The 144179-nt window shown below is 39.6% G+C and overlaps 1 protein-coding gene across 2 annotated transcripts; it reads right to left on the reverse strand.

Moving 5' to 3' along the window:
- Positions 1 to 4412: 4412 nt before the first annotated feature.
- Positions 4413 to 79069, reverse strand: GRAMD2B (GRAM domain containing 2B). 2 transcript variants are annotated; one of them, XM_089491476.1, is made up of 14 exons: positions 78899 to 79069; positions 24645 to 24767; positions 22459 to 22546; positions 21113 to 21179; positions 20487 to 20590; positions 18442 to 18537; positions 15775 to 15846; positions 15607 to 15687; positions 14230 to 14341; positions 12600 to 12722; positions 8623 to 8710; positions 7745 to 7846; positions 6596 to 6689; positions 4413 to 6491 (listed from the first exon to the last, which is right to left on the reverse strand). In XM_089491476.1, the coding sequence occupies exons 1-14, from the start codon at positions 79024 to 79026 to the stop codon at positions 6450 to 6452; spliced, it is 1320 nt and encodes a 439-aa protein (XP_089347602.1). In that variant the 5' UTR covers positions 79027 to 79069; the 3' UTR covers positions 4413 to 6449. The 2 variants fall into 2 exon arrangements, with proteins under 2 accessions (XP_089347602.1, XP_089347611.1); XM_089491485.1 differs by lacking the exon at positions 78899 to 79069 and adding an exon at positions 58080 to 58326.
- Positions 79070 to 144179: the final 65110 nt, after the last annotated feature.

The raw sequence follows: 144179 nt of genomic DNA on the forward strand, positions 1-144179 counted from the left end.
AGAAGTATTGCTCAATTACCTCTAGCTAAAAATACATCCCTAGTTGGATATTGACAAGTCAAAATCAGCTTGCGTGGCCATGTTAGGAAAAAGATAAATGGGAAGTGCTGATAATTAAAAGATGAAAAGGAGGAAATGTTAGCCCAGGACTTGGAGTTCCAGTAAATGCGCAACTAAGATGGATGGGATAATGTTTGTTTCATGATACAGGAAGGCTTTTACTTTTTGAACAGAGACTGACAAAAAATTGTATAACCACAGCTGTCCTAGGTACCATGTAACAGATAAAGAATTTCAATCACAAAGTGATCCAAAATTTTCATTATGTGATTATTTAATTTTGATAAGAAAGCATTTGAGACAAGGCTATTGAAAGAAAGGGCTATAAAAGTGAAGAGTTGACCAAAAAGTGAAGGGACAAGTATCAAATATAATTGGTTGCATCTAATTATTTAAAATAACTGGTGATGCTGATTTAATTGAAGCAACATTTTTAGCTTTAAAAAACTCCCTGGCCAACTGACTCCAGAATTGTCCATGTTTCATCTTTGAGGGCTTGCCGTAGTTGATGGAAAAGTTCAGGATTAATTTCTACTTGATGACTGGAGGACTCAGCAGCTCTCTTTGTGAGGTTATACAGTCTGTTCATACTGAGCCATCATTATTTGGTAAAGAGCCCCTGTGGCTGAAGTTTTGTGGGCAAATGCATGGCATTGCATGGTATGTTGCTGTAGCCTTGGCAGCAAAGGTACTGAAGCAAAGCCTCGAGGCTTACACCATGCCTTGGGATTTACACTGCATGCCTTGGGGGGGGGGGGGTCTAGAGTAATGTAGACAATAAAACTGAGTTGTGGTCTGGATTTCTATTCTTGAATGCTGTCTGTAAAATTCTGGTAAAACCTAACACTGACCAGTATTAGTGCTTGCTAGTATTATTGAAGGGGAGGGAGGAATTCACAAAAGTTCTCGTGTAGTCTGTAATAACATGTTTAGGTGTTAAACTTCAGCATCACATGCACTTTGGCCCTAGGCTACCATGAAACTTATTTTTGTAATCATAAGCTGTCATATGAACTGTATGGAGAAAGGATTGCTTTCCTGCTATATCATAGGGCATGTTTGGGTTTAATGTATTATCTCACAGAGTAAGTAAGTTAAATTGTGTTCAGTGGGGATTGTCCTAGGGCTAGAATTTTAATACTTTCAATAAACCTAGAGATAATTTATACAAATAGCAAGCATCTTACTTACCTGTGACTGAACAGGGGACTAGAATTACAAAATACCAACACACATTATTCTTATTTGGAGTTTATATGTATGCCAGCAATATGCCATTCTACCTACTGATCTGTGTGTAAATTGTTCAGTGCAAGTTTAATGGTGTTCTAGCCCTTAGTGATTTTAGTAATTTATAAAACTCCTCCAAGAGAATGTTGATTCAGATTGCTTGTCAGTCCACTACCATAGCAAGCTGAACAAAGGTCATCATGTTAATCCTGATGTTGAGCAGTAACTATACAGGATACCAATTACTAGAATAATTGCTGTGGGTGCAACAGAGGATTCCTATACCTTTAATCTGGGAATCTACCCATTATTGGAATCTAAGGTTCATTAGGAAAGTGTTAGTCATGTAAAATGCCTATGGCAATGAAGGTGGATCTTCTTGTCCAGGAACAATTAGAAAAAAGAGTTTGTGTGAATGATTTGGATCAAGGCTGTGGTGTGAAGTAATGAAACCATTGTGCCCACACCAGTTTCCCAGCTTAAATTGCTACCTGAAGCATCTACTATCTATAGAGGAGGAAAAGGGAACAATACCTGTGCCATAGGTTCTGCCCTGTACAGGGAGTAGCATCTCTGAGACGGCAGTGAAGCCAAGGAATAGGTTGGATTTATCTTCTTATCCCTCCCGCATTTAAATTCTCATTTCTATAGATGGTTCCTCATGATGAAAATTCAGCTGGGAGTTCTAGCAGCTCCATCCTAACATGTAGTGGATCTGTCAATTTCTCCTCCTCTTAGGTTATTTACACTTGGACCTATGGGACAGTCAGACTACAATGGTGGAAGTACAGGGGGCTCATACTCACAGGTCAAGGGCTATCTTATTTACAGTATGACTAGTATCTTACAGAGGTAGAACTTGTGAACCCATGCACATTTTAAGTCAGGATTGCCAAAATATTCTTTCTTGGTTGTCCAGGAATGAAACTCTTTTTTATTTAGGTTTAATACTCGGTGAACCAATTCCAGGATATCTCCTTAAAATGTTTTAGATCAGATTTGATTTCAAGTTGCTACTGAATGTACTGAGGAACAGTATTTTAGCACCTATAAGCCTGCATAGGTCCTTTATTAAAGGTAGCTATAGAAATCTGTTATTCTTAAAAGGGGTGGCAACTTTTCTTCATTAAACATAAATATGTCCACACATTATATTCCACTTATTGTGCTTATTGTCAATAGCACACTTATAGGTTAAATATGTAACAACAGTATCAGTGTCCATATCTTGCCATTGCATAACTTTCTTACCTAATCTGTTTGCTTCCAATTAGATTTACCTTTACTGGAATATAGGGCAAAGGGCATTTGCTATACCCAGACCTTTCAATTTGCTCTGAAATAGCAAAGGAACACATTGGAAATCTACAATGAAGAGAAAGGTTTGCTTGTGACTTGCAATAGCGTGACAAAATCCTGATAGGCCTGTTGTGTTTTTCAGACCCCAGATGGGAAAGCAAAACAGTGAAAAGAAAAAGTCCTACCAGAAACCTTTATTCCACTTATCATATCTTTAAATGACCCATACATTTTTTTAAAAAAACCCAAACCCTTAATATTAAGTGTTGGGACAAAGGTAGCCTGCAGTCTGTATAGAATTATTCAAATTAAGCAGATTTGAATCTAGTTTGCATAATTCAGTGTGCTTCTGCTGTGCAGAAGAAGAATAGGGGACTTGAGGGACCATTGCCTTTCCAGCCATTACAAATCTTAGTCTACTTGCCCCAGCCATTGCCAGTATAATTTTATACCTTCCTCAGGAGTTCATAGGGAGGAGATTTTGTTTAAATAAGAAAAGAAATCAGAAGTGCTCAGCGCTTAGTGTTTTGAAGCCAGTGCCAAATTCCAGAAGTTTGTGGTATTTGCATAAAACTCAGCACTCAGACATACACAGCTGCATGTGGAGCAGAAGAGTTCCAACATCTGTTTAGTGCAAATAGGGGTCCCTCCAGATGTCAGACTCAAAGTCCCAGCAGGCTTAGCCAGAGCAGACAACAGTGAGGAAGGCTGCAACTTGCAGCCCAACAACAATTCATTTTAAACTATTATAAATAATTTAATCTGTCTTTTTGGACTTGTTCAATTGTTTCATATGTTTTAAACCTTTTAAAATCATTTAAATTATTCACACTGTTTTGTTTTCTTGTATGCCTCTGGATAAGGGCAGGATATAAATACCTTAATAAATAATAAATGAATAAACATCTGGAAGGGCACACAATTCCCACCACTTGCCTTATGCATTGGTTTTTGAAAGATAAAATTGTTTATTGAAGAAGCATTGACTGATCTACTTTAGTCACCTTTAGAATTGATAAAAGTGGTAGCACAATGTTGCTGTTTCCAGTGCTCCTTTCTGCCGCTTTTTTATTCCTTCTCCCCAAAGAGTCCGTTTTCTGTGGCCACTGAAAATGCTTGTAAGTACATAGAAAATTATGCTTCCACACTACCCCATATTGGCACTTTGGTACCACTGTAATTGCCATGGTTGCTTCCTACAGGATCCTGTGATTTGTAGTTTGTTGAGTCACTAAAGCCCTCTGGTAGACCATTCTAATAACTCATAAAACTACAAAGGCCAGAGTTCTGTAGGATGGGATCAGGACAGCTAAAGTATCAAAGCACTATAATTGTGTAGCATAAAAGAGACCTGTTGATTCATCTGGCCTAGAGTTGTCAGTTCTATTGGCAGCAGAGATTTGGGCAGGTTTCTTTTTTTAGCCCTACTCAGTTATCTTTGTTGATCTGTCAGCCAGATACTAGTCAGGCCTGTTCCTACTTAGCTTCCAAAATCAGGTGAGAATGGGTGTGTCCAGAGTAGTATATACATTATTGAGCAGTGTGTCACCTTGGCATAAGGGTTTTTCCTCCCCGTCCCATATATTTTTTTATTTAGAAAAAACTATGGAGGATTTCGTCCCTTCTTGGCTGTGCATAATGCTGGTTTGTCTACATAAACAATGATACTGATCTCTCATCATCAGTAAGGACTAGTGATATGAAATAGCTGGTTACTCAAAGTGACTGTTACACTTTATACCTCTTTGATCCTAATGGTAGGATTAGCCTCCAATCCAGATACATTTAAAAGAAGAAGAAAAAAACTCAGATAATTTGTACTTTTGAAAATAATTTATTACTGAAACAAATAAGTTAACATTTCATAGAAATGATAAAACATATCTCTACTGTGTAAACAGAACACTGTTTTAGAGATCAGTACTTTAAATAACATTCATGTGAACCAACCCATCCGGCAAACAAAAATAATCAAATCACTATGTTTTTCATTGGTAAGGCACTGTGAAGTGAACAGTATAGAACAGAAGATGAGTTATGGATAGTGCAGTGGCAAAAATGACATTTTGTTTATAATTCAGACATCATTGGTGCTCGTTACATCTTCCTGTTTGACATTCTGTCCTCACCAATTTGCCATTTGCCCAACAGACTGAATGTATGTAATATAACAAAGATCCCACTGAAAATCTGACACATTGTAACTCTCAAACCCTATAAAGGCAAGTAATTAAAATCAAGACGCAAAAGGGCTTAAAAATCATTTGGGACCAAACTGGCTTCTATTAGATTTTACTAGCTTATCAGTTAGTCTACCCTGAGGCAATCTACAACCCCCAACTTGTTTTGATTTTACATCAGAGTAAAGGGTTTAAGCTTCAGTGATAGCTTCTAATAAACTTAATTTAATGAAAAACATATGTAGATGATAACAATCATTTCATTAAAACAATGATATATTTTTCATTGTGTTCTGCCACTTTCTGGAGTATATGGAATGTATTTTCAAATGATGGTAGTTACATGTCAGGCAGTCCATTAAATAAATTGGTTGCCTTTATACCCTTCACTTTTATATCTTCATGCCATGTGATAATATTTCATCTCTAGTAAAATGTATGGGCTACATTCAGACTAACTTGGTTATATCTGGGTCACATGAATTACCATAGAAAATTATTCAAAACTAACTTGTCCCACTGACTTCACAGTATCATAAATATATTATCTTGAGTGACTCAGCTTGCATTGCTTTTGATGCAGCACACTAATGCAGCTAGTCTTTGGAAATGGATTTCTGTACCTCATCTGACTCCAGCTCTATGGAAAATAGGCCTGTCAACTTTTAAGCTATATCTTATCATATATCTTTAACAATATTCTGGCGTGATCGATAACAACTGATGCTTAATCCTGACACCACCACAAAAAACACCCTCTATATCAAGAAAGGCTTCTATTGATATATGTCTTTTAGTAAGTGAAACAAGTCCATTTGGAAGCTCTGTATGGAATATACCAATTTTGATCTAGAAGAAACATGATTTTGAAGAAACAAAGAACCCTGTCAACCTCCCCAATAATAGCACTATGATTACACTTTAGTTGTCCTGGCTCCATCCTATGTAATAGCATTTTCAGGAGGGATACTTGGAATTCTCATCCAGAAACTCCTTATACTACAAACTGTAAAATTCCATAGGAGACAGCCATGACAGTTGAAGTGGAATCATACTGTTAAAATTGTGTACCATGAAAGGGCTCAGAGTTCACTGAACACCTCACAGGACAATGGCCATAGACTTCAACTGGTTACATGATATGTTGGATACATAGCCGATTTTTAGTAGGAAAGACAATAGAACAAAGTGGAGTGTTCATTCAAATTCTAAACATATGAAAGACACAAAAGTTTCCAGACTAGCATGGACATCCAAACCAGTTTTGCAATCTAAGCCTAATCCTTTGAGACTAGTCTCTACAGACTAGATTATCAAGAGATTCCAGAGTACATTGTATTGACTACACTGTGAAGACCATGATTCTCCCTCAGTTTGGCCAGTTATAGAATTAATATAACACAGTTAAAGAAAATAGAATTACTATAGATTTGAGCAATATAACAAAGTCTTCTCAATTATTCAGTCTTCTCAATTATTCACACAGCATTATAGATTAAATAGAAAGGCATCTTCCACTGGCTCGGCATACATTGATGACTAGCTTCCAGAGCAGTTCAGTTTTGGATTGAGCTGAAGGACATACACACCCTTGAGCACAGAATCTGAAGGCAACTTTAGGGTTGCTTCTCAGGAGAAAAAATGGAAGTGATAACAAATAGTCAAAAGAGAACTGGCAATTCATTCATTGTCTTCAAGCAGTCTTTGTAAATTGTTCTGTATCTTTAAGAAAGGAAAATACAAAAGAAAGAAAATGGACAAAAGTTGTTCCCACTGTTGCAATGCATAAACTAACAATGATTGCTTTTGCAGTTCTCTATATTCACCTTTTCCAGTTTGATAAGATTAGCTGTTAGCTCTTCACAGAAACCATCAGCATTAAGGTGCAGATGAGATGCCAAGCCTTCTTGTAGTGGATGTCTTGACATACAAGACATGGACGGGGGAAAGGAAAGAGAAGACAATTAATTTTATGTCATTTAAAACAACCAGAAACAAAGTTTTAGGGAAAATTCTCCCATAGCAGCAAACATATATATTTTCAATCTCAAAACACCAAACAGCAATGAAAGTAACAGCAGAAACAAAATTAGTCAATGAAGCAGGGTGACAGCATATACACCATTGCAGTTAATAAAATCTGGACTCAGTGATAGATCCAAGATAAAAAAGGCCCATCTTTAGGGCCTGCTTGAAGACCAATAATGAGATAAATCAATTTGGACAGTTTCACAAACAGGGGACACTGTTGAGAAGACCCTATTAAATTTAAAGAAGTAGATAAAAATGGATTAAAAAAAAAGAGTTTGAATAAACTGAATGACAGAAATGTGCGATTGGGTTTAGAATGATCAAGTATATAGCAGTGAAGCAGAACATTGATTGCCATGGCAGCATCTCTTGGACTCCTGTGATTGTAGTTGGTGAGGCACTAGAGCAGTGATGGCGAACCTATGGCACACGTGTCAGAGCCCTCTCTGTGGGCACATGTCCCATCGCTCCAGCACAGAGTTTGCCAGAGTTTGTTACTAGAAAGCCAGAGGGACATGGCACTTTGCAATAAATAAGTAGGTTTTGGATTGCAGTTTGGGCACTCAGCCTCTAAAAGGTTCAGCATCACTGCACTAGAGCTCTATGGCTGAGACCTCTAACTACTCCTCCCTAAACTGCAGATCCCAGGATTCCATAGGATGAAACCATAGCAGTTAAAGTGGAATCACAGTCCTTATAACTGGGTGAAGTGAAAGGGCCCTGTGTCCAATACAATACATGTAGCTTGCATGGTATATTGGTTTGAGTGTTGGATTATGACTGTAGAGACCAGAGGTCAAATCTCCATTTAGCCATGAAATCCAGTTTAGGATTGCCATAAGTCAGAAATGACTTGAAGGTACACAACAATAGCAACAGCAGCAGCAGCAACAGCAGTAAATTGAGAGAGACAGAACATTTAGACAAAGACAATGCCATCTTACTTAATATATGAATCCCTGAAGGAAGCCATGGAACCAAGTTGGTCTTCTAGCATGTGGATTTTATATCTCATGTAGAATGTGGAGAAAATGAGTACACAAACACTGCAAGAGAGGTGTGGTGAGGAACAGAAAAAATAAACATGTGACTGCCTGATATCTTAATATGAAAGCATACTGAGAAAGTGTTGTTAAATTGATTTAGCAATCCTTAAACTGTGAAGGATTTAAGTTTATTTTGTGTCTCAGTCAAGCTGACGTGCTGCAATATAAGGCAGCAAAGCTTAACCAAACAAAAGGGCTTTTAGAATTGTCTTTGACATATTTCCCCTCCTGGAAGTTTTAATACAGGCATGGGGAACCTCTGCCCCTAGGGACTGATGCATTTTACTGCACAACATAGCAAGCATTTCCCACTGATGTTTCATAGCTGCTGGCTTCACCACTCCCCCTTAGCTGCATTTTGGGTTGTGATGCTGCTGGCTGTTCTTACTGACCTGTAATCCTTGAAAATATCTCTCAATCTACTTTTAGTTAGCCTCCAGGAATTTGACAAAATGCTTCTGGAAAACTATATAAGCCTATTATCCATAACACAAAGCTGAACAATTTAGAAAAGGTCATTTTCCTTCTCCCTCCTTGTTCCCCCAGTAGAAAGTTTTTCCTGTGGAACATACTGAGTATTTGGTTGGTGTGTAACAAATAAGGGTGGCCGAGGGGGGGGGGGAGGAGGAATGTGTAAGCCATTTATTTAACCACAGGAAGCCCAACTTTCTGAATACATCCCAGATTTATACCGGTGCAGTCCTCACAAAAATAGGGTGTGTTGATAGGTGGTTTTCACAGAATTATATAGTGAAAAGAATATATGGTTCACTTACAGAACTGCATAGAGAATAAGTATGTGGTTCACAGACAAGAACCTTTGGTAATTCAATCGGTAGAAGAATCCAAGGACTCCAGGTGAAACTATGGGATGAACAAAATATTCATGACTGCCAACATAGATCATGAGATACATCTGAAAATATCACAGCTGAACACCTAGTGGGAGACTAGAACTGCCAAATAGAGATAAGATCCCAGTTTATATTAGTTGTCTCCCCCCCCCCCCCCCGCTTAGTGAATTAAAAATAATAATACAATGTGGTAATGCAGGTTGTGTGACCTCTTTGTGTTGCTGCTCAGTTGGAGGGAGCGGTGGAGACTGGACTCAGTTGGTGTTTAGCCCCACTCTCCTTGCCTCTCTGATGGTTCTCCACCCCCCAGCTGAGCAGCAACACAAAGAGGATAATCAGGGAATGAAAAGACAAGAAGAAACAGGGTGGCTTTCATACTAAGAAAAGATGTAGTAAAAGCAGTCAGAGAATACAATGCAAAATCAGACAGAATCATTTCAGTAAGGCTCCATGCTAAACCTATGAATATCACCATAATTCAGGTGATGCACCAACCACAGAGGCAGAATAGGAAGAAATTGATAGATTCTATGAAGGAGAGTATAGGAAGAAATTGACAGCACACCAACACAGGCTATCCAGCTGATAATTGGAGATTGGAATGCAAAAGTTGGATGCAAAGAAGAATCAAAAACAGTAGACAGATTTGGATTAGGCAAAAGAAATGAAGCAGGTGAACATCTGATAGATTTTTGTGAAGCCAACAATTTATTCATTATAAACACATGTTTCATACAACCAGAAAGAAGGCTGTACATATGGACATCACCAGATCGTCAACACAAAAATCAAACAGATTATATATTGGAAACGGAACTCTATACTGGTGGCCAAGACTAGACCAGGTGCCGATTATGGCACAGATCACAAATTACTCACATCAAAAATAAGAGTAAGACTCAAGAAGAAAACAAAACCAAAATATGATCTAAATAATATCTCAACAGAATTTACTGACAACATAAGAAACAGATTCACACTACTAAACATAATAGACCGAGAACCAGAGGAACTATGGTCTGAAGCCAGGGACATAATAAAAGAAGAATTTAGACAGACACTTTCAATAAACAAAAAGAAAGAGAAAAAAACATTGATGACAGAAAAAACACTACAAGCAATAAAGAAAAGAAGAGAAGAAAAACAAAAGGGAAATAGGAAGAAACTAAGAATTATGAATGCAACAGTACAAAGGCTTGTAGATAGGAAGAAAATCCATTCATTTGAGATGTGGTGTTGCAGAAGAGTACTGATGATCCCATGGACAGCCAAAAGGACAAACAAATGAGTCCTAGAGCAGATCAAGCTGGAAACCTCCCTGGAAACCAAGATGACCAAATTGGAAAAGACAATTATGCTGGGAAAAGTGGAAGGAAGTAGGAAGAGAGGAAGGCCACATGCCAGATGGATGGACTCTATTAAGGAGGTCACAGGTATGGGGTTGCAGGAATTAAGAGGAGCAGTGGAGGACAGAGAGTCTTGGGAGTTTATCAGACAAGGGAAATTGGAAGTATAATCCAATGGCAATCTGAACACAATCATGGGGTTTAACGTTATTGCGTGATAACCCACTACATGCAAATTTGGGCAATGGGAAGTCAGTCCGAACGCAATCATGGGGTTTCATGTTATTGCGTGGTAGACTGCCACATGCAAATTCGGGCAATGACATGCTATTTTCGGGCAATGGGGAGTCAGTTTGAATGCAATGCACATTCATGTAACTGCGCTAAACTAGCGACTTTAAGTGAATGCGTTCTGGCCCCACTTTCTTTTCATCCGAATTTAAGAGAAATTCCTCCTGTTTGATAAACTCCTTGGAGATGTCTCACCCATAGGGTTGCATGAGTTGAGTTCGACTCAAGGGCAGTTAACAACAAAATGCAGGTTATGTTTTTTTTAAAACTTTGCGTATTTTAATTTTTTTTATTATTATTAAAACTATTCTACACAGATTCAGATTGACAGCCTTGCATATTCCACATCATATAAAATGCAATATACACAACTGAAAGTTAACTGTGTGTGAAAAAGTATAAAAGGATTCCACTTACATTTCAACTTAATCAACTTTCTATTGTATCTAATTCCACAGAACATTTGCCTAGCTCTATATTCACAACTTCTGATTCTTTAACTTTTTGTAGTCTCAACACTTTTAGCTAACTGGCTTTGTCTGCTATACCACATGAATACGAGATATGCTAAATCAGTGGTGCCTGTTGCTTATTGTAGTTGCATCAGCACTGGGCACTTTTACAGCTAAGGAAGTCTTGATTAAAATCTACTGTTTAAATATGTGATTAACAGATTAGCAAGCTCATGTTCTCAGCCATATGGGAGATAGCATTCAAAGTGTAAACTAATCTGAACTGATTATTCAAATTTTCCAGTTTTGGTGGGTTCAGCTCCAAGCAAGAGGAAAGGGCTGTGGGAAAACCTTCAGCCCAGGTAGTAGAGTAGAAGCTTGCTGCAATTTGCAAACCATAATTGATTTGTTTCTGCAACTTGCTGTGATTTTTCCAGGGGAATCTATGTTTTTACTTCCTCTTTCCCTTGCATTCATTGTGGCACTAGGCTCTGCTTTGAATTCACCTTCTGTCTAGAAGTAAGTAGGCTAGAATCAAATGTTGCTTATCTGATTTCTCTAAGTAAGTGAGATGGCATAACTCCCTTGTTTCACCTTGATTTAGGAACAGCCCATTTAGCTAAGAACTGTGCCTTAATTTCCAAACAGAAAAATATGTTCTCTGCATGTTTGAACTATAAGCAGAGAACATGTGTGGTTGAAACTTAATGTATAACCTGTCCCCAGGTTTCAGGTTTTGGTCTGGAAACCTAAGGACCTGGGATGAGCCTAAACTGGTAACTCTAGCAGTATCATACTATGAGGTAAAGAATCTGCCTCAGGTTTGGGGATGCATGTAGAGCTCCATCTATAAGGAAAGTAGAATTGGAGAAAAGCTTCCAGTATGTTGGGAATATCAGCTAAAGGAAACACTGATCTATGTACACTTACCAATCCTTTTGTCACTACTCTCACAAAGAAAAACAAAAAACAAATTATGTATGTTTCCTGGGGGGCTCCTTTCTGTTGCATACTTTGGATCCTAGCAGATTATTTTTTTTTTTTGCAAATCCTATCAGCTTTCTTGAGAGACAATATACAGTCTTCCTTCTGATTTCATGGAGATCCATTCCGAACCCCACCCTGCGAAAATGAAAAACTGTGCATATACAAGCCATGTTGGTTTGAATGGAAGTGCACCCCTGGGCGGGTGTGCAGGCACATGCCACAGGTGCACCCCCATTTTCGTTCCCTCAGTTTGTCTCCCACAGATAATCAAAGGACGTGGATGCAAAGTCCATGAGAATGGAGGAGAACTGTAGGATAGTGGTTTGAGTTCAGGATTAGAATTCTGGGAGACCACAGTCCAGATTCCAGCTCAGCTGTGGAAATCCACTGGGTGATCTAGGGAAAGTCACACTTGCTCAGCCTCAGAGGAAGTCAACAGCAAACCTCTTCTGAATATGACTCTTGCATGAAAACCCTATGAAAGGGTCAACATAACTTCCTCTCAACCAAGGATCACACAGTATATATACCACACGCACTTCCATGCCAGCATTCTCTGAAGATGCCAGCTACAGCTGCTGGTGAAATGTTAGGAATAAACTCTTCCAGAACACAGCCACATAGCCCACCCCCACCCCCCACCCCACCCCACAAAAAACTATATGCACCAGCTTTTCTGTATGCAACAGGCACTTCCCATATGTGGATGGGCAGTTTTGGATTTAACCCATAGTGTTGTTTTTTAACATATTGTAGAGAACTCAGCCTTACTTGTCTACATCAGTCCGCCAGAATTCAATAAATGTGGATTGTGTTTATTTACCGTTTCTTGAAGTATTCCTGACTTTATCATCACACAAACATTTAGACTGTAAATCTGCATGCAGAGGATTTGTCTCCATCTTGGATGCTTTCAGATGAGCCTGGGTGCCAACTATGTGATAATCTGTGGAAGAACAAGAATTTTAAGTGAAAAGCAGAAGCACGGAAAGCATTATGAACAACTTAAGAAATACTTGAATTTGCACTTGAAGGATGAATTTGTAACCCAAAGATGAGACTTTACACAATCAGGTTTCCTTGGTGCTATGAAGAGCCAGTATGGTGTAGTGGTTTGAGTGCTGGACTATGGTCTGGAGACCAGGGTTCAATTCCCAGCTCAGCCATGAAACCCACTGGGTGACCTTGGGCAAGTCACATGATCTCAGCCTCAGGGGAAGGCAGTGGCAAACCTCCTTTGAACAAATCTTACCAAGTAAACCCCATGATAGGGTCACCTTAGGGGTTGCCATAAATCGGAAACAATTTGAAGGCACACAGCACACACATGACAGTGCTTAGCAAATTATTAAAATTAGTTATTTAAATTAGTTTAAATTAAATTAAACTAAATTAAAATTGGTTATTTAAAAATCATCTGACTGCTACATGCTCTTCTCCCATCTACCTAATTTGTTTCGTTAATGCGCACACCAAAGCATGATGTGTAGCAGAGGACTCTCTGAAATGTGAAATATCCTTCTGCACACAAATTGCTGAGGTTATATCTGCGTAACTCTAAAAATTAGTTTTAAAGTTACAGTTACTTGGCAAAAGGAATCAAGCAATTAGCCTTGTTAAATTTAGTTGCAATTTGGCTGTTATAACTTTATTATTGGGAAAAGGCATTAATTATTAGCAACTAGTTATTTGCAGCTAGTTACTTCTAAGTTCTGGTTAGTAGGTGAGAAAGCCTTCAACCACAGTTTGATTTTGCATGTTTGGACCAAGGGCTTGTCTACACCAGGGAAAAACTCTGAATTCAACCCAAAGCCAGTGCTGCAGTACTCATGACATGGCTACTTCTGGGTTCTTTAACCTAACTTTGCTCCAAACTAAGCAAAGTCAGGAGAAAGCCCAATGTTCCCCAGAAATTCTGGAATAACAGGGTTCTTTTGGCATGTGAACAGCTGGACTGGGTCCAATTTGGCCTGATCCATTGTCCAAATGCCAAGAGCCACACCATCTCCCTGAGCAGCACAGGGAAAGGGGATGGCCTGTTTTCAGAGCCACTGTTGCCACTTCCTCATGGGCAGGAGCTCCATATAAAGCCTATCATGGCATACCACCACTTCTGCTGAGGACAGAAACGGGTGCTCAGACATGTGATCAACAAGTCTGGGTGTCTGTTTCTTTTCTGTCCTCAGCAGAAGTGGCAGCACAGTAGGTTTTACACGGAGCTCCTGCCCATGAATAAGCGGTGCCAGTGGCTCTGAAAAGAGGCTACTGCCTTTCTGATGAAGCAGTTCCCTGCAAATACCTGGCCGTTGCCATTGCTTCTGCTGAGATCAGAACAGGCTGTCGGTGTGATCAATGAGGAGGGGGCTGAGTGACCTTCCCTCCTTTTTGACCAGATGTCTGGGTACCTAAAGGCTTCTAATATGAATAGTCTTGAAAGAATGCAGTATGTAAACCTTGGAAGTGTTCCAGTTCTGGAGTCTGAGAACCAGTGCTGCTGGATTCTTCCATCTCATGCCTGCGTTGGTGGATGATGCCATCCAATTCGGAAAAATCTTCATTGAAATCCTAGAAAGGGTTGGTGCATCAAAAATATCAGAGTATTAGCTAGTTCCCCTTCTGCATGCCTTCAGTAATTTGTTTTAAAACCAGCATAGTATATTCATAATGCATTTCTGTGTACATCTGCTCAAAAGGCACTGAGCTCAGTGGAGCTTGCATCTACCTAACTATATAGTATTGCAATGGAGAAAACCCTGGAAGTTCATAGTCCTGATGCTACAAAGATTAACAGATAATCTTCATGAAGACACACTCCGTAAATCTAATCTAGTTTGAATTAATCTCAAATTCTTGAAATATAGTGGGCATGAATATTTGGTCTTCCTCTGATTATAGAATCATAATTAGAAGGGCCACCTAGTCAAACCTGACATACAGATGACTCTTAGCTTCTTAAGTTTAGTGGGCACACTCTTACACATATGATAAAGAGAATGAGTATCTGAAGACTATCTTCCTTTGTGATCCTGATTGAATCTTAAGATCTTAGGAAGGGCTTTTTTTCAGCCCTACCATGGTCACAGATATTGTTAGTAAGGACACAGTCGACAGCCTTCTTGGTGACTGCACCAATGCTGTGGAATTCTCTCCCATGGGAGGCTAGGTTGGCCCCCTCTTTGATATCTTTTTGACAGCTGTCAAAGAGCTTTTTATTTAAATGGGCCCTTGATTTTTTTTCCTGGATGTGACAGAAGATTCAGGTATTTTAATAGGACTGTTGATTTAATAGCTTTAAAACTTTAGCACTGTACATTGATTTAATTGTATTTTGTTTTAATGTACTCTGAAAGATGCCTTGGGAGAAAATATAGGTAGATGTCTGTCTGTCTATGTCTTGATGGGGAGGCTTGTGGGTATCCTGGGGTTGAAGGCTATAAAAATGGGTCTGGAGCCATGTGAAGATCAGTTTCCTCACTCCTGTTTTAGATTAGCTGCCATTTATCATGTTGTCTGAATACTAAACTCTAGATACTCTTACCTATGGCTTACATAATTAAGATATACTGTACTTTTCCAGGGCTCTAACTTCATAACATAGTGTTGTCTGCCTCAAATGAAAGCTCCCCCAAATCATCTTTGTAGCTTTACTATGGTGGGGAGAGGGAGAGAAGGCATGAGCCTGAGGCTCATTGAAGCTTGATCCTTTTAATGCTGATTAACTTGGAACACAGTCATGATGCCAACAGAAAATTATCTTTTGCCAATTTCATATCAGTCATCATTCACTACCAATGCTGTTTTTACCCCATCCCCCCTCCAGCACCACTTACCAAAGGTAAGGTTGTGGGGTGATCACTCCTGAAACTGTTTTCTGGAGAAGAAGGATTGGGACTGTTGCCAACACTCAAATCCTGAAAACATAGTTTAAATGATACAGTTGGATCAGCTTCTAATAAGAACATGCCAAAAAGAGACACCTGAAGATACTTATAACTCACCTCTAAATGCTGACAAACAGATTTTAATAGTTTATAAGCTGTGTCTCTGGACAGAAAGGAGACAAATATGTACTGAAAAGAAAAGCAACAACAATAATTATTTAAAATCAAGAGAACATCTAGATTTTGTCTCTGCTAATTTTTAAAAACTTATTTATATCCTAGTTCAACAATTGCCTTTAAGGACACAACATATTTTAACAATTTTCAAAGAAATAGCTGTGCTAATCTGTTGTAGCATAAAAAGGAGAAGGGGAGAGGAAAAACAAATAAATCTAACAGCACCTTTAAGACTGATTTATATTTTAGCATGAGCTTTCAGGGTATCAGTCCATTTCCTCAGATGTACTGACAGGCTGATAGTAAAGCCACAGCTTTTTAAGGATCATTACACAGTTGTGAGAGTGGGATAGAATATAATAGGATACAGAAAGATGCAAATTGTGGCCCTGACCAAAAATGTTTATGGAGCTGTCTGTGATAGTACAGGCCTTTTGATCTGTGAAAGCAATAAATCAGACTACCAAAAGTCAGTTCCCTTCGAGTCATATTTCAACTGGCACCCACAGACCACAACTACTTTCTGTCATCTGTCTTTATCATTTTTTGCTCAAGCTATATAAAATTCAACTGGATTTCTAATGTCAAGGAGTCTCTCATGCCATTGCCTTTGTAGAATGAAGTGTGCTGACTTGCTCTCTTAGAGTGCATCTGCATTGTAGAAATTATGCAGTCTGACACCGCTTCAAAGGCCAAGGCTGCATCCTACCAAATCCTGGGATTTGTAGTGTGGTGAGGCACTAGCACTCTGTGGTAGAGAAGGCAAAATACCTTGTAAAGTTGCAAATCCCAGCATTCCATAGAATGGAGCTACAACACTTAAAGTGGTGTCAAGCTGCATTATTTCTACAGTGTAGATACACCCTAATTTGAGCCATCTTGTTTGTTTTACTGAGCCACTTCTCAAAACACCTTTGATTTCATTAGGCATTATGGCTGCTTCCTTTTTCTGTCATACATTTCCTCATCTTTAATGGTTACAGAACTGATATGAAACTAAAGAGATGGAGTCCTCTCTTATTACAGTTCCATGCTAGGAAAACTTGTTGCTAATTTTTCTGATCCCCAGTTGTTAAAAGCCAGCCTGTCTAACTGTGCAAGACCAGCTTTGACAAAGTATATCAGAAAGGCTCTTTAATGTTCTCTATTCTGACAATGCATTTTTTAAAATTTTTTGCACATTTTTGGTGTTTCTACACAAACTAACACATACATTTTAACCAATATTTCCTGATAGTTTATATCATAGTCAAGAAACCACATATAGATCAGTTTTATCATGAACTCTTTCATCCCAATAATCATTACAAATTATTGAACAATGAATACATTGAGCTCACATTTCTATAAAATGGTTATCTTGACTGCCTTCTTAAACTCTAACTAAATTAATTAACTTGAATTTATAAGCCATTTCACAAATCCTGCATGCCCAATCTGGCCTTTTGGGAGAGAAGATTCCCACACCTCATTTATTAGACATTTACATTTATATACTCATTAGTAACTATACAATTAATTCAACATTTTCTGATTTTGCTACCCCTTTTGCATAATAAAAATGTTAAGAATGGATCCAATGACAAAATATAGACATAATGTATTTTAACAACCCAATGCATTGCAGAATTTACAAGAATATGTCTACACTAAGTAGTTGCAGCAGTTTCATACCATTCTTAGAATCTTGGGATGTGCAGTTTGGTGAGGCACCTAGAATTCTCTATAAAAGAGCTTTCGTAGTGCACTGAAGTGAACTAGAAGGAATTTTCAGTATATCACCAAAGTTACAAATTGCAGGATTGTGTAGGGTGGAGCCATTACCATTAAAGATACAAAATGGATAGTGTTGTTCAGATATACTCTTAGTTCAAATAATAGAAGTAGCATATATTCTTTAGTGGATGTTTGTTTAGAATCAGAGCACTGGCATTAAGAAATCCAGAGATGCTTCTGTCAGGAAGAGCTTGCTATTTCAGAATTGACTTTGCTTCCTTTTAATTATTTTTTTTTGGCGGGGAGGGAGGTCTAGTGGCACTAATACTGTATCAGTCAATGCCTCTTCCTTCAGCTACTACAGAAAGCCATAAAGCAGCTCCCAGCACTTTTCCATTGACTGTTTTTTTAATGCTACAACCGCTGTGCAAAAGCAATGAACAATATTTACTACTGTCAATTCTTTGCTCAGTTTATAAGCTGGCCATGGTCGATATGTGTCAATTCAGTTGAGGCTAGTCTGGTCAACAACTAGTTTCACTGCAGGGTTATATGCATGGTGGTGTAAGCAGAGTGGCACATGCAGGGTCATTTCAGCAATGCATTAAAATATACAGAGTAGCATGTGAATGTGTATTGCCTATGTGCATTGCACCTTGCAACTGCAGAACAGGTTATCAGCCATAGACATTGGCCATTGATCTACATAGACTGCACTATTCAGTAGTATAGGGAATGTGTAACGTAACTCTGCTGACACATATTTATGCAACATAGGATCTCATTCAGGGTGGGAAGAACAATTTATTTATTTTTAAAAATGTGTTAAATTCAAAGTACAAGAAATAACTGGAAATAACAAAAACATAAAAAACAAAAATGTGAACTTACCCTATCAGAGAGAGTTGTTATAACCAAAGCATTTGGCACTAAAAGGGCAGTTTTAGTTTTCTTTATTAGTGTGACAGAAAGCACAGGTATAGTAATCTGAAATGAAATCACATTTATAATTACAGTGTAAACATGAGAATTCATTTAGAAATAGTCCATGGGATATGGATTTTGGATTTATGAGGCTTAAGCATTATGGTTCCATCTGTACTAACAAAGACTGTAAGGTTGTGATAGTGTTTGCTATGGCTTATCTGTTTTAGCATCCACCATCTGATACTGAACAGGAAATAATGCATTTGATACACACACTGATCAAAGTTAAAACATAATGAGTGTTATAGCATTCATTTCCCTTAAAAATCCTGTTGTAACAAGTACAATAATTTGAAAATTAAGAAGTCTTCATTAACAAGAAAGCATTATAAAGCATATTAATGCTTATAAATACTAACCAGTACATTACAAATGTTCATTTTTATCCTTTTCCAGCTACAAGAAGCACCCTACATCTATAGGATCCTCCTGAATAGTGCTATAACCAAATACCTTGTTCAAAGGGGTGGGTTTTTTGGGAGGGGTTTGTCATGAAGAAAGAAGAAATAATTATTTCTCCTGATGGGAAATTTGTAATTGATTCCTACCAATGGGCTTTAAGGAAATCTGAGGCACATGAGAACCTTCCCACGAAGGAGGGAAATAATATTCACAGTTATTCATTTCCAAGTTGAAAAACAGATTTTCTGTCAGGAGAAGTATTAGAGCAGTGAGACTTTGGCATGTTTTTTTGTCGATATTCAAACCCAAAGTTTTGTAGAGGAATTAATTTTCAAATGTATACACATGTGTGTGTGTGTTTTTAAACAAAACCACAAACATTCTCCAGAGAAAACAGACTTACTGTGCAGAAAATACTGTTTTCGTAACTTTTCCTGCACAGAAAATGTGTGCAAAAGAAATAAATAGATATACATTTCATAACACAATAATCCCTCTGAATCTTTTTGAGATATTCAAATACAGGGAGAATACAGTGCAGAAATATTTGTTTTCTTCCCCAGTGGGAGGAATTATTTGTCTTTGCCTGTATGGATGATATAATCATGTCTAGCTTCCAGAAATGCAATTCTACTCTAATACAAGGGCTCTATAATAAATCTTATGGCTCTAACACTGTATTCTGGCCCCAGAGCCATCCTGGATTCCCCTCATTACCTCCGCACTCTGTAGCAAGCAACACTGGGTGGCTGTCTACACAAGTGTTCTGCCATGTTCCCCAACATCAGTACCACTGTTTTGAGTCACTTCCTCTGAGGTCGAAAATGAATTGCCCAGTGTCAGTCACATGACTGAGCACCTATTTGTGGCACCAGAGAGAGTGACTTGTGCCAGTGGTTGGCAGTGCCATGCAGTATAGTGAGACACAGCCATGTGGCAGTAAATAGCCACCTGGCATTGCTACAGAGTGCTCCAGATTTTCTGACAAAATCCAGAGCATAAGGTGAGTTATTTTACACTGGTTTAAGGGAGAGATAGGGTGGATTCAGTGCAGAACCAGCCTCATGTTGTAAAGACAGTCTGCAGTCAAACTGGGACTTTTGCTCTACTTTATGTAGACAGGTTGCAGTGAGGGTCAGGGGAAACTGGTTTAATTGGCCCGGGTAGACATGCCCTCAGTGTTTTCCACCTCCAGTGTAACTTAGTATGGGAAACAAGTAACAGTATATTGCTTCTTTAGAACTTGCCTTCTCTAAAGAAAGGGTCTTGACAATATTAGTTGTTATCATCCTCTACAGTATCATCTTAGACAGCCACAGCTGAGCTACAAGACTTTTTGTGGAATAAATGCCTAGATAACAATTTAGAAAATTCACTTCTATTAATCAACATGGCTGAATCCATTGATATGGAAATGAAAATCTGATGATCTGATTTTCTACTTTTATGTTTTATGTTGTGCCAATTGCCATTTGTATCCTATGCGTATTAAATTAGAATTAGGCATGACTCATTGAACCTAACTCATAAAATATGACTTTACTTACCTTAGTGTCTTTGCCAAAGACCTTAGAATGGAAGCAAATCCAGTTTTCCGAAATGAAAAGCTTCCCTTGGTACAAGATTTCTTTCTGTAAGGCACAGGTGAAATCTACAAAGGTCATATATGACAAATTATCTAACAGTTACACTTGTGAAATGCTCTAGGAAATGTATTTAATATATTCTACATATATAAGACAATTTTTAATACACACACACACACACACACACACACACTACAGATGTTAAGGATGTGATTCTTGAGGAGGAAAATGACTTTGTAAAAGCCAAATGGCCTTGGATCATATCTTAGTACTTTTGTAATCTGAACCTTGATATTTATGGGGTGGGAGGAGTATTCAATATTAAATAGCCATTGGATTCTTGAATGAAAAGCAACCCAGCAATTACATCTTGGCTATGAACCAGAACGGACCATCAAAAAGTGGAAAATCTAAATTCATGAGTCAATAGCCGAAAATCTCCCACTAACATTTCAACAATCAATAATCTTTTTGCAGAAGATGCATTAAAGGGGGGGAGTGGGCCGTGATGGAACACAGTCTATATGAACATAATAATAATAATAATAATAATAATAATAATAATAGAGTCAGCATTTTCAGCTTACTTTGTCTCAAAGGTTCATCAATTGGGACATCCAGAAACAGCTTGTGAAAGTGAGCATTTGCCTTAAACTGTATTTGGAAAAATGGAATACATTTTAATGGTTAATGTTATCACCCATTTCTCAGCCTATGTCTCTCTTATATTTAAGTAACTGTGAATACATTTTCTGTATCAGGAAATGAAAGGAACCAGGAATGTCCATGCTTGTCAATAATGGAGAAAACAAATGAAGACTATGGGCCTGATACTAGTAGAAAAGGAGGGGTGTTATAGGGAAGGGATTGCAATTGTTGTACAAATAGGATAGGCTAGAGGTCCAAGGGATCCCTATCTTATCTGAGTACGAGGGAGAATACTTTGGCCAGGTTGTGAAAATGTCCAAGGTTAGTCCCAAGTCCAATTTTCTTACAGGCTCCTGTTTGTATTTTGATGTGACAATAATACATACACCATGCCTGTGTGGCATAGTTTGCTTAAAATGGCTAACTAGTCCCAAATGTCTTCTTCCCTCCCCCAACTTTTATGAATAACAAGCCCTATGAATTCACTAGTTGGCATTGGTTCACTATTCCGGGGCAATGGAGCAGGAGGGAGCATCATATTGTTTGGTTCATGAGTGGTACTGGACTTACCAAGGTGAAGTCAGGTCTTTGTTGTTCTGTTCTTGCTGAAGAGAGAGAATAACATACCCTCCAGCATTTCCCAGATGAAAACTGGGATATGTGTTACCAAATTACATCACAGTATGGTCAATGACAAAGAGCTTACCAGAGAAGAGAGCCTGCAGCAGTTTGCTTTTGCCTAAGTTTACTGGGAAGGGCAAGATTTCACCCCTCCTCTTCTCTCCCCATCCCCACTGAGCTAATTCTGTGCAAACTAGTTTTGCACTTTAAACTCCATTTGCAGCATCTAATGTAAGCTGAGGACAAAGGGATGAAAGTGGGAGAAGGAGAGAGAAATTGGGACTTTTAGAAGCAGCTGAGAAAGTGGGATGACTGAGGATTAATTGGGACTGTTTGTTCCAAATCAGGACAGTTGGAGAGTATGCAGTAAAGTTTTGGAAGTAACTTATAGTATTTATTTGTCCCTAGGTTCTTGACAAATGTGTCCAATAATCATTCAATGAAAGCAGGAAAAGGGATGTAGATCTCTCACTTCTGCTACTAGGTCTTAGGCTCAGTAGAATGTGGGTAGGGGAAGAAATTGCATGCCACTGCTATTCTTCCAGCCTGATTTTTTCAAGATGGTTCCCTGCCATAACCAGAGTCTATAACAGAATCTTTTGTTCCCTGGCCCTCATGAGTCTACATCACTGAACATCACAAACAAGTAACATTTTTCCTTTACCTGATTTGAAGCATGCTTCTTTCTTTCAGGCTTTGAGTCGTTTTTTCCATCTATTGCAAAGAAGGTATTATCCACAATAGTCTTTGACCTAGAATAATAATAATAAAATACTTAGGACTGTTTCATTATTTTTGTTGCTGAAAGGATCCCCCCCACCTCTTTAGAAAGCTTGTGAATGGAATTATTGCTGTCCTTTGCTGATCTGAAGTTTGTTTGATTTTAATCAGATTAGCTCACTCTTGATGGCTTTTTTTTTTTGGCCTCAGCATATTTTAAGAATATTTCTAAATATTTAATAAGTTAGATCCAGAAACAATGAGGTTATTTTCAGGTTTGAAACGAAGGTGACTCAACAGAGGCTCTTGTACCTGGGACATATCATGAGATAAAGAGACTCAATGAAAATGATGGTAAAGTGGAAAGCAGTAGGAAAAGAAAGAGACTGCAATACAAGTGGATTGATTCAGTCAAGGAAACCATAGCCCTAAGTTTGGAAGACCACAGCAGAGTGGTTGATGACAGGGTTTCTTAGAGGTGTCTCATAGGGTCAGCATAGGAAACAGTTGACTTAATGACAAAGAACAACAACAAACTACTGTAAGCTTTGAATCACAGACAGATTCATTCACCAGAACTATGTATGTAACTCATACATAGCAGCAGAGAAGTTTGGCCTACAGTGTCCTAAAAAGTAAGACGTTGTCTTAAGGCACATCCAGACTGATTTTAAAAAATTCCCAGATTTTGTTCTTGTTCTTTCCAGTTTTATTTTGAGATCCTTACATAATTTGTGAATCCCAGAGTATTTTCTGTCAGCTCCTGGTATAATCAGAAACTTTTTATACCAACTCCCCAGGTTGATTTATTTTAATACAGTATAAAATCAGAAAGAAGAGGAACAAAATCTGAGACTTTTCAGTCAGTCTAGATGTGCCCTTAAACTGAGTCAGATTGCTGGTCCATATAGCTGAGTACTGTTGACATTGACTGATGGTGGCCTTCCAGAGTTCTAACTAGAAATGTTTTCCAGCCTTAACTCAAGGTGCCAAGGATTAAATTGGGGATTATCTGTTTACAAATCTGCCCTCTACCATTGAGCCTCACTTCCTCAAGATGGAATAAACAAACAAACAGCTTCATTTATATACCGCTTCATACTGAACTATCAGTGTCTAAGTGGTTTATAACTGTAAGCTAATTGCCCCCAACAATCTGGCTACTCATTTTAGCGACCTCGGAAAGATGCAAGCCTGAGTCAAGCTTGAGCCCTTTTGCTGGTATTGAACGTGCAACCTTATGGTTTTGAGTGAGTGGCTGCAGTACAGGCATTTAACCACTGCGTCATCAGTGTCATGTTACACCAAGGAGTTTATCAAACGGGAGGAATTTCTCTGAAATTCAAATGAAAAGAAAGTGGGGTGAGAATGCATTCACTTAAAGTCGCTAGTTTCGCGCAATTACGTGACTATGCATTGCATTCGAACTGGCTCCCCATTGCCCAAAAACAGCATGCCATTGCTCGAATATTGCAGTCTATCATGCAATAATGTGAAAACACATGATTGCGTTCGGACTGACTTCCCATTGCCCGAATTTGTGTGTACTGGGTTATCATGCAATAATGTTAAACCCCATGATTACATTCAGATTGCTATTGGATTATACTTCCAATTCCCCTGTGATAAACTCCCAAGACAGAAGACCTAAAGTTTGCCACAAACAACATTCATCATGTTTACCCTGACTGAATGCTGCCCCAACCCCCTTATTGATAGATAATGATCATTTATAGCCATGCAGGCTAATGAAGCATGGGGACAACTTTAATTGTGCTCTGGTGCTTAATCAGGGATTTATTTGGAATGGACTAGAAAAAAGTTAGGGCTTTTTTGGATGGCTAATAGCCCTTATAAATGTTGAACTATTCTGTTCCTATATTGCATGCATCACAGTTGATGTTCCTGCATCCAGTTATATCTGAAATAATTATAAGGTCGATTATTTTTCCCTGCTCAAAGTCTGATGTGCAGGGTTTCATTTAGAGTTCCTCTTCTAGTCCAAACATGTCTTATGCTTAAGTGCATATACCTTGATAGAACTCTAATGTTTGAAGTCTGTACAGTTATATTGGCTTTTGTAGATCAATATATTTTTGAAACGTTTACATTGTTTGAATTGTTTATTACCTTGAAACTGAAACTTTCCTCTGGTGTTCAAAATATTCTGCATCACTAGATGGTATCTGTGACAATTGAGGGGATGGCTTTCCAGATTTCTTCCTTTCTTCTGCTCCATTCTCACTCTCTGAACTGCAAGAAAGCAACATTCTTTCTTAGTCCTAATCAAGAAATAAATGGCTGTTCCACACAAATGCAAAGTAGTAGGAGTGCTCATAACAAATATTGATGGTTGATGTCTTATGTTTCATCTGAGCATTTGCATGCAGTCGGTAAAAGGCAGCAGGAGTTGGGGACAGGGCATAGGGAAGAGAATGAAGGAAGTTGTGTGGTATGGTAGGCAATTACAGTCATCAGATCTCTTCAGTATCTTTGCTCACTTTAGTCTTTGGAGATGTGGATAAGCACATCTTCTTTTATAAAGGAATAGTTGTTTCAAAACTCTTCCTGTACTAATGTAAACTGTGCTCTCATCCAGTGAGGAGGAGGAATGGCCAAGGAACCTGAAAGGAATTGGGGAGGGGGGGGGGCTATAAAACCATAAGAGTCCTCTGGGTTTGTTTTGGTTTTTTTTTTAGCTATGATGCATACAGGCATTTTTTAAAAAAAATCCTTCCTCTGCGTGAGGATAAAATATTGCTGATGCTGGCAATTGCCACTGAATGCTCTGGGACAACAAGAATATTATCTAGTTATTTAAAGTGTGAGAGAGAGTGCTACAAGAACAAATGCAGCAGTCAACAGCAACATTTACTCTGACTGGAGACCTCTATTATAACTATCTGCTTTAATTCTATTTTCCAGTTTCAGCTTGGTAGTTAAAGAGTGTGCTTTTTATATTTTAAAAGATGCAGTTTAAAAATAAAAAAAATATTTCCCAATACTAGAGTGGCTTCAGTTGCTATGAAGAAACATGAAGAAACATTTAATTTTCACTGCATGGTCACTGAAACATCTAAAGTGGAAATAGCATCTGTTTTTTCTATGCGATGGCTAAGCTCTTAAAATTCTCACATCTCACCATGCATTGGGTGGACGATAAAGAGTAAAAGCAAAGACAGTCAATTCAACTCCTAAAAAGCAGTGTGGAGTCAATGAGCTTCTTGTTTCATCTGGATTATATATCATATCAGACTAAATGTGTTACTAGTTTTAATGGACCCATTAATATTTTTTCTCTCCATTGAGGGGCACAACATAAAGGGAGAATAGATTCTATTTCACAACGGGATCATCTTTTTATTTAGGTACATTTCTATAAAACTTTTTATTAAAAACTACAATGCATTTCACAATGGTACAACTACAACAAAATGCAATAAAATAAATTAATCACTCATCATCATCATCATCATCTGTTAATAATAAAAGATTGTCTCTGAGTTTGTGGAAGCCATAAGCCACTGGAACTTTGTACAAAATGTCCCTAAATTTGATAGGAGTGCTTTTGGCTGTTATAGTGGCCTATTTGTTAGAAGCAATGGATGGAGATCCTCACATCTTCTCTTCAAATAATGACATCCCTTCATCTTTAATTAGGATGGACAGGGCAGTATTTCATTGCCCAGGATTTGAACTTTCATTCATTCTTGGACAGAAAACAAATAGGATCATATGGTGCACTCCAAGGTTTTTTGCTCTCCAAAGAAGAGTCCACTCTCCCTTTCTCCGGAGCCAGGGCTAATGTTGTGAAAGGTATTGCTACACCACTCTTCTGACACCAGCCCAGAGTTGAAATTTAGATTGGGCAACTGCTTAGACCATCTTGCTTTGATATTTTAAAGAATGGGCCTTGCTCATATGATTATCATTATTTCAAGAGACTCAGTCTAAAACTTTTCATTTTATTATTTTATTGTTGTATAGCACCATGTACATTGATGATGAAAAAGGGGAAGGAGAAGAATTATTATGACAACAGACTAAGCAGAATGGAATGCCTCTTTGCTCTAGTCACATTCTACCTATGGCTTCCAAATAGGCATATTTTGAAATTATGTCTGTTTTCACATACAGATACAAAAGTACACCTGAGTCTGGTTTACTTCAAATATTTATTGCTGTACATTTATGTGATTCATCTCTTGGTCCAGGTCTTGGATGCAATTAGTAGCCTCAGATAATCTATGTTGGAGTGCACAGGTCTGGCTCTGTAGATCTTGGAGAGTAACTCCTCCCAAGCCACATCACTGACATTGCTGTCTTATACTGATGGAGTTTTGCTTCAGCAACATCTGGTGGGCCACAACTTCCTATTTCATTTTATGAGAACTGACCTTTTTCTTGAGTTGAATGTCATGCCTCTCTTCATCTATCCCTTTGTTCTGGTGTTGCCTGAAGCAGGTAAATTTACCTTGCTGCAGGGCAGGGCCCGCCCTGGAAAAATAGCCTCAGGAGTCCTAATGTACAATCACAACAGAGAGAACCTATTGGCTGTATCTTTGGAAAAGACAGTACATCAGACCTCCTTTGGTAGACACTGCCAAAACAAGCTGGATGAAAGTAAAACACCTTGTTGAAAGGCAAATAAAAGAAGGTACTGGCTGTGTTGAAATAGAATGACTTTGTTTTGCTTGTGCAGTGAACAAATATTGTATCTGTCCTGAGCAACATGAGCTGCCAAATGCAATTCCAGAAAAGGTCAGAGAAGCAATAGCTGACTTGGTGAACTAGCAGCTCATGTAATCTTTTCTCTCATTGTAGAGGAAAGGAGTAGATTCAGCTGGATGTCAAAGTTTTAAAGTATTAATTGTCTTGATGAGGAGTCAAGTATGGTATGTGCTATATTTAGTCTCAAACACATTTATGCAGAAGCCAGCCTCAATGGTTTCAGTGGAACTTGTTTCAGAATAAGCAGATTTAGGCTTCCATACATAAGACTGCAGACCTGTGGTTTTAAGAACACATCTTGTGGGCCATAAGAAGGAGCAGATCACCTCCTCCCAGATCAGTGACAATGTTCAATAAAGTTCTGATCTCAGAAACAGAGAGTCCCAGAGCTTGGATTAGTTATTTTCACAGGTTCCCATATGCTATTATTATTATTATTATTATTATTATTATTATTATTATTATTATGTTTATTTATAAAGCACCATAAATTTACACAGTGCTGTACATTGTAAGTAGCAAAATATAAATAAAAGCCTACCTGTGGCGTACAGTCTAAAAACAAAAGGAAGAATTTATAGAATAAACAATGTATTATTAAAATAACTGTAAGCCAGGGGTAGGCAACCTTTTTGAGTCGGGGGCCAGGTTGCTGTCCCTCAGACAACTGGGGGGCCGAAGCCGGGGGTGGAGCTTCCACCCTCCAGGGGTGGAGCCACATGCTGGGGGTGGAGCTTCCACCTTCTGGGGGCGGAGCCACATGCCAGGGTGGAGCTTCCACCCTCCAGGGGTGGAGCCACACACTGGGGGTGGAGCTTCCACCAAAGCATCATCATCATCATCACCACCACCACTATCATTGTTACAGCACACCTTTGTTACAGCACTTTGGAAAGTCACACTGTCTCACCTTCATAAATAATAAAAATAATGAAATGAAATAAAAAGCAATAATAAAAATAATGAAATAAAAAAACAAAAATAAGTGTTATATATTTTTAAAAAATAATGGAAAAAACCCAAGGCAGACCTGAAATGACTCACCTTTCCACCTCCTCCCCCTCTTTCTCATTGAGAGGGCATTTTGCAGAAAGAACACCCAGGGCAAGTAGTAATAATAATAATAATACAACTAATAAAGTTACAAGCAAGGAAATTACTAAAATGCGATTGGAAATAAACTGCAGCAAGCATGCACAGTTTCAACTCAGAAAAGCCACAAGGTGCTCAGAGGGGATTTTGCAGAAAGAACACCCAGCTAATCCCCTCCCCCAATGAACCAACCTCTGGCCTTGCTGTGGCTGCTGCAGCTGCTGCTCTGGCTCCCTCGCTCTGTACTCCTTCCTTCTTCCTCCTCCTCCTTTCCCTGCTCTTAGGGAGGAGGAGGAGGAGGAGGGCGGAGGGCAAGGTGGAGCCTGCTGCAGCCCCTGGAGCCCTGTTGGAGTGCTACAGGGGCTGCACCACGCCTCCTACATGGGCGCCGCCATTTTGTTTTTCAAAATGGCGGCCGAAATCTCGCGTGACATTTGCCATCCTGAGGTCACGCGAGACTTCGGCCGCCATTTTGAAAAACAAAATGGCGGCCGGAGCGGCGAGAAAACAGGGAAAATCGGCGGCAATCAGCGGCAGGACTGTGCAGGGGCCGGTAAGAAGGCCTTGGCGGGCCGGATCCGGCCCGTGGGCCGCAGGTTGCCGACCCCTGCTGTAAGCAATAAACTATTGAACAGTAGACATATCAGAACTATGAACCAAGAAAGGGAAAAAGTACAATGATAACCTAATTCCTTCCTCTTCGTTGCAGTGGAAGGCTTCAAAAGGTAGGATAAAACCCCAATGATGAAGAAATTGCAGCAAAAATTAAACCAACTTGATATATTTATCATATTACTAAGAGTCTAGTATGTCAGAGTCTTTGAGTTTGGAGCATTCTTTTATCTGTCCCATCCCTTGATTTTAGCAGTTGGTAAAAATACACTGTAAAGTGAAATTTGTTTCAGGCAAAAATTAAACTATTATTCTGCTTGCTTGCCTGGCAAATATTTTGCTCTAGCTAGCTGAATTATTTTCTCTTCAGTAGAGAGTGCTGAGACTCAAGAGTTTGTCCTACCTGTATTCACTGACAATGAAAAATGTTGCACTGTCCTCTGTCGCTTGACAGTTTGCATAGTTTTTCACCAATAGAGATTGATTCAGTGTTTCTCATTCCTTAGAACCCCCCCCCCCACACACACCCATGTCAGAATGAGAGCTTTTATTGAAAACCTCACCAAACTAGTTTCAAGGACAGGCTGAAGTAAAATGAAGCCAGCAATGATACAAAACAGTTTTATTGATCATAAGTAGATGGCAGATGGCTGCAGTAACAGAAACAAAGGCAAAGACAGTTTTCTTACATACCTTCATCTGAAAGCAGACACAACTGATGTATAGCTGATGGTCTAAGGTTGTCAGATCGAAAACTGGAGATGGTCCCTGTACTTTTAATGGTTGTATAGAAGAGGGAATTTCAGCAGGTATTGCCTCTCATACAGCCAGGTAGCACCGGCTGAAATTGCCTTTTACACACAGCCATAAAAGATATAGGATGTTGTTACAGTTTTCACTCTGGCAACTCTAAATTGGGCTCTGGAGATATATGGGCCATCTATATGGATCACTAGATCTCCTAGACAGGCAGTCAGCTGTTGCTCCCTATGGGACAGAGAGAAAGAAATGTTTCAATCACCAGGCTTTATAAACCCACCAGGCCTTGCTCTCTAGAAGCTATGGTGAAGCTTACAGGTTGGGAGACTTCATTTCCTTGTGATCAATAGAACTGGGAGAATGAATGATTCCTGTTCTCAAGGAGAAAAGCGTTCTTATCAGTAGGGAAGCTGGCAAAACCATGAACCAACAGCAAAGATGTTTAGGTTATGCTGTCTCTATGTTGCACAACCTATTTAGGGGACCTAAAAGGGATTACAATAAACCCAGGCAAAGAGAAAGAGACCTGCTAAACTAACATATGTATGCATCTAGACATTTTCGACTATACACACAATTTAACAGTGGTAGAGGAGGAATCAGAAGGCCAACAATCATAGTCCTTGCTAATTTACCAAAAACACAATTCACAACTTCCTCAAAATGGCTGCATTCACTTCTAGTCTCCCAAAGATAGAAAAGCTTTAATAACTGCACTGATAAACAGTCCTTCAGTTGTGGAATTGATAATCTGAGTTGCACATAGGAAGAGGGGTATAAAATCTCCAAATATCAATGTTGTGTACTTTCACAGTATTACTGGCATTGCCAGCATGAGGGTTCTGCTTTCTTTTAAGTGGATAAATTTTGCAATATGCTTGATCTGCAGCCTCTGACTGATAGAGCTACACTACGTGAAATGCATAGTGTGCATTTAGTGTCAGGAAAAAGCCACATGGGATATATAGTCACAAGAAATATAATATGTATATGAATGTATTTGAAAGTAACATGACACAGCAAAAGTTATTGAATTGTCACACAGGTGTTGTAAGTAATGTAATTAGAAGGTCCTGAAAGCCAAGGACATATGAGGCAATGACAAAGTGAAAAGGTGCAAATTGATATCACCTGAGAGTCATTGAGTGGACAGTAATGTATGATGCAATGTGAGGTCTAGATTGAGCCAAGTATGGTATGTCAATCATAATGTATGTACACGCCCAGGAGGTGGCAACTGTATAATGAATAGAGAGACAAATGTCTATATAAACAATAATGTATGGCAATACTTTTTGTGGGTATTGAGGAGTATAGTAGTGTGGGTATTGAGGAGTATAGTAGTGTGGGTATTGAGGAGTATAGTAGTGAGAGTTTTGTGAGTAGTGAATTGTTTTGTGCATAGTGTATATAGTAGAATAAAAGTAGATCTTTTTAAGAAGACTACTGTGTTGACTGGTGTCTTGAGAGCTGAACAAGAACCAGCAGACTCCAGAGAAGATTGGAAGACATCTTCAGCCAATTCTCAGAGCTACTGGTCAAACTGGTTGTTCTTCCGCTGACCAAGGGGGTGAGAGTGAAAGCCAGGAGAAGAGCTGCAACTCCCATCATCCCTAACAAGGGTTATGGGCCCAGCGCCAGTTACTGGAACACCCAGCATCCACAGAAGCTGAACTTTCCTGGAAGAGAAAGAAAGTTTTGTGGACGACCGATCAGAGCAAGCTGTGTACGCTGCACTGGTAAGCTCGTGAGTGAAGTGTTTTGTGTTTTGGAAAAGCCCGAGACGAGGCAGCTGTGCAAACTCAGGAAGGACTTTGCCAAATTGAGTCACTGCACAAGATAAGATGGAAGTGTTGAAGTTTAGCAAGTTAAACTCCCACAATTACTCCACCTGGAAAGTTTATGCACAGTCACTACTGATTAAAGAAGGTTTATGGGCCACAGTCGAGACGGGGCTAGCAGCCGATGCAAATGCAGCCGCCAAAGAAAGAGATAGCAAGGCAAAAGCATGCTTGTATTTGATGCTCGAGGAGGACATGATAAACGATGTGAGAGATAAGGGCTCCGCAAAAGAAGTTTGGGAGACTCTTGAAAGGCTACATACTCCAACTACAGCTTTTGCCAAAATGCTTTGGTCTAAAAGAATCTATAGACAAAAGATGACTAAGGGACAGTGTGTGATTGAACATTTAAAGAAAATGCAAAACCTGTTTGTGGAGGCAGAATTAAGAGGTGTCCAAATAAACAAAGAACAGCAATGTTACATCCTAATAGAGTCTTTAGACAGTTCATGGGACTCCATCACTAACAGTCTTCAGAATCTGCCTGAGGCAGAACTAAGCAGAGACTTAATAGTAGCAAGAATTTTGGAGGAAAATCAGAGAAGATTGTCTGAAAAAGAAGACTCACAGAAATCGGCACCAAGACTGCACCAGGCTCCTGAGTTAAGAGAACACCAAGCAGCAGCTCCCGTGAGAGAAAAACGACGTTGTTACCACTGTGGAAAGGCAGGACATTTGCAAAGAAACTGTCAACAATTGGCTGCTGACCAGTACAGACAGAGAGATAACAGACCGCAGACGCGGAACTTTCAGCAACAGAGACAGAACAAGCCGACATTTTTCAGGGGCAGTTACAACAAGAAGGAACGTGCAACAATGATAAAAGAGAAACATAGAAAAGATTCTAAATGGTTAATAGATTCTGGTGCAACTAGTAATATGTGTAATGACATTGAGTTGATTGAAAATAGGAAATCTGCCAATATTAATGCAGTAATTCTAGCTAATGGCAATGAAGTAAGTTCAGTAAAAGAAATGGGATCTGTTTACATTCCGGGGTTAAAACAAGAATTTAATAATGTGCTACATGTGAGAGAGTTGGAAAACAATTTATTATCAGTCAGTAGATTAACAGACCAGGACTACACTGTAATTTTTGAAAAGAATTTTTGCAAGATAAAGTTAAATGGTGAGCTTTGCGGAATAGGGCTAAAGAAAGATAAGCTTTATTTCCTAGAGGAAAATGTTGATCATTACAAAGTAGAGAATGTAAACAATGTTGATAATGTTCCGTTACACAAGGATTGTATACATGAGTTACATAGAAAATTTGGTCATGCAAGCTTTAAATGCTTAAAGAACCTAATCAGTATGTGCCCTGATCTGAAAGTGGCAAACTGTAAAAATCATTTGGATTGTACCATTTGTAGTCAAGTGAAAATTAAGTCATATCCTGTAGCAAAAAAGACAAAAAGAATTGCACGAAGACCTTTTGAATTTGTACATGCTGACGTTGCCCACGCAAACTGTTTATCTATAGGAGGATGCAAGTATTATTTGGTAATTGTGGACAGATACACTAGATTTACATTTGTCAGAATACTGAAAAATAAGTCAGACGCTGGGCAAAGCTTAAAATCTTGGATAAGAATGGTTGAAAGAAAATTTGATTTCAGAGTAGACACAATTATAACTGATAAAGGCGGGGAATTTTTATCTAATGAATTGTTTTATTGGTTTCAAAAGGTTGGCATAACACACCACACAACAAATCCTGCATGTCCTAGTGAGGATGGGCTTGCAGAGAGAAAGATTCAAGAAATCAAAAAGTTAACTGCTTGTATGATGGCTGATGCGGGTGTAAGTGATAATTTTTGGGGTGAAGCTGTTTTGACAGCTGTACACATAACCAATAGACTCTATCATTCAGTAATAGATGATATTCCTTATAGAGTTCTATATGGTAGAATTCCTAATTTTAAATACCTATGAATCTTTGGTCAATATGCATATGTGTACACACCAGCATGCTTTAGAAACAAAGGTGAACCCAAGAGTAGAAGAATGATGTTTTTGGGGTATTCTGGAAACAGTTACAAATTCTATTTAGGAGGAAAAGAAGTGAGACATTCGAGATCTGCCAATTTTGAAAGATATGCTGGTTGGGAAAAACTCCATGCAAATAAGGAAGTGTTTGTGAAGTTAGGCAACTCAAGTGAGGCAGAAACTCAGACCCAAAGCCAAGCATCTCCAGGAAATGGAGGGGTTATAGTAAAACCAGAAGAACCATCCACGAGTAGCAGTGATAGCTCCTCAGATAGTGAAATGTCCAGACCAAAAACCACACGCATGACAGAGGACAAGAGATTCAGTAAGAAAGCCACAACTTCCAGTGTAGACAGAGATGAGGAAGAGAGAGGCAGAACAACAGAGTTAGTACCTAGACGTAGTCAAAGAACTAGAAAATCTCCTGACAGATTTGTGGTGACCAATGCAAAAGCTTGTTTGGTTTTTGAAGAACCAGAAAGTTTTGCTGAAATAGAAAATTTTCCTAAAGAGGAACAGGAGAAGTGGTGTGAAGCAATGGAGTGTGAATTTGATTGCTTAGAAAGGAAAGATGTTTTTGAAATGGTAGGAAGACCCAAGGATAAAAAAGTCATTGGTTGCAAGTGGGTTTATAAAAGGAAAGACATGCCTGATGGTAGTGTGAAATATAAGGCAAGGTTGGTAGCAAAAGGCTTTTCACAGGAACAGTTTGAAAATTATGACAAAACTTTTTCTCCAACCGCAAAAGCAGAGAGTTTAAGAATGGTATTAGCAGTTGCAGGAAAGAGAGATCTGATTGTAGAGCATTTTGATTTTGAGACGGCTTATTTAAATGCCAATTTAGAAGAAGAAATTTTCATGGAGCAACCTCAAGGTTTTGAAGTAGGTGGTAGTCAGAATGTATACAGGTTGAAGAAAGCATTGTACGGTCTCAAGCAAAGTGCAAGAGCTTGGAATATATGCATCAATGATGAATTGGAGAAGTTAGGTTACAAGAGAAGTGTTGCAGATGCTTGTGTATACACTATAAAAGGAGATGTAATTTTGTTGATCTATGTGGATGATTTGTGCGTTGCAGCCAAATCAAAGAAAGAAATTGAGTTGGTGAAAAATGAATTGTCAAAGAAATTTGTGTTGAAAGATTTAGGTATGTTGAAGTCTTACTTAGGGATAAATGTAGAATGGACTGAAGAAGGGCATTGTTTGCTAAGTCAAAGCAAGAAAATTGAAAGGTTAATTGAGAAATGTGGTTTACAGAGTGCAAAGGTTGTGAAAACTCCGATGACTACAAGTTTTGTGTCAGAGGAAGTTACAAGAGCTTTTGAGGATAAAAGATTGTTTAGAAGTGTTGTTGGATCTTTACAGTTTATTTCTAGCCATACCAGACCAGACATCTCGTACGCGGTTCATGTTTTGGCCAGAAGAGTAAACGACCCGAGAATTGAGGATTGGACAGCAGTGAAACATTTGATTAGGTATCTGAAAGGAACCATAGACAAGAGGTTGATAATTAGAAAAAGCAATGCTGATTTGGATTGTTATGTAGATAGTTCATTTGCTTCGGAATCAGGGGACAAAAAGTCAGTGACTGGAATGATTATAAGATACAGCGAAAGTCCCATTGTGTGGAGAAGTAGAAAACAGACAAACGTAGCATTGAGCACTAGTGAGGCTGAGTTCGCAGCTTTGAATGAAGTCACAAATGAGGTACAGTGGATAGAACAATTATTGATTGATTTGAATGAAAGCTTTAAAATTCCTGTAGAAATTCATGAAGATTCGCAGTCCTGTATAGCAATGGCAGAAACAGAAAGTCTGAAAAACAGAACAAAGTACGTAGGTGTAAGATACCAGAATGTAAGAGAAATGGTCCAGAAAGGAGAAATAGAGTTAAAGTACATAGAGACACAACACAACATAGCAGACATTTTTACAAAGGCTTTGACAGTTGAAAAACACGAGAGATTGTCTCAGTTGATTGGAATGACAATATAATTCACATACAATATTCTATTTCGGAGGGGATTGTCAGGAAAAAGCCACATGGGATATATAGTCACAAGAAATATAATATGTATATGAATGTATTTGAAAGTAACATGACACAGCAAAAGTTATTGAATTGTCACACAGGTGTTGTAAGTAATGTAATTAGAAGGTCCTGAAAGCCAAGGACATATGAGGCAATGACAAAGTGAAAAGGTGCAAATTGATATCACCTGAGAGTCATTGAGTGGACAGTAATGTATGATGCAATGTGAGGTCTAGATTGAGCCAAGTATGGTATGTCAATCATAATGTATGTACACGCCCAGGAGGTGGCAACTGTATAATGAATAGAGAGACAAATGTCTATATAAACAATAATGTATGGCAATACTTTTTGTGGGTATTGAGGAGTATAGTAGTGTGGGTATTGAGGAGTATAGTAGTGTGGGTATTGAGGAGTATAGTAGTGAGAGTTTTGTGAGTAGTGAATTGTTTTGTGCATAGTGTATATAGTAGAATAAAAGTAGATCTTTTTAAGAAGACTACTGTGTTGACTGGTGTCTTGAGAGCTGAACAAGAACCAGCAGACTCCAGAGAAGATTGGAAGACATCTTCAGCCAATTCTCAGAGCTACTGGTCAAACTGGTTGTTCTTCCGCTGACCAAGGGGGTGAGAGTGAAAGCCAGGAGAAGAGCTGCAACTCCCATCATCCCTAACATTTAGCAATCTCTTTTATTTGTACAACAAAGTAATCATGTGTGGGACTAGTCCAGACTGGGATCATTGTGTACAAGTGGAGGGTGGTTTTTGCCTCCTCCCACAAAGTTTTTATTTAATAATTGACACACAGGGGCTAACAGAACAGCCAATTTCATTTGGTGCTGATGGAGGGCGGTGGGTTTGGCCAGAGATTGGGGTCGGGTAGAAAACTGAAAAAACATAACCCAATCTCCTTTTATGCATGATGGTCCTGAGAGGCATTGCTTATGCTTACTTTAATGTAAAAACACAGGAATCTAAAATTGCATGTTACACGTCAATGTACCTGTAATTTATATCTTAGTGCCGGCCTGTGGATGGGGTTAGGGTGCAGCGTCCACATGCTGTTTGCCCTAACCCTGCCCCCAGGGTGCCATTTAGGCATGTGCTGGTCCACATGATGATGTCCCTCCTGTGCTGCATTCACATGATGAAGCACCAAAGGGACATCATAAAGCTGTGCTGCTGCACCCCTTGGAGAGTGTAAAAAGGAGCCGCTTTCTGCCCAAAGGGGCAGTCTGTATAGCCCCTTAGCGTATTTTGAAGAATCATTCTCTTACAATGGAGTAGGAGATATTTCAGGCTTGTTGGACATACATGATTTGCTTTTAGAAGCTCAGTTTCTACTAGCTTTCTACAACACAAAATTAAAGAAAAGAGTGCTTCTGAGCACAGAGATAAGGAACTTGATTTTTAGTATCAGAGATGAACTTTGTTTATACAAAATTCAATCCCTGGTCACTTAAAACTTTTCTCATTTGAGTAAATTGTTAAAGAGTTTCAGTATCTTGGATCAGTCATTAATCAGAATGGAGATTGCAGTAAAGACATCAGAAGACTATGCCTTGGGAGAGCATCTATGAAAGAACTAGACAAGATCTTCAAGTGCAAAGACATCTCATTTTTTATTTTTTATTTATTTTTATTTATGGCATTGTATTTCCCATCACTATGTATGAGTGTGAGAGCTGGACAGTAAAGAAAGCTGATAGGAAGAAAGCTGACTCACTTGAAATGTGGTACTGGACAAGAATTTTGTGGATATCATGGACTGCTAAAAAGACAAATAAAGACGTCTTAGAACAAATCATACCTGAACTACTACCTCTGGAGGCCAGGATGACTAGACATGGGCTGGTTACAGACCGCCCGTTTGGGGCTGCCTGCACCCGCCCCTTTCCCCGCTGTATCGGGGCCTCAGCTGCCAGACCGGCAGCCTCCGAGGCCCCGATCCACCGCTTTGCAGGCCGTGGGGAAGCAGCAAAAGGCCACTTCGCCACGGCCTGGAAAGGGGTGTCCTTGAGGCTTCAAGCCCCAAGGACATCCGGCGACGGCGGGGAGGAGGAGAAAGGGGCCGCTTGGCTCCTTTCTCCTCTATGTCGCTGGGCGCAGCCATGTAAAGGCTGTGCCCAGCGACGCAAACCCCAGAAGGAGCTCCGTTTCGGAGCTCCTTCTTGCACCACAGAAAGGGCGCTCTAGGTGCCCTCGCGCGGCACAAAGACGTCACGTCCACGCCGCCTCATTTGGAGATGGCGCGGTCGTGATATCATAATGGCGGCGGCCGTGTGGAATGGCCGCCGCCATTTTGTACGGACTGGGTCTGTATTAGGGTTAGGGGCATCAGGAAGTCTGTATTTTCAGGCCTGTCTGTAACGGGCCTAAGGCTGTAATATTTTGGACACATCATGAGAAGACTTGACTCACTAGAAAATACAATAATACTAGGTAAGGTAGAAGATAGCAGGAAAAGAGGAAGACAACATTCCAGATGAATAGACTGAATAAAGGAATAAAGGAATCTATGACCCTGAGTCAGCAAGACCTAAAGAGGACTTTTGACAGGGCTTTTTGGAGGTGTTTCACCATACATTGAGGTTGACTTGAAGACAGTTTACACACACACACACACACACACACACACACACACACACACACACACACACGGGATGGGGAAGGGGAAGGGGAAGGGAGCTTTTCAGATGTTCTTCTAAGAAAGTTCTGGTGAGAAATGCTTGGTGCTCTACTATACATCACCTTAAGATCTACCAGGATGTTCTGACCTATATTTTGCTTACTGCTACCTTAGAGGAAGCAAAGCCTGTGAGGAAAATCGGACAAAATTGACATTATGCAAACATTTCTATAGATTAATGATATATGAGCCACTGGTAAGTTTATTATGTTTTCAGTCCACTTTACACAGAAATTATTTTTGTCTGGCTCCTTTATAATGTTTTTCTCTTTAAGATAGGCTGTTTGGCATTTTAGTGACAATTACTTACATCTGTGTTATGAGAAAACAGAATGTAGAATGTACTTTTTTGCTTTATGCTTTTTATGTAATAGAAGCAGGGAAGGAGAACAAATGTCATAAAGAAGAAAAAAAAGAAGAAGATTTTTTTGGATATGCACATCTGAAAGAGAGGCTAATTTTTAAAAGCTACGGTTCTGTATTAATACATTAAGATGTTTGTCTTTTGCCATTTTATGCCAGAGGACTTTGAGGTGACATAGCATTGGACAGCATATACTTTAATAACATTACATAATAAAATAAGAATAAAACATTAAAATAAAGCCCAAACAATAGCAGAACAAGAAAACCAAACCTAAATCAGAGAAGCACAAATCTTAGAAGAACGGCTCCGAACGTTCAAATGAAACAAGAGGGTTTTTGCTTCTCAAAGGACAGGAATAAGGGATAGATTATGCTCACCACAGGAAGGATCTTCAGATACTTATGGATGTTAAAACATGAAAAATATTTTCAGTTAAATCACATACCAGAAGACCCTATCTGGGAATTAATTTTGCATACTGAAGTTAACCAATGAAGACTGTTAACGTAAGCCTTCTTAAAGCCATGTTTAAAAGGGTAGCAGTCAATAGCTACCCTCCCACCCTGAGGCCTGCCTTTAGCAGCAGAACAATCCACATGCAAATCACTCCTACCTTCCCAGGTCACACAATATCTATATATCTATATATCTATATATCTACACACACACACACACACACACACACACCCCAAGTCCTTTCTAGGCCAGCATTCTCTGAAGATGCCAGGCACAGATGCTGACGAAATGTCAGGAAGAAACTCTTCTAGAACATGGCCACGTAGCCTGAAAAACCCACAAAAAACTAATAGCTACAAGTATAGGAATATCATCTTCTATTGTTAAAAGCTAATTGGTTCACATCTCCATATTTGGAGAAGACAATAGGAAGGACAAAGGAAGGCCTGGTGTCAGTACAACTGATATTTTTCTGAAAGTGCTCTTGTGGCTAGGTCCCCTTTGACCTATTACCTGCCTTCTGTCCTTTCTAGTGGTGTCCATGTGGACACAAAACTCAAGAGTGTTGCTACTGTAAATGACTAGGAAGGCTATTGGCTAGGTCAGGCTTACACAGCCTGGTGTCCTCTGCATACTATAGACTGGACTCCCCATTAATCCCAGCTGATATGGACAATGGAGGTGGATCCTGGGAGATGAAATCCAAAATATGTGAAATGCACCTGGCTGGGGAAGGCAGGAGCTAGATGCTCCCTGTTAACAGTGCCTTTGTAGTGAATTCAAAGATACAAAGAGATTGAGGAACCAGAGAAAGCAAAAAATAAGGCTGGAGGGAGGAAATCTTGAGGAGGTTACATTTCCTATTCTAGGGATTCAATGGATGGATAACATCTACACTATTACATACACGTTCATACTTACGAATCTTTGGGATTTTGTCTGTGTTTGGATTTCTAAATTGGCACTCCGATTAAATAATGTTTAATAAAAAGGCCCATGACATACAGAAAGAACCTAGAAATTATGCACATTTAAATGTTTTTAAAAAATGGAGGCATTTTTGATTGTTCCCTTATAAACCAATAAAACCGAGATTTTGCTGCTTTATAACATAATCTATGATGATATAAGTGAACTTCTTGTGTTTAAAAAAAGTCATTGCAAGATGACACTTTCCACCATTATATATTTTCATATTTCCACTTGAATTCCAGAACTACTGCAGGACTCTTTGAAAATTAGCATTGCCCAGACATAGTATTTTAAAAACAAGATCTTGTTATAAATTAAGGAGCTGTTCTGCATACCTTGCCATTAACCATCATGAAATATATCACATGATAGGAACCTATTTGTCTGGTGAGTGTTATGTGTGAAATTAAAGATATTAACACACCAATAGATAATGTAATTTAAAATGACTGAATAATTAGCTCAACCAAGAATTGGAAGACATGAATTCATTTTTACAGTAAGATTAAAATTAGGATTAGTGAACTTTTTGGAATGGTGTTTTAAAAAAGAAGACACAAAGTGATCTGTATAGCAAGTCATTAATAACTCATGCAGAATAATGAATAAAATGCTTTGCAAGGAGAGAGAAGAGATTCATGGTATATTTAAGACAACTCCAAGTTGTAACTTTCATCTAATTGCAGAATCTGTACACTATTACTAACAGCCTTACTGAATTGTTAGCCATCATATCCTAACACAGTAGAAACTAGAAATGGAAAGAATGTTTGTAAATATTCAAATTCCAGATGAAAATGGAGTTTTCTGAGGGTCAGGAAACCCTGATGAAGAGAACCCTGGACAGAGAAGTATTTTTGCAGTTTGGGACATATTCTGCATGAAAAGTGAACATGGAGTTGTTTGCACAGAAAATATCATCTTCTGTACAGAAATAATGACTGGTATCCTGTTAGGTATTTATGTCACCATTAACTGACACATGAATTGCAATATTGCAAAACACTCTTAATCTCAAGAGGTACTAGAGGCTTAGCTATATCTCTGGGTTGTCGATGTTGTGTTTAGTGGCATCACTAGGGTTGGTGTCATCCAGTGAGGTAACTCATAGTATCATCCCTCATTGATCTCTTCCCATGCTACACGTTACAGAATCCTCAGTAATGTTTTCTATACTAATATTACTCATAAATTGTAATTACCATATGTCACTGAATGTAATGGCAATAGTTGTGACATAAACACCAAGCAAAATTAAAATTATACCTTTGAATTACAATATCATATGTACTGTCAAAATGCATTTATATGTACACTGTCTCATGTGATTAAAACGGAAATTTAGTAAGAAAATTATGTTTAAATAAATTTTAAAAAATTAAAATTCATTAAAAAAAAAAACCTGGGGGCTCTCCTTTTTCTTCCCACTGAGCCTCACCCCACTCACACCACGTCTTCAACATTTTAAAGGGACACAGCTGAATGTGCTCAAAGGCAGATGTTTGGGGATCAGTGGTGCCACTATCCCTTAGGGTGTCAGTTGGTGCAGCATCACCCCTGTACTCTCCTAGTGACACCCCTGGTTGTGTCTTCAAGTCATTTACAACTTATGGTGACCCTAAAATGAATCTATCATAGCGTTTTCTCGACAAGATTTGTGCAGAGAGGGAGTGCCTTTGTTTTTCTGTAAGCTGAGCGTGACCTGCCCAAGGTAGCCTAGTGACTTTCAATGGCCAAGCAAGGATTCAAACCCAGGTCTTCAGAGTCATAGCCTAACATCCAAATCATATATTATGCTGGTTCTATGGCACAAATGGAGCAAGCAGTGTGGCCATTGTGCCTTGGGTCCCATTATGCCATAGGCATTGAAGTATTATGTGATTCATTGAGCAACAGGCACCAGAATACTATGGGATTTGTTGCACAACACAACTGTGTTGTTACATAATACACTTATTACACAACAGGGTACTGCACAGGACTCTTATATAGCTTGGGTCCAGGTTATTTGAAGTATCGTATCTCCCTTTATGAACCCATTAGATCTCCAAGATTGTCTGGAGAGGCCATTCTCTCTGTCTCACCACCTTCTCAGGCTTCTTTAGTAGGAAAGTGTCTTCTCGATGGTTGTTCCCAGACTTTGGACCTCCTTCCCTAAAGAAGACAGGAAGGACCAGTCCTTCCTCTCCTTCTGCTGGCAGGTCAAAACACCTTTGTGCCCTCAGTCTTTTAGGAACTGATGAGGCTGGGCTTTTAAACCTGTGTGGTGCTTTTTAATGTATTTATATAGTGTTTTAATAATTTTAATATTTTTAATATTTCATGTTTTAGTCCCAAAGACTAATATCCTTTTGCAACTTTATAAATGGTTTGTTTTTATATCTTGAGTTTATAAGTAAGCTTCCTGCACAGAAAAAATGATTTTCTGCCAAGAATTATGCTGTTTTTTAAGCAAATCCCCCAATGAATGGGTTTTTCACAGAATAAACACGGAACTGTGAAGGTTCTGGTGCATGAGAGGAAAATGATTAAATCATTCTTGCCACACAGTCTCTTTTGTATTAATGATTTGAAGGACATGAAAAGAGTCCTAAGTTGATCCTGAGTCAATAGTGTGACGTGGCAGCTAAAAAGGCCAATGCTATTTTAGGCTGCATCAATAGAAGTATAGTGTCTAGATCAAGGGAAGTAATACTGAATCCAGGTCAGGACACCACAGTTCAAAAAGGATGTTATCAAATTGGAGCGTGTCCAGAGGAGGGCGACCAAAATGGTGAAGGGCCTGGAAACTATGCCCTAGGAGGAACGACTTAGGGAGCTGGGTATGTTTAGCCTGGAGAAGAGAAGGTTAAGAGGTGATATGATAGCCCTGATTAAATATTTGAAGGGATGCCATAGTGAGGAGGGAGCAAGCTTGTTTTCTGCTGCTCCAGAGTCTAGAACACGGAACAATGGATGCAAGCAACAGGAAAAGAGATTCCATCTCAACATTAGGAGGAAACCTCCTGACAGTAAGGGCTGTTCAACAGTGAAACACACTCCCTTGGAGTGTGGAGGAGTTTTCATCACTGGAAGTCTTTAAACAGAGGCTGGATGGCCATCTGTTGGGGATGCTTTGATTGAGATTTCCTGCATGGCAGAATGCGGTTGGACTTCTGGTCTCTTCCAACTCTATGATTCTATGAAAATACATATGTAGGATTGTACCAAGGTTGGGCAACTCTGGACTATCAGATATTGGTGAATTGTAGTTCCCATCAACCACAGCCAACATAGTAAAAGGTGAGAGATTATGGGAGTTGCAGTCTAGTATCGGGAAGATGTGATGGTCTTTTTGCCACATCCATGTTAATACAATATACACTTCTTTTGATCTCCCACCATGAAATAAAGAGACCAGACATGTAAATTGGATGTAAATAAATGGGCCTTTATTAGACCTAAAACCTATTATTATTATTATTATTATTATTATTATTATTAAAACCCCAATTGATAAGTGTAAACTTTTGTGATTTCAACCGAGGGTGAAATCCTGATGTGGGTTCAGCTGAAGCCAGGTGACTTTACCTAAACTACCTCTTCAGCCTTCCCATAGGGTGAAAACACCAGACTCTGTGTGCAACCGAATCCTCGGATTGTATCTTCAGCCAGTCACAGGGAGGTTCATATGAGGCACACTCTCCCAAACTCCCTCAAGTTTGTAAGAGAGGGCAAAACCCCCATATCTTCCCAAAAGGCTGTTTCACGAGTAGCCTCCATGGCCCTTGACATGTAAAGGCTGCCCCGATCTAGACCTTTCATTTCAATGGGGTGCCTGGGTGCACACCGATTGTTCCTCCACCCCCATTTAGGCCAGGGGAAACCTATTTAACATCCTGCCCTAAGCCCATTACCCATCCCTAGAAACAGTATGAGGTAGGCAAAAATCCCCAGGAAAAGGGGAGAAAATTGCTACCTGGCCCCGAAGTGACCGAACAGGTCCATACTGTCCTAAGGGTGGGAAGGTGGGATGCAATCTCGCAAAAGAGGCTGATGAGGGGGCAAGACATCTTAAATAGCTTAGGTCTGCTCCCTGTTGGCAGATTAGGCCCATAAGGCCCCACCTTTTATTATAACTCTGATCTCAATTCATGGGTGGTCTCAAATATTACACCCAAGCCTATAGTGGCAAGCCACTGTTTGGGTGTCCATTGCACAGTTCATATATTTTCCCTGTCAAATACATATGAATTAGTCCCAGAAACAAATTGTAAAGCAAATCAGCTAAGAAATGGTATATTGCAATATGTTTTAATTTCAAGCAACAGACATAGTCATAACATACTAGTTTTGGTGCTCTTCCTGATTTTATCTGGAGTTTCTTTCAACTCATCCAAAATTGAGAACCTCCTTCATTGACCCTGGTGAACAACATAGTCTTTCAGCTGCCCACGTTTCAGACCTTTTAAGGGTTTTAATTTAAAACTTTAAATTCATTAAATTAAATAAAACTAATTATAGAAATAGGCTGGTACTTTTTCCTCATACAAGTTCCTTTGTTCAAGTGAACCTTTATGTGGCAATCCTTTAACCATGCTCTGTGTCAAATTTTGGCAGACATGGTTAAATTCTTTGCTCCACACCTATAAGGTAAAGCACTGCTATAAAGCAACACTTGAGGAAATAGCTGTGGCAATGAACATGTTGTTATAGTTGGTTGACTAATACATCTTGATTGGTTTATTGATAGTTAACCCTCATATCTACTCAGAAATAGGTACCATCTATTCATATCTACTCAGAAATAGGTACCATCAAAATCACTTGGGACTTGGGGCTGGGTAGAGCTTTTGTACAAACCAAACTAACACTTTTGTACAAACCAAATGTAGCACTTTTGTACAATCCAAACTAGCAGTATAATCTTGTGGCTGTTCACTCAGAAAGACATGTCATACTTCCATTTCAGCATGATACTTTTGCAGAAATCTTGCAAACCCTGTTTGCTACAGGGTTATTTTTCTCCGATCTGTCATACTGTCCCTCTGGCAGAGAACATACATTTCCTGTGTGTCTCTGAAGCACACACATTCAAATGCTTCATGAAATTTCTTTTCTCTCCCACCTTAACTGATCCAGTACTGTGGATTATCAAGGACTAGCTTGCCTGCAAAAGGGATGGCAGTCCTTTTATATTTATATGTCAATGTCAAATTGAGCCAAATTAAGTATCCAATTAGGACATTAGAGAAATTGATTCACTGAAACATACACAAGAATTTAGCATGCCCTATTTCTCAACTTATCTCAGAGAGGACAAAATAAGTGGAAGTAAACACACAGCAATTTCAGATATATGATTTTGGGAATTAAGTGGACAGATGCTCATTAGGTGTGCAGTGTATTAACATAACTATAGACACATTGTCATTAGGCAACTGGAATCTCTCATAGCTCCATTTAAATAATTGCAAAGAATAAATCAAAGTAATTATACAATACCGTGGATGTTTACTTCAAAGTACATTCTATGAAATATAATGGAATATGCTTCCTATAAATCACTTTAAGGTTGTAGCTTAACAGTGCAAATTTTCCTTTGCTCTTAAGTTAAAAAAACACCCCAGAGTAGTTTATAACAATAAGAAATATGGTGGCTCCAGGAATTTTGCAGACTGGATGTGTCAAGTAAGTAGGCAATCTGCTTGAGTGATATGTGCAAATGTACACAGACACACAGACTGACTTACAAGAGCAAAGCCAACTGCAAGAAAAATTGGATGGCACTTCAGTAATATAAAAGTCCCAGAAACAGCTGGCATTTCTCAAAGCAAATGACTTGAAACACACAGAGAACACATAAATATGTTTTACAAAATCTCTATGGAAAAGAAGAGAAAGAAAAGCAGACTTGAGCATGTACAATTCTGCATGGAGGAGTGGTGAGAGAGGGGCTACTTAGTCTTACTTCTCTCAAAATAACTTCTGTAAATTCCACATACATATTTACACTGTAAATTTGCATCTGGAAAACTCTCTCTGTGTGTAAGCATGTGCATGTGCGTGTGCACATGAAGACTAAGGAGGCTTTGAGTAACCCCCCCCCCCAAAAAAAAACCAGCCAGCAAAGAAAGGGTTAAGCAGTTTCCCCTGCTTCTTTTCTCTGAAGAACAGTCTACCAGGTTACTTTTTATTAAAAAAGTGAAATGATCAGGGCTTCAGTACACACATTTGCATGTTACTGAGGTTTTGTATTAAACCTATTCATATCTCAGTGAGAAAACTCACAGGAATGCCAACCAACTAAGTTATAAACTATGTAGCTGTAATAAAACAGGTGCCAAGCCTTACCCACATAGGAGTGTAGTGAATTTGATGGGCCAGGATCATTTGCCCCCTCATTGCTGCTTACTGAGAGGACTGCAGCCTTTTCTATTTGACATAGATGGTTACTGTACTGTGAAATCCCAAGATCACAGTTCTGTCATTCAGCATCTGCTGGGCTGTCCTTGTTGGTTGTGTAGGCTGAAACTTCAGCTGGTGGAGAACGTGGTGGCCTAGTTTTTGGGATAGACAGACACTGATCTGGTTTGGATGACTGTATCTCAGAGTAATAAACTGAGACATGAGAATACATGTAAACTGGCTCCCTCCATCTTGTGTATGTTTTGATTAAACCTAGAAATCTTTAATTTTTAAATTTCATCTAAATGAAAAAACTATGGTTACCAGATTCAGAACAAACCAGGACATTAAGACAGCTTCTTATAGTGGTTTAAAGTCTTGGCTTACAACTAAGGTTTCCAAGTTTGGATGAAAGAAGTGAGGGAAGTATAATTAACAAAAGACATCTGAATTTAATTGCAGCATGGTGAGAAGAAAGGATGAAAGAGACTATGTGCATAGGATTGGCTATCAAAATGTTCTTGAGCTTAACTTTCAGAGCCATGATGGCTGGAAACTTGAGAATTAAAATGGGAGCTTTAGAAATAAAGGCCAAGTTCCATATGAAATAAATGGGTTCTGCATAAAACCATTGTTGTTGTTGTGTGCTTCCAAGTCATTTTTTTAAACTTATGGTGACTCTCAGGTAAATCTATCATAGGGTTTTCTTGGCATGTTTCTTCAGAGGGGGATTGCCATTGCCATCTTTTGAGGCTTAAAGAGTGTGACTTGCCCAAGTTGCCTAATAAGTTTTCAGAAAGTGCCAATTATACCTGGAAACAGAAGGAAGTCCCAATTATAGTATACCTGGAAACACAAGGAAGTCCCAGTTTTAATTAAAGGTGAGTACAGTGTCTGAATAAAAGGTCAACAAGAGCCCATCTATTCAGCCATCCAATATGTGTGTTCTGACCTTCTGAAAATGCAGCAAAATAAAGTCCTGATATCCACAGTCATCTTCCCACTAACTCCTGTGACCTGGCCTCCCAAGGCATTCTACTGAAATAATTAATATTCTAGCATGAGCAGCAGACAGATGTGAATGGATGCAGGCAAACCTTGTCACTCCAAGTAAAACACAGTATTCATGTATATTTGTAACATTATAGATATTAATGAAGTAATTTTAATAAGCAATTTTATAAATGAGATCTATACAGTTTAAAGAAATCCCAATGAGGAAAGATAATTGCCCAGAAAAACTGAATAAGATATGAGGAGTTGTGCTGAATCAGACCAAAGGCCTGTCTCCTTCAGCATTCTCTTCTTACAGTGGCTAGCCACATGTCTATGGGAAGACCACAAAGTGGGAGTTAGTTCAACGGCACTTGTCTAGGCCTGTTCCACATAATTGGTATTCAGAGCCATACTGCCTCCAGCACTGGGTTAAAATATAGCCATTGTGACTATCTAATGTTGATTCACATCTCATGGGAACAAACTCCATACTTTACCTCTGTGTGGCTCTCCCACAAGCTTCACTGGATGATCCTTGCTTTTGGTATGATATGATCAGAAGAAAAATGTCTCCCTATTTGCTTTTGTCACATCATGCATTATTTGCCCGCCCAGTGAAAATTAAGAGTGAGACACAAAATGTATGGATAAACTAAGGGTCACTGGTTCAGTCCCCAAAGTTGTTTTCTTTCCTATCCCTGAGTCTCATGACCAATAGGGAATTCCAGAGAAATCCCTTTCATAGAATCATAGAGCTGAATGAGACCTCAAGGACCATCCAGACCAAACCCCTGCCATGCAAAAATACACAAAGCACCCCTGACAGATGGCTATCCAGCCTCTGTTTAAAAACCTCCAAAGAAGGAGACTCTACTACACTCTGAGGCTGCATATTCCACTACCAAACAGCTCTGATCATCAGATTTAGGTACTGTATATACTCGACTATAAGTCGATCTCATATATAAGTTGAGGGTAGGTTTGGGGGGCAAAATTATGGTTTTTGATATGACTCATGGATAAGTCTAGGATAAAATTTAGGGCCATGCAACAAAGGATGTAAAGGACGAAGTTTACTGTCTTCATACAGAAATGTCTTATTCAGATCCTTCTGAGCCCAATTCCTCTTGGCACTCTTTTGAGGGGAAGCACCAAAGAGGTGCCACCACTGCCATTTTCCCACCCAAGCATTCAAAAATGCTAGAAGTAACATCATGGTGGAAAGAGTAGAAGGGGGTTGGTGCTTTTTTTGGGTGCTCCCAGGATGAACTAAGCTCTTACCTTTTGCCAAGGAGAAGAGTTAAAATGCACTATTTATAGTGGATAAGTTGAGCCAGCTTTTTCGGGTTAATTTTTTGACAAAAATGTCTAGATTTATACATGAGTACTGTGGGCCCTTGCTTTATGCGGTGGATCCTTTCCGGACCCCCCCCCCCCTGTGTAAAGCAACATGCACATATGCTTGAGTCCCATTATATCCAATGGGGTTCGCGCTCGCTCCGTGGCCGCGCGCATGTCCGGTGGCCGCACATGCCATATGCGAACCCCATTGGATATAATGGGGTGCGTGCTCACCATGCGGCTGTGTGCACACATTCTCCCCTTTCCCAAGCGGCTACAGCGTAAACTGAAAGCTGCCTATAATGAGTTTGCATATGGTGCGGGCTCACTGTAATACAGTAATCAAATATGAATTATGTTAAATAAATATTAAATAAATAAATAACTTTAAATACAAATTACTTACATTATATTCAAGCCATATTTTAAAAAAATTAAAGCAACACCCAAAGCCAATTTTCCCATAGTACCATGGTGAATTGTGAAGGCCAAGGGAGGAGCAAAATTCCTACCTGGCCTCAAAAAGGTGACCAGCTGAGGCCAGGATAAGTTAGTAGACCAAGAAATGTTGAAAGATAGTAGAAGTGTGATAAAGCAGTGATTTATTATAACTCTTTTTCTTTCTCTCCCCTCATACCTCAACCCAAAATTTTAATGGCATTGTTTCTCTCTTTTCCCTTCCAGGGGTACAAATGATGTCCCCAGGTAATTGCTGTTCCAGATGAGACAAGGCATGGGGCCAGAATTTCATCCCTGTTATGTCTCTTGCCTTCACTTACTTTTTTTCTAGGCTAAAATGTCCCAGTCATTGTAACTTTTCACATGTGCTGAGTTTCCATCTGCTATTGTTTGACTTTCTAAATGGAATTGCAGGAAAGTTTGTGTAATTTGGCAGAGTTGATTAATTCTGCTCACGTGACAAGAACTGAAGACTGATTAGCAAATTAGCAGAATTCATAATAACAGCTAATTGGCAGAACTTTTCTGTTTCAAATGCTTCAGTTGCTGGGTAAAGTGTAGGAGAGAAAGTATGCTTTCAGTTGTCCTCAAAACTGTGCACAAACCAAAGTAAAACTTATGTGATATTTGGCAATATTTAAAAGAGAAATTTTACCTGTGCTACTCCTGTTTCTTCCCTTTTTGGTTCATGGTTACCCTTGTCTCTCCCTCCTATTTTCACTTAGTGGCCAGGAACTATTTTGTCCATCTCTCTCTTTGTTCTGCTTATCTTACTTTATAGAGTTCCATGCACACTAATTGCACCATGCACACGATAACACAAACAGTGAGAGTGTCTTTTTATTTATAAACCATATCAATACCATTGGCAGTGTAGATCAGAAAGAGAACTCAGTTCAAATACCTAATATTAACAGATTTTATACTAAGATCAAAATATGATCTGTGAGTTTTGCTCATGTTCTAGAATTACTGAATGACACCTCCAAGGTTTCAGTATCTGGGATGATACAACCAGCCCTCCTTAACCATGAATTTGGCATCCAAGGATTCAACCATCAATGGTTTGAATATATATATATATATATATATGAAAATCAAACATTGATTTTGCCCTTTTATATTAAAAAAAACTACCATCTTACTACACCACTGTATATAATGGGATTTGAGCATCCATAGATTTTGGCATCTGCGGGGGCGGGTGGTGGTGGGTGTTCTAGGAACCAATTTCCTCCCTGCTGCTTCATTAACTGAAGTATCATCTGTAGAAATTTATCTAGTGAAGCTATCTTGTTATGTCATCTCTGCATCAGAAACACATTGCCATTTATTGTCATGAAACTGCCCTATCATCCGGCAAAGCAGATAGCTGCCACAAGTGGCAGGCCTGGAGATGGTGGGAAGAGAAAGAAGAGGCCCCAGTTAAAAAACATCACATCTTACCAAATTTTCACTTTAACCACATGAAACAATGTACATGTAAATACATTTAGGCTGTACATATGATATTGTAATTAAAATATATAATTTTAATTTTGCCAACCGTTTATGTCACAACCATTGCCATTACATTCAGTGATATATGGGAGTTATGATTTATGAGTAACAATAGTACAAAAACATTATTGAGTATTCTGTATGGTGTGGCATGGGAGAAGGTAATTGGCGGGTGACACTATGAATTACCACACTAGATGACACCAACCCTAGTGATGGCACTGCTGCACTCTTGAAATAAGATTTAACTCTCATGAGCTTACTACCTGGAGTAAGGAGGAAATGGGTAGGAGAGAGGTGGCATCTTGTCAATTGTCTCTAGAGACAAAAAGTATGGACTAGTCTCCTACAGTTGGTAAAGACATGGGGCATGAAAAACAAAACAAAAAAACCCACTCTATTATCTGTGCCCTTCTACTCCCCAGGTCTAATTCCTAACTTTTAGCAGTGAATCAGTTCAGACTGATTTTGTAAGTAAGATCTGTAAATTTTCTGATCATATCCTGCATAGGAAAAAAGGGAAGAGGGAAGGAAAATCAGGAAAAATGTGCATGAGAAGAAAGGGAAAGAAAAAATGAGAGTGAGAGTGAGAGTGAGAAGGGAGTGATCCCATACTGCTTTCTTCAGCCAGTCTGTTTGTGGCATGTGGCCCAGTTCTTGTTGTCTCATGGCCAACAATGATTATCCCAAGAGATAATGTGGCCCTCAACACAAAATATGATCCTAATCTTTGGTCTATAACCTCCTAATGCAGGGGTAGGCAACCTGTGGCCCACGGGCCGGATGCAGCCCGGCGAGGCCTTGGGACCGGCCCCAGCCCGGTCCTGCCGCCGATTGCTGCCGGGGCCTTTGGGGGGCAATTGTCTATAGAAGCCTCAGAAACATGTATTTACATTAACATTTTTTTAAAAACCAGCAATTTTTTTCACGTGTCCTCCAATTTTTTTTAAAAAAAGTGTCTTCCATTTGGAAATTTTGTCCTACATTTGTCCTGGTTTATTTATATATTTAATTTTAATTAATTAATTTATTTTTTGGCTTCGGCCCCCCAGTTGTCTGAGGGACAGCAACCCAGCCCCCAGCTCAAAAAGATTGCCTACCCCTGTCCTAATGTGTCTAAACTAAAAAAATAGGTAAGTAGAAACTGACAACTATAGGAACCCAGCCATTAACATCAGGCTTGGGAAATGAATAGCTCTCTAAATGTTGCTAGACTTAAACTGCCATCACCCCTCACCACTGGTAGTGCTGGTTGGGGCTAATGGGAAGTATAGTCCAATAACATTTGGCCATGCCTACAAATTATTAATATTTCAATTTTATTAAAGCATCTATAATTGAGACGCCACAACCGAGAGCTTGTCAACACTACATATATGTTGTGTGTTGTGTAGTTTTGCTTTCAAGTTGTTTCTGACTTATGGTAACCCTACAGTGAACCTATCACAGGCTTTTCTTGGCAGGTTTCTTCAGAGGGGGGTTGTCTTTGCCATCCTCTGAGGCTGTGAGACTGTGGCTTGCCCAAGGTCACCCAGTGGGTTTTCATGGCTGATTGGGGATTTGAACTCTGGTCTCCAGAGTCAATGCTCAAACCACTACACCATGCTGATTCTCACTAAGGATATACATTGGACTTAACCCATTCCTTGTGTGATCTGACCAGGTGACATACAGCCACAATTGCAGCATAAATGCTATTTTAGGTTTAAGAGAACCCACAGTTTTCTTGGCTGTCTGGACAGCTGGATCAGGTCTAATTTGGCCTGAAACTCAAGTGCCTTCAGTTCTCTTTGCTGTTTAGACAAATGGATCAGGCCCAATTTGGCCTAATCCAGTTGTCCAGGCAGCAAACAAAGCACCATCTCCCTTACCCTACACTGGGCAGCATATGGAAAGGGATGGATTCACTTTGAAGATGCTGCCATCATCTTGCCAGCCAAGATGATGGCAGCATCTGCAAGAGCCTAGCCATTACCATCACTTCTGCTGAGGGTAGACTGGGGCACCCATGAGATCAACAAGAAAGAGGTTGAGTGATCTTCTCCTTGTTGAGCAGATGGCAGGGCATCCTGTCCTGCCCTTAGCAGATGCAACAGCAATGCCCAGACTCTAACAGGTAGCTGCTTAGTCAATCAGATGGTAATGGCAGCAGTGACACTGAGGGAGATTGGCCAAAGGTGCTGATGCAGTGTTGGCCCTTCTGGCTCATGTGCACAATGACATGCCGACACACCAGGCTTGGCCCAGTGTGTGTGGTCCCCATTGTGATCAGTCTGTGGCCAGTCTGGGGTATAATGCTCTGGACTGGACATGGATTAAGCGGCTGGTATAGATGGCCCCTGAAAAGGCGCTTACTATAGTCAATGCAAAGTGGTCTGATGGTATCGGCTGATGATCCTCTCTTAATGAGTCTATACCACAGGCAGACTGATATAGAGAAGGATGCTCTCAAAGTATTTCTGATTACAAGAATGGGTGAGCAATTACTCCACTGTGGCACCACTTCTGGCCTTTTAGAATGCCTTTCTGAAGTGGGAAAAATGGCAGCTGCTGTAGCTCTTTGGTGCTTGCCCTCAAAGAAGTGCTGAGTGAATAGAGAGGGTCAGTGCTTCTTTTGTATTCTCCCAGGATGGACTAAGTTCTCACCTTTTGCCACACTGCTAGAGAAGGGGATTCCAGTGATTTTATTCCAGTGATGAAGAACTGGGCTTTGAGGGATTTTAATTAGGCATTTGTCAGCTTTTGGGGGTTAAAATCAGGCAAAAATATGACATTAAAGTTAAAGGCTGTAATCACTGCTAACATAGTCACAATTTTCTTTGCTTTGTCATCATATCCTTTTTGACATGTGCATATTTTCTTAGCCTTGCTCATGCCTGGTCACCTCCCCTACATATGACATAGCCACCATCTACCATAGTTCCCTACTCAGCCATCCAGCCTTTTGGATGAGCACAAATAGTTATGCCTGAAGGAATTTTGTAAGTTCTTTGGCATTATTTTCCTTTGCTTTGTTCTTTACATTCTTTGTTACATGCCCCTATGTTTTACCCCTGACTTATCCATGGATCATATCAAAATCTATAATTTTGGCCTCAAAACCTGCCCTTGATTTCTACATGCATATATAAGGTATAGAGATGGAATCCATTCAAATTCAAACAAAAACTTGTCAACAAATGTGAAAAAACAAAGCAATGATCCACGACTGGTGTAGGATAAGATCTTCACATGTAAAGATACATTAAATATCAAAGTCAGAATTATCCATGCCATTGAATTTCTAGTTTCTATGTATGGTTATAAAAGCTGGATAGTGAAGAAAGCTGACAGATAGAGAATCAACTCATTTGAAAAGTGATGCTGAAGAAGAATTCTATAGATACCAGAGACTGCTAAAATGGGTCTTAGAGCAAGTCAGGCCTGAGCTCTCACTAGAAGCAAAGTTGACTGAATTGAGGCTGTCATATGTTAGACATATGATGAGATTACATGACTCATTAGAAAAGATGATAAAGCTCTATAAGGTAGAAGACAGTAGGAAATGAAAGAGACAGCACTACAGCTGGAGTGATTGAATCAAGGAAACCATTCCCCTGAGTTTGCAATCCCTAAGCAGCGCAGTTGATGACTGGGGCTCTTGGAAGTCTCTCATTCAGTTGACCTGACAGTCAATAATAGCAACAACAGTGTGTGTGTGTGTGTGTGCATGTATACTTTCATCCTTAATATTGATTATTTTTATCTTGAGTGTATCCTACTAGATGCCATTTGCCCACATATTTCTCAGTTTCTTTAAAGAAATCTTAGGCCTGGTACAACCGGGTGCTTAGTGGCATGACAGCAGCAATTTTAGGGTTCAGGAACATGCAGCAACCGTACGCTCCCAAACCCTAATACGTATGGGCAGTGCCTTCCATACGGCGCACATGTCCATGATGTGCGATGCATCCAATTGGCATGGTGCACAAGACACATCAGCGTGATGCCCCAGGGCGCAAATGGCATTTTGGCGGCATCGCAGGAAGGAGATCCAATTTGGAGCTCCTTTTTGCAGCAGACCATTGTCGTGGCCGTGGCAATGATCCAAAGGAGAAAGGGATGACCTCTGGCCTCCCCTTTCTTCTAATCTGTACCGAGCCATAGAATGTCAACAAAGATAGAATTACTGGCTGCTGGTAGTTCCTGTGTCAGTGGGATGGTGAATCTACTTCAGGATTTAGAAATAAACTTAAAGGAGCAGCTAAATTGCTAAATCTTTTTTGGAGATAGAGTCTACCCCTTGGGTATCCTCTTTAAATTTCAGGCTAAAACCCAGAGAGGATTCACACAAAGCCTCCAGCTGTCACTGCAATTCATCACCTGCTGAGCAAACCCCATACAAATCAATAATAGCATGATCAAAAATGTGTTTTTTTGAGTGTATAGTTTTAAAAATGATATAAAAGCTTAGCTATGTACATATTTCACCGGGCAGCCTGCTGGGAAAGTACCCACCATTTCAAATGACACTTGGAATTAAACTAGTGATCTCTAGAGTGAAAGGCATGATTTGTTGTAGTTTATGCTTTAAAAGCCTCCCTCTCTCTACTTCAAGCTATAACCTCATCTGGACTGGACACAGAGGTGGCAACTGAACATGATTGGCCATACATTATGCAACAACAGCAGGGCAAATGACTAAATTTACAATATACTATTTAGTCTTCACATTCTCAGAATGAAATTGACCTTCAAGTGACAGACTTTTACATGGTGAGTTACCTAAGCCAAATATGTTAGGTATTCAGACTCTTTAGGGCCTTTTGCAGAGAATTGGAAGCTCTCTGTGTGACAGATTTTATCTAGATAGGAAGGCAAAGATGACAAGAGCAAGAGGGAAAAAGCAGCTGACAGGCAGACCAGCAGGCTATGAAAATTCTGGCTCTTTTGTCAGTACTACCGTCAGTACTACCAATCAGGCATATATCCGAGCTGGCTGAAGGAATAGAGAAAATGATATAATGTGACAAATATGACTCTCACCTCAACCACTATACCTGCTGACAGATTCACCATTCTTATTTCAAAGTATTCTCGGGATATTTGGGCTAGGGTTGCTAGGAGCTGTAGTCCAACAATGCCTGGGGATTTGCACAATTCCTCCTGATTATTAAAACACTAGTCCCTTTGTTTGTGATGTCCCCTTGCTTTTCTAAAATTATAAATTTGATCCAGCTTTCATGTCTCACATGTGTCCTCAGTTGTTCATTTGTCCAACATTTCTGGTTCTGTGTTCTCTATTGCTTTGTTTACTTCAGCTGACTATTCAGAACTACCCATAATTAAGTGCTTGAAGTATGGGGAAACTAAATGATGGGTTGGTTCCATTATATTTTGAGAAGATTTTAGCTACCATGTTTATAGATTGGGGGACATGATTTGTCTAAAGGTTAGGAAATATCAGAGATGATACCCCCTTGGACCATACTGTAAAAACAGTAGAGACTTCTGCTTGAAAGGAGGAACCCTCAGATACACACATTAGTCAACCCAAGAAGAATCTATTGATGCTTCCCATTTTCCCTATGTTGCAGATTCACTAGCATATGTGGGGGATGGTCTTTTGAGCAATGAATTTTGTAGAACTTTGTAACAGCCCTGAGCCACAGCAAAATGATTATCCCTTTAGTCCAGTGACAAATGGGAGCGGAACTGTATAGGCTTGTTCTACTTTCCTCTCATAGGATGGGGTGTAGTAGGTACAAGCTTGTAGCAGGATGTCCTTCAATAGTCTCATGCTTCTCCCCAGGCATAAGATTAAGCTGTCCAAAACCAGGGCATGGAAGTAGAAACTGTTTTCAGTGGTGGAACTTAGCCAAGAAAAGGCAGAATTATCCAATGATTTTCTCTGCAGGATGCTTTCCTCTTCAATACTAAATGCAACCCAAAATACACTAATTAGAGGAGAAAGTCACCAGGGCAGAGAGCATGGCTTTCATGCAGACCTGTCCTTCAGCAATTACTGCATTACAAATAGCACTATAAAAACCACTGAATGGAAATGTCAAGAAATACTCAAGATTTAGTTTGCACAATCCACCCAGGAATGTCATTTGTGATGAGCTGGAGTTCAATCAGACTGGGAGGAAGTAGTATATAAATCATTGAGGTACCATGTAGCATCAGCCCAATCTATAATGATATCCATGGTTTAATCCATCATAAAACATAAAAATAGCCATATTACCTGGAGCAATTGTAGCTTTATCACAGACTACAAAACAAATGCCACAGTGAGATCTACTAAGATGTCTATTCTAAGCCTATGTCTGTCCAGCTACCTGTAGACAATAGTTTAGGCTAGTCATACGTATCTATAGTAATAGTAATAAAATTTATTCGGTCTTTGACCAGTATAAAAACAAAACCACACAAACAGCCTATCAGTATAACAGTAACAGGTTAAAATATAAACTGATAGTAGACTATACATATACAATATCCAAACAGATCTTTCTACAACATATCTATATTATATTGTGGTATATTGAACTTAGTGCACTATATTAACATTATATATATGTGTGTGTGCCATTGCTTGTATTACCATGTTTTGAGTATTTTGAAACGGCCCTCGGGCTATTCAATAAACATACTGACTGACTCTAGACAATAGATTAAGAAATAGTGCATATGTGCCTCTTCATTGCTCCACTGTAACATTAACTTAAAACTTGCAAGTGTGAAAAAGACATCAAGTATCAGCCGGCTTTCCTTCAATAACTGGCATACAGCACTATTGATGGAGCTAGTTCACACATTCAGCTAAGAACTATTGAGTGCCAGTTACTGATTTTTGTATACACCTATGAGAATGAGATTGAATCAAACTTTGCACAATATAAGCATTACTCACTACCTCTTTAGAAACCTGGGAAGACAATTACACCATTCAGCATTACAATCACGCCACCAATTGCACCACTTAACCCACATTATTGCACCCTTTCAGTAGGGACTATTACCCATTTTATTATATACACAGATTATAAAACTACTCTCTCTCTCTCTCTAACCCTTATCTGCAACCCTTTGAATTACACAAGGCTGTAATTGCAAAAAGAGCTTCCAGTGACAACCTGAGCCATTTATTAATTCACGTGACATACCCCTAAGAGTTTTGTTTGTATTGTTTTTACAAGGAAAGAACTCAGTTCTCATGTTAGTCAAGTGTCAGTCTCACTAAAAAACTTTCCAGGAAGTTTGTCATAAATTTAGCTTTTTCTGTGATGTTGTCACTCCAAGCTGACAACTGGTGAGCAGAGCACTCTTGTACAGCATGTACTGCTAGGCAAGGTACTTACTGGATTGAGGCAGGTTTTTCTTTTCTACTGGTCACCCTGACAGGCTTCAGTTCTTCCCCATCCTGCTGTAGATCAGTCATTAGCACCATCGGAAGCAAGGCACACTCCACTCTTCCCCCTCCCACTATTCCTAGCAATGTTTGAACAAGACTCACTCCAAGCTTTTCCAGTCCCCCCCTTCCCTGCCTCCTGTCACAGTACACTGCTTTGCACCTTCAAAATCCAAATGGAAAACAGCTTGCTCTCTCCTCTTCCTCTCACTGTGGTTTCTCACTAACCTGAGCAAGTTTGAACTGGTGGTGCTGTTGGATGAAGCAAGTGAGAAGGGAGGGGAAAAACCCAGAGAAGACACATCCCTCTTCTCAACCCACAAACTAGTTAGGAGGAAAGGACACACATGCACACACACTAAAATAAAACCTGTTGAACAAGCTTTGCATCAGAGAGGAAATGATTACTCAAGCACAGAAAAGTAGATTCGAATTTCAATTACTGGTTGTTGTTGTTGTTGTTTTAACCTGGAAAGTCCAAGGGTTTCCGCTCCCCTCCAGTTTCAAGAAAGTTATTGTAGTAGGATTTAGGCATGCTGAATTTAAGAAGTGTTCATAACTACAAATCAGCCAGATAAGAAATGGAGGGAGGGGGTGGCAGGAGGAGGAAGAGAGTTCCAAAGCAACCGACCATGATCTTGACTCCTTATATGACTTCAAGGGACTGGCTTGGTACAGAGTTTAAATTATTCAGACAGGATGTTGGGCTCCTGAGGTACTGTTTCTTGGTTGCTTAAAACAAAAGGTCTGCTCAATGTTTTATGTGGGAATGAGAAAGGTGACAAGGGGAAGGCACACTAACGTGAGTTGGTCTTTGATTCCCAGCAAACGGGCAAAACACTTGGGATGTAATTCTTTCCTAAAACAGTTCTGAAAGGAATCAACAAGACATTTTCACTATTTTCTTCCTGTTACAAGAACGTCTAGCTTATTTGAAGGCAAGGAATTATTTTGTGCAAAATTTGCACTTTTTTGAACAGAAAACAACACCTTCTGTCCAGATGCTGTTTTCTGTGCAAATGTTGTGTAGAACAAACACCCAATTGCAGCATTTTCTGCACAGAAATATTTATGAGTATAGATACTGTTTTCTGAACTGCAAAGATTCTTGTCATTCCATGATTCTTTTCATCAGGATTTCTTGACACTCCTGAAATGTTTGTCAACCACCTTTTGATTTTTTTTAAAAAAATATTCCTTCCATCTTTCTAAAACAAACATTCATGAACCCATATTCCAGTTGACTAGAAAAAAAGCATTTTAAAGTTTACTACCAGTTTGACGTGCATGGCAGTTATGTTATAATTTCATGTGATGTTGCCCTGAGGCATTATTATGATACTCTTAAAGCCCAGTTTTCTTAGAAGTCATTTTTTTCACTTGCTATACTCCTATTTTTTTCACAGATGCTTGAAAAGAGTATGTGTGTGAAGGTATTTTGTTGTACGTTTATTATGCCACAACCAGAAAAGATTCATTGACTCCTGTCTGCAGATTAAACCAGTTAAAGTGGCAAGAGTTTTACCAAAAATAACTATTGGAAGCTCTATGATTCATCCTGAGGAAACCATGAGGTTGGACTTTTGTGTAAGGTTCCCTTCCCTCCTATGCATTTATAGATCTGATCATGCTGCTTTCCTATGGGGCAATAAACTTTGCAATAATTGTCATAACGTTGGTTTGAATTACACAACACCAGGAAACTCCTTTCCTATCAAAGCGAACAAAACCCCTTCACCACAAGCATTTAGTAAAGATCTTTCTAAGGTTCAAAACATACTGCAGAAATAATCCAGTTTGAGACCACTTTTACTGCCCTGGCTCAAGGCTCTGGAATTCTGGGAGCTGGAGTTTGTTGTGTACCCAGAGCAGAGCGGAGTCCCACAACAAATTCCATAGCCCTAAGCCATGGCAGTTAAAGCGGTGCCAAACTAGGTTATTGATGCAGCTTCAGTTGCCTAAGCCACTAGCAGGAAATAAGATGGAATGATGGCACTTAAAGCAGTATCAAAGTGCTACAACTGGGTACTGTGAAAGAGAATATGGATACAAACTACAAAGACTACAAAGAGATTTATTTTGTTCTCCCTGGTTTGATCATCATTTACTATGAGAGTTTGCTTAGAGAGAAAAAAACATCCATACATGCTTTTATTTAGGAGGTACAGTGTATAATCCTATACATGTCTATTCAGAAGTAAGACCACTAACTACAATAAGAGTTATTTCCTACAAAGTAAGCATAGGATTGCCACTTTACCTAATAATAATAATAATAATAATAATAATAATAATAATAATAAATTATTTACGGTATTTATACCCCGTCCTTCAGCCCTAAAGGCTATCAGAGCAGCTTACAATTATTATATTTAATTAGATGGTTCCCTGCCCTGAGGCTTACAATCTAAAAGACACAACACAAAAGGAGAAGGGAATGGTGGTGGGAAAGGGGATGAGATTCAGTGGTTATTCTCTCCCTCTGAGGCCTGGACCAAGGCAGATGGACTGGAGGGAGGCCTCTTCTTTTTCAGGCTAGCCCTGATGGAGCTGGGCCTGCCTGTTCGCTCCCTCGCAGTCCGAAGGATGACAGTTATCATGGAGGGAAGGCTCTCTTTCTTCAGGCTAGCCCTGATGGAGCTGGGCCTGCCTGTTCACTTCCTCACAGTCCAAAGGATGACAGTTATCATGGAGGGAGGGCTCTCTTTCTTCAGGCTAGCCCTGGTGGAGCTGGGCCTGCCTGTTCACTCCCTCGCAGGTCACCTCCTATCCCGCCTCCTCAACAAGACTGAGGCGGCTTTGGATTGTGTTACTAATTCAGTCAAACCTGTTGAATCATTTTAAACTTGAAACTGAGCCAGGAACCTTGGCCCGAAACAGACAGGCCAAAGATGCGGCTTCTGGCTGTGTTCAGGGTGTAGCATTTAGTTGATGCACACCCTGAATGTGTCCAGAAGCTGTCCCATGCCCGTGTTTTTGCAGAAGTAGTTGGCCAAAAAGGAGTGGACAAGATCCACTTCTTCTGCTGGCCTGGTGTAGGACTGCATGGATCAGGGCCGAGTGCGTGCAGTTGCTGCCATCAGAGCAGCCTCACACCACTCTTTCTGGGCTGTCTGTTTTGGCCCCTAGACATCAGAACCAGAATTATTAGCACACTATGAGGCTGTGCACACAGGCCATAAAGGCTGGCCTGAGGGCGGAATCAGGGCGTGATGTCCACACAACGTACAGCATCACGGCACTCCTCTGGTGCTGCATCCACACAATGCAGCACTAAAGGAGTGTCTTAAAGCCGTGGCACAGCGGCTATCACACCCTTTCCATGGCGCAAAAATGAGCTGCTTTTTGCAGTTCCTTTTTGCACCCTGGAAAGACCAGATTGGGGCCATGCCATATGGTTGTCATAGCCCTGATTTGGCACAGCTGGAGGCAGCTGCAGGCTGCCCCTTAGGGGTGGTCTGCACAGTCTCCTATGTCTGGAATACTCTTGGGGAGTTACAAATTTATAATCTAGAATTACATATTTGTAAGTGTTAGCATTCATGATCCCTACATATCCCCTAGTTTAGGGGACAGGTAGCAACTGTGAAAGTGCCCCATCCCAATTTACCAGGAAGCAGCCATATGATCAAGGAGGATCTGTTTTTCTGTTGCTTGAGAAACAGCTGACTGATGCCCCCTGCTTATGTGATGGCGGATTGTGACAAAGGACTTGCTTTTGCCCGTCACAATGGAGATTGCTCTTGGAGAGGGTAGAACAGGCAGCTTCCTGAGCAACAGGGGAATGGATCCCCATTGATCACAGTGGCTGCTTCCCAAGAAGTGGGGATCGGGTTGGGGGAGGTTGGGCCAGATTTCACGTTGGATATACTTTGTAACTCTTTAACAGGATTCCAGCCAATAGGCATAGTAAACCTGATAGCAATCAAATGAATTTATTAAGAACTTGTTCATATATGCATAGAGTTAACTAAGAACTGGTGCGAACTAGAATAGAAATGTTTGTAACTTCTCTCTCTAATACATATTCCTTTCTACCAGTTTAACTAACATTACTGCTCTCATTTTTTTAAAAAAATTATTCAAACGGAGATTACCAATTTTTCCAAAATTAGTTCACTTAATTATTTCTAAAATTTGGCACATCATTGTCTAATTCAAGGACACTACTACTGCTTTACAATACAGCAGTAAAAAAATTCTTAAATCTAACAATGAAAATACCATAAAATCATTAAAAAAACCCCCTAACATCCAGAATCTAAACCAATGGTCCCCAAACTGTGCCCTTTAAGAGATTTTGGACTTCAGCCATGTTGGTCAGTATTCTGGGATTCTGGGAGCTGAAGTCCAAAATCCCTTAAAGAGCACAGTTTGGGGACCGCTGAACAGAAAGCTAATATACTGTTGCTTTTGAATTACTGCTTAGGGAGCAAAATGAATTTGCTCATGTGTCCCTGCAATTTCCTATGGCTTGTTTTTCTAATATGTATCATTTTCTATTACAGTGACTGATTTTTTGGTTAAAAACATAAAATGCACACTTCCACTGGGTGGCATATCTTTCCCCATACTAATGCATTTTATTTTAAGATTTATACTCCCCTTTTCTTAAAAAAAGGTGGGTGGTTTCCATTGTCAATGGGGTGGTGAATCCACTCCAAGTTTTATACCAGACCTTAAAGAAGCCATATAAGGTTCCAGATGCCATTTTCAAACCAAGGTCATTACTTTGGCTAGCTCCTTTAAAACCTGGAGCAGATTCATTGGCCCGCTAACATTGAAGACACGAAATACCACTTCCCTTCTCCAAAATTATTTTTCTACATACACTGACTTGATATGTAGATATATTAAACATACATGCCACTTGGCACTTGTAGCCTCTGAAATACTTTGGTCAATCCCTTATTCTTGGAGAATGTTCCCTTTTGTTTTATCCCACTATTTCTGTGACCAGAGAAATGTTCTCCTTCAGAGCTTGGAAAATTTGTTTTGGAGACTCCAAAAATCTCCCAGTCAGCCTTGTCTTTGTAGTTATCTGAATGTTCAGAAAGGCAAGCACTGAAGCCCAGACCACACTAGAAGCCAAAGTTCAGTCTACAAGACTTGCATGTAGAGCGGAGTACTAGTGGCACAAGATGGAAAGTACTTGCATATGATAGTCAAGGCCCTTTGTCTAAGGAGATTATCGCACTGTGTTCTGAGAACGTTCCTATCATCACGTGATGAGAACGTTCCTGGAACAGATATTACTGCATTAGTAAACTAGAACGTGATCAGAACGTGATCAGAACTGCATTTTACCGCACAGCGATTCCTGAAACCGTTCCGAGAACATATTCCACCAAGGCCGCCTCCGTCTCCTGATTGGCTGAAAGAATGACAGGCAGGGAGGCAGTGAAGCAGGCAGGCGAGCGACTGCAGTGAGGGAAGGGGTGTGTGTGAGAGAGAGAGGGGGGAAAGGAGGAGGGAGGGAAGGGAGGGAAGAAGGAGGGATCGGGAGGAAGGCAGGGAGAAAGAGAAATGAGGAGAGATGAGCCTTGCAAGTTACATCCCAAACCTCCTTTGCAAGGCTGGGAAGAAGGAGGAGCTCCATGCAGGTCTCTTCAAGCCGAAGGAAAGCAAGTTGCCAGGAAGGGGACTGGGCCAAGGGCAGAGCCCCGGCAGCCATAGCAGCTCTTTAAACCGGTTAGAAAAGAAGAGTCCTCTGCTGTCATCCCAATTCCCCATTTAGGCTGCTTGTCAGCCTTTTGCCTCCTGTGTGTGTGCGCATGTAATGTGTGCCTTCATAGAATCATAGAATCATAGAGTTGGAAGAGACCACAAGGGCCATCCAGTCCAACCCCATTCTGCCATGCAGGAAATCACAATCAAAGCATCCCCAACAGATGGCCATCCAGCCTCTGCTTAAAGACCTCCAAGGAAGGAGACTCCACTACACTCTGAGGAAAGAGTGTGTTCCACTGTCAAACAGCCCTTACTCTCAGGAAGTTCCTCCTAATATTGAAGTGGGATCTCTTTTCCTGGAGCTTGCATCCATTGCTCCGGGTCCTAGTCTCTGGAGCAGCAGAAAACAAGCTTGCTCCCTCATCAATGTGACATCCCTTCAAATATTTAAACAGGGCTATCATATCACCTCTTAATCTTCTCTTCTCCAGGCTAAACATCCCCAGCTCCTTAAGTCGTTCCTTGTAGGGCATGGTTTCCAGACCTTTCACCATTTTAGTCGCCCTCCTTTGGACACGCTCCTTTTTGAATTGTGGTGCCCAGAACTGGACACAATATTCCAGGTGGGGCCTGTGAGCTTCCCTCCCCGCTTTAATTCTTGTCTGGCTCTTTGCTATGGAATTCTGGGAGTTGTTTGCTTGCTTTTGTGTGTTGCTCCAAAAAGAGGAGCTTTTGTGGGTTCCTTCCTGGAGGGAAGGAGGAGAAGGTCCTGGGCATCTCTGCCATCCTTGCCTCCTGCAGGCTGCCAGCACAGGAGCCCCGCTGGACATGACACTAGAGGCCCCCGCAGAAGCAGCCAGACCCTCTCCCTCTTGCTCTCTGCTCTGGCCCCCCTGTTTCCCTCTCTCTTTCTCTCTCTTTCCCTTCTTTCCTCTTCTCTCACTTGTCCCAACTTTCCTCCCTTCCCTCCCTCCTTCTTTCCCCCCTCACACACACACACCTTCCCTCACTGCAGTCGCTCGCCTGCCTGCCTCCCTCCCTGCCTGTCATTCTTTCAGCCAATCAGGAGATGGAGGAATGAGAGAACGGATTTGAGAACAGATAAGAATATCGCACACACTTCTGTTGGAACGTTCTCATCACGTTTCAGCTCTCTGGGAACACATTCATATCTGTACCCTCCTGGAACACATTTGGAACACATTTAAGCATTCTGAGAACCCGATTGGAACACATACGTGCGGTATACTCAAATGCGTTCCATTCTCATCACGTGATGAGAACGGTCTCAGAATGCAGTGCGATAATCTCCTAAGACTCCAGCTTTCCTTTGCTCACCATGCTGGGAAACTATCCTTGCTTTGTTTGCTGGCTCAGACTTGGGAGCCTTGAGATCCTAAGTTAACAAATTGAACATAGTTGCAAAAAAGAGTCTTTAGTAAGTTTAGGATCTGTCATAGAGTTCTTTAATCCTTACTCATCCCTTTGCCCAACAAAGAACTTTGAAACTTAAAAGTGTATTCAGCTCCCTGCTCTTAGTCCAATAAAACAGATTATGCTAGTTTATTTTATCTCTGTAATGTATGCATATGGATATACTGAATTCATATGGATTCTGTCTCCATAAATCTGTCTTTCTGAGGAATAAATCTCTCTTTCTGAGGAAGCAAAGTGTTGTGAACAGCATATTTACAGCCATCCTTCACATCCTCTCTCTGTGAAAAACAAGGAGACAGCTATACTACTACAAGTTGGAAATGATGAAAATGTATACTGTGTGACCTGCAATGTATATCAGACTTTTCTCTAAAACTCAACTGCCTGTAGTGAAAGAAAAGAAATAAATGCAATTTGACTTGAGAATTATCTCTGGTTTACCATAGTACTGACCCCTGAGGAGATTATGGAGGCCTGGCTACTAATTCTGTCTTTTGTTCCAAAACTGAAATTGATTCTTCCAGTTCATCCACATGGTCAGCTCATTCTGGGTCTTCTACTTTGCCTTTGTTGTTGTTAACTGCCCTTGAGTTGATCTCGACCCATGGTAACCCTGCTGATGAGACATCTCCAAGACCCTCTGTCCTCCGCTGCTCTGCTCAACTCCTACAAACTCATACTCGTGATCCATTCATCTTGCATGCAGTCTTCCTCTCTTTCTACTTCACTCTACCTTTCCCAGCATTACTGTTTTTTCCAATGATTCATGCCTTTTCATGATGTGTCCAAAGTACGACACCCTGAGTTTTGGCTTCTAGGGAGATTTTTCTCTTGATTTGCTCTAGGACCTATTTGCTTGTCTTTTTGGCTGTCCATGGAACGAATCCTTAGCACTTTTCTCCAGCAACACATTTTGAATGGGTTGATTTTCCTCCTATCCTCCTTCTTAACTGTCCAGCTCTCAGATCCATACATGGCAATTGGGAATACCATGGCTTGTATGATTTTGTGCTCAGGTGTATACCCTTGTATTTTAGGATCTTCTCTAGTTCTTTCATAGCTGTCTTTCCCATTCTTAATTTTCTTCTGATTTCCTGGCTGCAGTCTCCATTTCTATCAATATTTGATTCCAGATATGTTCTATTTCTTAGTTGTCTAATTCAAATTTCTGTAGGTTCTCTGTGGTCATTATTTTTGTTTTCTTTATGTTCAACAATAGGCCTGCCTTTGCACTTTCTTCCTTGATCTTTCTTAGTACTTGTTCCAGGTCGTTGAGGTTTTCTGCTAGTATTATGGTGTCATCTGCATATCTCAGATTGTTGATATTCCTTCCTCCTATTTTCATTTCTCCTTCTGTGTCCATACCTCCTTTTCTTACAATATGTTCTGCATATAAGTTGAACAGTTAGGGTGATAAGATGCAGCCTTGTCTGACTCCTTTGCCAATTGGGAACCATTCTGTTTCTCCATGTTCTGTTCTGACAGTAGCCTCTTGTCCTGATCAAGGGATAAATTCCCCAAACTATTGTCCTCTACCATTCAAGTCACAGACTATGCCTGTGCTACCAGAAGAGTCAGTGGTGAGTTGGCAGTTTCCCCCCCCCCCCCCTTGTTTTAAAAACTATACCCTTGATTTTTGTTGAGTGATCTGAAGTACTCACTCTTTAAAGCATTAATGTTTTAATGTGACCTTATGCTTTAAGCCCATAGAGTCTTATAAAAGATAAATAGGAAATTGAGCAGTTGCCAATGCAGATGGAAAATCTTCTCAAACTGTAAGCTTTTATTCAGTGGCCAGATCTTGTTACACAAGTATGAGGCACTGTATTATTATGTAGTCTTAATAGCCTATGTATTATGGATGTAGTGAAACGTCTCTTTGAAAAGCAAATGCACCACAATTGAAACACACTATTCATGCTAGCAATCTACACCCTAAAGAGCCATCTAGATGATTAACAAAATTGCATTTCCCCCCTTAGTGTGACATTCTAGCCATGATCTTCCACAGCAGTGCTATGTATAGTGATGAGCAAACCCCACTAATACATTTCTATCATGGTTAGATTTTTTTCTTATTGAATTTGGATCTGATCCTCTAATTTTCCACTGACTTTTGAAAACCTAAGTGATTTTCAGTCTTGAGAGGTGGGATCTTATCTCATTTGCTCTAAATTTCATGGAGCATTATATTTCCTGGCTTCCCGACACATTGGTGCAATTGAGAGAAATTATGGCCTCTCCTTCAAACTTTCTAACAGATGTGAAGGCAGATTTGGTGTCAGCATACAGCACAGTTTATAGGCATCCTTGTAGAATCTGATCTTTATGAAAATGAAACAAGGGCCCTTATCACACGAGAGGTTTTGCAGCTCAAATCCGAAGCCACTATGGGTCCAACAATGAGAATTCACATGATTGCTTTCTATGAGGAATTGTTCCGGGGCGCATCCGCAGTGAATCTGAAGTGACTCCTCATTTTGGTGAATTCAGTAACAAGCAAATTCACAAAAATTGCTTCTAAGCTCACTTCGATTTCACTCTGAATTGGTCTAGTGTAGAATACAGCTTTGCTTTCATCCCGGTACAGCCCCCAAACCTCCAAGGTCCCATATTTCCCATGATGCCATGCTGCAATTTTGTCCCATTTGCTTCTGGTACTCCCCCCACTTCCATTGCTGTCGAGGGGAAATGCGGTTGTTTCCGATGCCGCTGAGGAAAGGGCAGATAGCTATTGGCGAATGAATGTATTTACATTTTAACGTGGACAGGAAACATGCTGGCAAGGAGGGGGAAAGCGGCTGCTTCTGATGCTGTTGGGGAAGGCTGCTTGTGTGGCTGGAAAAAGATGGACCATATATCCCATAGAAAGGAGGTGGTGGTGCAGATGAGCTCATGCAGCTGCTGCTGGTAACGAATGGCAGTTGAGGAAGGGTTAATGTCCCAAAGAGATGGAGTTGCCACTCTTCTCTCTCTCTCTCTCTTTCAGAGACAGACACAGAGACACAGGGCATCACGAAGGGAGCCCAGCCTGCTTTATTATGTTGCTGCCTGAGGAAGGGAGGGAAGCAGCTGGAGCTGCAGAGGAGGAGGAGGAGGAGGAGGAGGAGGAGGAGATCAGGGAAGGGCTGTATTACTGGGGCTCTGTGAGGGAAGAGCCGGGACTGGAGGTGGAAGGAAGGCTCTGGCCATGCACTGCCCAGTGCTGCTTGCCTCCTTCTCCTTCTTTGCCTTGGTCTCTTATGGGTGCTTGTGTGACTGGAAAAATGGACCATATATCCCATAGAAAGGAAGCTTGTGAGACTGGAAAAAACGGACCATATATCCCATAGAAAGGCTGCTTGTGTGGCTGCAAAAATCGGACCATATATCCCATAGAAAGGCTGCTTGTGTGGCTGCAAAAAACAGACCATATATATCATAGAAAGGCTGCTTGTGTGGCTGCAAAAATTGGATCATATATCCCAGAAAAAGATTACTAGTTTGGGTGCCAAAACAGACTCTAAAGCCCATAGAACATGAAGCAATCTTTCACATGAGGCTAGTATTCACGTGAAAGGGGAACCAGGAAGTGGCCTCCTTCTTCACCCTGGAAGTGCAAAGGTTCACAATGCATTCAGACCACCACTGAGCATGTGCAAGGGTCCCAATTTGAATCGTTGAATCCACATGGTATGTACTGGTTTGGTAATTCAATGTGCACTTGCTCCGCTTTAACCCTGTAATTACCACAATTTCATTCTTCATGTGTGATAGTTCATCACGTGAATTGCCTTGAATTCGAAGTGACTCCACTTCCCCCTCGCCATAGAAGGGTTATGGAAGTACTTTGGTTTAGAGTTCCAGTCTCATGTGTGATAAGGGCCAAGGGCAAACAAAATGTTCAGAAGACTGGAGAAACTCCCCGACGAAGAAAGGGTTACAACATTTGGAAGGTGTGCAGCTTGAGAGGCAAAAACCAAATAAAGGAAAGCATGGTAGAAGGCTATACAATTTTGAAATTTATGGAGAAAGTAGAGAGAGAGAACTTTCATATAATACTAGAATCTGAAGCTGAATGGTGGGGAATTTAGGTCCAAAAATGATGAAACCTGCTTCCACAAGTTGAGGTGATGGCTATTAACTCAGATGGCTTTAAAAGATTAGATAAATTCTCAGAGGCTATTGGTTGTCAAGATGGTCATGATGGCTGGGTAGTCTCTCCAGTCCCTGAGGCTAAATCGTCTCTATCAGCTGTTGGGGAACATCAGCAGGAATATTAGTGTGCTCACTTCCTGCTGATGGCTTAGGCAACTGCTTGACCACCTTGTGAAAAGTTGTCCCACAGTACTCTTCTTAGGTTAACATATCAAGGGGAAGCTGTTTTGGCCATGTAGCAAAATAAAATAACATCCAAATCTGGACAAAATCTGGATTTGAGGATACCACATTTTAGATGCTTCCATGGAATCCTAAAGAAGAGGGAACTAAGGGACTGGAATTTAGCTCTATGAGAGTTCAACTTCCAATAGAGGTTAAAGACTTTAAAAAAATATTGGGACTGCATTTGGTGGGTTTCACCTATATAGCAGCTATACGTTTCCCCAGCTGCAACAGCACAGAGGCTTCTTTAGAAATTCAGTATTCTTTGTCTAGAGACAAAGCCTCAAATATACACAGCCTAGATCTTAAGGGAAGTTACTTTTTTGTTGCTAATGGAATTTAAATTTTATTGCCTGGATTTTATGACTCTTTCTCTCCAGAGATTACGTGGCCAAAGAACTGAGTGGACTCTGCCTACATGGATATCCCTCCAACAAAACCACCATCTTGACAAAATGCAGCCCCATGACTCTAACCATATCATTTTGCCCTTCTCCTGAATGATTTTTAATACCTTTACCTTTGAAGAAGCTAGAGGAGCATCAAAATTTTGCATTTAGTAAAGGTTCTTAGGTTAACATTCTCACAGATACCTTGAACAGGGAACATGAGTGGCCCTTTGCTTCCTCAGTACCTGACTCTCTTTGCACTTGTTTTTAACAAATGTGCAGTGTGTATTTGCATGAACCTTCTTTTTAACCTTAGACCTTCCTGGGCACATACCATAATTGTTTGCTCACTTATTAGTTAAATGTTTCTCTCAATAATCTGTAGTCTCCTTTAACAGTTCTAATACATCTTTGGAATTTGTCCTTAGTTCTTATCCAATTGATAGCGAAACACCTTGAACTTATAGATACCTGCAATCTTTGTCTCCCTTTTTGCAGATAGGGTACTTATACAAGGAGGGCCACTGCAGGCATTGCCTACTCTCTAATTCTTTGTCTGGATGTAGAATATATCTGAATGTAAAAAAGAAACCCTTTTTGTCCTGGCAGAGTTTTATATCCAGTCATGTTCATTCTTCCAAAAGTTTCCCTTGTTATGGTGCAAGTTGTTCTTTCCATTTTTCTTGCCCAACCCTAAGATTAATACTGAGTAGACCCTTCATATCTAGATTTTGTACTTCTATCTAGGGAAAATCTCTTTCTGCAAAACATTTATTTATTTGTTATGAAAAACACTTAAAAGGCACATCTCCTGAATGGCTTGCCACTAAAATGTTTCTACTACCACACTATGCAATTAGTTCAAAGAGGACAATCTCTTTCCATGTTGTGGGAGGACATTAGTTTATAAACAATTGCCATGAGGCCTGTTTTCTTCAGAAAGATCTAATTCCTGGAACTTGCAGAGCAGTTGTCCAATCAATTCTATCTAGATATGTAAAACATTATGCGTTGGACTAGAAGAAATGAGCTGATGTTTGCTTTGATAAAGTCATTCTCAGCAACCTGTTCAGCTGAAGACATGAACCTGCTTTTTTAGGTCTGTCAGCTCTCTACTTTTCCATGCTCAGAGTCCATGAAAAAAAGAAAACAAAACAGGTTGCTTACCTGGAACTTGTGTATGTCTCATACTCATCTGTGCAGTCACATGACTCTCCTTCTTCCATGCTGCTTTCCCCACTGTGGGTTACTCTTATGACTATTATAAAAGGAATGGTAGGAAGAAACAGTGCCTGTCCTTCCTCTCAAAGCACACACAAAAGGAAAAACAGCAGTACTTTTCACTTGGAGTGCTGGAACAGAGGTGCCAGCTTCTTCGTCTTAATTCTAGAAATTGTCCAAACATTGCTCTAAGTGGCTGCCTATGCGTGGCTGAACAGAAACTGCTTGAAAAGCACCTGTTAGAGGTAAAAAACCCGTTTTTCTTCAACAACTGTTTAAATATGAAGTATGTCATAGAAGGAGGGCTGGAGGATTCTTAACTTGGTTCACCATCACTCCCTCATATCTCCTTAGTTCCACTGATCAAATATATATGAGAAATGAATACGTTCTCTCTTTCCTCTCCCCATTTTGTATCCTGGTTGTCATTTTTAAAGCTATTCATCCAGCAATTGCCTCAGTTTATTTACAATGACTGTAACAGTTGTTAACGATCTGGGTGTTGGTCAATCTGAAATTCCTTCAGTAAATTAAAGATCAAATATTTGTGAATGCTACTGTGAAAAGTATCCATCCGTATACCAAGAACAATATAATTTTCTTTTACTATTTTTAGAATTGCCTCCGAGTAACTATAAGGAGCACAATACTTATTTATATCAGCTATTCTCCTATGTCTGAATTTTCACCACTTATTGTGTCTGCTATTTTTCTGGCAGGCTTTCCAAACTTTTAATAACTGTCCCACCTGAACAGATTTGGCAACTGAAGCTTTTCTTGACATTGAGACCAAACAACTGGGAAAGCTTTAGGAAACAATGTACTTTACCATCCAAACTACTATAGACCCCCAAGACAGACTGAGGAATTGGATGATGCCTTTCTAGAATAGAGGAATTGGATGCCTTTCTAGAACAGAAAGGAGAGATGTAGTAGTGATGGGTGACTTCAACTATCCTGATATTTGCTGGGATTCAAACTCAGCCAAATCTTCAAGGTCTAGCAAATTCCTTACTTGCCTCAAAGACAATTTCATTTTCTAAAAGGTGGAAGAGGCAACAAGGGAGTCAGCTATTTTAGATTTGATCCTAACCAACAGGGATGACCTAGTTAATGGGGTGCAAGTGGTGGGATCATTAGGTGGAAGTGACCATGTTCTCCTGGAGTGGAAAGGAGAAGCCAGGCATAGTCAGACACACATTCTAGACTTTAGCAGAGGGGGTTTCAGTAAACTTAGAGAAGTATTGAGGGTGATCCCATGGTCAGAAATACTAAAGGAGAAGGGAGTTCAGGACGGATGGGAGTTTCTCAAAAGGGAGATACTGAAGGCACAATTTCAAACAGTTCCAGTGAGAAAGAAAAATGGGAGGTGTCTCAAGAAACCAGGATGGATGACTAAGGAACTTTAAACTGATCTAAGTTTTAAACGGAACATGTATAAGAAATGGAAAAAGGGGGAAATCACGAAAAAGGAATTCAAAGAAATAGCAGGCATGTGCAGGGGTAAAGTCAGAAAAGCTAAAGCGCAGAATGAACTCAGGCTTGCTAGAGAGGTTAAGAACAACAAAAAGGGCTTTTTTGGATATGTCCGCAGCAAAATGAAGAAGAAGGAAACGGTAGGGCCACTGCGTGGAGAAGATGGCAAAATGCTAACAGAAGACAGAGAAAAGGCAGAATTAGTCAACACCTTCTTTGCCTCAGTCTTCTCAGGAAAGGTAAAGGGTGCTCAACCTGAGGATAATGGAGCAGAGGACAGAACAGGGGAAATTCAGCACAGAATAAAGAGATAGATTAGGAATATCTGGTTAATCTAAATGAATATAAGTCTCCAGAACCTGATGAACTCCATCCAAAGGTATTAAAAGAACTGGCAAATGTAACATTGGAACCATTGGCAACAATCTTTGAGAACTCCTGGAGAACAGGAGAAATCCCAGCAGACTGGAGGAGGGCAAACATTGTCCCCATCTTCAAAAAGGGGGAGAAAAAGAGGATCCCAACAATTATCATCCAGTTAGTCTGACATTGATACCAGGAAAGATTCTAGAGCAGATCATTAAACAGAAAGTCTGTGAACATTTAGAAGACAATGCCACAATCACAAAAAGTCAACATGGGTTTCAGAGAAACAAGTCATGCCAGACAAATCTAATCTCTTCTTCTGATAAAATTATCAGCTTGTTAGATGAAGGGAATGCTGTGGATATAGTATATCTTGATTTCAGTAAGGCCTTTGACAAAGTTCCCCATGACATTCTTGCAAACAAGCTTGTAAAATGTGGGCTAGACAAGGCAACTTTTACATGGATTTGTAATTGGTTGACCGGCCAAACCCAAAGGGTGCTCAGCAATGGCTCTTTTTCAGCCTGGAGAGAAGTGACCAGTGGGGTCCCACAGAGTTCTGTCCTGGGCCCAGTGCTATTCAACATCTTTATCAATGATTTGGATGACAGAATTGGGGGCATACTTATCAAATTTGCAGATGACACCAAATTAGGAGGAGTAGCTAATAACTCAGAGGACAGGATCAAAATTCAAAATGACTTGAATAGACTAGAAAGCTGGACCAAAGCTAACAAAATGAAATTCAACACGGAGAAATGTAAGGTACTGCACTTAGGGCAGAAAAATGAAATGAACTGATATAGGATGGGGGACATCTGGCTGAATGAAACTACGTGTAAAAGGGATCTAGGAGTTCAAGTGGACCACAAGTTGAACATGAGTCAACAGTGCGATGCAGCAGCTAACAAGGCCAATGCGATTTTAGGCTGCATCAATAGAAGTATAGTGTCTAGATCAAGGGAAGTAATAGTGCCACTCTATTCTGCTTTGGTCAGGACTCACCTGGAATATTGTGTCTAGTTCTGGGCACCACAATTTAAAAAGGACATTGAGAAACTGGAGTGTGTCCAAAGGAGGGCAACTAAAATCGTGAAGAGTCTGGAAACCATGCCCTATGAGGAACAACTTAGGGAGTTGGGGATGTTTAGCCTGGAGAAGAGAAGGTTAAGAGGTGATATGATAGCCCTGTTTAAATATTTGAAGGGATGTCATAGTGAGGAGGGAGCAAGCTTGTTTTCTGTTGCTCCAGAGACTAGAACACGGAACAATGGATGCAAGCTACAGGAAAAGAGATTCCACCTGAACATTAGGAGGAACTTCCTGACAGTAAGGGCTGTTTGACAGTGGAACAAACTCCCTTGGAGTGTAGTGGAGTCTCCTTCCTTAGAGGTCTTCAAACAGAGGCTGGATGGCCATCTGTCAGGGATGCTTTGATGGAGAGTTCCTGCATGGCGGGGGATTGGACTGGATGACCCTTGAGGTCTCTTCCAACTCTATGATTCTAACTAAATTTTGTACACTGTAAACTGGTGGTGGTGGGGAGATGGTTCTCCTGATATTCCTGGACTGTAACTCCAAGAATCTCTCACTTTTCAGACAGATGGAAACTATAGGCAAAAAACATCTTGAGGACTTCAGTTGCCTATCCCAGCCGTAAAATATTTATTTATTTCCCCCCCTCTCTCCCAACCTATATTTGTGCAAGAAAAGCCAGCATAGTGTAGTGGTTTGGATTTGGGAATAGGACCTTGGCAAACCAGATTTAAATCCCAGCCCAGCCATTAGAACCTATTGGGTGGCCTTGGGCAAGCCATGCTTAGTCAGCTTCAGAGCAACACCCCCCTTAACAAATCTTGTTAAGAAAACAATGTGATAATTTGCCTTTGCATTTCCATAAGTTGGAAATAACTTGAAGGCCCCCCCCCCCCAAATAACAATTTGTGTAAGAACATTAAGAACTGGATGTCTCTGTATTTTCACAATATTTTAGATAGCTTACCATCCCTTATGTTAAACAGAATTAAGCAATAAAAATGAGACAGAGAGCATTTTGGAGGAAGGGCAGAATATAAATGTAACCAGTAAAATAACTCGATTTTTTTTAGTAGCACAACATTCTGGATGCCTTCCTTGGCAGGAGAGTTACAATGACATTGCAGCAAATACATCAGAATATATTGTAGCAGTATCTGTTTTTGCACAGTAATCGCTATCATTCAGTACATCAGTCAGCTGGCCATAACCCAGACAAATACTGCTTGTTACACCATAATAATTTCAGCCTGGTTCCTGCTACATCTGCAGGCTACAGATACTTCATCATCATGGAGACATATCTAGGTGTTCGCTTGTATAAATAATTGGATCCTTGCTAGGAATTTCTATTGCTAAGGTCAAAACAGCAGTGTAAAATCAAAACTGTCTATTAGGTAAAATAAATATAGTTTGCAAACACAATTTGATAGCACCCCCCCCACCCCATCCATTCTATCTTTCTGGTGTCTGGTACAACACAAATACCTAAGATGTCTTTCAGGTGACACCTTATAGTTAGTTTTATAAGATGACAACAATCTGGGAAGTTATTCTGAATAAAATATTTTCTGGAGTTTGATTTGTGTCTGTTTCCATTTTAGGGACAGATATCAGAGGATGACAAAGTTAGATATTTGCTATAATTCTGAGGCAGGTGAAAGGCCTCAAGCATACAGCAGAATGGGCAGCAACAGAGAGGGCAGGGGCTATATTTCAACCCCTAAAGGGCTGCACTAGTACACCAAACCCCCAAGATTACCTAATTTTTTAAAAAATTATCTATTAAGACCTGACATCACAGAGGTAGCGTTTATCTTACATCATAGATGTACTTATCAATTATGAAAAGATCATCATTTTGTGACTGTGGCAATAGTGTCACCTACATACTGATGGGACTGAACCCTAAAACTCTGGACAAACTCTTCCAGCATTTCATGTATATGTTAAGCAGCATGGGGGACAAAACAGATTCATGAGGGACTGCACACGCTAACCACCAAGGGGTCGAACAAGAATTTCCCAGCACTACCTTCTGGGTTCATTCCTTCGGAAAATAACAAAGCCACCATAAACAGTGCCTCCAAGTCTCATGCTAGAAGGACACTATGGTCAATGGTATTCAAAATCACTCAGAGGTCTAGCAGAACCAATAGGGACACAGGGTCCCAACAGATAGGCCAAAATAAAGCTGCCTTGGGTCACTTTGGAGGTATGTTGTTTAAATGATGCATGCGTCCTAAGAGGCTGGAAGCCGCATCAAAGCCATGCTCCAGTTCTAAGGACTGGAGTGCAGCTTTGGTGTAGCTTCTGGCCTCTTAAAATGCATATGTCATTTAAACAGCATATCTCCACAGTGACCCAAAGCAGCTTTATTTTGACTTGTCTGTTCGGGCCCATACTCCCCCTTTTAGTTCTTGGCTTCTGTCATCTACCAAAGTGACCAAAGCCATTTCTGTCTCACATCAAAGCCTGAAATCAGATTGAAATAAATTAATCTAGATTATTATTATTGTTTTTGCATGCACCTCCCTTTGAGATTAAGGGGGTACACTGGAAGTACCTTGCCCAAGCATTGCCCTGGCATTCTCTAGCTAGAACATACTACATCCATTGGGTGATGAGATTCAAATACACTTCAGCCATTTCACTATGCCAATGTTTTACATGAGCAAATACAAAGAAGTCTGACATCCTTACATAGCACTACTGAAGGGCTGTGTGTATATTTTGCTTATGTAAGAGACACATGAAATTATATAGACTTCATTATTTGGTTTCCATTCTCATATTCCTCAGCTAGTTCATTAGAATTAGTTACGGATGCCCATGAATTGTCAATACTGATCAGAAATACATTTGATTCAGTCAATTTTGTTGCTAAATAAGTAGCACAATCCAGGTAATTAAACTGGATTGTCAGTACAGTCTATAAAGGTACACTGGGTGTTTTGATTTAGGTCAGAAATGAACAGCATGTGGCTCACAGTCTGAATATGGGTTCCTTCTTGTATTTGCGGTCTTTGCAGCTTCCAAATTTGGTGGTACAATAGCGTTTGTCAACCACACACAATCCACTGAAAACAAGGCACATGGAGAGCATTGTTTGTTTGAGAGAATAATTGGGATCCTGGGGTCTTCCTGTTTTTGGATACTGGAATTGTTGCTGTTTTGTTTTTTTGTTTTTTAAAAAACCCAGTTGCCATTTCATTGCCAGTTTTCAATTATGTAAGGTGATGGAGATGATGGCAATAGTGACGCTGTCTATGCACAGGACACAAGAAGATCAAATGCATATAACTGGCTCTTTTAGACTCTGGTCTGCTCATTTCTTATGCTCACATAAAATATTATACTCACTGTTCTGTATGCCTATGGATAGTCAACTTTGAGATACATGTGGAAGTAGAACATAGGTTACCCTCTAAGGGCGTCTCATTCTGTTAATGTTCAGTCCATGGCACTATTGCATATTTTATCCATCATTCAGTTCTGCTCCATATTTTTCATTAAACAGTAAAAAAGTCTTTTCAAAATACACATTTGAATGTTATCCTTTCTTTGAAAGTACAGTGGGCCATTGGTATCTGCTGGGATTTGGATCCAGGATCCCCCAATGGATACCAAAATCTGTGGATGGTCAAGTCCCATTAAATACAATGGTGTTGTGAAATGATGTCTCTTACAGAAAATGGCAAAAAGAATGTTTACCTTTGCAATTTATGTTATTTTTGAATATTTTCAACCTGTGGATAGTTAAATCCATTGATGAAAAAAATCTGTGGATACATAAAGCTGACTTTATACTGTTCAATGCAGGGATTTAGCTACAGAGTGTGTGTTGGGGCGGAGGCAGCATGGAGAGAATAAGGAAATTGTGACTCAAATAAAGATTCTGCCCCAATGACTTTTGCCCCTGTTCCTGAAATATGTAGTATTTCAGTCACGTAGAACCTCAGCTGAGCATTTAGAAATAGAGTTTAGGTATCTAATGAAACAAACAAAACACAGCAAATATACAAGTTATAAGTACATACCGTTATCACTGTCTCACTATCTAAAATTGGGGGTCTAAATGTAAATTTCATTGTGGGGGCAGAATTCATATTTGTGGGTGAATCAAAGTGTTCATTTTGCCTCCTCTCATAGCTACACACTTGCTTAAATGCATATTTTGATACATTTATACTGCTGAGAACTATGCCACAACATTAGCAAAAGTGCAAAATACACTGGAAAGCGGAGTTCCAATCTTAGCAATGTAGATCTGTTTGTTTATTATGTGAATTCACAATGAAGGAAAATATTCATGTAGCCTACAGTTTTAGACTCTGCATATACATTCTGGGAAAGAAAAATAAATTTCTGTGATACTACTCTTTGTTTCTGAAATGGGGCCAGGCAGAATCTTCTGTGACAGCACAGTCCTAACTTTTTACTGATAGGGTAGAGTCAGTCCTTGTGGAACAGAGAACTTATTTGACCAGAGTCTTGATCAAAATGAAAACATTACTGATCGCTAGAAAGGTATCATTTATGTTCATTGCCACTTGTCAAGTGTCTAGCAATGAGCAAATGTATATCATTTTGCTTCCTTGCATTCAGACTTTGAGACTTTTGGTCAATTCTGATTTAAAAAATTAAGCAAAATGAAGTTGTCACCAATCCCTACTGATGTCCTACCTGGAAGCAGCCCAAAGCAATCCACAGTGTTGGAATGGACCTAATAATATTTTATTAAATCAAAATATATTCAGGAAAAGGTTGCAATGAAAAAACAAAACATAAAAATCCAAGTTCATTAACATACCTTATAAACACTGAACCAGTGTCATCCATAGGGCTGAGGGGAGAAGGTTCACCACTTGATGTCTGGAAGCTGGATTGACTCTTGTAAGAAACATCCCAGTCATCAGACGTGTGCCTTTTCCTCACCATATTGGATAAAGAACCAGTGCTTCTCACCTAAAACAGTATAGGCACTTGCGGATATGTGACATGGATTCTTACTCTGAATTTACCTGAAGCAGGAAGGGTTTTTCCCCCTCCAGTTTTAATAAGTTACTGATTTGCATGATGTCACATTCTGTTTTAACTACTGATGGGCAACCCTTTGTGTACCTGTCTTAAGGCAGTCTTATTGACTTTGGCACAAAGTCTTTAGGTTAGTCATATAAAAGCTCCACTAAAGGCATCAAAGAGTGCGAGAGAAAGACATTAATTTAATTTTGAACACATTTTATTTTATTTTTTAAATATTTGATCCTGCACCTCATAAATTATATTATTCTACCTTTACACAAAGCTAAGCAGCATTGGTAGGCACAGCTTGACAAATCTATATTATAAACTGAACCCTCACATTAGAAATGGGCTACTTTAGAATAAAGGAAACTGACTCACACTGAGTCAGATGCTTACCCCCTCCCCGCCAATATAATTTTCCTTCAGTCCTCAGATTTCTTTCATTGCAGTTGAAATATAGTTTAGGCATCACCCTCAAAAGGATATAGTAGAAATCTGCAAATTCCAACACTAACACTTCATAAACTAAACTGCTGTACGTATACAAGTAAGTCTTTCCATGCATGTGCACTTTGCACACTGCAGGGCTTTCTCTTGATACATCTACAGCTGTGTGACAAAATTCATCCTCATTGTTGATACACCTCAGTCATTAAGGAAAAGCCAGTTTTGTGATCTTGGCTTTTGAACAGTGACATCACTAGGGCTGGCATCACCCTATGCACTAACTTAAGGTGTCAACCCCCCTCCACTTGATGGCATATATCTCCTGCACCCCCCAATGGTGGTCATATTTTTGAAAGTAACATATTTGAAAGAATTTCAATTGAATAGTTTATCTGCAGGTTTTCACAGTACTTTAGACTTTACCAACAGTTCAGATCATTATGGTAAGATGACTTGCATAATATGCATTTACTTCCTATTCACTGTTAGTTCAGTTTACATAACTGAATTTTGCATGGGGAACATATTATATTTTAAATTGATTTGCTTTTTGGGAAGCTTCACAGCATACTTTCTAATTAATTTTTTTTACTTGGATGACATTTTTGCCACTACCTATGGAAACCATTCCCCACAGAGACCTCTTTTATAGTGAACAAGATCCAAAGCCTTCCACTGCCACCAACTCATTTTGTCTCTGCGCCACCATGAAAATTGGTTTACTTCTGTCCTGCATCTATTCCACTATAATCAACATTGCCTGGCAGTGGGTCTAAAAGGTTCCAGGCAAAACAATTTTCCAGCCTGCCCCAGAGATAATATTGATTGAATTGGGACTTCTGCATGCCAAATATATGCTCTGCCACTTATTTGTAGACCCTCCCTGGTCTTCTGGTTTTAAGCACAGAAACAGACATCCACTTTCATGTTTCAGACTGAACACTGCTGGATTAATTGACTTCGGTGGGGTGAAAACACTGTTGCTTCAGGCAGAACTGTGGATGATCATGCCTGAGACTTTGGATATCTGTCAACACTCAGGACCAAATTGCATGTGATCTATAAAACATATGCATTATTTTCCATAAGTGATATGTTTTCGTAACAGCAACAGGAACAAAGCAATGACATAGCTTGGTTTAAACAAAACAAAACAAAACAAAACACACACACACACCATTCTCTTGTGTCAGAACTTAGAGAATTTACTTTTTGGACTACAGTTCTCAGAATTCTCCATTCAGCTTGCCAAAATTCTACATCTTACCTATTTTGGCACAAAGAATAGTCTCTATGAATACTTTGTCCTGGCAGTTACTATCAAGGCTTTTTGTTTAAGCCTGCAGTTTCATAAAGCTTTTTGTGACAGAAAGATGGACTGTTGCATGGCTACTGACTAAGGCCCAGTATAAACGGCGTGCTGGCAGTGATTTTAGGGTTTGGGAGCATGCAGCAACTGCACGTTCCCAAACCCTAATACATATGGGTGGCACCATCTTGACGCAGCACCATCCATATGGCGTGCACATCCTTGATGTGTCTTGTGCAATATGTCCAAATGGTGCGGCACACAAGACATGACACCACGACACCCGAGGGCGCAAATGGCGCCTTGGCAGCATCGCAGGAAGGAGCTCCATTTCAGAGCTCCTTTTTGGGGTAGATTGTTGTCGCGGCTGTGTGGTTGCTGTGGCAAGGATCTGGAGGATCCTCTGGCCACCCCTTTCTTCTACTCTGTACCAGGCCAGACTGATAACCAGAGATGGATTCTGGACTTTAAATGGCTGTATAGAAGTATAGTAGTTTGAGCACTGGACTACTGACTTTATCACATGAGGCTTTGAAGGCACCACTATCGTGTTAATCTAGGAAATGCAAACTAGACAGTGAGTATCACACAGTTCCTCCAAGTGGCAGGTGTTACTTGTCATACATCCAGGAAACAAGCAACGCCTGGTGAATCTTCCTGTTCTACGCAATCATTTCCCAGTCTGGTAATCCTACCATGGCTCTTGCCACTAGCACCAGTACTTTTATCCCACAATAAGTAATTTTCAAAGGTAGAGGTATGAATTATTAGTTTTGATTAAAAGTCCATCAAAATATAGGGAATTTCCATTAAAGAGACACTTTTCTCAGCTGTGTATGCAAGCTCAGAATAGCAGGAATAAAACAAACCCTCTATATTAAAATGAATCAAATATGCCTGTGAATGTTCATTCTATCCCACTCCCTTTACACACATACCCATTGTGAAATTGGAAAACTATATCACCTCTAGAAATCAATATAAAATGCCTACTGAATAAGAGATTTGGTTATATTTTTCCTGTGAAGAACTGAGTAGCAGATCACGTTTGAGGAGAAGATTGTGTTATAGTATAGATTAGCTGGTGCAGAAGTTTCCAAGATGTGATCCCCCCCCTCTTCTATAAGAAATAATTCTTGTTACTTTCTGGATTGTTGTTATATTTAAAATGCCTGGTCAGATTTTGTCCCACTCATTATTCAGTGCAGAGCAAATGAAATTAAACATTAGAAAGAGTTTGAACTCAAACAGTATGTTTTTTAAAAAGATATTTCGATTAGCATTCACACTAATTTAACAACGGATGCCTAGCTAGAATTATGATATTCAAGAAACACAAGGCCTGCTATAGAATCTATTTTTTATACCACTGGTGGAACCTTATTGCATATAATAAGACTTGGCAGAAAACCACCAGTGGCTATTTTCCTTCTGTTCCTATTTATTTGGATCCAACTGTATGGTAGATTTCAAAGCCATATCATACCTATTATCATGGGTTTCAAAGCCATATCATACCTATCATGTGCAAACTGAATGGATGGAATGGTCAGATCTGGCCACAGTAAGATATTACTTGATGTCATCCAGACTAGACTGCTGCAGCATGCTCTACATAGATTTGAAGAGCATTTGGAACCTTTAATTTAGCAGTGAGGGTCCTACTGGAATTCATTAGCAATAATTAATTATTCCAGAGTTTATGATCTCCACCAACTTCAAATTTGTTTCTGAGATGAACTTGGCAACTAAATACACATATAAGGATAGTTTGTGATATAAAAAGACCACAAGTTTTATTTGATTACAGCTGTAGACGGCTTGGCCTGTATGCAACTAGATTCTCCCCATCAGCTGACCCACTTAACAACCAATAAACCAAAAGTAGCCTTCATGCTGGGCATTGCTGGAGTGATGGAAATTGGATGCCACTTGGGCAAAAGCCTCTGTGTGGATCCTTGCTACCTGAAGATGAGGCTGAATTGCTGAGCCTTTGCACATAAGTCCTTACTCCTGTTAAAATAGCATTAAAATATTGTTATTTTTGAAAGTGCTATGCAGTTGGGACTGCTCTTTCCCTACCACGCCTGAGGCATTATAGTTCTGTAGTGAGAGAGACTCCCAAACAGGAAAAGGAAATGTGCTAGGAGGCAGTCAGCAAAGTTTTTTTGCCTCTCTGGCAAGCCCCAGTTGTCAGGGAGGTGGGATAATTTCTATAAAAGAAAAAAAAGTTTGAAAGTTTAAGAAAGCAGACTACAACCTCTCCTAGCTTGTCTGTTCTTCCTTATTCCTAACTTTTGCCATCTTTTGCTCTGATGTTGCTTGAATGCATATGTCCCAGTTATCATCTGTGAAATATTAGAGTGTATGAGATTTGGTTTATAAAAGAAGGCACCTGAACTTTGCATTACAGTCCTTCTGTGGTGGAAGCACGAAGAACAGAGAGAAAACTGGGTTAAAGGAGAGAGCTTCCACTTACTTGGCAGATCAAATTGAAATTCCCACCCCTTCTCCTTCTCCCTTGATCATCGGATGTGGACTGATGTTTCTCCATGCACAGCACACACACTGGCCAGTCCTGACCAGCCCAAATAGCCATACAAGCACAATGGAACTTTCACAGCAGAAATTAAAGCACAACAGAAGCAGGAAAGGGGGGGGGTCATTAACAGATTTTTTGTGTTATTAAAAAGAAACATGTTTCAAATGATTTTCCATGGGAGAAGAACAGGACAATGGTGTTATGTAGTAAGCCCCATCCGGAGGTACAGTTATCCTGATGTACCATAAATACTCACTCAGCTATAAGTCAACTTCATGTATGAGTCAAGGGCAGGTTTTAGGGCCAAAATTATGGATTTTGACATGATCCATGTATAGGTCAAGGGTAAAACTTAGGTGCATGCACCAAAGGATCTAAAGGATGAAGCAAAGAAAAACAATGCCAAAAACTTACAAAAGTTCAGCAGGCATGTTTGTGCTCATACTAAAGGCTGTATGGTTGAGTGGGTAGAGTGGGGTCAGTGCTTTGAGGACAGATTACACTCGTGCCTTTCACCAAGGGATGGTTCCTTTTTAAAATAAGAGTTAAACTACAGTACTTACATTGACTCATGCATAAGTCAACTCAGGATTTTTGGGACAATTTTTTGACTAAAATTTCTACACTTATCCATGAGTATAAAAAGTAACCGTGCTTTACTCATCTCATGCAATAAAACCTTTTGCTTCTGAGCTAGGTATGACCTGTGTCAGTCTCATGCACAAAATCTGCTAAGGGAAACACCCCTCTCCCTGAGTATGACTGGTATTCATTTGCCCTAAAACTAATTCAATCTCATGACAAACCACTCAGGGACGTAGCTAGGATTTTAGGAAGGGGGGGGGGTCCAGGCTAAGTGCCACCATTATAATGGGGCTTGGGTGCGGCGGCGCAGCAGCACACACCATTCATTTTTCTAATGGAAGGGGGGGGGTCCGGACCCCAAGAACCCCCCCATTGGCTACGTCCCTGAACCACTCCAAAGTTGTGACAAATAAAAGGAACCTAGTTGTACACTACTTAAAGGCACACAATGCACACACAGTAATGGTCATATAATGGCATATAATCCTCAAATTGAGGCTTGGCTGTCCAGAGAGCTGCTTATATCTCTCTCTGGCAGCTTGGAATGAAAACTTAACCCTCTTTGGTGGAATCCTGCCTCCAGAATAATCATGCCAAACCTGAATGGCTGGTTATTCCTGCTATTACAGAGAGTCTATGAAGATTTTGACATGCTGGTAAAACACTGGTAAAACGTCAGGGAAGAGCACATGTGTGAAAGTCAGACATGCTTCTGAAATGTCAGGGAATTGTCCCCTTGCCTCTAGCATCCTTGAATCATTTGCAGAGTAGCAATTTCCTATGAATGCAAAGTTTTCATTAACAGGAAATTGCTGCTCTGCGAATGATTCAAGGATGCTAGAGGCAAGGGGATGATTCCCTGATGTTTCAGAAGTGTGTCAGGCTTTCATACACATGTGCTTCCCTGATGTATTACCAATGTTTTACCAGTGCTTACCCCATGGTAAGTGCTGTGTGAAACTCTTCTATGAAAACCTCATGGGCTGCTGAGATAAAGACTGTGGCACTGAAGGAAAATGGCGCTGAGCCTCCACTTTTCTCTCCCTGCTGTGAACCAGAAAAATGGCATCCCAGGAAAGTCTGGTGCTACTTCATGTTGAAAGAATAGGAAAATATGTAGGAGTGGTCAAAAGCTCAAACACTCTTACTTGATTTTTCAAAGCTGAAACTAGTGTCAGCTGCCTACCCCAGTTCTGTTCATATACTGTATCTTGATTATCTAATATCCACTTCTTCACCTGGAAAATAAACCCACTGAGCCCAGCTGGATAGACTCAAACAGGGAGGTCATAGGCCTGAATTTATAAGATCTAAGCAGAGCTGTTGAGGACAGGGGTTTTGGAGATGTCTCATCCACTGAGTTGCCATGAGTCAGGGTTGACTTGAGGGACATTCACAATAATTCCCCTTCTTGGTGTTTGAGTTTTGCCAAGAGATTGCTCTCTTGGCAAATTTCTGAAATCAGCAGGCAGAAGACGATTCTGGCAACAGAAGAGATCTGTACTGTATTTTAAACTGGTACATCTTTGGGTTACGACTGACCTTTTCATCTGCAGCAAAAACAATAGAGACAAAAGGAGGCTGCACTTTAAATGTTCTTCATTAATTAATTTTCTCTATGGTTCTGATATTTGAAGAAAAACAACTTTTTGGCACATACCCCTGTTGATCACAGCCCCAGTAAGTGGGCACTAAGAGATTTTCAGACTTTCATGGTCCCACATATCCCTTTAACTAGAGTCTATGTAAGGATCATGAATATGAAACAGTTTTGAGTGCATAATTCTCGATTACACATTTGTAACTGTTCAACAGGAACAGTCAATTTTAATAAATAACCATAACATGAAAATATTTATTCTAATAAGTTAAATCTAGTATTATGGAGAGCAATACATATATAATTCCAAATTTCAGAACTCATGATGTCTCACTGGAATGGAAGCTGAGCTACTCAAACAGAAAATATTTCAGTAAACTTGCAAAGACTCCAGGATCAAAGAGCACTGTGTTAGAGGGCAATGTCTCCCATCAAAACTGCAAAGGAGTGATTTGAAAAGCCTGCCTGTACCAATCTATCTAGGCAGAGTGAACACTATTGAAGAGAAGCTGACATACAGCAGAGTATTTATCCATCAAATCAGATGGTTATGACACCCTGTGGCTTATCAAGCACTGTTTAAAGATTGATATGTCCAAGGGAAAATAATAAAACAAATTTTCAAAAGATGTTGAGAACTATCAAATGGCTTACAGACTATTTTGTGCAGTGTAGGAATGGGCAGTTTGTGGCCCTCTAAATCTTGCTGGACTACAGCAGACCTACCCAGCCTAGTCAGTGGTGAGATAATATGGGAGCTTCTTGCAAAACTTTAGTCAAGCAATTAGAAATACAATTCAGGCACCCAAAGAAAAGGGACAGGCACAGTTACCAAGGGAAGGGAAATGCAGCAAATATAATCATTTTAGGTGTGAATGATTTTCAGTGTCTCACTCTGCAATGCTAGATATTTGCAGACCAAAGGAAAATTTCATTAGGTAGGGAGGATTCTTATTTGGGTGACTCAGTGCCCCCATTTTGTCCCCTTGCTATTCACACTCCCCCCCCCCACCATTCCCATTTCCCCCCTTGCCATCCAAATATTCACACATACTATTTGCTGCGTTCACTTTCCCTTGGTAACTTTGTCTGTCCTTTGTATTTCTAAATGCTCAACTAAAATTTTTAAGTGACTGAAATACTAGAAATGTGGGGACCAAGAGAAAATTTTATTGGGGAAAGCAGAAATCTTATTGGCAAGAGCAATGCCCTCCTTTTGACACCCTCACTCCATAGCTACATTCCTGCTCTCTGCAGTTACAGAAAATAAGATTGCTCCATCTTCTACATGGCATTCCTTAAAATATTTAAAGATAGCTATCATGTTCTCTTTTAGGAGTTTATCGCATGCACTTTTCAGTCCAATCCAGGCACGGGATGGGATTGGGCTGGAAAGGGGGAAAATGGGTTTTATCGCACACAAAACTGCTGCTCTGCTGCTGCCTGACCATCACCGTCCCCCAGCTTCACTAATACCAGTGATTTTGCTACCATGGAAGCTTTCGATAACACCAAAATTGGCCAGCAGAGCATGGCTGAGGTGACAGCACAGCAGCAATTTTGTGTGCGATAAAACCCGTTTTCCCCTGTATCAGCCCAATCCCGTCCCGTGCCCAGATTGAGCTAAAAAGTGCATGCGATAAACTTCCCAGTCTTCTCTTCTTTGAGCTAAACATATCCACTTCCCTATGTCAGCGGTAGGAAATTGTGGAAGGCTAGGCTGCATCATTCTGCTAGGAGAGCGTGAGAAGCCATGCCATCCACTACAACTTCTACCATAAAAAAACAAACATTTTTGCTTCTAAATGTTCCCTAATATCCTCTAGGAGCTGGGAAGAGCATTTTCACCATGTTTTAACCCACCCTGGTCCAATTTAGGCTGAAGAGGAGCCTTTTGTTCAAAACAGGAAGCAACTAACAACTGGAAGTGACTTTACTTTACTGGTGCTTTACTGGAAGTGACTTTATTTCCTCTTGTAAAAAAGACCTTTCTTAGATGGCTCAAATGTCCCACATACCTGATAGAACACATTTGGGGGCAATTTTCTTTTGACCTATGGGGCTGACAAAATGACCCTGGGGAAAACATGTGGCCCATGGGCTGCACTTTGCCCACATCTGCCCTAAGTCACTCCCCATGGCAGTTGGTTTCAACACTCAAGGCATCCCATTGCAGAAATGGAAAAAAGCCACAAGATTATTCAGGATTTTATTTGGGAAAATTCATTTCCATAAAATTCATTTGCATAAAATCCTATGGGGTTTCACTGCACATGAAACATATTTTGGGGTAGAAATGTGTTGGTGTAAAATTAGGCAACTTGTACAAATGCACCAATTCCAGAAGTTTGTAGTGACGCCAGACCTCTCCAACAGAGAAGCCTAAATATCTCACAAAGCAACAAATCCCAAAATTCCATAGCATTGAACCGTGACAGTTAAAGTGGTTTCAAAACTGCATTATTTCTGCAGTGCAGATGCACCCTCAGACTAGAAATTTACCCCTTCACAGCAAACAACAGCAAAAAAGGGTTTTTTTTTTTTGTAAAATGGAAAGTAATTAGTAACCTGTAATAATATAACTGTAATTGTAACTAACTGCTTGCCTTGCCCCCTGAAGGTAGAGCAAGGACTAATTGTTTTTTTGGTTCCTGAATGAAATAGTTTCAATAGAAAGAAAATAATACTGCATGCAGATTGGCCAGAGTGGAATTACTTTAACTTTTACTGATCTCAGTGACAGAGTGAAGCACATCTTTGAATAATTAGTTCCCCTTAAAATCAATGAAACTTTAAGTGGATAGCTTAGACTGGATCATACTCTGCCTTTCTCTGCTAAGAACAAGAAGGACTGCTGAAACTTCTCTCAACACCACAGTGTAATCCTGCCATCTACTGTTCTATTTCAAGCATAAAAAGGAGGCAGGATGGGGGAGGAAAACCAGGAAAGAAAGAAAGAAAGAAAGAAAGAAAGAAAGAAAGAAAGAAAGAAAGAAAGATGTGACAGCATCCAGTCCCCTGCTCAGTCATGAAACCCACTGGATAACGTTGAGCCTCAGGGGAAGGCAATGGCAAACCTCCTCTGAACAAATCTTGTCACAAAACTCAAAACACATAACAGCTTGAAGGAACATAACACAACAAACCTTTCAGACTAACTGGTTTTTATTTTTGCATGAGCTTTCATGGATATAAACCCACTTTTTTGGATGCAGTACAGAAAGATAATAAATGCTCAGGTATAAAGCATACTTACACAATTGTGGAAGTGGGATGGGATGTAATAGGGTCCAGAAAGATGCAAATCATGACCCTTGCCCTAAATTTTCAAAGACCTGCAATGTGATAGAGGTCTTTCAGATATTTATAGTGATCATTTAGTGTTGATGTATAAGAGTGATAAATCTGCTTACCAAAAGTTAATTTCACAGGGTTCAAAACTCTCTCTCAGAAAATTCCAGCTGAATCCACACCTGCAAAATAATTTGTTCTTACCTCCATCCCACTCCTATTTGAACACACACACATTCATCCGGTTTCAAAGTGAAAGTACTTCTTTTAATTGAGGGCTTGAATGCAATTCCAAAAACCTGCTTTTTACTAAATAATTTCTAGGAAAGAACTGCTGTTCCCTGTGGCCTGAAATGGGATTGGGGTGGAATCAGGGCGGTGGGGTGGCTGCAAGGAAGGACAGGTTTGCTGGGTGGTTACCTAAGTTCGGCAAATATGGTGTTGCCATTTTTTCCAGTCTGGAGGGTAGGCAAAAGTTCACCATGGGAAAAGTCCTAAAAGGGTTTACCTTGGCATCCACATTCAACAAGCATGATGTCAACATATATATATTTTTAAAGTTCAGTGTTTGTATGTATGCAGATATCATCATATTTGAATATTCAAAGGGACATCTTCATTTCAGAAGCCCTGTGAGCCTTCTAATATTCAAATAGGTGGATATCTACACACATACACTGAACTAAAAGAAAATGATGTCATACTGACTGAACATGAATGCTAAGGTAAACCCCTTTGGTACCTTCCTGACATGAATTTTGCAACCTGCCAGGCTCAAGTTGTGATCAATCAGGGATCAACCCCCTCTCTGCCGAAGGACTTCAGAGTACCCTCAGCAACACGTCTTCCCTATCATTCATTAACAGTGTGATTTTATACATTCTCACACAGAAGTAAGTCCATTTGAGTACAGTGGGACTTCCTCCTGGGTAAGAGGGCGGAGGATTGCAGCCTTATAGGAGAATATATTCCTTTGGACCATCAGGAAACAGATTCAAAGAAACACAGGGAGGATCAGACGGCAATTTTTGCTGGACTGGGGCACACACTAGATATGGCCCTTATGTGGATTCAGCCTCCTTTTGTTATATGTACAGTAGCCCAGATTCTTGCAAGCATATATGTAAAGTACCATGAAGCCATTTCCTTTGGGCCAAGGATATGTTGTGTGGCATACACAGCTTTGTCCGCCAACCGATGTGAAGATCCAACAAGTTTAGGAGCAGGGGGAGCACCTCTGTTGTTCCCTATGGGAGATGCCTCACTTTGCCTAATGACAGAGCCTAATTTCTCCTATTCTAAGAGTCTCCTAAAAACACCAGCAATCTTCAGAAGACCCAACTGTAATTGTTAGTACATATCATGTGACTTTTTAAAATTCATACATGCTGGATTGTCTTAATTTAGATGACTGAGAAAGCTATCCTGACTGATCAGGATGGCAAAAGGCGAGCTGAGTTGAGGCTAGGCCAGCCAAAACTGCAGTGGATTCAAACTTCCCCTATCCCAGCTTCTCCTCCTCTTCCTGGCAGATCTATAATTCTGGGAATTATAGTTTGTTGTGGCACCAGAGTGCAGCTGAGAACTGTATAGCATTGAGTCATGGCAGTTAAAGTGGTGTCAAACTGGATTATTTCTGCAGTGCGGATGTGGCCCCAAACGGGCTGGCAGATGTGGGTTCTATCAGCAGATGTGCATTTCTGCCAGCAGAAGAAATGTGCTTAATCATAACATATTACAACCAGTGAATTTTTTCCAGTTAGGGTTGCACAGTCCTTCTGATAATACATTATAGATTTCCCAATAAGATCAGCTATGGAAAACACATATTGAGTTTTTCCTTTCTACTTCTGGGGGCAGCATCTGAACATTTTGCAACAACTGGGCATGACAGTGGAGGGTGAATCTAACATGCTTACCCTTTATTATATTCCTCAGATGTCTTCTTTTATATCAAAAGAAATTCATGGAGAAAACAATAACAACTGCCTCCCCAAGCATTTATGAATGGGACAGTGCCTACATGCGAATGTAAAATAATAGGCTGCAATAAAGGCATTCAGTGAATAGGGTATAATTAGGTAACAGAAGCAGAGAGAGGCAAATTATTGAGCAGGTAAAAGTGTTTCTAGGGTTGATTTATTTTTTTCTTTCTTTTATTATGTGCTGCTTTTCCTTGTGTTCTAAAATCCTGAGGCTTTATTGTATTTTCATTGACTGCCAGAATATCTGCTAATGAGGGCAGAAGAGATGCAAAGCAGGCTCAACTGAACATATCCAATAAGCTTTTAGTCGCTTCAGCAGATGATGCTTTTGCATTTAGACAAATGGAACTCAATGGATTTTTCTATTAGGAAGCTACAGCCATGCAAAAAGAAGGGGGAGGGGGGGGGGAAGGGAAAAAATCTCCACCAGTACGCAATGTGCACAGAATTCATGATTTACATGAGAACATTGTGTCCACAATATCTGTTTGTCCAGATGTGTAGCCTATGCTCAGGATATGAGGCTGTTGTCAGAATGGAATACAGAGAAACGGAATGGTTCCCAACTGGCAAAAGGGTCTGGCAAGACTGCATACCATCACCCTATTTATTCAGCCTGTATGCAGAAAATATAGTATGCAGAGAAGGCTTAGACTTAGAATCAGGAAGAATGAAGATTGGGGGAAAGGAACATTAACAACCTAAGATATACAGATGACACAATACTACTATCAGAAATCAACAAGGACCTGGAGCATTTTCTGAAGAAGGTTAAGGAGGATAGCATCAGGTTACATTAAGGGGGGGAAAGACTACAGAATATCTACAAGAATTCATCCTAGATAAAGAGAAATTTGAAATAGTGAAAGAATTTCCATACTTTGGATCAAATATTGATCCGAATGGAGACTGCAGTCAAGAAAATAGAGGAGATTTGAACCAAGGAGGGCAGCTATGAAAGAAGTGGAAAAGACCCTAAACTGTAAAGTGTTGAACACTAATGTTAGGATAGTTCAAGCCATTGTATTCCCATCACCGTGTATGAATAGGAGAGCTGGACAGTGAAGAAAGCTGATAGAAAGAAAATCAACTCATTTGAGATGTGGTGCTGGAGAAGAGTGCTGAGGAATCCATGGATGGCCAAGAAGATGAATAAATGGATCGTTGAACAGATCAAGCCTGAACTCTCCTTGGAAACTAGGATGACTAAAGACTATTGTACTTTGGCCACATCATGAGAAGTCATGATTCATTAGAAAAAGATAATGATGTTGGGAAAGGTAGAGGAAGGTCACACTCCAGATAGTTAGACTTGATCAGGGAGGCCACAGGGCTAAGTCTGCAGGGCCTGAGTAGAGCAGTTGAGAACAGGGAATCTTGGAGATGTCTCATTCACAGAGTTGCCATGAGTTGAGGCCAATTTGAATGCAGTTAACAAGAACAACAAATTATGTCCCCATGAGGTCTAATTGCATTTATCATATCAGAACAAAATATTTTTTATAATCATTATTACAATGTGACGTTAAAATAAAATACCTGTTTTCACACACTGGAACCCCAGGAGCAGCAATTCACCTTTATTTGGTCTGGTGAGCTGGAGTGGTCAAGAGCTACAAAAACAGCTTTAGGGACCACATGCAGCCCCACAGCTCCATTTTTCCACCCTTGGTTTAGTGCAAGTCAGTTACACACATGCCTTCCAATATTGTACAAATGAAAACCAGGACATATGTGGCCAAGTAACATCAGAGTGTGGATAAGATGGCAAAAAGAATATACATGCTTGGAGAGGATGCCAATTCTGGTTTTGTCTGAATCTACTGGGAAGGGCAAGATTACATGTCTCCTCTTTCCCCTGCTGAGGTAATTGAATGCAAACTACTTTTGCAGTTTGAACTGTGTTTGAAGCAACTGAAGTAACCTGATGACAATGGGGTAAAGTGAGAAGAACAGAGAGAAACTGGGACATTTTTAAGGCACCTGAAAAGAGTGGAATGACAGAGGATTGATTGGGCAATTAGATTAATAGGACAATTGGTCCCTGTCAAATCAGGGCACTTGGAAGGTATGTAAGCAGAACCCTGTTCTCATTTAGGATGCATAGCATCAATTGCCCATTATGACCTAAACCCTATTCTTTGTCCAAAATAAAGTATATCCACCTTATTAGGGCAAAGTATGCCCTGTGTGCCATATGTAGTCCTGGAGACCACTTTAGCAGCCACTGAAGCCCCCTGCCAATTTCTCAAGGTGTCTCAGCCCCTGCATTTTATTTTTTTTCCACTGTGAATCTCAAATCTTTTGCACCTGACAACTGTGCTGAGAGCCCCTAATAGAGGCACCCACAATAAAAAATTCCCCAGCACCGCAGTGCCACCGCCAGATATACCTCTATTTTCACTGAAGCCTTGGTGACATCCCTTCCAGTAGTCCTTTGGAGAAGGACTCAGATGAAAAGAGAGATATTTGGGAGCAGTGCACAGAGAAGTCAGAGGGAGAGAATCGGTCCCTGGTCCGCGTGCAGTTGCATTAAATCTGTGGGATTTTACTTACATGGTCATTCACCATTCAGTGATTGATTCGATGGGTTTGTTCTGGTTGGGACTAATCCATAGGATGCAGTCCTAGGTGCCATAATGGAGGTGGGGGAACTATAGAAAACAATCACGCCTGATTTTTCTCCATGCCTTTTTTCAATTTTAAAACCAATGGAAAGACCTAAGTGGCTTTTGGCATTTGCAGGGAATTGTTTCCAGACAGCTGAACACAATTAGGCACTAGTGCTGTTAATGTTTACTTTGAACAAATCGAATACTGCTGGACAAGTCCAGCAAATAATGCAACATTCCTCCCCCTCTTCTCTGTGATGTTCTTATTTATGGTATCCTTAATTGATTCTGTGATGCTGTGAGATTGCTTCAGCAGCCAACAACAGTACGATTCCAAGCAGATTGAATTGTAAATAACCAGATGTTAGTGGAGTTTCAGGCAGAGGTCACTGTAGGAAAACACAGAAGTGGTTGCCTTTTAACTCTATTACAACATTTTTGTTCTGCTGTGTGATGTCCTCGCCTTGCCTAATTGAAGCACAATACTGAGATGCTAATTTAATATTGTCTAGTAATCAAACAAAGGACCTGGGCCAGGAAACATTTATGGTTCTGTGCAAGGCAAATGAATTCTCTTTGCCCAAGGGCATTTACTTTCTACGTATAACATAGGGACAGAATACCCATAATTTAAATGGAAACATTTTTAGATAGTGTTGGAATCAAATTAGAAACAGAATGACATTTCAAAATCTGTCAGACTTTGAAGCAAAACATGACTTCAAAGTCGGATTTTAAAATCTGATGAAGTGAGAAGGCTTAAGAGTTTAGGAATCATTTGGCATAACCTTTCTGCCCCACTCTCATATCCTTAATCTGTTATTTACCTCTAATACTAAAAACACAGTGAACTGATTTGCTTATAGCATGGTTGGAGTAGGAAAAAAACCCCAAACATTTTCCACAGAGATTATTCCTAATTTATGTACCAGGTCCTGCAACAGCAACTGTAAGGATTCAATAGCTTTCACCTCATGTTTCATGTCAAAAAAAGTGCCAAATAGTTTCCTGGTAGCAAAACATAGCTCCATATGACATCTGTACTAGATGGTACAGTACCTCCATATACTTTATGGGATGAGTTCCAACTATCATGTTCATGATCTAAGGTGATATTACTTACGTTCTAAAATGGGAAACTAATATGATTAGAGGACACATCAAACAGCTGAAATGCAAGATCCATTGATTTTCATTGACTAGAAATTTAGATGGCAGATGGATCATCAGTTCTCTTGGTGGACAGAGCTTGGCAAAGTTTCTTTTTTGCACAACAACTTCAAGAATTCCCCAACCAGCATGACCCCTGAGAGGTTTAATGAAGAAAAAAAAATCTGGAAGTTCTAGTCTAGGAAAAAAAGTTTTCTCCACGTTTTGTTAATGGTTTTAATGATTTTTCTAGCATATTTTAACCAATGTACTATGTGTTATATTCCTAGAAGCAATTCATAATGGCTTCATGAATCTCATAAGGATCTACATGGATAGTTTGAATAAAAAGCTTGAATATCTAAACCTGGTTCCATTTTATTTCAAACCTATTTGATCACTACAGATTATTAGCCGTCAATTTATATTCCATCTAAAACAGCCTGATGACCTTTAATGACTAGGATTTGAGTTTCATAATCTGAATTTACTTAACAAGATAATTAAATATTTAAAGTCAGTTCATTTACAGGCTAGAAGGGATTACCACTCAGCACATGCAGAGCTCTGTCCTTTCATTAGTATGCATGGCTGCACTTCCCCAATTTTTGTTATAGCTTGTCTTTCAAATCTCATATCTCCGTCTTTGGCATAGCAATTAGGGCGGTAAAAAGCTTCCGTTGTCCTAGGAACGAAGGGAAAGGAGAAAAAGGGTGAAATGCTGAATAAGGCAAAATGAATCTAGTCTGCAAGGCAGTGGAGAGAAGCACTCAGAAAAGTTAATTAAGCTCAGGAAACAGGCAGCAAGATAATTAAAATGAGGCTTAATTTTATATGGTATGTTTTCTGGGCTGTTTCTGTCCAAGACGAAAGGGGTGTCATGTACAGAGAGAAACTCCATGCCTTTGATCAAATTCTGAGAAAACTGTTATGCTTGATGTTAAGCAGCCAGACAGATGAACGAGGCAAGATAAATGCTTCTGTACATTTCTTAACAATGTTGCTACTTACTATAGCTGTCAACAAACGGGAGTAAGTAATTTGCTGCTGCAGGCAAAGCTATGTGTAAGTCGATCCTTTGCTAAAATAAATGTTTTAAAGAGGTGCTATGGTTCAAATGTCACATACCAGGCAAAAAAACATGTTTTATGTTATGATACAGTGAGTGTTATAGAAAATGACTGAACAACCACTTTGTATTTATCTGATTTAGACAGAAAGATGTGGCTGAATATGTACTGAAATAAAATGCATGAGATGATGTCTTCATATTTCCAAACCCTTTGCCCCTCAAGCATCAGCCAAAAAGCGGAAATGCAGCAGGGTTCGAACAGTAACACCAGGAAAGTATGAATCTGGCCATTTCTGAAGGACCATATCTCTCTGTATGAACCTACCTGAGTCTTAAGATTCTTGGTTTGCTTTCACTCCCACAACTGTCTTGTTTGGTGAGGAAAGGGAAGAGATTTTTACCATGGCTGCTCCCCATCTGTGGAATTCCCTTCTATGGGTGGAAGGTGATCTCCAAGCAAATGGATGTTTGTTTGTTTGTTTAAAGTATTTCTATCCTGCTCTTTAGCCACAAAGGCATTCAGAGCAGCTTACAATTTTTTTAAAAAATAGACACTTCCCTGCCCCCAGGCTTACAATCAAAAAAGACATGACACAAAAGGAGAAGGGAATGATGGTGGGGAAGGGATCAAATTCATTGGTTTGCTTCTCCCTCTGGGGCCATGGCCATGGCAGATGGGCTGGAGGGAGGGCTCTTCATCTTACTTTGGGCTAGGCCCAATGGAGCTGGCCTGCCTCTCTCTCCCTCTGATGGTGGATGGGCTGGAGGGAGGGCTCTTCAATGTTTGCTTGTGAGCCATCTTTTTATAGTGTGTGTATGTGTTGTACTTTTACCTTTAATGCTATATTTTAATATGATTTTTACAGTGAATATCATGCATCAGAACTACATGTCTCATGTTGCTTCGCCTCTGTAGCTATGTTTCCCAATGCTCCCCAAACCTAATGTATAAACTTCACAGCCCCCAAACATGGCAATTTTCAGGTTGACAGAGTGTGAGGGGATCAGTGGTGATGCATCCAGGTATTTCCCTTTAGCTGGCCCAGCTGCAACAGACACTGGCTGGGACCTCCAGGGTGGGGAGTGTTCTTGGGGTATCCTTGCAGATTATGTAGCACATGCAGGTAAAGGAAAATAGCTGGATGCATCACCACTAATTCTCATGCTCACCAAAAACTCAGAAATTGATGTGTGTGTGTGTGGGGGGGGGGGGAGGGATGGGATTTATGGCATACACAATTTTTGGGGGGTACTTTTAGTCATTGCAAAATCAGAACAGAATTCTGACTTGTGAAATGAGCCCAAAAATGAATTGCAGTATCAGATAGACTAAAGACATCCTAAAATACTGACAGGATACCAGCCTATATCTTTCAAAATGATTGGGATTTAAAATATCTTGTTTAACTATGTTTTAACTTGTTATTTAACAAGGTTTTTAGATTTATTCTAGCTTAGTCTTGTAAGCCGCCTTGAGTCCCTATATTGGGAGAATCGCGGGATAAAAGAAAATCAAATAATAACTAAATGGTATGATAACAAATTTTCTGTTTTGCTTGGTTTTTCAACTTTAGGCTTGTTTTGACCACTTTCCCTTTCAATTTGTGATTACAGTTGGACCTCCAGATTTGCGGCCTTGACATTTGCGGTTTTGGTTATTTGTGAGGTCAAGGCCGCTGGCCAAGGCATTCCTCCTCCCTCTCCCTTCAGGGTTTTTCTCATCAGGAGAAAAAACCTAGGAGCCAACTCTGTTTCTTTCCCAGCCAGCCAGGCAGTGACCTGGCTGGGAAAAGGAGGAGGAACCTTGACCCGCTGGGACCCTTTGCCTGCCCCATCGCTCTCTGGGCTGTCCAGGGGGTGATGGGGTTGGCAAAGGGAGGAGGATCCTTCACCCCTGGGACCCTTTGCCTGACTCATTGCTCCCTGGGCTGTCCCAGAGGCAATGGGTCTGGTAAAGGGAGGAAAATCCTTCATTCCCCCAGGACTCTTTGCCTGCCCCATCGCTCCCTGAGCTGTCCGAGGGACGATGGGGCAGGCAAATGGCGGAGGAACCTCCATTCCTCCCAGGACTCCTTCCCAGCCAGATTGCTGCCTGAGCAGCCCAGGAAGTGATCCAGCAGGGAAAGAGACTTGGGGGATAGAGGCTCCTCCTCCCTCTCCCTGCCCGATCGCTCCCTGGGGAAGGAAGCCATCAGGCTGGGAAAGGGGCAAGGATCCCATTAAAGGGACAGGAGGGTGGGAGAAAAAATAGCAGCGGCCCCTGCTCCTTTTCTGCCACCCGCCCTTCCCTTTAACTGGGTTCTGAGTGTGTGGGGGGGAGGGATTATTCATGATTTTTTTCATATTTGCAGGGGTCTCATTCCCCTAACCCCTGCAAATATGGAGGTACGACTGTATTTTTTTTAAAAATCCATGGGAAGTGCCTATGCATGGCAAGTGCCTGCTAGATGTATTTTTTTGCAAGTCATCTCATCTAATATAACTCCTTTTCCACATTATTTTCAGTACCACACAGGTTACTGTGTGTGTTTTTCCTTTATACATGAACTTTCCAATGATTTTTAAATTTTGCATGGAGAACTGCTTTGCATCATTGAAATGACTGTGAATATTAAAGCATGCCTGTCTCTTGGTTCCCATATTGGATATGAGACATAAAGTAAGTAAGTTCATATAAAGTTCATAAAAATGAGGACATATTCAAAGACACGAGCCATGTTAGTCTGTTGCTTTTTTGTGCCTTGAAGTTATTTCAACTTATGGCAACTCTAAGGTCAACTTATCATGGGTTTTGCTTGACAAGATGTGTTCCGAGGGGGTTTGCCTTTGCCTTTCTGTGAGGCTGCGAGAGTGTGACTTGCCCAAGGTCATCCTGTGAGTTTCCATGCCAAAGCAGCCATTTGAACCCTGTTCTCCAGGGTGGTAGTCCAATGCTCAAGCCACTATACCACATTGGTTATTAGTTGCTATCAATATACAAAGAAATCTGTTTCTAATTTAGTAACAAATGGAAACAAAGAGGTTTGCAGCATATTTTTTTCACACACTCACTCTGTTGCATCTGTTGAAGTTGGCCCAATTGATGAAAGCTTATGCTACAAACATCTTTCTCAAAGTCTCAAGGGTGCTACAAGATCCCTTTGTATAAAAATAGGAACTGAGTCCATAAGTGACATCATTCATATCCTAAATGTTTTAGGTTCCAAGCTTGTAAGACCTTGACTTTACATGAAGCCCTCCTTTGAAGGTTGTTTTGAGTGTTCCATTACCTGTAGAAATGAAATGGAAGCTGATTAAAAAGAGGATGTGCTTGAGGATTGCAACTCAGTTTTAGAAATATCTCTGACAAGAGATTCACTGTCACCATGCTATGCATTTTTGATGTGGTAAAAAACTATTTTGATTTTCCCAGGCCTTCAAAGAAGTTTACTTTCATTTTGTTAGATTGCTATTGTGTTTTATTATATTGTTATTGATTTCACCCTTTTATTGTCTTTCTTTCTTTCATTTTCTTTTTGGTACAGATACCATTCTGAGAAATTGTGTGGAAGACTGAGTTATAAATACCAAAATAAATTAATGAATGAATATATTTTTATTTGCTATGGATTGGACACAGATAAGAAAGAAGAGAATGGACTATTCTCTTATTTTTAAAAAGAGTTATGCATCTCTATTGATGTATATTTTGTGTCAGATCTGCCCCTTTGTACACTTATTCAGTAATAAAAACAATCTGTTTTTTGTTGCAGTTCAGTTATAAATGAATGTTAATGTTACATAGTAATTTTTTAAAAAACAAAAATACAGGAACACCATCAACTCCTGACAAATTGTTTGCATGTATTGATAGTATGATACAAATTTTCCGGCAAGCTCTGCTACACTTAGCAACAAGCATCCTGGGATTTAAAGTGTAAACACAATCTGTGCCACTCAGATTATGTTCTGAGGCTGGAAATCAGGGCCTATTTTTTGTTTGCTCATGTTTACAGTCAATTAAATGCTTGAACCACTTGCTCAACAAGATAATGTTGTTTCAATGGGAGACCTTGATTAGTAATGACATTTTCATGAGATTCCATACAGACCGTTTTTCCTTTTCTGTGTTTAGGCAAGGTTTCTCCTGCACCTTACAAATAAAGAAATATTAAGGTTGAGACAAAGTTACAGGATGCAATGAAACTAGAATGTAAGGAATTAGGCCTTATTTTGTACAAAACCTTTCAATTACATCCCACATTTGTTTTGTATTTCTATGTTGGTGTTGACAACCCAAGAAATCAAACAAGATAAAACTAATATGAAAACTGAAATTAAACCAGCCTCCCGAAATATGCCACTCTTGTTCATGTTCCAATTTTGATTCTTCAACCTGTTTTTCTTGGTCATCTGGAGCAAGGTTAAGATGTACCCTGCTACAGTCCCAGTTTGGCCGGGACAGTCCTGAATAATCCTCTGTTGTCCTTTTTTTCAGCCGCTTTAAAAATATCCCAGTTTCTCCTTCCCCTCCCACTCTTCCCCTTTGTCCTCAGCTCACTTCAGGTGCTGCAAACTGAGTTCAAAGTGAAAATTGTACTCAGTTAACTCAACAGAGGGAAAAGGACGGTAAGGGCCTAATATTTGCCTTTTCCTGTAGAGTCAAATAATAGCAAATGATGCAGCCTCTCCTACCTTGTGTGTTCATCCTAATAAATAACTTTTGCCATCTTGACTATGCGCTAATGTTGCCTGGTCACATATGTCCCATTTTTCATCTGTAAAAAGTTGGAGAATGAACCTTATGACATTCATAGCATTACCATAAATTGACAGGCAACTTGAAGGCAGATACACACACACACGACAAGAAAGTCATTTATGTTAAAAGCACTCTCATTTTTTAAGCTCATGGGTATTCCTTGGCATAAAGTAGCTCTAACTTGTGGGTGATGTGCTATGCATAATCATGCTGCCAGTTAATTAAATGTATCATTTTCAATTAAAGCTTTTCTCCTGGAGTCCTAGTGCTGTTGTTGGCAAGGTCATAGATTAATGGAGAATGAAAAGCATGTCACCATAGCGCTCTGGCATTACATTTTATGTGCTTCTTTTGAGTGAACATTTTCATTGCTATTTTTCTGCAGTTGATGTATTGCTTAGATCCACTGCATCCTGGTTGCAAACTAAAATAGAAATCTCTCCCCCCCTCCCATCTCTCTCTTTCACACACACAGCTTTGGACTCACGGTCATGTAAACATTTAATGTGGTGAAATATGTTTCTTTCTGAACCTAGTCTGTCCTGTCTTATTTCTTCTGAAGGGTTGGCGCATGTGCAAATCAAACCAGAAATTCTCCTGGAATGCAGGAGAAAAGAGGATTAAATATCCACAGATTCATTCTGAGAATTTATTAATACTTAACACTTAAAATGAAATGTATGGTTGCAAGTTAAACCAACTCCATTAGATGTTAATTATTATTCTAAGATCAATAATCTCATGTACTTCCTGAACTTCCCATCAAGTAGGAGCTTGAAATATGTTCTTTTTACTACTAGCATTGTTTTAGAGGAATTAACTATTGAATAGAGATGGATGGATCTGTCAATTTCACTTTCCTCAGTTTTTTTGCCATCAAATTTTTGAGCAAATTGGTGGATTTCGAAACTGATTATAAAAAGGCATTAAATGAAATTATTTTCCATGTCCTCTGGATATGTTTAATAAGTAGCAGCAGAAGATCATGTCACATCTGCTTGCTCTGTGGCTATTAAAGATGGGAGTCTATTAGAAAAACAGTTGGGACAACTTAATTTAGTACCACAAATGTGGTAGATTCACATGGATTCCAATTCTAAGCACGGAAAGGATTTGCCTAAATATCTGCCTGTCTCCCACATATGATTTTTTAAAATCTCAAGTTCTTTCAATGAAAAATAAAAATAAATGTATGAATTGCTTACTTGCTGAATTAGCTTACTTGCTGTTCTTGCTTACTATGATCTTTGGACTAGCAGTATATAAATAAAACAAATTATTATTATTATTAATTGTGAATAATTCTTGTCAGAAAATGAACCAAATGAATTCTTGTCAAGTTCTGATATTGCCATTCCCCCCTCCCCACTAATCTATTTTAATAATAATATAATAATAATAATAATAATAATAATAAAATTTATTTCTATACCGCTTTTCTGCATTGATCAAAGCGGTGTACAAAACAAAAGAATACAGCAATACAACAATAAAAATAAAATTACAATATATACATAACGATAAAACAGTGTAAAAGTTACAATTACAATTAAAAAAGACTATTAAACCAAAGCAAGGCCAGCTGAGTTGATGATCCATGATGCAAAATACATCATGTTGTCATTACTGTTTGAACATTATATAATTATACAATGGTTTAAGGAGTTCAAGCAGTTAAAGATAGGTAAGAAGCAAAAGTAAAAGATGACAGAAACAGGATCAGAACACTGAAGATAATTGTTCAATGACTTGTGTGCAGGGACTGAGAGAATTACTGCAAGAAGCAATGCAGGGGGGTGGGGGGATAGAAAAAGAGACCTTTCCCACAAGGCCCAAGAAATCAAAGGGAATTTTAAACCAAGAGTGTGGATGCTCTATGACGAACAGGGAAAAATACTATATGATCAAAAAGAAATAAAAAGCCAATGAAAACGATACACTGAATAACTATATAAAAGAGATGGAATCAGGCCTAAGCTCTCCCTAAAAGCAAGGTGTCTAAAGTGCCACTGCTGTACTTTAGACATACCATGAGAAGACATGACTCACCAGAAAAGGCAGTAATGTTTGACAAGGTGAAAGGCAATAGAAAAAGAAGAAGTCCAGATTCCAGATGGGTAGACTCCATCCAAGAAGTTATAGATCTGAGTTTGCAGTACCTGCACAAGGCTATTGATGACTGAGTGACTAGAAGGTCTCTGAATCATGAGGTTGCCATAAGTGGAAAGTTAGGCAAGAGAGCCTGGATTCTTGACCATTTTGGAGAAGTGAAACCTCATTTTAAACTGGAATTTCCCTCCCTCTTGCTGATGAAGAAATAGTCTTATTGATGTGTTCAGGAGAGCAACCACATCTCCTGATGATCTACAAACTGACCAAGAAAATCAAGCAAATGCTGCACTCAGTAAAGGACAAGAAAGACCGTTTCACAGCTGTAGGAGTTTATTGCATACTGTGCAGCTGTGGACAAGTCTACATAGGGACCATCAAATGTAGTGTTCAAACACAAATCAAGGAACACAAGAGACACTGCAGACTGGAACAGCTAGAAAAATCAGCAGTAGTAGAACACGTTATAAACCATCCTGGGCATAAAATGCTTTTTGAAAACACTGAAGTTCTGGACCATGCCAAGAACTATCAGGACAAAATGCACAGGGAAGCCATGGACAACTTCAACAGGAAAGAAGAAACCCTGAAAGTAAACAAAATTTGGCTAGCAGTCCTGAAAAACACCAAAATCAAGACTCAGGGGGTTTCCCAGCAGACAATGGATCACTAATTAAATGGACACAATACCTTCTCACATATTCCTCCCACCCTGAGGCCATGTCATTCACCAACAGATCAACATAGATTAACTGTAAATCACTTCCCCCCAACCAAGGGTCACCGAGTATATGTATCCCACATGCCTCCATTCTCTGAAAATGCCAGCCACAGATGCAGACAAAACATCAGGAATAAACTCTTTCAAAACATGGCCGCATAGCCTGAAAAACCCATTTAAAACTCCATTCTAGCTTACCTAGACACTTCTTCACATTGGAGGATGAGAAAATCTGTGTGTTTAGTCTGTAGTCCCTTGATCTTAACTACATTCTTCTAGCCCCCTTAGTTTGGTCAAGAGTAGGGGTTTTAGTACCCCTAGTGCTTTCCCCCTCTTTTACTTTGAGAAACAGTCTGCATTCATCATAGACTGTTCTTCTGGTTTCCACTGCTATCTTTTTCTGTCTTTCTAATAAAGAAATAATGTTTTTGTTGCAAAATCAGTGTGTCCTTCCTTACTTCCTTTCTGTCGCATTCTCACTTGGAGTCACTCTGGCTAACTGTCCATTTAAAAACCTTTTGCCAGGAAGATTCTTCAGAGATTAGTACCTGGAGTAGTTCCCCTCCCTCAGTCAGTAAACCCTGTGTACTGCTATTAACAATATAGTGAGTGGGCCAAGGTTGTTTGATGAGCTTTTCTGCATGTATTTATTTGCTTTATACCACAGCCAGGCATATAAAGAACTTTATCCTCAATAAATTTGTGCAATCCCTATAATGCTGCTATCCACGTTGGTGGCCATCACTATATCATGTGGTAGCAAATTCCATCATTTAGCTGTGTGCTTTGTAAATAATTCCATTATTTAATGACTGCTGATAAATTAAGGCTCATTTTTTTTAAAAAAAGACCCAATACAGCAAACACCATACTCTGTGTGCTGATGAAATGAGGCAATAAAAGTAGAACTACATATGCTCTGAACTTGTAACCCCCTGGATGAAAATTTGCCTCTGCATATTAAAATGGCCTGCATGAATTAATCACCTACCAATTTAGTTAATTATTTACCTGTTAAATTTACTATGCTTTTCTGCTAAGTTTTGTGTCTGAGCAGACTATCTTGATCAAAACAGGCACTGGATATTAAAACAACTCTGTTCTATTTTTGGTACAGTTATCTCATAAACAACTTTCTGAGTGATGCATGGAAGACCAGAAGAGAAAGGAATATGGCATACATCACCTGTGACAATTCCTAAGACATTTATGATAGCCAAAATATGATATCCCTCCCCAGTTTTTATGTTTTTGCATGAACGTTGTTGTTGGTCACCTTGGTGGATGACCTATGCTCAGAACTGAACAAGGAGAGTTTGTCCCTGTTGGTTCTGCTGGACTCTTGGCAATTTACTATACCATCAGTCATGATATCCTTCTGGGTTGACTCTCTGGGATGGATTGTTCTGCAGTAGCTCTGTTCTTACCTGTAGAGTCAATCTCAGAGGTGAGTTTTGTGGGATTCCTGCTTGACTTCTTGGCCATTTTTTGAGTCAGTGCCTGGCAGCTATAATGGACTAGATGAAGGTGAATAAACTGAAACTTAATCCAGACAAGACAGAGGTGCTTCTGGTCAGTAAAAAAATCTGGCAATAGGGATTCAGCCTGTGTTAGATAGGGTTACACTCCTCCTGAAAATGCAGATTTGCAGTTTGGGAGTACTCCTGGATTCAGCACCAAGCCTGCAAGCCAGGTTTCAGCAGTAACCAGGAGTGCATTTACACAGTTAAAGCTAGTATACTAACTGCTCCTGTTCATAGAGACATTGGATCTGGCCACAGTAAAACATGTCTTTGTTATAGCTTGTTTAGATAAGTGTAATGTGCTATAATGTGTTTCTGCTATGTAGGTAGGTATATGTAAAGTTGCATAAGGATTTGGGTAATAATATATCTACTTCAAACAGGATTTTGGTGAATAATAATAATAATAATAATATTTCTACTTCAAACAATGAACGAGGAAAAAACCTGGATAGGGAGATCCGATATCTGTGCTGCATAGCTGCTATAATACAATACGTGTGCAGACAATATATTAAAGGCCTACAATCTGGCAGTTGTTGATGGATCTGAAAGAGGAACGCAACACTCCAATATTTGTGCATGAGGATTCACAAGCATGCATTGGCATGGCTGAATCTGAGAATCTTAGGTGTAGAACCAAGTACCTGGCTGTGAGATACCAGAATGTACTTGAGTGAGTTCAAAACAGAGTTTTGAAACTGCAGTATGTTGGTTCAGAGGACAACATAGCTGGCATTGTCACAAAGGCATTACCTGTGGAGAGGCATGAAAGGATGGACAGCAGGTTGGGTATCAGAATGTAGGTCTACACACAACACATGAGGAAATGTAGGAGTCTCATGATAGAACATCTCATGACATTTTGGAGGGGCTTGTCAGAGTACAGAGCACTCTGGACAGAAAATGTCAGAAATGTGGCTATAGCCTGGAACTGGAACAAAGGTGACAATGTAACCTAAGTTCAAGTGGCAGACATGATGACTCAACATTTGGCGAGTCTTGAGTCCCGGGAAGCTGATGACAAAGGGACAGGAGGTGAAGCCAGCAGGTTTCAATTTTGCAGAGTCACAGCTGTCAGGTGACAGGAAACTGGGTGATGTTCCAGGAGGGGGAAGGACTCAAAACCCCAAGAGGGGAACTGGATATAAGGGAGTGAGCTGAATGCTCAGTGTGGTGATGGTTGTATATAGGAGTCTGATGAAGCACTTTGATAGTCTATTGCAAATATCGGAACAAAAAATTAAAGTCCTCTTTGTGAGTACTCAGCAGTTAAACAGTTTTTTATCCGTCCGGCAGCTTTGGCATGGGAGGATTTTTCCTTTGCAGCCAGCACAGAGCTACACAGCAGAGACCTTCCAGTGGCATTCCTGTTCCATGTGCATGTCTTCTGTATGTTGCATGTTTAATCCTGATCACAAAATATACCATTAAAAAACTCCAAATCTAATAAATGAGTAAAATATATTCATCCTTTTCAAGGCAGTGCTCTTGCCCTGAAATTTCTTTTCCTTGCCCTGCGAACTGGAGAATTGGGGCCCAGCTCTGAGATCAGGCAAGCCCAGCAGGACCTAACATGCTGTCTTAATTTTAGAAATTCTAGACTACTAACACCTGAAGATCAGGAAGTTTCCAAATTTTTGTGGGGCAGGGAATGGCTCTGTCTATTATGTTTAGTGGCTTTTCTGCAGTAAGGAAACAGATGGAAGCAGCAGAAAAAAAAAAAGCAAGAAAGGATTAGAAGGAGAGGATGACATTGTTGAAACTTGCACAAGACTCAATGAATGAATCATGACAATGGCATGATAAAAGCCTTGCCTGAAACCTCTCCAAAACTCCTGATTCCATGCTGAACTATAAGTAGAAACAGGCTTCTGTATGCAGATTAGCTTTTCAGATAAGATCCTATATATAGGAGATATGCGGCTATCAATTACATTTTTATATTGCCTTTTATCATATTGGACTTTAGGGCAGAGCACACCATAAAATAAATACAAAACCTCAAACAAACAGATAAAGCCTCAAAGCAGACTAAACCTTGCATGATTAAAACAGAAGTACCTTTAAAATTCTGCAACATATACAAAATGTTTTTCCATTGGCACTGGGTGAATCTCTTGACTTGTGAACTAAAAAGCAGCTGGAATTGAACATGCAGTGCTCCATGTGAAATGCATCTACATGCTCGTATTGTGATAGAAACCTACCTTATACATTGGTCCATTTACCTTAACATTGTCTATACTGGCTGGGAACCATTCTCTAATCTTCCTCAGACCTAATCTGGGACATTTTGCGTACAAGTCATGTGATCTACCATTGAGGTACATCTCATTCAATAAGCTCCATCAGCAATGGCAGTGAGAATCTTTGTTGGGGTGGGCAATGGAGGCTAGATTTTTTTAAATAATGTATATCCTATAAAAATATGTATTTATAAAAGAAAGAAATGTCAGAACTGTCAAATTATCTTTTGCAGGCAAATTATCATCTCCGGACATCATGGACAATTTGCATCAAAATATACTTTAACTCAGCATTAACTTAACTAATGGATAAATAAAATACGAATGCACTTATTACCCTCTTCAAGTCAGGCTTCAGCAGGAAATCAACCCAATCCATATTTTTAAGACTATAGCAAAATCCACTCTATCACCTTGTCTTTGCACAGAATAATGTTTTAATTTTTATGAACAATCAGTTGAAGAGGTCTAGAAACATAGAGCATCAAAATAAGAGTCCTGCTGTGGTAAGAAGGGGCTCTACATGCAACAAAGCACTGTAAAAAGATACCAAATCTCAATGTTCTAAAGGAAGGTACATAATCTTTATGCATTGATGAAGTGACATTGATTTAGCAGAGATACATGAGCAGATACTTAATTTAATCAGGTTTTATGTAAATGAAATCTCTGGTGTATCATTTTAATGACAACCAAAAATAACTTACTCTCCTCAAGCAACACTTATTTCTGTGTGCAGCATGCTTATCAAACAAGCCTGGGTTTTGCACAAAATATAAACTGTCAGAGAGATCACTGAATCATGCTGCCTATGAAGACATTACTGGTTTCTTCTTCTATATTTAGTTAAGAAGCAAGCACTCTTTTTTTTTAATTTTAATAAAGCATTCTCTTCCAAAGGAAAGGCTGGTAAGGGAGGAAAAGCACTATATTGTGCAAAACATATATCTGTTATTTCATCAGCAGAAGCATGCTAAAACTCAATTAAAAGTTGTCTAAAATATGATGATTATCAAATATTCATAAATGAGAAAATTTGCATAACCACAACCCTAGCATGCAAAGATGTTCCCATTCTACCTAGACAGATATAATCACACTGACACTTAAAGGGGTATATTATTCCATATGCCACTCACAAAAATCCTCTCCTAGAGATAGGACAACAGTGTAGGCTTCACAGCTGCACTAGCTATTTCACAGTCTGATTGATCAGAGACAAAAAGAAAAAAGAATAAAAGAAATGAATGTGTACATCATGGGAAACTATGCCTTGATCATAGCACTTGAAAGTACCTTAAGAACCTTAGCACACCTCTATTCTTAGAAAGAGAAATCAGGACTCCACAAGAATACTGATGGCATCATATCCTTTATCCTTGACTGGCCAGATCTTATTCCCCATAATAAATATTCAGAGCTTCTAAGAGTCAGACATAATGGCCAGAAAGTTAATAAAGAGGGTGTGTGTGTAGCAGGGAGCTATTATGGCTAAGTAAGAAGCAAAGACACCAATAGCTAAAGCAAATTAAAATTTTGTCATAGCAACTCCATTAGAAGTAAGAAAGCTCTCTGAGGCGCGTTACAGACTGCCCGTTTGGGGCAGCATGTAAGCGGCCCTTTCCCCACCGGATCGGGGCCTCAGCTGCCACAACGGCAGCCTCCGAGGCCCCAATCCGCTGCTTTCCAGGCCGCGGGGAAGCTGCAAAAGGCCACTTTCCCCGCGGCCTGGAAAGGGGTGTCCTTGGGGCTTTAAGCCCTGAGGACACCCGATGGCGGCGGGGAGGAGGAGAAAGGGGCCGCTTGGCCCTTTTCTCCTCTGCATCGCTGGCGCAGCCATGTAAAGGCTGCGCCCAGCGACGCAAACCCCAGAAGGAGCTCCGTTTCGGAGCTCCTTCTCGCACTGTGGAAAGGGCGCTCTAGGCGCCCTCGCGCAGCGTGACGATGTCACAACCGCGCCGCCTCGTTTGGAGGCAGCACGGTGGTGACGTCATAATGGCACCCCCCATGTGTAATGGGCGCCACCATTTTGTACGGACTGGGTCCGTACTAGGGTTAGGGACGTCAAGAAGTGAAGCCCCTTTCTAACCTTAGTACGTCCCCAGGACGTACTTTTATGCCCATTTGTAACGGGCCTAAGGGTACTAAACTAAACTAAACTAAACCAGAGCAGGAGGAAAGGTCTAGCTTAGTTTCACCTTTGGAGTAGAGTGTGATAACAAAAAAGAGGCAAAGAAAACAGCTGGAGTGATCCCTAATAATATCAGTCTGTATCTTGGAGAAGTTAGGAGAGGTAGATAAGATAAGGTATTTTAGGTCACAGAATCACTATTTAATTCTTTTCATTTCATTTCTTTTTGTTCTCTAAGACTCTGTCTGCATGGGCCAAATAAAATGTCCTTCCCCCATCCTCTTCATGGGAAGACCAGATGATATAAACTCCAGTTCTGGGGGCCTGTTCAGCACCAGAACTGGGGTATATATCCCTTAAAATGGATTAAAATGCCTCACCAGTTGCTCCAGATCATTCTGGAAGATCCAGAGCCCTATGTCCTGATGATAGGAGACTGTTTGAAATGCCTCCTATTCTGCCACCTGGTGCATCTGTGTCTGGTGCCAGTTACTTGTTCCAAAGTCAAAACAAGGCATCCAGCCATGTGTTCATCACTAGGTGCCTCATTCTGACCTTAGAGAGAAACACAGTGGTGGCAAATGGTCTAGAATGTGTATATGAACAGCCACCCAGCACTGGAATGGAGGGAGGAATGTAACAGGGGGAGATCTGGGTTGGCTCTGGAGTATCCTGGCCAGTGCAGACAAGACTTAAGACACATTTAATTATTGACATGCTGAGTATTGTTGCATTTCTAACAAAAGCCACCAGTTTCCCACTATTCTGCTACTACACTATTCTATAAATAATGGGAAAGTAGTATTACAGGAGCTGTGGTACCACAATGGAAAATATAACTAAAGCTCAGCTTATCTCAAAATAAATCATGAGTAACCCAGTGAATTCAGCATACTTTTGCTACTTTGCAATATACGTTTGATAGGAATTTGGTCTGCATTTAAGAGAAAATGTTACAGTTGCTAGACAATATATTCTGCTATGACATTTATGGCCCCAGTGAACCATCTTAGTGCACAGCAGTAATTAAAAACTCATTTCACAGGAGCATATTATTTCTTGATTCAGAATTACTGTGTCTTTCAAGGGCCTCCAGGACCCAGGCGTTTTGAAAACACAATGCTTCCTTTGCTTGCACAATTCCTAGCAAATCTTCAAAGGAGCTGCAAAACCTTTCTGAAGCATGCTGATAAGAATCATGAATTTTTTAAAAAAGGGATGATAGGAGCATTTTAAGTGAAAATAATTAGGTTGCAGTGGATGCTTTCAAAGATTTGAGAGCCATGCAAGTAGGAGAGAACTCTGCAATTAACTAATGTGCTGTAAGCAGGAGAGCAACACTGTACTAATTACGTGGCAAAATATTAGATTGCCAAAAAATCCCATTAGATCTTCCCCACCTGCAGATTTCAGAGTACCCAATATATTTTCAGTCATCAGATTTTTCAAGATATGACCAAACCAAGTAAACTTGGTGAATCAGGTATAATCTGCTTACAGTATCATGCACATAGGATGTGATGTACTTGAAACATGACAATACATGAAAGGCCCAGATTTTTCTCTTTTTAAATGTTTATTAGCATTCTCCCAGTATCTTTAAACCACTGCCAATGATAAATTATTCTCAGGGTTGTTTCAGAATTATTTCTTCCAAACAAACCAACGAAATGAACCAAACAAATAAAAACTCACAATCAGTCTAACCGCCAACATATCTAGTGATGATGGATGATGGGAACTGTACCCCAACATGGTGGGCCATATATTTCCCAGATATGCTGTCTAGTATTACCTGCACATATTGGATGCTTTTCTTTATGCTTCATTGGTTCAAGCCCCTGATTTTACACTTATATGCAGCCTAACAGGCTATCAGCATCACTTCTCTCCCCACTTTGGTCTATAAATGCATAAGCAGTGAGCCACAGATAGTGTTGGACTTAAGAGTAGGGAAATATAATGCTGTATTCCTACAGGACCTAACAAATTTGGAAAAGTGAGTTACTGGGAAAACTGTTTCCAGAGTCCCTCAGCCAATATGACCATTTTTCATACCAGCAAAGTTCATACTAGGATTCTGAATGTTGCAATCTAAAAAGGAACTTTCCCAGATTTTGAGATCACTGGGTGATCACTGCTTTGTTTGTTTGTTGTTGTGTGCCATCAAGTCATTTCTGACTTATGGTGCCCCTATCATGGAGGTTTTTTTTTTGGCAAGATGTATTTAGAGAAGGTTTGCCATTGCCTTCCCTTGAGACTGAAGAGCGTGACTTGCCTAAGGTCACCTAAAAGGTTTCAGCAGGCTGAGTTGGGAATTGAACCCAGGTTTCCAGAGTCATAGCCTAACACCCAAACTACTACGCCATGTTGATCACTGCTTCATGTTTTATTTAACAACCAAGTTTATTTAACAGCCAAGAGAGACACAGAATATACTGAAACTGTGTGCGTTGGGGCAACTATGTTACTCCAAGGGCTCTTTCACATACACAATTATAGGACTATGATTTCACTTTAGCTGCTATGATTCTATCCAGCAGACTATTGGGATTTGCACTTTAGGGAAGGTGATTTGTCTCCCCAAACCATACACTCCTGAATGCCATGTTGTCATGACAAATAAAGTAGAATCACAGTGCTATAACTGTCTAGTGTGAAACAGTCTCCAGGACTCGTAGTTTGAGAAAAGAGAAACTTTACACTTTCCTATATGAAAGTCCATCTAATGAAATATTGAGAGGAGGCAGATAGTGTCATAATGAAAGTGTCATAAAGCTATCCTATGGTGCACCTACACTGTAGAAAGAATGCAGTTTGACACCACTTTAACCATAGGATGGCCTCACACCTTTCTACAAAATCCTGGGATTTGTAGTTTTTGTGAGGCACCTGCATTATTTGGTAGACAAGGCTAAATGCCTTGTAAAACTACAAATCCCAGGATTCCATAGGCTGGAACTACAGCAGTTAAAGTGGTGTCAAACTACATTATTTCTACAGTTCAGATGCACCCTTAGGAGATTATCACATTGTGGTGGCGCAGTGGTTAAATGCCTGTACTGCAACCACTTACTCAAAACCATAAGGTTGTGAGTTCAATACCAGAAAAAGGGCTCAAGCTCAGCTCAGGCTTGCATCCTTCCGAGGTCGCTAAAATGAGTACTCAACTTGTTGGGGGCAATTATTTTACAGTTGTAAACCGCTTAGATACTGTTAGTTCAGTATGAAGCAGTATATAAATGAAGCTGTTTGTTTTTAAGTGACTTATCCTCAATGGGATATAGTCGTATTTAATTTTAAAAGCAGGTGCCATTGCGCACAGACTAAGTTGAGTGAAATACAAATGTGATAATCTCCTTAAGTCTGTTTCAGCAAAACCCACTAAGAATCTACCTGCACTTCATAGTTTTATCACATGTTAATTTCATAGCTCCATCCTATGGCATTCTGAGATTTGTATTTTGGCAAGGTGCTTGGAATTCTCTGCTACAGATCTCTAGTGCATTTCCTTCAATTTACGATACTAGACTGGTGAGATTCCAAAGTGAATTTGCCCATGGACTCAAGATTGGAGAGGAAGAGAGAAGAGCCTTTTTGTCAGGAAACACATTCGTGCTGTTGTACAATTGCATAAATAAAAATCACTATGCAAAAAAAAGGAGTTCCTTTTGGATAGGAGTGTTTGTTTTTCCTGTGTACATTCAGTGTACATTTTTACAGATCATAGACAAAAAAGCGAGTTGAACACTTCTTTCACATAGCTTGCCAAATGCCAAAAATGTGCCTCTGGAACAATAAAAAATTTGGATAGACCAAGTTCTGTTTCAGTAAGCATGCACAATTCACCACAAACTCAAAATCTGGGCCAGAACCTGGTGACAGATCCCTACTTAAGAGCTTTGGAAATGTTGTGTCATTATTGTGAATTAATTTACATTAATGCCATGCATGAGCCTTTGCATGAGGTTGCTTGAGTTCACCTTTGTTTTATTAAAGATGTGTATGAGATAAACTACCAGTAACTATGCTGTTAAAGATCGATTTAGCCATTTGAATTAATGTAATTTTCCATTTTCCCTCCTTACTTAATGCACTGCTGGAATTTAGTGACCCAGTCAATGAGATCAATAGTCTTCACATGAAGCAGCAGTTGACTTATCTTTGCCCTTCTGTCTGCTTATTTCAGCAAGAGGCTAGAACTAGCTATATCATAATCTGTGCCACCTATGATAGGTTTCAAGTTGCTCTAGTGTATGAATATAAAATATTTTCCAGCTAGCACGGAAATAGTTTAAACCAGAAATGCTGTATACTTTACTTTCCACCAGACATCACACACTATTCTTGTGATAGAGAAAAATGAGAAAACAAAATGTCAGATTTTGTCTTTGACAATGGATATCTCAACATATTCCACTATTGATTAGCAGATATAAATTCTTCCCTCCCTCCTCCCCTTTAATCCATTTTCCAATTTAATCATATATGACAGTTGCAGACAAAAAGTATCCAGTCTTTTGCCATCACAACTCTTGAACAAAAGCAAAGAGATGTGTATCATGAAATAACAGAAACTCCCCATGTTATGAATATTGGGGGAGGGGGGGGGGATTCACTTGTTTTTCTTTTTTAAAGCACGCTGACTTAATTCACACATTTCTGGACTAATAAGCAGATCAGAATACAGTTATCAGAATGTGTACTTTAGATTTTGAAACAATTGCCCTAATGTGGATTCAGCTTGCATTGGGTGTGTTTCCCTCTGAAGACACAAGTTCACAGTTTGGGTGTACTTCTGGACCCAGCTTTGAAACAGAATGTTCAGGTTTTAGCAGTAGCACCCTAAAGGTGTCAAATCCCATCTGACTGTGGAATCTAAGCAGGGTCAGCTCTGGTTAGTACTTGGATGGGAGACTGCCTACGAATAGCAGGCGCTGTAGGCTATATTTCCAAAGAAGAAGGAACTGGCAAAATCACTTCTGAGTATTCCTTGCCAAAGAAAACACTATGAAATTAATGGATTCACCACAAGTTGATTGGTCATTTGAATGCACATTCACACACAGGAGTACATTTGCACAGGTAAAACTAATGAATCAATTGTACTTGTTTCTAGGAATATTGACTTGGCCATGGTGATGCGTGCCTTAATTTCATGCCATTCGGATTACAGCAACACGCTCTATATGGGACAGCCTCTAAAAAGTTTTCAGAAACTTCAGCTTTGATCTTTGTGGGAAGTTGCTTCTCTCTATTCCACCATCAACACAGGGATGTTTAGTGGAAATGTGGAAGAGAGCCTTCTTCATGGCTGCCCCCAGACTCTGGAACTCCTTTCCTCTAGAGATAAGATGGGCACCCTCCTTGCCATCAATTCATTGTTGTTGAGTGCCTTCAGTTCATTTCTTGACTTATGGTGACTCCAAGGGGTTTTCTTGGTAGACGTTCTTCAGAGGGGGATTGCCCTTGCTTTCCTCTGAGGCTGATAGAGTCCAACGTGCCCAAGGCCAATGAGTTTCCATGACCAAGAAGAGACTCAAACCCTAGTTCTCCAGTGTCCTAGTCCAAAACTCAAATCACTACAGGATGCCGACTCCTTATTCTTCAGCAGAGTTTGGGAACTGATTTTTTTATATGTAAGAGAGTTTTTTGGCTTATTATGATTTTATACTGTATTTTGAAATTATTTTGAAATTATTTAAATTCTTTAGACAGTTTAAGTATTATTTTAATCTTAACTTTAAAAAATGTTTTTAGCTACATATGTGTTTTTTTTTAAAAAAATCTTATAAGCTGCCCTGTCTTGGTGAAAAGGCAATGGATCAATGAAGTGATTGATTTGAGAAAGTTACATAGAAAAATGCACATATTATAGAAAATAATGTAAAATACGTATATTAGGGAAATGTTTATCTTAATATATCAGGGAACATGCATACAAAATACATGCAAATATATATGCAACAATTACATGCAAAAATATATGCATTTTTAAAACTGATGATGCTGAAACTAAATGGAGTAGATGTATGACATGGAAGTGATATGGATTAGGAACAGGATGAGGTATGTACCTCTACAGAAGACACAACACGTTTGCTCAGGTAGAAGCAGAAAAGAAACTTTCTTTAGCATTTATTGGACAACAATCCCCACCTCTTTTAAAAAGAATTCAGCCCTGCTGGGTTACCTTTTGACTTCACACACTGAAGTAATTTAAAATTCAGTCATATGGTGTTCCTGCGAATGCTAGGCCCAGAGTTTCTACTGTCTTGGGGGATATTCAGATGATGTAAATAATCTTGGTAGAACGTGGGTTGAATCTGTATTATTCACATGAATTTTGAATGCATCCAATTACTTTTTTTTGGGGGGGGGGGGGGGCTGACAAAACCTCCACAAAACCTGGGATAATTGATTTTTGGATCCCCGACCCCCCCAGTTTTCCTGAAAGATTCACATTGTCAGCTGTGTGAATAACTGGTGCAAATAGTCCCAGGATAAACAGGGATAAAATTCTGCATGTCTTGAATGTGTTTTGAATACATCTGCATCATTGATTCCATCTTTATTCACAGCGCTGACACATGTGGCCAACAGAACTCACAAAGATGTGTAGAGATGCGGTTCTGATAGAAAAATAGTATGAACAACAAATTGTGAATGTGTGAGGGAGATTATTCATATAATTGCACTGCCAAAAAATAAATAAATGTGTAGATAACCCCTTGGTGTTTTTTCCTTCTGTTGCTGAGATCCTTGCTTTGGTGTCAGTATTTTCTCTCTGCTTCATATGGAAAGATTTTTTGGGGCGGGGAGATTGGGCATGGTTGTCTCTTCAGCAATCTTTATTAATGCTAGCAGTTTCAAAAGGTTTTTGTATGTCTGAATATTTAATGGATTCCACTGTTTCTTCTAGAAAACTGCATCTCTGTTTTATTTAGAGAAAGGGTAGAGACCCACCTTTGTGATGTCTTAGGAGTGTATCTTCCTTGCTGCGTATTGTGGAAACACCATAGAATGCATCGCCTGGTATTAAATTAGAATCCTCTAGTGCTTGGCTAATGCAGTGATAAGATTACAGAAAACAGCAGGGATAACACTGGCGCCACATCCCCATGTTTGATGTTCATGACAGGCAAAAGCATGTAGTCCACCCCCATCTTCTTACTGCCTTCACCCTTTTGTGCAGCTTAGTGAATGTGATTAGAAAACAATAGTTTAAACTGGGTAAGAGGAATTAAATTAACTGGAACAAAATGGTAAAATGGAACCAGGTCTTTTGTCCTAGCTCCAGATTACACAATGGACTACAGAGATCAATAATGAAAGCCACATGTTTTTTCTGCAGTGCCTCCCCATCTTTGAAAATGTGAATTCAGATAACAGCTCCTTAGTTATTTTACTCAGTTTGCACCAGACTTTTCAGAACGTACATAACACTTGGATGCAGGTAATACAAAAATGGATTGCTACCAGCTGGCTCAAGGAAGCCAGGGTAATAAAACAGTTCAGCTGTAGGCATGCGTGAAGAAATCATAACATTAAAACGTAATTTATCATTTGGACAATCCGCCAATGGAAAAGGACAACTGAAGAACAGGGCAGTCCCAATTTGCAAATGCATTATTGTGTAAAGCTAAGCTGAATTTGCTTTTGTGGTTAAATAACCAGAGACTCTTCAGATTGGGATAGACAGCCTCTTTTGTCTTGCCTGGTTATATTTTCATTCACTTTGTAACCCTTTCTGTTGGACGGGAATGTAACAGATTAAAAATACCTCCAGGGAACCTTCTTTGCAAACTGCTGATTTCCTTGTTTATTTTGAAAAGGCTTTCTCAGTGAGAACAAGGCCCACATTGGTCTCATTAATATTCCTCCTTTCCTCCTGCTCCTCCTCCTCCTCCTCCTCTCCCATTTGGCTTTCCCCCCTCTCCTCTCTCTTTCCTTGCTCCCTTGTTTCTCAGTCACACTGAAAGATAAAGTGATGATTAAAAATGCTCATCATGACCATCTGTGTGTGTGCCCTGTACATTGTCAGTCCTCTGTTGGGTATCAAAGCTGTATCATCAGTGTTCTTTGAAGACTAAGCAGGTTGGACATGCAATTTAGATGAAAAACAATTACGCTGCTTTAGCTTGCTTTTTGGCAAGAGGAGTGGGGCTCATTTCAGAGACGAGAAACAAAAGCAGCACTTCATCTTCATGAATTTCAAATGAGGAGAAGAGAGAGAGAGAAGAAAAATGGGGGGGGGGGGGGCAGAGAGCATCGTCTGCCAAGAGTCATTTCATATAACCTTCCCCTAACTAGCTCCTTTCTCAGAAGAATATGCTTTGCCTCTGCTACTGACTGCAGGGAAAGGAGGATTTATTTCATCTTTTTCCCCCTTCCTGAAGACAGATAATGCTAATCATTTGACTGCAAGAATATCTTTGTAGTCTCCTTTTGTCACAGTATTTACATTTTAAAAGGCAACCACAACTGGGACTAAATTCATCTTTCAAAAGTAAAAAGATCTATTGAGCTTAAAAACCCACGAATGTCACATGTATAAAGACACAGAGACTGGTTTAGGGCAACCTACTGTTTTTTTTTTTTTTAATCTTGTCCTAGTGGTTTTTATTTTAATTCTCACATTCACCTTTGAGGAACATTTCTTCTCAGTCATCCACCTAGCCACAGAACACTAAACAGAGATCCTGGAGTCCCTAAATAGTCTTTAAAATGTCATATTGAACCATTTTGCATATGAACACATTCTCCTCTGTTTTTGCATGCTGTTCAAATGCAGTTTACAGAACAGCATTTGAATGAATATAACACTGACTATAGGGAGCTACTATATACTGGCAAGGACAGTTATAACCATGGTATTTGTCGTCTGCAGTCAGGAGCTTTAATTCTTCAAGCATGTTTAACTATGTTGGTTGGAGGCCAGGGACTTATCAGGGTATGCAGATGTATTCAATGAGAGTTTGAAAAAAAAAAATATCTATCTATTATTTGGATTACAATTCCCAGAATCATCCAAGCAGTATAGCCATTGGCTAGGTTAGTGGTTTTTAAACTGTGGGGTGACATGCCCTAGGGTGGGCATGAGACTTGCTCAAGGAGGCATGACACTTGGAGGCCCTGACTTGCCCTACTCCTCTTTCCAAACCTTTTCTGTTGTAGAGGGGAAGAGAAAAGCAAGGAGGGTACTTGGAGCCTTTGTTTGAGGAAGGAGGAAGATGGAGAGACCTATTTTCTTATAAGCTGTCAAAATATATGAACATATGAACAAAAATATGTACACTAAACAAACAAAATATTTTATTCATATGTGATGTCCAGATCTGGAGCTTCCCATTTTTGAAATTCGGCTGGATAAATGTGGCTGGGGTCTGGACTGCAACCGAGTTGTACTTGCTTGCCCGCCAGAGTATGCGATAACATCCGGTTTAAAATTTTCAATCCTGAATCTATTTCAGGACTTTCAGTCCCTGTGATAATCTCCATAAAGGGGATCACAAGGGTAAAAAGTTTTAGATTCACTTTGATAGGGGATTCTGGGAGCTGTGGTTCCTATATCAGTGGTGCTGAATCCACACTATATTTTAGACCAAACTTTAAATGAACTATAGTTTTTTGTGGGTTTTTCGGGCCACATAGCCCGAAAAACCCACAAAAAACTATGGATGCTGGCCTTAAAAGCCTTTGACTTTAAATGAACTATCCAAGATGCTGGATTTGTAGGGGGGTATGAGCAAATGAGCAAATGACATGGAAGCTACCAGCCATCACTGACAGGACACCATGGTGAATCACTCTGTGGTCACCACAACATCAACAACAGAGAATAATCCTGTTGTGTTCTGGCCTAAGTCTGCATTGGTGTATATCTACATTCAAAACAGTGATAGCCCTCCCCTGCTGTTTAACAACATCATAGCCCATGGCTATAAAAGGATCTAAAAGATACAGTTATTGCACAGTGAACTTATCTCTTGTTCAGCTATAATTGTAAATTTACTATATCATTATTATTGGCAAAAAATATATATAGTACAAGCAATTAGTTATTTCTGTTCGTAACTTGTTATTGCCAATCTGTACTGAATACTGCATGAGAAGTTTTCAGTACTACAACCAATATAAGTGGCTGGCTTACATCCAATTGTTTGTCCCTGCTAGAGTAGATTCATTGAATTGATGTGGTTTTGTATTGCATATGTGAGGTATGGTACTGAGCCTGAAGTCCTATGAGTTTTGCTTCTATTCAATATTGAAATCCTTAATTTGTTCAGAAAAAAAATGCTGTTGATTTACATAATGCTTTCTCCCTTTTTACTTTTATAATCTCCTTTATTTATTTTGTCAAGCCTCCAAATAGCATGGTTTTCTGTCCATTGCTGAAGACAAACAAAATGCCTCCTGTACAGAAACCTATATGTATGCATTTGTATTCCACGGCTGTGTTTTATAAATACTTATAGAAATAGCTAGATGGTGTTTTGTGTTTGTCGTCTTATAGCTTTTTCCCTCTGCCTTTTAAGAAGACACTTTACTTTTGACTCTTCCCCACGAGAGTTTAGAAATATAAAAATTCTGAACAGCATTAAAGACTCTTCTTTTTTAAAAAAACATTACTGGCAGTGTGTGCAAATGTATGTGGTTGTGGAGCATGGTTTTAAACTCTGAATGTTTATTATATTAATTTGTATTTTCTATCCTTGCTTTTAACATTTTCATTCAAGGAATAGTAGTGCAAAACAATTCATTTGACTATATTAATGGATACATTTCCATAAACCTTAAGGAGAAAAGAGATGCTATAATTCTCTTTGTAAGGTTTGTAAGGGTGAGTATTGAGCATCATATAGCCAAAATGACACCAACTATGCAAACCAAGGAAATTTCATTCTTCTTCCAAACAGCCCATTGCAGAACTTGGAATCATTACTTTAATATGCATTATCATTAGTGCTAACAAGTGGTACATTGCTGCATGTTACCCTGGGGTGAGGGGGAAGTAACACACAATTATATTTGTTGGTAATGGGTAGGAAGCCTGTATGGGGTGGGGTGGAGGAAGTGTGGTCTGCTACCTGAATACAGGGGTTGGCAAAATGTACCCAGTGGCCTATATACAGCTCAGAGGCTTGTCAGAATAAAGAAATATGGTCTCATCAAAACAAGCACCCCCTAAAAAAGACCAGGATGACCACTTACACATTACCAGGAAAGAGGAACTGCCTTACCAAGAAAAAAAAGAGAAAGAGAAAACACAGATTTGTGTAAAATGCAGTGAGCCCTTGGTATCCATGGATTCTTTATCCATGGATTCAACCACCCACTGCTTGAAAATATTTAAAACAAATATAACTTCCAAAAAGCAAATCTTGATTTTATCATTTTATAGAAGGGACACAATTTTACTGCCCCACTGTATTTAATGAGACTTGAGCATAGCCGTATTTAAATACTTGAAGGGATGTCATATTGAGGAGGGAGCTGACTTGTTTTCTGCTGCTCCAGAGACTAGGAACTGGAGCAATGGATGCAAGCTACAGCAAAAGAGATTCCACCTCAACATTAGGAGGAACTTCCTGACAGTAAGGGCTGTTCGACAGTGGAACAAACTCCCTTGGAGTGTAGTGGAGTCTCCTTCCTTAGAGGTCTTTAAACAGAGCACATGTTGTTTATATTATAGATGTAACTTTAGAATTATATGCTATAATGTAAACAGAAATTCAATGCATCCTACCATGACGGGGAAGACAGTGACCAAGAGACCTGTGTGCTTGCTCAGTTTTCTCTCCAGCGACTAGCTGTTAATGGGCTCCTATTCTCCATTCTTATGGTTCTTTGTCTTTAAGTCAGAATGTTATTGGACAGCCCTTTTGATAGAAGATGCTTTCAACAGTATTTGAACAGAGGACTGTAAAACTGAACATGCCTACTGGACATGTCTCTATTGTACAATGTGGGTCTAAATATCCTAAAGGCATGAGGATCTGTCTGATCTTGGAAGTTAAACAGGGTCAGTGGCATCACTAGCAGGGTGTGGTGGGTGTTCACTGGGCTAGGCGACACCCTTCAAAAGGGTTACATTATTAGGGAGGTAGAGGCAGCATGCCCAGTACCCCAAGGAGACCTCATCCTGGTCACTGGGGCTGGTGGCAAGTGCTGAGATGCTTTTGCACATGGAGAAATTGAGCATTGGTGGCAGGGGATGTTGTGTAACATCATGTGCATGTGGGCTCCTCAATTTCCAAAATGGTTGTGCCACTACCTTCTGTCTGGTGAGGAGTGCAGCCATCGGGTGACACTGTGAGCTGCACTGGGATGACACCAATTCTAGTGATGCCACTAACTTTGAGTTAACCCTGTTTAGTACTTGGATGAGGAACCACTAATGAATACTAGACTATATTTCAGAGGAAGGTACTGGCAAAACCACCTCTGAATATTCCTTGTTTAAAAAAATGCTATTAAATTAATGGGTTAACCATAAGTTCACCGACATCTTGAAGGCAGACTGACAGACAGACAGCTCCCCTAAATGCACCAATTCGTGCTGGACACGAACTGAGTGGAATTCATTTATTAGGATGCTAATGAACTATAGCTTATCCAACAATGTTTCAAAAATCTAGCTTGTTGACAGCAGCATTCATAATTCTTGAACCTCTTCAGCCAACCTAATGTTGCTTTCCCTCCACCAGTTTATGACTAGTAAAGTCAACAATACTTGCTGTCTCCTTTTCTCTTAGTGCTTAGGCCAATTCTTCAATTCTAATCATTGAAAGCAACAAAAAGTCTTTTTGGTTTTGCTGTTCCACTCCTTAGCTCTGATGAATTCTCTTCTCTGCCTCATTTTCTTATAGAAAAATGGGAAATTGGCCACCAGGTACACTAGAAGGCAAAACTGCCTTCAAAAACATTGTGATATATTTGCCACTTTGGCACCATTAAGATGTATCACTGTGATATATTGCTATAATATATATAGTATGTTAGATTAAGCCTGCATTGTAGCTGATCTAATTCATTACTGTTCCCATCAGTGCCAGACTGAATATAATGGCAGCAGTGGTGTGCATTTTAACATGGCACTGCCCCAATTTCATAGAAAGATGTACTTGAATTTGGGTTGGGGTTGTTTTTTTTAAGAAAGTGAGGCATGTGGGTGAGAGTTGTGGATGGAGGAGAAATGTGTTTTGGGTTACATTTTAATAGCGACCAGCCTAGTTCACATTTCCTGAACTAATACATCAATGAGAATGCAGCACTTCTTTGGTGTTTATACTGTTTTTGATTTTGTGATGCAGTTCTGTGATTAAAAAAAATGGATACATCATTGAAGATATTGAAGATAAATAACATTAATTAGCTTTATGCTAGTGAAAATAATTTGCAGAACAAAATTAAAAATAGCATCAAAATTTATATGAAACTTTCTGCAGGTGAAAATGGCCATGAATCTTTCTGTGGACGTAAAAAAATTTGCAACCTTATTTAGAAATGAGATATAATGAGCATATACAAGTAAAAAAAACAACAACCCTCCAAAACACCAGCTATTCATCTATCTCTGTGAGGAGTACAAAACAATCCCTTTTATTTGCCATCAACTTGACTTTGACTTATGATGACCATATGAGAAGCCTTCAAGAGCCTCAGTCATCAGCAACTATACTTAGGGGCATGACTTCCTTTATTAGTTCATCTGTAATGTGGTCTTTCTCTACCTTACATACAGTTTATCCCTTTCAGCTTCTATCTCTGAGTGTCTCCCCTCCACACTGCACAGCTGAGCTTTGATTTGCCTGGATAAAATTTACTGAGCCAAGGGGTTGCAGAAACATGAGTAATGATCACTGAGCAGAGAGGTGCACTTTGGCAGTGAGGTTAGGACCTTTTGCCAGCATGTCCATTTACTTTTAGAACTGGATGTTCCCCTTTTATGTGATTAGGGTATTTTGTGTTAAATATATGGAATTACTATTCTCATGTCTCCCTTGGACCTCAATGCAATGTATCTAGCTGTCTAAATATTCATTTTCCTCTAGACAAAGTCTTTCAGAAATGGAGAAACTAGGTTAGCTGGCTCTTTGAGCTTTAGGCTTTGAAGCTGAAAAGGTAAACATTTTCTTAGGATTTTTATAATCCTTGTAGACTATTCTTCACACTGTGTGCATTTGTGTAGATGTGTACACCCATTGACCCATCCACATATAAGTCCCAGTTCTGCTTTTCCCCATACAATGATGCAGTGATAGATGACACATCATCATGTCCCATTGCTTCCAGCAACATGTCTAAAAGCTAGCCTTTAGACACTTTGTAGAACTGGAAGTACATGGGAAAAAAGATTTCTATTTTTCCATGTTTTTTATTATTTCTTATTGTCATTAATAAAACATAACATCAACCATGTATACCCAACACACAAATATACTTACAAGTACATATAAACCACACAATATGAAACATTCTAACAAATAACATTACATTGCATCACAACAAACAAACAATTTCCTTTACATCAGGTCTTGCTATTATTGTCTGTTTATATGTCTTATCTTAATCTTGATACTTGAATTGTCCATCCTATCTTAAATTTTCCATTTGCCTATATTTATTATAAACATAAACATTGTATATGTTCCAATTTTCTGGTTATAAATTCTATCTATGCCAATACAAATATATTTCCTCTCTTCTTTAAGTCTCCTATGTTATTTGGTTTTCCTCTTATTTTTTAAGATTCATCATTATTTTTTTAAAGATGGAAGAGTCTTAAAAATGTAGTTTTGTAGGATATTTATTTAACCTTCTCTTGCCACAACAAACTACAAATCACAGGATTTCATAGGATTAAACCATTACAGTTGATGCAGTGTCCAACTGCATTAATTCTGCAGTGTGGCAACAGCCACAGGAAGACTCAAAAGTAAAACAGTATTCCTTCACAGTGACTGACTGAAGCAATGGACACACCTCGGTCCTGAATGGAAATGGCTTGGTGCTGGGTGATGGAATAAGGCCATTTTGAGGACACTTTGAGGTGTGGTAAAATTCGTTTTTTCTCGGACTCGTGCGACCCTGAGTGTCCCCTTCCTGCGCCCATAATGATGGTGGTGGTGGTGGTGGGGAGATGGGCCTGATAAGGTCCCAAGTTTCAAGATTTTTCAACACCACCTTCCCCATTCTTTTATTCCTGTCTGGTTTTCTTTCTTTCTTTCTTTCTTTCTTTCTTTCTTTCTTTTTTGTGGGTGAGCTTCTTTCTATTATGCCCAGGTCAACTTTGGACCAGGGAAGAATGTATAGATCAGTAACATAGCAACAGAAAGTTTATAACTCTTTTAATTAAGGTAGGTGGCTATTTCTTTAAAAATAGAAATTAGAATGGGAAACAAACTGAAAGTGTTTCCCCTCTCTCTGCTGTTACCTCCTGTGATCAAATAATACTTGGTTCTCTTGTCCATACTTTACAATGAAGTAAATACTGGCCTGCCTACCATTTCCTTCAGTCTTTCTTAACTGAATCTTCTTTTGATAGAAATGACCTTTCTACTAACCTTTAGTTGGAATTGTTTCAGAAAATTCTGTACTGGAGTTTCACAGGAGAGAGAGATTAGGGTAAGAAAAAACAAAACAAAACACAGTATATGGATTAGAACTTAAATTGCTTTGAAACTTGCTACTGAGTGATGGAAATTCAGTATGTACGTGTTCTTAAGAGTTCACAAACGACCAAATGAATACTCATTTAAAATATTCTGCTGTTTTACTTACTCCATTATATATTTCATTACTTTCTTATGTATGTTCACATGAGTTTTGTCTAGGCATTCAGTGAAGGGTTAAATCAACACACAAGGAAGGGAATGTGCTAGTCTACTGTCATTCTGTTTATTTGAAAAGCAATTATTGGCCTTCTACACATGAAGGGTCTTCAGGAAAACCAGAAGCCAGGTTTTCTATAATTCTGGTTGGCATGGGGATTCTCTGCAGGTAGAAAACACTCTCCTTTTCAGAGCCATTGCTTTTCAAAGTGATAATGAAGAGGGACTAGAATGCTCCCTTCCTCCCATGTTGATTTAACCTGGCTATACAGCTGAATAGGGCTTTAGTGTGTATTAACCAGTCAACAGAACATTAGTGGAGAAGAGCAAAGCAAGGAATAGGAAAATGTCCAACACATAAGCATATAAAGTTTTGCTTATTTCATTCTTACATATGAGGATTATCAAAATTCATGTTTTCTCTCTGATAGATAAGATTATGTGTAGTGGAATGCATTGTTTTCAATCATTTTCACAGTTTAGAATATTTTTGGTGAAAATTTTACAAAAATATTTTCAAGAAAATTTGGTTTTTGCAGTGTTTTAGGCACGTAGTGAAAAATATCTCACAAAGTATAGAATGGATAACAAAATGTATTTCTATTTCTTTAAACTCATGTTGGAGAGATTTTTGTTGAGATGAGACGTAACAGCATGCTAAGACTACTCTGAAATTACTTTTTCAGCCCCCATATGAATTCTTCTCTCCAGAATGAGAGTGAGATGCTCGGAACTCCCCAATGATTTAAGCTTATCTCACAGCGCTTGCAGGAATGGGAACGGGACAGAATGTAATGGACCAGGGGGTAAATGGGTGTTAGCGCTGGGAGTCCCCAAGCTGTTCCCCAGCCGTTCCTGGCAGCCAATTCTTAAGAATGATTTTGAACTGTTCTTTAAAATCGTCTGCCATGGAATGGCTTGGGGACTCCTGGCGGGATCGGTGGCATTCCCCCATGAGGTAACACCCATTTCCCCCCTATTCCATTCCATTCCATTCCATTCCATTCCATTCCATTCCCATTCCTGTAAATGTTGTGAAATAAGCTTCATATTTTCCACAAGTTGCACTAAAGGTACTGTAATACTACATCTCTACAGAACTAGTGTTTCACTTTCTGAAACTAAGTGTACACATTCAGCAAGTACTGTCATGCAACCAGGCTGACCAATGCTCTTCTTTTTAACAATGCAAGCAACAAGGCAATATTTATTTCAACTTTAATTTTGCTCTGAAATGCACAAAATTCAGCCGTGAAAAGACAAAGAATCTCACCTATATTACCTGTTACTAAAACCAACAACAACAGCTCACTGTGTTGTGGTGAGATTTTTATATGCGTTGTTCCATTAACTGTATGAGAATGGACCAAACAGGATTTGCATCTGTAAATGGCATCCTTCCCCATCTGTTATATAGAAACAGGCTGAACTGGCACCCAAATTTTACTTGCTGTGGGGTAAAATTTACTATTACATTCTTCACTGTACCTCAACCATCCCAGAGCGGAAAGCAATGTTGGGAGCAGGAGGCTCATGATGGTCAGCCAGAGGATGGGTTTTCTGCCCCCAAGAATCTGCCACCAGTATCAATTGCTGCATTTTGCCTAATGATTGGACTGGATCAGTGCAACAGTGTAGATTCCATGTACAGTGGTCCCTCTACATTGCCTGGGGTTAAGCGTGCAAGACCCCATGAAAGTGGAAAAACTGCAAATAAACCCTCCACTTTTTTAAAATATGAGAGAACACCTGTCTAGGAATTTCTAGGTCCTCCAGTGCAACTCTGTGGTCAACATGCACCAAATGCTTATCATAGAATTATGCTTGAGGACCTACAAATGCCCAGAGAAGTATTTTCTCTAGAAATCTTTATGTCCTCCAGCATGACCGTATGGTCAGAGTCATGCTGGGGGACATACAGATTCCTAGAGAGAACATATTAATTAAATCTATGAATAATCAAATCCACAATGTCCAAACTGTAAATTTGGAGGACTGTAGATTGAAATACACCAAGAGTCTGAAACTGGTTATCAAGGAGGTAATGATACAGCGCTTTGCCACAGAAACTAATTAATCTTTAATCCCAAAGCTTTCTGTGCTGCTTCTTTGATTATCCAGCTCTATGTGAGTGTGTGATGCAGAATTTAGTCTTCAGCAAGCCACATTTTTACATACTAGCCTGTAAGCTATACTGCTATCAGGTCTGTGGTGGATTGATTTCTTCCTGCTCCACTGAGTAGCCCAAGTACTACTCAATGTTCATAATGAGTTCCTCTTATCAATACATGCTTGGACTCCTGCTAAGGAAGGCTAATCTTGGTTGTGGTTCCTGCAAAGACAACACTGCCACTGTTTCAAAGCTGTAGTCTTGTTTTTCTTGCTTATTTATTTGATTCTTTCTTGGCAGAGCTTTAATACCTTTGCAGAAGTGCTTATATAAATGAAGTAGCCAAAGTTTGTAAACGTATGATGGGATTTACAGAACAGTGATATCCCTGCAAGTTTCCCCCCATTCTCCTCAGACAAATACATATTTAATCATTATTGTGCAAAGGTGTTCTGTAGCCTTGCATATACAGAACATATAATGTGGGGGAAATGTAGAATGTGATATTCAGAATGTCATTCTTAATATAAACAAGCCAAGTGTCCTCATCCCATGCTCTATTCTTTCCAAGTATTAGCATGGACATAAGTTACCCATCAGTAACTTCCAAAGGTGGTTCAAATGAATAGTCAGGTTTGTGTATGACATGGTTTTTGTCATACCTATTGCTGCTCAGCATCAACGATTATGTTGTCTTTCCAAACGTATTTTCAGGGGACTTCTATGACCTTGAAAATGAAATGGGATCACAATATCATTTCTCTGAAGAGATGGACTTAAGATGTGCTCATTCTTAAAAGATCTGTCATTAGAATTCCTTTAGGGTATCACCTTCATCATTTTTTCAATAAAAATAAAACAAAAAGCTTTGTCTCTCTGTACAAAACACAGTCCTGTGGGTGTCTCCCCAATAGGCTCTTTCCTTCTCCTTTTTTATTTTTGAAGTCCCAAAGCAATGTGAGGATGAAGACATTGCCTTTCCCCTAGTCTGGTAGCCGTTTCTCCCCCACCCCTTGCACTCCACATATTTTAGATGACATCTAAGCAATGGGTAGGTGCATACAGATGTAGCTTTAAACAGGACTCACTGTATTCTTTCTTCCTTTCTTTTTCCCACAGGGCAAACCTGCCAGCTTCATGACACATTCAACAGACATGCTCATCAGCAATCTCAATGTTGATTTTGGTCTTGGATGTTACAGAAGAGAGCTCTGCAAAAATGTTGACCCAGTGTCTGGCAGCTGTGGAAAAAAAAAGTCCATGCTAGTGATGATTAAGGGGGGAGGGAAATATATTGTTTTTAAGCTGTATATTATTTTAATGTTGTAAACCGCCCGGATTGGTTCGCCACAGGGCGGTATATAAATAAAAAATTATTATTATTATTATTATTATTATTATTATTATTATTAGATTAGATTTAAAAATTGACTGAAAATTAAATGCCAGTGTTCTGATGCTCTTAAAGGAATCTATGATGTGTTCTTGGAAAGCTGTATACAGTTCTGGTTACTACATCAACAAAATAGCATTGTAGAGAAAGGTGATATGCAACCTCTCCTCAACAAATATAAAAGTTCTGAACTGGAGGAAAGTTTACAATTGGGGACTTGTAGGACCAAACAACACATTATATTTACTGTGTAACACAGAATAGGGAATAGATGGCCTTTCATCTGCAACTCCCATCAGTCCTAGCTAGCACAGTCAGTGGTGAGGAATGCTGGGAGTTGCTATCCAAAAATATCTGTGAAGCAACATATATTCCACCCATAATGCAATGTGCAGTACACCTCTTCTTTTTCTTAAATTAATTACAGCCATGAAGGCTTTTCTTTTTGTAGAACTTGTCACAATGAGGGTAAGGCTATACCTTTTCTTGCCAGCCACAGTACCACAAACTCTCCCCAACTGCCCCACCTTGCTATAAATTTCTTAAGTTATATAGTGCACTTGCGTCATATGCAGGCACGCTTTATGCAGCTTTCAGCATATGCTGAAAGCCATGTGGGGAGGAAGGGGTGGCACATCCCATAGGGACTAATGGGGCGTGCACCGCTGCAATGCCACGCCACCACATGCACAAGCCCATTAATTTAAATGGGCTTGAGCATACACAGAATTTGCTTTATGCGGGGGAGTCTGGAATGGATCCCCCATGTAAAGCAAGGGTGCACTGTAGTTGCATAAAGTTAAATATTTATAAATATATAAATAAGAACATTGTAATAGTAAATACTTTGCTGCTGTTTACCAGCCCTGGTGGCGCTGTGGTTAAATGCCTGTACTGCAGCCACTCACTCACAAACCATACGGTTGCGAGTTCAATACTAGCAAAAGGGCTGAAGCTCGACTCAGGCTTACATCCTTCCAAGGTCGCTAAAATGAGTACCCAGATTGTTGGGGGCAATTAGCTTACAATTTGTAAACTGCGTAGGGATTGCTTAAGTGCCCTAATAAGCTGTATAGAAATGTACTTGCTATTGCTATTGCTATTGCTATTGTTTAATAGCCAACTGAATGAAGATGTAAAGTTGGGTTACTGAAGCAGTAACTTTTCAGACTGATGTTTGTTTGAAAACATGAATAATAGATATATATATATTAGGTGAAACTCAGGGGCAAAACAGACTGTCCCTTTGAAGAGGCATCCTGCTGCCCCTTTCAGTGCCAGATTGGGACCACAGCAACTGCATGCTGCGGCCCCAATGGAGTGTTTTTCCAGCCGCAAAAGAAGCAGCAAAATGTTGTTCCTTTTGGAGCTGGAAAAAGGGTGCCTTTGCCACTTTCTAGTGCTCTTTCTGGCATGTCATCTGGATGCCACACCAAAGGAGTGCTGTGATGCCACCTGCTATGCAATCTGGTGAGTGGCATGACAGTGCCTTCGGGGTCAAGTCCACCCCAATGCCAGCCCTTTTGGCCAGCCTGTTTAGCCTCTCGGTTAACATTCATCACCCTTGAGTCCAATTGCTTTCTACTGGAGGAAGAAAGGATCTGCATAACAATCCCCCATTGAACTGGGTTTTTAAGCATCTGCAATGTAATTGAGATTGAAGAACTTTCTTTTATTAAGCATGAAGAAATACAGGGAAAGAGTTCACATGAAAGTTGGCACTAAAATAAAGATTAGAGATACTTTTCTTTTAAAAAATGTGGCCACAGATCTGTGCCTTAAAGAAATCCTGTGTGATAATTAACTCCCACATATGTTTCTGAAGTTACTTCAACAATTTGCAAGAATTCTCTTTATTGCAGTTCCCAGAAAAGTATATGTGGGAGAACTTTTTCTATTTTAGTAATTAGTTAGGTTTCAAATTACAAAAAGGAAAGGACATTTTTAATTTCAGGGTGTCAGGTGATTGGATTTGTTATGGCATGACTGTACTTATAAGAACTGTGCTTTGACTGAAAAACTTTCAAATGCTGGTTGAAGGGTATTCTATGAGTATTTTTGAATGTAGAAACTAGCTAGATCTTCTTCATTGTTAGATTCCTTGAATTCATAGAGATGGACATAAAGCTATACTATGGCTTAGTGTTAATGAGAACAAGTCTAGATTCTCCTTGGACTCAGATACTTTCATCTCCTCTCCTCTTACATGGCAGTGAAGAGAAGACTGAAGATTCTGCTTTCATTTTAAATTAATCACCATTTCACCATGCTGCTGAAATACAGCCATGCTATTTTCCCGCATGAGTGGACAACCGCAGAAGGTTGACGGTCAATATGTAGATATTTCTGATGGATTGAATGGGCTGTACTCTACTAAGACCTAAAAGAGAATTTAGGATACTTCATTTACTCTAGTTGATGCTAGTAGTGGGACTGAGGCTTGAGCGATTTGGTTCTGGATTTGACAAAACATTTAAATTATACTACTGTTATTACCTAACACAGATAGGTAATATTCTTGTAGCACAGGAAGCTACATCCAAACTTTGATGAAATCTTTCTTTAGCAAAAGTGCCATGAGGACTCTGGAGGTCCTGAGCAAGGTAACACTGTGCCCTCTTCTGCGTGGCATGCTTTCTTCTCTGTTCTACCCCAAGCATGGCACTCTTTCTCTCTTGTGCTTTCTCTCTCCCTCTGTGGTTTTTCTTTCTTTCCACTCGCTCCACAGCACTGAATTCCCAAGCACAGCTCTGGGCTCATCTAGTGTCACCTAGCAGCCATGTGACTCTGTAAAAATGTAGTTCCCTCTATACAGTGTCTGACTTATTCGGAAGCTAAAAGGGAGGGAGGGAACTTCTGCTTCTTCTGGGGTCAAAATGCTGGGAAGAGTGAATGGAATACCAGATGGGAAGGAGTGAAAACTACAGAGGAGTTACATTTGGTAGCTCTCTTGATAATTATGCCCCAGACCTCCATCTGGTGATCCAGTCTAGCAGCACTACTGGTGCATTGAAAGCATACAAAGCTAATTAATTCAGACCAGAAAATCCTGCTCCAATATCTGATATTTTCAATTCCGATACACTTTGTGAATAAAGTGGATTTCAGTGGTTACAAACTCCCCCCATGGATACCAAAATCTGTGGATGCTCATGTCCCATGATATCTAATGACATAGTAAAATAGGTTTTAAAAAAATGTTTTCAAACTGTGGGAGGTTGAATGGGTGGATAAAAATCCGTGGATATAGAGGGCCTGTCAGGATATGCCAGTTTGCATACTAAATTGTGACTGGATGAGGGTGTAGCAGAATGACAAGTGAAGTCCATGATGGTAAGCCTGCACTGGCAATTAGTGATGCAGTTAGGAAATTGGGCCAGGTGGTTATGATAGCCACTCAGCAGATTATAACTGCTTTGAGAATCTGCTTGGTTTTTTGAGAGTTTATTGCTCTCCATGTGGTGGGAAGTATGTTTTTTTCTCCTTGCTAGGAAGTTGTAGTACTGCTGGCATACAGGAAGTTATGCTATGCTGATTTATTTTTGCATTATGTATATTTGTACTTAGCCACATTGGTAAATTTTTTGCTTTGCTTATTTTGTTCTATGCTCTGCTGAGTAAAGCTCTATTTTTGTTGACATTTCTCCACAACTCTGCTGTGATCTTTATCAACACATCTGAACAGGTTCAACTGTACATCTGAAATTTTGGCTGTGCATTCAATAGGAACAATAGTTTCTATGGTACTGTAGTACTGGGGAGGTGAGAAAGAAATGGATCATATTACATTTAAATGACATCAGCAGCAAAGCCTCGATTATATAGAGTAGGACTGGATTATATCTGAAAATCCCAATCAAATTTGTGAAATACAATAACACAGTTTAGCAGAAGAGTGTTTTTTATGTACGGGGAAAAATTGTACTTAGAAGTATGAATTATGTCTTCTCTGAAAGAGAGAAAGAAAGAAAGAAAGAGAGAAAGAAAGAAAATACCAAATACCAATCAGAATATTTCTTTTGTTCATGTTCCTGGCTTACTGGGAGATGTAGCTCAGTGAAAAAGAGGAGAAATTGTGGGGAGAAACATTAAAAATGGCTTTACAGACCTTTGAAAACAAAGGCTCTCTTTTGTATTGAACCTTCTGGGCTTGCTGAGAAACATCTGAGGAAGACTCTACTACAAGTATTTCCCTTTGGCTTATCGGAAACTCATTCTGTATTCTCTTTGAGAATGGAGCAGGGTGAGAGTTCTCTTCTAGGGTACTAAGGCTATTCTGTCTTTAAAATCTGGATGAGCAAAAAAAGAGAGCCCCCCCCCTTCATTTTAAGTTTGGAGGTGTTCATTGATAAATGTGTACTGAGAGCATTTTACCTTGCCTTACTGTAGGATGGTTCTGCATTCTCTATCAAAAGGGAATAAGCAAAATCGTTCCCTTCATTGCACTGCTTACAAGCTGATGCTAAGATTTTAAGAAATGAATGGGGTTAATTATTCTATCATTTAAAGCATATATATATAGCTATAGATTGTTATATGTTATAGATTGCTATACAACACATAGTTGTTGCTATAGATGACTAATCAACAAATATGTTGAAGAAAATCAACTTGCTAATAGATTTCTGCCCAGATGAGAGAGAAATAATAGGAATTGGCTATTACAAATATCTTTAAAGCTTTAAAGAAAGGAGCAGAGAAGAATTTTTCTGCTCATTATCTCAAATAAACCGAGTACAAGAATTTAAGGTAGACTCATAAATACAGAAATTTGATACTTAAAGTAATTTTATATGTTGCTTTTTTCAGGTCAGGTTTATAATTTTCATAGGCTTTAGGAAAATGCTCAGTAATGTAAGCATGTTTCACATAATACATTGGCATACTACCAATATAATGCTAGCAGAGTGAAAATGTCCATGGCCGCAGTTGTACTGGATTACACTTTTGTGCAAGTAGTTGTGCAAAGTCATTGTTTAAGTTATGCCAGGGGTAGGCAACCTGCGGCCCGTGGGCCGGATGCGGCCTGGCGAGGCCTTGGGACCGGCCCCAACCCAGTCCTGCCACCGATTGCCGCCGGGGCCTTTGGGGGGCAATTGTCTATAGAAGCCTCAGAAACATGCATTTATATTAACATTTTTTTAAAAATCAGCAAATTTTTTTGCGTGTCTTCCATTTTTTTAAAAAAAGTGTCTTCCATTTGAAAATTTTGTCCTACATTTGTTCTGGTTTATTTATATATTTAATTTTTTAAAAAATTATTTAATTATTTATTTTTTGGCTTCAGCCCCCCAGTTGTCTGAGGGACAGCAACCCGGCGCCCGGCTCAAAAATATTGCCTACCCCTGAAGTTATGCAGTTGCAAAAATCATTATGCAGCCTCTCTCACAATAGGTTACAGAACCACTTGCACAAAAAGGCTCCAATTGGATAGCACTCTTGTACTAACTCTTGTGCAGCAATAAGCCTTTTGCTAAAACTAGGGTTGGTAAATTTTGATTTGTCCAATTCCCAATGGTTATTAGGAGCCATGAAACAGTGTTTAGTTCCATAGCTTCGGGACACTGAGGAATATTTTTTCCTGCAATGATGGGAAACTGTGCAGCTATTATACTAAAGTTGGGCAACTTGCCTAGAAAAGAGTGTAACATTCTAGAAACAGTATAGCTTTTGGCACAGAAACTGAAAAGCACACAGCTTTTCTCATGGATAGGAAATTGCGCAGCATTCAAAGTAGTAATAGCTGCATCTTTAGTTGGCCTGAGTTTCTTTTCCTGCCATATAACATATGGTTTGTGCAATATTCAAACTGGCGAAGGTGCCACCTGTGGACTGTGAGCATACATTTTTATAGCAAAGCTGCCCAGTTTCACAAACTCCTGTGTAGTTTTAAATGGTTGTGCAGTTTATTTTGTGCCAGGAACAACAACAAAAGTTCCTGTAAGTTGCACAAACTTTCAACATGCTATTTTTCTTCATGCACAGGGAATTTGACCCTGAAACTGGTGAATTTTCATTCCACCCCTAGATAGAACAATGACATAATTAGGTACAAGCCATCTGATTCACATATATCTATTATCACAACGTAGAGAGCCAGTGTGGTGCAGTGGTTTGAGTGATGGACTAGGACTCTGGTGATCAGAGCATCTCCGATTGTTCTCAGAGGGGCAGGATACAAATAAATTTTTTATTTATTATTATTTATTATTATCAGGGTTCAAATCCCTGGCCAGCCATGGAAACCCATTGGGTGACTGTGGGCAAGTCATACACCCTCAGCCTCAGAGGAAGCCAAAGACAAACCCTGTGTTTTTTTGGGAGCTGTGATGAGCGGCTGAGGAGGCTGAGAGGAAGCGGCAAGAGGTTGGTGCAGCTTAAGGTCTTGTGAAGTAAGGAAACAAACTGCTAAACCTCTAACTTCTAAACTCTTAAAGTGTGCTATTATCCTGCCATGGTATTACTGTTAGCATGAATCATTTTGCAGAGAAGCTGTTAAGACAAGATAGCAAATTCAAACTTCCAAACAAACTCACTTCCTATTCTGCTGGGGATTCTTTTATTCATTTCAGTCTAACTACTCAGTTGTTTCTTGATAAGGAAATAATACATAATACAAACTGATATACTACAGATACATCTTAATCTAAACATAATCATATTAAGAAATTTTAAGAAATCAAGAAAGAAGAAAGAAGTTTAAAGGAAATGATGAAACCAAACCAATGATTAAGTGAAATCATTTGTGATGATATCCTTGGAGTTGCACTTAGAGCAAGTAAAGGGAGAGCTGCCCTCTCACTCCTCTCACAATAAGTGCTACGTAGGAACTTATCAGCATATGTATTATGTTTAATTATTTTTGTAGAATGTATGCCATAGGCAGGTTTATTTTATCTATTTTAATTGATTGTACGTACAGCACTCTATAAATGAAGCTTAACAACATCATATCCTTTAATTGTAAACCATGATGATGCTTATGAGGTAAGGCTGCAAGAATCTGGATGTTATACCTGATTTTATGGTTCTTCCCCATAAAAAGAAAGAGAAAAAAATAGAACAAATGAAGCAAGGAAAATATCTGCATATTTCTCTCCAATAGTAAAAGTAAATAGCCCTGTACCTGAGTTGTCCTCAGACACGGTGCTGGACTGGACTCTAAATCACATACACATTGGAGCAAACTTTTAAATAAGAGTTTGATAACCTCTTGCCTCTTTGAAAATAAAGCACCTCCAATCCCATTAATTAAGACCCCATCAAAATTGGTCACCTCCACTATAATTAGTCACAATAAGTCAATTAAACTCATTGATCTGACAGAGTTTGAATAGAACAGGTCCCAAAAGGAAAATAAATCACAGTCAAGTTTTCTATCAATACAACTTCACTTGCTACATCAAGAGAATAGTCGAGAGAAAGAGTCTCTCTTGAAAACATGTCAAATGCTGCTAATAGTAGAACAAACTGAGATTATAGAAAGCCTATCCATGTTTTAAAATACTCTATGGAGTGTTCAAAGGGACAGTGAAATACAAAAGGGGAAGCCCTCTGACTGGAAAGTAAAATGAAAGAGAGTGATAGGAACCCCAATTGGCTTCCCCAAGAGCAGATAGACAGGAGGGAGGGAGATAAAATTAACAGCTGGGTTTGGGCAAGTGGAATCTGAGTGGGTGGCACCCCCTGGGAAATGGCTGTATGATGAGAGTGGGAAATTGGCAGAGATTGAAAAATAGATTGGCAGCCCAACAATATCCTGAAAATCCTCAACAGGATGAAAATATCCAACCTCTATGGTGCCCCTTGGCGCTCTCCAGATGTAAATTCACCTCAGCGAGGAAAATCTGGGATAACTTGCATATCTTGGAACATAGCTGGGTGGTGCACCAAACTTGGAGACAATGAATTTATCAACTTTCTACAGAATTTCGATATAATCTTCCTCCAAGAAACATGGTGCCTAGTGAACTTTTAATGGCTATGATATTCTGGATTTACCTGCAGCATCTTTAAAGACTAAAGGACCTAAAGCAGGGTTGGCCGTTATGTTAGTTACATTTCTCAAGGCTTAGGAAAAAAAGTCTATTACACTGTAGACAGATGGCTATAGCATACGGAATTGATTTTAATTCCCTACAATTAATATTGTTTAGTGTATACATCCCCCCAATAACAAACAAGGAAGAAATTAAGCAAAAATGGGAGACCCTAGAGAATTATATAGTAAATTTGGATATGCAATTTCCTGAAGCACATTTAATTGTATTGTGAGATCTCAGTGCTAGAATTGGGCCCACAAGACCCTTTTTTCATCTCAAGACTGCCACCTAGAAGAAATGAGTGAGTACATTCTAAATCATAACAGACATTCTAAAGATTATTAGGATCAATTATACTGATATATGCCTTATCCAAATTTTGTGTGTAGGGGGTAGCTCTGGATTACATTGTTATCATATGTAATCTCACAATGCAAGCTCTTATCCATTAATTAGGAAGAATAGCATGGAGATAAGCATATTTTACCTGGTGCAGTCAACCCTCCCTAGCCATAGATTTTTATCCATGAAATCAAGAATCCACAGTTTGAAAATATGAAAATATATATATAAATTTCCCAAAGCAAAGTCTGGTTTTGTCATTTAATATGAAGGACACAATTTTTCTATGCAATTGTATTTAATGGGACTTGAACATTCACGAATTTTGGTATCCACGGGTAGTCCTGGAACCAAACACCAGAAGATACCAAAGGCCACTGTATTCACACATTCTGGTATGTTTCAGGAAATTATTCCGCACAGAAATACACTTGGGGTGTTTTTATCAGACATTTCCAGAAACTCACTTTGTTGTGTAAAATTGGTGTGTGTGTTTTAAAAAACAATTCACAGTTTTCTGCATCCATCCATTATTTCCCGGAATATTTCAAGATGTGTGATTACTGGTAAATATTGGTGATGTGTGAATTTTCTTCAATAATGGGAGAAAACATGCAGATATCATTCATCCTTTCATGTTAGGATGAAATAGCCAAATATGTAAATCTGTATTCTCAACCCACCATAGGTGTTACATAATTAGCAAATAGTTTGCATAATATGGAAATTAGGCACCCAGATTTTGGAAGCTGTAGTATGGCAAATCTGTTGCATATCAGGCTCTGAGAAAGGTCAATGGATGCTTCACAGCCCAGTGTACTGCAAAACCAAGGAACACTCTAAATTCCAGTCTTGCTAATTTCCCTTTTCGTTCAGGAAATTATTATTCATCTACCAGTTCTTTTCAGAAGCCTCTTAGCTTTTTTGAAGTGTAATATTTAATAGCTATAAATTGCAGTTCTTAGCTGGCATTGTAACTACTTACTTTGCCCATAACCTGACATGAACTGGTGAAATGACTCATGGAAATGACATAATTGTAGCCCTGGTGAGTGTCAAACATTTGAAAAGCTTTCCCTAAAACTGTAATAACCTAACTTTCTATGTGGGGACCAATTTTTAAAAGAGCAAAGGAAATGATCCAAAATGGGAAATATATTGCTAGTAAAATACAATGCATGATATAGTCCAGGCTTGCTCCAGTCTAGAGCTGTGCCAGATTTTTCTTTGAAAAACACTTTGAGTGTGAAAACAGGTTAAGGAGGTCCTGAAATATTCATATAAAGACTTGGACAAGCTTGCATTTTCGATGCTAGGAAACCCCAAGGACTCACTAGAAACCCTGCTATAGCAACAAGATGATGTCACAAAGCCATATCACAATGAAGACAGAAAACACTTCCTCTCTCTGCATAGGCTTCCTGATGGTTTAATGTAGTCAATCACATGGGACTATTATGCCATAAAGCCAGCTAGAGTTATAGTGATGTTTTCAGGTCCCACTAAGAAAGGATCAATGCATTTTTCACTCTGCTTTTACACCTCTGAATTATTGCTGTACTGGAAGGGATAGGTACTGAGTGGAGGATCTGATATATGTGTGTGGAAAACACAAGCAGAGTGGTAATAGGTGTGGAAATCAAACCCTAAGAAAATAGCTTAGGGAGCTGGGTATGTTTAGCCTGGAGAAGAGAAGACTAAGAAGTAGTGTGATTTTTTGTTAAGTGCCTTCAGGTTGAATACCTTCCACTGTAGCAAGCATTATCGTCTTTTCCAGTGAGTCCTTTTTTCTCTGGATATGGCCAAAATATGGTAATCTCAGTTTACCTTTACTTCTAGGGAGAGTTCAAGCCTGATTTGCTCTATGACCCATCCTTTGGTCTTTTTAGCTGTCTGTGGTATTTGCACACGTCATCTTCAAGCACCAAATCTCAAAGTGTTGATTTTCTTCCTATCAGCTTTTTTCACTGTTCAGCTTTCAAACCATACATAGGCCTGTTACAGACTGCCAAAATAAAGCTGCTTCGGGTCTCTTTGGAGGTATGCTGTTTAAATGATGCACGGGTCCTAAGAGTTCGGAGGTCACGCCAAAGCCACATTCCATTCCTAAGCACTGGAGTGCAGCTTTGGTGCAGCTTCCGGATTCTTAGGATGCATGCATCATTTAAACAGCATACCTCCAAAGAGACCCAAAGCAGCTTTATTTTGGCAGTCTGTAACAGGCCATAGTGATGGAGAAATACTATGGTGTGTACCATCCTAACTGTGGTATTCAGTGATATATTTTCACATTTCAGGATCTTGTCTGGGATGTTCACCATCTTTAAATATTTGAAGGCATGTCGTGGAGCAAACTTCTTATCTGCTGCTACAGAAACTAAGGCTGGAGCCACTGGATTCAAATTACAAGGGAAAAGATTCCACCTAATCATTCGGAAGAACTTCCAGATGGTAACAATTTTTCAACAATGGAACAAGAGTGCTTCAGGTGGTAGTGGCCTCTCTTTTGGAGGTCTTTAAACAGGGGCTGGATGCCCATCTCTTAGGTGCTTTATTTGTGCATTCCAGTATGGGGGAAGGGGTTGAACTAGATGGTCTTGTCATAAGAATATGATTCTGTGTCCCCTTGACACATCTCTGCCCTTTTTTAGGATGCAAGGCATACTGGGTTTAAAAAAATGTGAACAAGATGAAATACTGAAAGTCCCATTTATTTCAATGGACAGCTGAAAGCATATGCAATTTGCATTTCAATTGCAAATGATGAGACTTACTGTAACTTTATAGTAATTGAATTATGTACCAGATTTTCTCTGTTGTGCTTACAGTGCCACCTGGTTTTTAGAGTTTGATCCTATTTAGTTTACTTAGGTAAAGAAGCAAGAATTCAAACAAGGTAAATTGATCCTATTAATGGATTTTACTGAACTGGATTTATAATCTGAACCCAAATCCTTGGTTTTTCAGCCTCATTTAGATATTTCATAGTTTTTTTTTAATTTGGTGCTCCTATAACAGGGGATGGATACCATGCTGAGAAAAAGGGAGGATGTAGAAAGGAAGAAAGAGAAAGAAAGAAAGAAAGAAAGAGAAAGAAAGAAAGAAAGAAAGAAAGAAAACAAACATAAATAAATAGCATTTTAATATGATGTCAGTGTGGCTGAACTGTGACTCCCACCAGTCCAAAGAAAGCTGGGAACTACAGATGATTCCCAGTCCTGTGATGGCACAAGCCTTTTCTGAAATGATGGAGTTTCCCTCCCTGTCCCCAACTTGCAGTTTTGATTTAGTGTGTGTTTATTTACTTTTGAGATGTAGTCAAAGTGCCCTTAAATTTGATTGTTATATGAGAAGAGTCACAAAAGGTTGTGACTGAAGTTTAACTGATTCGGAGAGCATTCAATCCACAGGAAAACTGTGTTTGTGTGTCTATGGCCTGCCCTTTCCATGTACATGTTTAAAGGATTATCTTTTGGATTTCAGTTTCAGTTCATCTGCTTCTAGGGTCGTTGTAACGTTTCCCTGCCATCTCACAATTCCCTCCTTCTTTGTGACCCAACACCCCTGTGGGCCTTTAAAGGTCAGTAGCGTGGATGGATGTTAAATCACAGGCCCAGTGGATAGTTAAACAAGAATAAAAGTTTATTTTAACACAGAATAGGCAAAGGTAACTTTGACATGAAGTTGTTACTATGTCTTCTTTTGTTACACGTATACAAGTCTGGTTTTAACTTTCTAATAATAACTCAGCCGCACAGGCTACTATCACTCCAGAAATTATGTAGCCCAAACCCCTCTTTCTGAGTCTGGCTACACTGAGTCTCTCCTCTCTAGACTCTCCAGAACTAATATTGTTCCTCTCTGGACCTAACAGACCCTTCCTGGGTCTAATATCAACATACTATTCCCTCAGTCTCTAATCCTAACTATCTCCCCCACTGAACTCCAGTTTCATCCTTCAGGATTCCAGACCCTAATTGTCTCAACCCAACTGCCAAGTGGAATGTTCAAACTCCTCAGCCAGCACCTGATTGGTTAGTGGATCTCTGGCTTCTGATTGGCTGGTTTGTAAGTCAATTCGTCACAGTCATAATTATGGGAATAGTATGTTTTCTTTTTCTCAGAACAGGATGAAATTATTTTGTTCTCTTAAACAACCCACTTCCTTGAATTGGTGGGATAATAATAACCACATTCTAATGAATGTGGCTTTGAATTAGATGTGATTTAAATTGCCATGATGTTTTGCATCTTTTGACACCCAGTTGGCACTTCACTGTTAATATTAATTGAAGCACATAATTCATTCATTACTCATTCATGGATTTTATTGAACAGAAATTCAATATCCACAGCTTTCAGCAATGGAAGTTTCTGTGTGGAATCCAAAACATGGTACTACTTCTTCCAATTCTAGATTCTAATCTAATGTTCATAGATATTCCTAATTTTAAGGAAACCCTTCACTCTAACCTTAGTCAGATGTATTTTCCAAAGCCTTGTAATCTAATATCTGGTTTGGTGTGTCAGGTCAAGCTGATTATTGTATATATTGGTTTGTTTCCAGATTTAATCATACTTAGAGTGGACCCACAACATGCAATGGGACTTAGGTTATTCATGACTTTACTAATGTTAACTCCAACTGATTTTAATGGATCTAGCCAAATATAACTAAATTGGAACCAACCCACTATTTATGACACATGCTTGTGCTACTTTTCTTTAATGCTGCCTGCCATATTTACCTTCACAATTAAAATCTGTATAATGGATAATTGTATGACTAATGCTATTCTAAATATCCTTGGATTGAAATGCCAGTAGGTTAAGGCTGTAAATGCCTTTGTAGGTTTACAAAAAGGCCAGTGTGTCATTTACATTTAAGGTACACAAATGATCTGACTGTTGAGGTAGCACGATAAACGTTGCCTCTTTTGTGCAAGGACATATGAAAAAGTCAAAGGATTTAAAGGCTCTCTAAAACTGCACTCACTGATAGAATGTACTGGTAAAACGGATAGAGAAGGACTGCACAGTTGACAAAGTTATGCTGGTAGTTTAAAATGTATGACACAGGCCTTGTCATCTGGACAGCATGAAGGCTTTTGCTCCAATTGACAAAAACGGAAAGGGAAAAAAGAAAGAAGAGAAGGGGGAATGTAGACTTTTGTTAGTGTGTCTGAATTTGCTTTTGTGAAAACAATATATACACTTTGCAAGGCCAAAATCACTACTAGCTGGATGATAGTGTCTCTCTTCTTCCTTACATACAATTTTCACAATAGTATATGTGTGTGGGGAGAGGGGGGGAATTTCAGCCTTAACAATATATACTGTTGAGCAATCCCATTTTTAATCCAAAGAATATTGGGGTGGTTTGGCAGTTAAGATTATTGATTATGCAAAAAGACTTATTTCTGAAAATGGAAGCTGTCAGAATGGATTTGCTGAAATAGGTCAAGGCAGCTATTTTGGAAAGTCAGCGTCTATATGAGTATCAAACGGGATTGTTTTTGAGTCGCATACCCTCCAACTGTCCCAATCTGGCATAGACAGCTCCAATGAACCCTCTACCATCCCACATTTTAAAAATTTACCAAGTTTTCCTGCTCCTCCCACTTTCCCCCTTAGTTCCAATTTACTTTTATTGCTGCAGACTGAGTTCAAAGTGCTAAAGTAGTTTGCACTCAATTCAGTGAGGAGAGAGGACAAAAGGAAGTGGAGTCTTGCTCTTCCCAAGAGACTCAAGGAAAAACAAACTGCTGCAGCTAAGCTTGTGTGTTCTTCCTCATTAATACCTTTTGCCATCTTGATCACTGCTAAATAGCCCAGCTTACCTTTCTCAGTTTGAATCTTAATTCAGGATGAAGTCGGGCATTATCATACTCAAAATGCCACCAGCCGAGTGTAGCCCAGCTAACTTCCGGCAAGAAGCTATGCTCAGCCAGCCTGTTTTCAAAACCAGGAGCTCTCAGCTTTGCAAATCAGCCAGCTGAGTGCAGCTTCTAGTTGGAAGTTAGCTAGTCTGCACTTGGCATTAGAGGCATTTTGATTATGATAATAGCCAGGTGCATCCCGAATTAAGATTCAAACCGGGAAAGGTAGGCTGGGTTATTTAGAGATGCGGTGAACTCCTTAGATGTTTCTTGTTCATGTGAACCCTGATGTTCCTCTGTGAAATGTTGGAAGGTGTGGAATATTCTAGTTAAGACTAACAATAGTATCTGAAAGAGCTACGGACAACTCTGGTGGGCCACTCTGGAAGTCACCTCTTGCCACCATTATGTATCTCTGAAATTCAGCTGTGTGCACTTCCAGGAAATAGAGATGAATGGCTTTCTCTTTATTAGCAACTGTATCTAGGTACTTGTAATCACTGGTCCTCCAGTCATTTGAGGACTCCTTCCAAACCACAAAGGGTTAATCTGGGGGGAGGTACATGCTAATGAGAGCTTACATCACATGTTAATGAGCAGTTACATCAGAGCTGATGTAAGACCCAATCGGCAGAGCTAGACCAGGTCTTTCAAGAAGGTTCCATGAGATACCTTTACAAACCCTGGAACCACATGTGTTCTTTGTTCTCCATCTTTGCATTTGTTTTGAGAACCAGCTGTGAGCCTGTGCTGAGGGCAGGCTTAAGGGATGCAAGTTGAGCTAGGCAATGAGAGCCAGCTCCGTGAAAAAGTGCACAACAGTAATCAATGGAATGAAGAGCAGCAGCAGGATGGACATGATATCGTGTGATAAGTACTGGACAAAAATGTTTTTATTCTGTTGCAATTCTGCTTTTAAGCTCATGTTATAAAGTCCTTAGAATAGAAGTGCACTTGTGGTGAACATGATTCTGCTCTTGTCTAAATGTTCCTTTTGCAATTGTACTGCCATGCATTGAAACTGAGAGCTGTGAAGTACCCACAAAAATGACCGTGGGGATCACTTGTGAGTCATGTGTTGCTCACTCCTGATCCAAAAGATTCTTCTTCCAATCGTGTTACTTATGCATAGAGTTATTAAGTCAGAAGTTCTCTGCTTATTGCAGAGTAAGTTTTATTGAACTCCATGGGATTCCCTCCTGTCAAACATTAAGTGCCTGGTAACATGCAGACAGGACTGAGTTAACAATGAGTGTACATGTGTCATCTTTCTAATATTGTGAGTGAATGAAGCCTCAGTAAATCACTTAGCACATTCTGCTGAAAAGAGATACAATCACATTGCGATGTAACATTATATACTAATTTTAGAGAACTGATAATATAGAATAATGTGAT

This window comes from Sceloporus occidentalis, unplaced genomic scaffold (assembly GCF_023333645.1).
Source record: "Sceloporus occidentalis isolate IW3139 unplaced genomic scaffold, rSceOcc1.0.p SCAF_1, whole genome shotgun sequence".
Lineage (NCBI taxonomy): Eukaryota > Metazoa > Chordata > Lepidosauria > Squamata > Phrynosomatidae > Sceloporus > Sceloporus occidentalis.

Bases quoted from the DNA above. Each gene is read 5' to 3' on its own strand.
- GRAMD2B (XM_089491476.1), bottom strand. From the start codon at position 79,026: ATGGTGAGGAAAAGGCACACGTCTGATGACTGGGATGTTTCTTACAAG. The intron at 18,538-20,486 runs GTAAGTAAAGTC...ATTTCATTTCAG, and splicing joins TCTTTGGCAAAGACACTAAG to ATTACTATACCTGTGCTTTC. The intron at 14,342-15,606 runs GTAAGTGGTGCT...AACCCTTTCTAG, and splicing joins ACCCCACAACCTTACCTTTG to GATTTCAATGAAGATTTTTC.